The sequence below is a fragment of the Podarcis vaucheri genome (assembly GCF_965113315.1).
Source record: "Podarcis vaucheri genome assembly, chromosome: 2".
NCBI lineage: Eukaryota > Metazoa > Chordata > Lepidosauria > Squamata > Lacertidae > Podarcis > Podarcis vaucheri.
The window spans coordinates 89,062,534-89,206,343 of NC_138760.1; the positions used below are offsets into that span (position 1 = coordinate 89,062,534).

A 143,810-nucleotide genomic window follows, 5' to 3' on the forward strand; every position below is an offset into this window, starting at 1 on the left:
GCTTTAAATTCTACAAGGAAGGCTCAAGCAGTATGTGGACCGAGAACTCCCAGAAGTGCAAGCTGGATTTAGAAGAGGCAGAGGAACCAGAGACCAAATTGCAAACATGCGCTGGATTATGGAGAAAGCTAGAGAGTTCCAGAAAGACATCTACTTCTGCTTCATTGACTATGCAAAAGCCTTTGACTGTGTTGACCACAGCAAACTATGGCAAGTTCTTAAAGAAATGGGAGTGCCTGATCACCTCATCTGTCTCCTGCGAAATCTCTATGTGGGACAAGAAGCTACAGTTAGAACTGGATATGGAACAACTGATTGGTTCCAAATTGGGAAAGGAGTACGGCAAGGCTGTATATTGTCTCCCTGCTTATTTAACTTATATGCAGAATTCATCATGCGAAAGGCTGGGCTGGATGAATCCCAAGCCGGAATTAAGATTGCCGGAAGAAATATCAACAACCTCAGATATGCAGATGACACAACCTTGATGGCAGAAAGTGAAGAGGAATTAAAGAACCTTTTAATGAGGGTGAAAGAGGAGAGCGCAAAATATGGTCTGAAGCTCAACATCAAAAAAACGAAGATCATGGCCACTGGGCCCATCACCTCCTGGCAAATAGATGGGGAAGAAATGGAGGCAGTGAGAGATTTTACTTTCTTGGGCTCCATGATCAGTGCAGATGGTGACAGCAGTCACGAAATTAAAAGACGCCTGCTCCTTGGGAGAAAGGCGATGGCAAGCCTAGACAACATCTTAAAAAGCAGAGACATCACCTTGCCAACAAAGGTCCGTATAGTAAAAGCCATGGTTTTCCCAGTAGTGATGTATGGAAGTGAGAGCTGGACCATAAAGAAGGCTGATCGCCGAAGAATTGATGTTTTTGAATTATGGTGCTGGAGGAGACTCTTGAGAGTCCCATGGACTGCAAGATCAAACCTCTCCATTCTGAAGGAAATCAGCCCTGAGTGCTCACTGGAAGGACAGATCCTGAAGCTGAGGCCCCAATACTTTGGCCACCTCATGAGAAGAAAAGACTCCCTGGAAAAGACCCTGATGTTGGGAAAGATGGAGGGCACAAGGAGAAGGGGACGACAGAGAATGAGATGGTTGGATGGTGTTCTTGAAGCCACTAGCATGAGTTTGATCAAACTGCGGGAGGCAGTGGAGGACAGAAGTGCCTGGCGTGCTCTGGTCCATGGGGTCACGAAGAGTCGGACACGACTAAACGACTAAACAACAACAACAACAACAACAAACCATCCAGGGGTCCTTTACCTTAACCTTCTTTACCTTTTACATGCCTGCATTAAACAGGTGGGTACCCACTTCACCGTGCCTGTGTGTGTACAAAAAACTATTTAGATTGTGCTACAGGATAACCTTGCATTGTGAGAACTTTGAACATATGCCCCTAGGGCCAAAGCAATGAGATCGAGTTCTCAAAACAGTCCCCTCCTTGCCTTTACACCAGCGTCTTGATGGCGCGTTCTACCCCATCTAATTCTCCCCCAAACGGTTCCAGCGGAGACCCCACCTATTTCCTAAACAGCCCAAGGCATAGTTCTAGATCAGCACGTCGGACAGCTCTCGGCGCCCTCGGAGCGCTTAGCCAAGCTCGGCGTCGCGGCGGGCACGCCCCCTTCCAGCCCCGACGAGACCTTCCGCCAGCCTCAGCCAGACGACCCCTCCTCCTCCTCTTCCTCCTCCAGCCCCTTCCCTTCCGATCCCACCTGCCCACAGCGAAGATGGCGGAGGCGGTGGCTTCAGCCGCCTACGCCAGACGGGTGGGCGCTACCACGGCAGGGAGTGGGAGGGAGGGCGGAGCGGACCATCGGGGCAGCCGGGAGCCATGTTGGGGCTGCGGGAGGAGGCAATGCTGCCGCCGCCGCCACGGAGCAGCCAGGCCCGCAGGGAAGGCAGGAGCCGCCGCCGCTTCTAGATAGATGGTGGTGGCGGCGGCGGCGCAGGCGGAGAAGGGGGCAGAGCCAGAGGCGAGGCGGGGCCGGAGCAGCGCCAGGCCCGGGCAGGGGGGCGGGGAAGGGGCCGAGGGACCATGGCTGAACGGCGGCAGCAGCAGCAGCCGGGACTACCAAACCGCCGCCGCCGCCGTCCTCGCCAGTGCCGCCGGCTGGGGCTGCTGCTGCTCCTTCTCCTCCCTTTGTTTCCCCTCAGCCTGGGGGAGCCGTCGGACAGAGGGGGCTTGGGCTGCGCCCGCTTGGCTGTGCCGGAAGGGCCGAGCTGCGAGCTGCGCTGCTGCGCTCTCGTCGGGGGACGGTGGGGAGCCTCCTCTGTAGCCAGTGCCCGAGGGGGCGGCTGGGGCTGCGACGGCACCTTCTCTCAGCCCCCGCCGGCCGCCGGCAGTGCCTCCTGGGCTGGCTACGTGACCCCACCGCCGGATAAGAAGAGGAGCCGGCGTCCAGCGAGCGCCCCGGGGGCGTGGGGCAGCTGCTCCCGCTGTTTGTGGATTATTAACGCTTCCGCACTTCTTCCGGATCCCCCACGCCCGGCGTGGTGGTGCCACCGGACTATCCGGGAATGCCTTCTCCAGCGAGCCAGGCTCGGGGCGGACTGGGAGCAGGCGGGCACCTCCTCCAGCCCTTGCAAGCCCGGCGTCGGAAAGCCGGACAATGGATCTTATAGAGAGACTAGCCGGGCGGCCCCATCCCAATCCCGCCTGCGCGCATCGGGTCTCCACACCCGGAGCCGGCGAGTGCGCCTCTGCGGGCAGAGATTTCCCCGCGTGTGGAACGACACGGACCCGCGTGGGCTGCTGAGATCCGGCGCAAGAGCGACGAAAGGAGCCGCGTCGCCGGCGAAGCCCCTTTGGCTCTCGAGAATGCGCCTTGCTTCTTTTTCCCGCTCGCCCTTCTGCGGATGGCTCGCCTTGCTGACCTGCCTCCAGCTCCGCGCGGGGCAAGCGGGGCACTCGGGGGCTTCCCGTCGCTGTGCCGGCGGCGAGTGCTGCGGAGCCGGCCAAGAGCAATGCTGCCTCCAGCCTTGGGGAGGGAGAGGCTGGGCAGGAGCTGTTTCAGCACCACCGCCGCGCAGGACAGCTCCCGGCGTCTCGCTGAGCGCCCACCCAGACGGAGAACGGAGGAAGCCGGAGCTCTGCCTTCTCTTCCACCCGCTCGACTCCACCAAAGGCTGTTTACAAACTCTTTGTTTCGGCGTGGGTTTTAGGAGTCCCTCCACTCCAGACTTCTTTCCCTACCTGCCGCTAAAACCTACTCACCCAACTATGCAGAATGAGCTAACCCATTCCTCGTGTGCCAAGAAACGGAGGAGAGACGGGGCACTGCTCCCTTTGCTAAGGACTCGGAGAGCAGCCAATCGCCACCCGCTCTTCCCTCAGTATAATTACCAGGTCCAAGTGGCCGAAAACCAGCCTCCCGGGACCCCTGTGATCACGATGGCAGCCCAAGACCCCGATTCAGGTGAAGGTGGGCGCCTGCTCTATTCCATGGATGCCCTGATGAACAGCAGGTCCCTGGAGTTGTTTAGTATTGATTCCCAAAATGGCCTCATCACCACCACTGAAGTTTTGGACAGAGAAAATATGGACCTGCACTACTTTCGAGTGACCGCGGTGGATCACGGGGTTCCCCGTCTTTCTGCCACCACCATGGTTGCCATTACAGTGGCAGATAGGAATGACCACAATCCAGTATTTGAGCAGAGTGAGTACAGAGAGACTATCCGAGAAAATGTTGAAGAGGGCTACCCTATCTTACAGCTGAGGGCCACAGATGTGGACTCCCCACCCAATGCCAACATCAGATATCGTTTTGTAAATGAGCAAGCAGCTCACTCTGTCTTTGAAATAGACTCCCGGTCAGGGCTGATCACCACCAGTGGGCAAGTGGACAGGGAGAAAATGGAGAAATATTCTTTAGTGGTGGAGGCAAATGATCAAGGTAAGGAGCCTGGCCCTCGATCGGCCACAGTTAGAGTCTATATCACAGTCCTTGACGAGAATGACAATGTCCCACAGTTCAGTGAGAAGCGGTACATAGTCCAGGTAAGAGAGGATATCCGACCCCACTCGGAAATTTTGAGAGTTACTGCCACTGACTTGGACAAAGACAATAATGCTTTAGTTCATTATAACATCATCAGTGGGAACAGCAGGGGCCAGTTTTCCATTGACAGTGTGACTGGGGAAATACAGGTAGTGGCACCTTTGGATTTTGAGGTTGAGCGGGAATATGCACTGAGGATACGTGCCCAAGATGCAGGGCGGCCCCCTCTGTCCAACAACACAGGCATGATCAGCATCCAAGTAGTGGACATCAACGATCATGCTCCCATCTTTGTCAGCACCCCTTTTCAAATATCAGTGTTAGAAAATGCCCCTTTTGGCCACTCGGTGATCCACATCCAGGCTGTGGATGCAGATTATGGAGAGAACTCTCGCCTGGAGTACAAACTCACTGGGGTCTCATCTGACACCCCCTTTGTGGTGAACAGTGCCACTGGGTGGATTACTGTGAGCGGCCCCTTGGATCGAGAAACGGTGGAGCACTACTTCTTTGGAGTAGAGGCCCGGGATCACGGCTCCCCAGCGTTGTCTGCCTCTGCTAGTGTCACCATCACTGTAATGGATGTAAATGACAATCGGCCTGAATTTACCCAGAAAGAATATTTTATCCGTCTCAACGAAGATGCTTCCGTGGGGACCAGTGTTCTGAGTGTCACAGCAATTGACCGGGATGTGAACAGTGCCATCAGCTATCAGGTAACAGGTGGGAACACCCGGAACCGTTTTGCCATCAGTACCCAGGCAGGAGTGGGACTAATCACCCTCTCTTTGCCCCTGGATTACAAGCAGGAGAGGCGCTTTGTGCTGACAGTGACAGCCTCTGACCGGACTTTGCATGACACTTGTCATGTCCATATCAACATCACTGATGCCAACACCCATAGGCCAGTGTTCCAGAGCGCCCATTACTCAGTAAGTGTTAACGAGGACCGCCCTGTCGGCAGCACTGTGGTGGTGATCAGTGCCACTGATGATGATGTAGGGGAAAATGCCAGGATTACCTACTACTTGGAAGACAACATTCCTCAGTTTCGCATTGATGCAGACACTGGTGCCATCACATTGCAAGCACAGTTGGATTACGAGGACCAAGTGACCTACACCCTGGCCATTACAGCCAAAGATAACGGCATCCCTCAGAAAGCAGACACCACCTATGTAGAAATCATGGTGAATGATGTCAATGACAATGCCCCTCAGTTTGTTAGCGCTCACTACCAAGGCATCATCTCGGAAGACAGCCCTCCCTTCACCAGCGTGCTCCAGATCTCCGCCACAGACCGGGATGCCCATGCCAACGGACGAGTGCAGTACACCTTCCAGAATGGGGATGATGGGGATGGAGATTTCACAATAGAACCCACGTCTGGGATTATCCGCACTGTCCGCAGACTGGACCGGGAGAGCATCCCAGTCTACGAACTCACTGCCTATGCCGTGGACAGAGGCATCCCTCCCCAGAGGACACCTGTCCATATTCAAGTCACCGTGCAAGATGTGAATGACAATGCTCCTGTCTTCCCAGCTGAAGAGTTCGAGGTTTTAGTGAAGGAAAATAGCATTGTGGGCTCTGTGGTGGCTCAGATTACAGCTGTTGATCCAGATGAAGGGCCCAATGCACAGATCATGTATCAGATTGTGGAAGGCAACATCCCTGAAATTTTCCAGATGGACATATTTTCGGGTGAGCTCACAGCCCTGATTGACCTGGACTATGAGAGCAAGGGAGAGTATGTGATTGTAGTCCAGGCCACCTCTGCCCCCCTAGTCAGCAGAGCCACAGTCCACATCAAGCTCATTGACCAGAATGATAACAGCCCCATCCTTAAAAACTTCCAGATTCTCTTTAACAACTACGTCTCCAACAAATCCAACACCTTCCCTTCTGGGGTTATAGGGAAGATCCCTGCGTATGACCCAGATGCATCAGACAGACTGTTCTACACCTTTGAACGAGGAAATGAGCTGCACTTGTTGATTGTCAACCAGACTAGTGGGGAACTCCGGCTGAGTCGCAAGCTGGACAACAATCGTCCTTTGGTGGCCTCCATGCTGGTGACCGTCACAGGTAAAGGCAGTTTCAGTGCTTTTGGTGACTGTGGCATTTCCTTGACTTATGACAACTGGGCCAGCCTTTTAGCCGTGTTAAATGGCGCCAGACTCTCAGTACTGGACCATTATGCCGGGGGTGGAGGTTAAGGGGGATGGGGAGAGACTTTGATGGTAATTATGCTGGTGGATCTTTTATTTATTTTTCCCCTGCTTCCTTTAGGGCGTAATAGCTCAGTGGGCTACCAAAAAGGCAAGATTTGATTGCTCGCTATTATCTCGTGGCAGACTCATTTCATAATTTATTAGGCAGAGCCAGGTTCCTGCCCTGAAGAGTTTACAATCTAAATTAGATAAAGTGCACACAAAGGAAGGGAGAACGGATGCAAATGGGCTGAGACAAACCTGCTTGTTGCGGGGAGGATTAAAAAACGGGGGGGGGGATGGCTGGAGTGGCTTCCCTGCTCTTTTCTTGGCTTTCTTTTGTTCAGTGCTGGAAACAGCTCACTAAATGTAGAGTGTGTTCCAGCAAGGCCTTTGCAAGAGGAGAATCTGCGTCTGGGTTTGGTTGCAACAAGTGATGTAGCCTGGAGAGCTTTGCCTTCCTAGGAGCTTTTCCCACAGCTGTGGAACTTAATTGGAATTGGGTGGGAAAGAGGGAGGGAGCAAGTTAAGGGTTGCCCGGAGAAAAAGATACCACCTAGTGCAGGATTTCTGAGGCACGGTTGCTGTTTTGTTCAGACCATGCTCCTCTGTTGATTTTAAATCTCCCAGCCTTCCATTGGACTAGCCTGGACTAGCTGGAAGCAACATGATGACTACCACAGTTTCCACAGGGCTTGTGGGTTTCTGGCACAGTGGTTTAGCATGCTCAGCACCAAAAGGTACCCTGGCTGCAGACTGGGGGTGGGGGGAAAGGATTTTGTTCTGAGATTTGGTGCAACTGTCCATGACTATCTGTCATTCTGGCCTTCCCAGCAAGGAACTGAGTGGCATGGAAAGAGCTACTCTTGTTGCCATGCTGCAGGGAGTTCTCTTTAAATTGGCTTAGGGATACCGTGATGGCAATGATGGCTTATTGCCCTCAAGCATATGCCAACAAGTCTCCCATCTCCCAGACCTCAGCTTTCCCACCTGCAAACCATGGCAAGGCGGAGTTACTTTTGCAAGCTGCCTTGCTAGCAAAATGCAAAAAAGAAGAAGAAAAGAAAGTGCCAACCCATTAGTTTTTTTGTTTGAATGCCAATTAGAACTTAGCCTCAGAATTGTCTAGGATGTCAGGGCTCAGCCTTAAAAGAGGAAGTAGTAATGAAGAGAGTGGCTCTGAGCTTAATCGGGCTGTCTTTCCCTTGCCCAATAACAGCCTTTGCACATCTGGCTTTGAGAGTTAAAGGCTTCTGGGACAGAAGACATGACATCTGGTCATATATTCAACCCCAGCTCCTCTTCTTTTAAGAATCCCATGCTAGACATGTCCATTAAATGCATCTCTAAGCCTATGGATCAGCTGCCTTTCTCAAGGTCTTGACTCCCTCTCTCTCACGGCTCAGGTACACATAATTGAATGCTTTGGAGTTTTCTCTTAAAAACAAGTTGATCCCCCATGGTCAAACTGATATTACTCTAGCTGGTTCTTAGATGCTGCCTCAGACCTAGGCACTGAAAACATCAGTCCCCCCCCCCCTTGCTGTAAGATGGAAAATTGTTCCCAGTGTTATTTGGAGTCTTAACAGGCTTTGCCCAAGCCACAACTCACTCATCTTCATCAGGATTTGGCCTGATGGTCAGATTTCATCAAAACTGCTCTTTTTCATTTAATTCACTTAATTGGTCATGTTAACATGTCAGCATGTCTATCTTGGCTCCAGTCCCTTCTTTGTCCTCCCTGCCCTCCTACTAAACATGGGCTTGGGGTATTAATCCTACTCCTTTTTAATGTTACCTTTATCATTATCGATTTTGCCGGGTCCATTTTTCAAAGGCCCATTTGCTGTACTGGCATAAACTAGTTTTGTGCCTGAGTGTAATACCATAGATGGCACTTTGGTAGGTCAGGTCTAGACATATAAAAAACAAATGTGTCCCTAGAAAACTTCCCCTGCACTGTAAGGAGATGTTATTTTAATTTTATTAGTGAGAAGCAGTCATAGGAGAGGAATTACACCAATAGCCAAAGGCCATCAAGGAAAATCTACGTTACAGCCAGGAATAGGACATAGATTGCTTGAGCTGCTCCAATCTTTCGCTCTTTCCGTAAGGCCACCCCCTTCCTTCTGTTGCTAGCAATAGGTGTGCTTGAAAATGGAGCCTAATTATGCCAAATAACCCAACTGTGACTTGTGCAAACGGGTGTGGGAGGAGGCCCCTGTTTATGGGGAGTGGGGAGAGACAGAGGAAGGAGGTTGTATGTATCAGTGGCTCACAGGCTTAGTTACCCAGCTGTGTCTAGGGAGACTTACATTATTCATGACTTTCCCCACATCCTTAGCTATCATCTAGCCCTCTCCTATAACCCCCCCCCGACTAATTTAGGGAGTGGGCTCGGAAAAGGCAGCCCTTGTTTCCTTCAAAAGGATGGGGGTGCAGGCGATGTGTTCTGCTGGGGCTCATTGCTAGATTGGGGTTCTTCAGGGGTTAATTGTAACTGCAGGGCAGGGCGATATCGTATTCAGGCACACAGGCAGGCATTGGGCGCTGATTACTGGAGAGCTAAGCTGACCTTTTCATGCTTCTGCCAGGGTGCGCTGCTGACGCTGGCTCTGCCTCCCTAACACACTTAACCCCGCACAAAGGCAGGGAGAAATCACATTTTCAGGTCTCGCATTAAACTGCCTTAGAACAACAAGGCTCTCGAAAGGACGGTGTTGTCATTTCCCCAGCTTCCAGTGTGGAAATGAGGAGAGAAAAGGCTAAGCTCATGCAGGCGAGGAGAAGCATGGAAAGGGAATTAGGCAAAGGAGCCCTCCCTGGGGGCAGGCGAGGAGGTGGGGGAGAGGTGTAGGGGGAGTGGGGGGGAAGCACGGCGCCTTTTGTTGGCTCTGGTGGTGGCTGAGGACGCTCAGGCCATTTTGTTCAAGCACTTCTTGCAACCCCTGGGTTTTATTTTTGTTGTGCTTTTTCTTTTCTTTTTTTTTTTTAAAAAGAATCTATTGTTTGTGGAGTACCTCCCATGCCAAGTTGATCCAGTGGAAACAAGTGCCAGAGCTGGTGGCTGGAATCAATGCACAATTAGTCATGTCTAGGGAAGAGGAGGGAGTAATTTACGAAAAAGGATCTTAATGGATGGAAACCCCAGACTTACTACCTTGCTCAATAATGCACAGGCCCCATGCAGAAATTAAGATGGCAAGCCTCAGTCTGTATCATGGGGCACACATTTATTTCAAAAGATCAGCAACTGTTGTTATTATTACAGTCGTACCTTGGTTCTCGAACAGAATCTGTTCTGGAAGTCCATTTGACTTCCAAAAATGTTTGAAAACCGAAGTGTGGCTTCCAATTGGTTGCAAGAGCTTCCTAGAGCCAATCAGAAGCCACGGAAGCCCTGTCAGATGTTCGGGTTCCAAAGAATGTTCACAAACCGGAGCACTCACTTCTGAGTTTGCGGCATTCGAGAGCCAAAACGTATGAGTACCAAGGCGTTCAACAACCAAGGTACGACTGTATTGCAGCAGCATTTTTATTTTTATTTTTATTTATTATTATTATTATTATTATTATTATTATTATTATTATTATTATTATTATTATTATTAGCTTTCATTCCTTCTCATCCCATGAACTCAGCAACTTCCAATAGATGGAACATTTAACTGAGGGCCAGGCTGGACAAATCAGTAATTCTGCAAAATGCTTTTTTAAAAAAGTAAATTGTAAATGTGTAAATCTCAATATGGATTGGTGGGAAACTGTTAAAGGCCTCCCTACCCTCCATGCCAGGGTCCTGATCCAGATTAGATGCCCCAGTGCCTGCAATCTCCTTTTTAAAAGACACTCTTGCTGATGGTGCCAATGGCGTCCAATGACTGTGAGAGCTACAAAGCCAGGTTCATATCTCAACTCAGCCACCACTTTTGGAGCACTCGTTGGTTCTGCTTTTGCTGTGGATGCATGGAGATGGTTTCACACAGCAGAGAGCCACCGTGGGGAAAGGGTGTGCATCGCCACCCAGCTCAAAAGACACATCCCAACAATTCAGGAAGGCCCAGAGGAGCATCACAATGGGGTTGAGCACCCATGCACAGATCCCCCATGTGCTAAAAGTGTAAAGCACTTTGGAGAGTCAACATGATAAATGATACTAAAATTATAGCCTAAAGCTCACCAAATTACAGGGTGAATGTGTATAGTATCCTAGCTACTGATGCTGGATCAGAAGATGCTGTCATGAGTGGGTTTAATCCTGTTCATGCAAAGAATAAGAGAGGTGTAAGCCAACGCCATCCCTTTAGGAACAGACTTAATAAAGCTATTGATAAATAGAGAGAATGAGCTGCATCATACTAATAGGCTTGACTAAAACTTTACATTACTACGATCAAAATGATTCTTCCCAAAGGGAAGTGAGTATGAATCAGCTAACGGAGTTTCCTTGGAACTGGGAGGGCAGGATTCCTCCCAGATTCTTCAATTATTTCTGTGAAAGGCCTCATGTCAAAACAGCTAGTGCCGAGGCGGGAGCTTGTTCCATAGAGACAGGAAACGCAAGCGGATGTCTGCTGCTGCTGCTGCTTAGAAAAATTAATTCTGGAGATACAAAGCTGCCTAACCAGCCTGGTGATGGGAAGCACTTCTAACAGACCAAGGGCAAAGCTTGATATTATAAGGAAGATGAGACAGCCACAGAAAAGAAAAAGCTCTACTCTGTATGCAGTTCCTTTCTCCTTCTTTGTAGCCCCTCGTTCAGAGATCTGATTGGATCCTTTTCTCCATGCACACTCCGTGGGACAAGTGTGAAAGGTGGATGGGGCCAACCCCTTCCCATCATCTGACGTCCCAATGACACAAGGTGACCCATTTTTGCACGCACCAATTGTTGGGGCTTAGGTGCTCTGCTCATGAAACACCCCTTTGGTGTTGCCCCCCCCCCCTTCCAGCAGCAACACTGGCTTCCAAATAAATCCAGCACCCCCACCAGGCACAGCTGCGTCAAAGTTCTTACTCTTCATGGGTGGAGCCAGATCGGTTGCTTCACCTTTTACGCAGCAATCGTGGGTTTCATGGTTGCACCAGTTTTGCACTGCTGTCTGCAGCAGTCAACACAGGGAAGGCATTGCACATCTCCAGACACCCAGTGGGTATGTGTCAGGGAGGCATGGACCCAGTCGTGGTTCCCTGGCACACACACTAGACTTCAGAGATGTGCACTAATGTTTTCCATGTATACCACAGCAGCCACTGATATAATAACACTGGCAAGCACAATTGGCAAGCCTAGCATGGGGCTTGAGATTCAGCAAGCAGGAAAACTGGCTTGGGAACCCTAAGGGCTAAGCTCAACACAAGCCTTCCAACCGACTTCTGAAATTAGGCTGTCAGTCAATTTACAGACTGGCGTTGTAAAACCACAGCGGGTTGCATGCAGCTTTCCATCATTCCTTCATGCAAACTGGGATGAAGTCACTTAGGACCACTGACAATGATCCTATGGACTGCAGGTGGAACCACAAGGACTGTCGGAAGTCTACATGCCATCCTCTGCAACCTGAATTTTCCTGAGGTGGTTAAAAACAGGTATCAAGGTGAGGAGATGGCTGAAATTCACATCGTAGAATGTCTTTGAAGATCTGGAATTCTCAAGATGTCATGGACATCTAGCGCCCCCGGAATGCGCTTGCTGTCAAGACTTCAACTTGAAAAGCTTCATGTGTGTTTCTCCACTGTAGTCAATCAAATTACCCTGGAGCTGAGTTCACCCTCTGTTTTGTGCCAGATGGTTCTCTGGAGGGGTCCCATCTTTGGGATTTGCTCCCTTGTAGGTCTGCCAGAGCTCCAGGCTAGTCATTTTCAGGGTGTCATGCAAGCTGCATGTATTTAGGTTAGCTGTTAATTAACAGTTTTGTAGTGTCCTTGGATTGTGTGTTTTAATCTCCGCATTTAAAGTTTCCAAGGCAAGAGGCACTTTAATTAAATTAGTAATAATGCATCGTGAAAGCCAAATTTGACCTGATTTGCAAAATCGCTTAATTCCCCCAAATAATCACCAGGAACTTTAAAGAGCTGTGGATGCCTTGCAGAAGAAAATAATGGGGGGGGGGGGACGGGGACCAAGCAAAGAAGCATTTGCTTCAAAAACAAGCAGCTTTTGTTTTTGCCATTCCTCTTTTTTTCATGGGGCAGTGAGCAATCAGAAGCATTTTAACCCAGAGGTATATGCCAATTAAATTTGGTTAGTTGACATCCTGGTACATGTGTTTTGGATTGCAAGTTTAGTCCACAAAAATCCCATGAAAACATACAGACTTGAAAGATGGGTCATTTCCCCTTTTTTATGACCTGAAAATCATTGGTCTCTGTGTGTGATATCCTTCGTGCCTGCCTGGGCAATTATGGGCGCCTCCAGGCAAACTGCTTATACAGAATCCATCCTGATTTGCTTGCACAAAACTTAAACAAAAGTTAGTCCAGTCTTTGGGGAGCATCCATCGCGACTTGCTTGCAGGGTGTTTATGTGTCTTCCCATTAATCATTCATTCATTTCCAGTGCACTTTCCTAACCACAAGAAATCTGCTGGGTTGTCTGTTGTTGTTTTTAAAGTGGATTTGTTGCACCAGTGCTAGAGTGCTTTAATCAGTTTAAATTGTACAAATCTAAACTTTTTTCTTGAAAACAGTGGCAGTCTGGCATCCCACATTCTTGTTGCTGTCACTACTGTTGCGACTTGGATTTCATGCTGTATATGGAAGTGGAAAAGCTCTTAGTCCTGGTGGGGATGGGGGTTGGGGTGGGGGGAGCACATCCTGCTGAAATTATTCTGATGTAGGGCTAAAACATTGCACAGTTATAACCACACACCGTTAACTGTCCCCTGGAGTGCTTCCGTACTCAAAAGCCAATATGGATGGTCCCGCATTAGGGACCAATTAGTTCCATCCACTTGGACACAAATTCATGGCCACAGCATCCTTTTGTCAAGGCTAGAGTGCTCTTTTGTGTGTAGTCCAATTGCCCTGGGTAAACTGGTCCGCCAAGAGGCATCATTTCCCAGCACTCAGTGTGTGTTGAAAAATAGAAATGCCGTCGAGCCAAGACCAATCTCCTTTACCAGTCACTGTAGCATGTGAACGGCATGAAAAGGGAACCAGCTAGTGCAAACGTTAGGACAAGATCAGCCCCATTTCCCAGTTGCTTTCCTCCTTGCAGCTGCTCCTGAAAGTGCTCATGTGCATAATCAGGTGTATGATTTGACCAGTGGTGCATAGATCCCAAATATCTATCTATATATATGTATGCGCAAATGTGTCGCTTCCTTTCATAGGCGCCAATTGGCAAGGATGGTGTCAAAGTGGCCTAGCATTAAACACCCCCGACAAACATTTGCGCAGGAAATAGCACTGCGAGGCCAAAAAAGCAACCCCAGCTCTTGCTCCAATCCTCACTATTCAAGTGCCTTTCCCAGCACAAAAGTATTATTTGTGCCAGGGGTGGCATCTAACAAATCAGAAATGCTGCGCAATTATCTCCTCTGCCAGGCCAAACAGCAGCTTGCAAGATGGGCAGGCATGAGAGGTGTGAGGCTATCCCTAGAAGTCTTTGGACTATCTTCTCATTTTGCACTAAGAGGGTCATATACCAGGTGGTCCAGCCCTACCTAGGACTGGGAGCAGTTGGGGTTCCATCTTCCTGATATATGCATTTGATTTTCTAGATACTCTGAAGGTCTCCCACTACCGAGTTGCTTGTGCTGAACCACAAGTTACCCCTGCCCAAATCCCCTCCTCCGCACAACTATTAAGGCTGTAGTAGTCCATCTGGACACAGGTGGGTTAAACCACTGGGCCGCTTGGGCTTGCCGATTGAAAGGTCGAGGTTCGAATCCCCATGACGGGGTGAGCTCCCGTTGCTCGGTCCCAGCTCCTGCCAACCTAGCAGTTCAAAAGCACACAGTGGAAGTAGATAAATAGGTACCGCTCCAGCGGGAAGGTAAACAGCGTTTCCATGCGCTGCTCTGGTTTCACCAGAAGTGAGTTAGTCATGATGGCCACATGACCCGGAAAAACTGTCTGTGGAAGCGGACAAGTGCCGGCTCCCTCGGCATGTAAAGCGAGATGAGCGCCGCAACCCCAGAGTTGTTTGCGGCTGGACTTATAATAATAATAATAATAATAATAATAATAATTTATTATTTGTACCCCGCCCATCTGGCTGGGTTTCCCCAGCCACTCTGGGCGGCTTCCACAGAAACCAAAAAACACTAAAATATCATACATTAAAAGCTTCCCTGAATAGGGCCGCCTTAAGGTGTCTTCTGAATGTCAGGTAGTTGTCCATCACCTTGACATCCAATGGGAGGGCATTCCACAGGGCGGGCGCCACCACCGAAAAGGCCCTCTGCCTGGTTCCCTGTAGCTTCGCTTCTCGTAATGAGGGAACCGCCAGAAGGCCCTCGGCGCTGGACCTCAGTGTCCGGGCAGAACGATGGGGGTGGAGACGCTTAATTGTCAGAGGTTCCTTTACCTTTACCTTTTAGTCAATCTGGCCACCCTACAGCTATGAACACAGCTGAATTTTTATTCTAAGTGTTGATTTTAGATTGGGCAGAGTTCTTGTGTGAAAAAGCCCAACTTCCTCTAGAAACAATGGACTGGAGAAGTAAATTGAGTGGGTTCAGGCTTATCATAGATTTGAATGACGTCCGATTTGGGCCTTCCCCTTTTGCATCAGTAGCCATTTCACTGAATGCAACTGAGTTGTTGACTTCTGTGGTAGTGGTAGTGGCACCCGCCCTGTGGAATGCCCTCGCATCAGATGTCAAAGTAATAAACAACTATCTGACATTTACAAGATATCTGAAGGCAGCCCTGTTTAGTAAGTTTTTAATAAATGATGTTTTAATGTATTTTTAACCTTCTGTTGGAAGTCGCCCAGAGTGGCTGAGGAGACCTAGCCGAATGGGCATCGTAGAAATAATAAATTATTATTATATATTATCATTATTCTGTTCTAGGCTAGGCTGATAAAATGTAATCACTCTTGTTGTCTCTTAAGGAAGAGCGTCAATGGACCATGCAGTGATGCATGTGAGCATCCACCCGCATTTAGCATGTGGCCTGTGTATGTTTTGTAAGAAGGCAAAGAGGAGCTTCCTTCCTGGGGGAATTGATCAAAGCAGCTGAGCATTGATCCCTTTCCCCATTTGTATCATCCAGTGCCATGGATCCACTGGCTCATCCAGTGCCATGGCTATAAGGGGTGGCTACAGGGGGTGCTAGCTGGGGTGGTTGGTTTTTTTGCCCTGGGTAAAGCCTCCAAGGCATTAATAGCCCACCCTTTAGCCAAAAAGGTTCACAGAGTATCTTCTGAAAACCACTTCTAAGATGGCAGATCAGCAGCATCCCTGACGCTGAGATTTCAGAATCCAAACCTGAGACCAAGGGGTGGCCCCTGGTGATGTCACAGGGACAGACCCTGGAGACAGAGGTTAATTGGGAGAGGGGAGGGGAGAAGGGAAGACACCTCCCAGAGTTAATTTGCAGCCAGTTCCTACCAAGCTGAAGCTTATAAGCTGCAGGTACAGTCAAATGTGTCAAGATGTGTGTGTACGCAAATGTGCGTGCTGGGAGTGCCAAACTGAGTCTTTGACCCAGATGAAATAAAGCCTAGTTTCACCCCCTGGGCTCATCCACACTTCTGCTTGCCCTGCCACTTTCCCCCAGGGAAGCCCCTGCTTAGTGCTGAAACAGCAGACGTCAATTGGGTTTTCTTCAGATTGACAATAGCTCTGATTTAACGCTAAAGGGAAAGGGCAAAAATAAATGCTCAGAATCATGCCTAGAGAACATGGGACAAGCAGGAAAGTGCTCGGACCTGTGATTTCTAGGCAGGGGACAAGCATAAGTGTGGATGCTCCCTTTGCCACCAAGTGCTGCCTGGGCTCACTCCTGTAATATTCCAGGAGCAGAGGAACATTCCGCTTAGCTCTCTGCAACCATAACCCCACTCTCGATGCGCATAAATGTTTGGCGAAAGCCACCGTGATCTGTCCATGCAACCACTTGCTGTGCCTGCCTCCGTGCGCCTGCAACTACATGTTGAGGAAGCTCCCTGTGGGAGAGGGACATGAATATTCACCAGCCTCTGGCTCTTCATCAGTTGCCAGGGCCTGCGTTTGTCGAGAATGGCTGAGGCTCTCTGATTAAAATTACTCCTGGGGGGGTTGGCGCTTCCAGCAGGCTTTGGGCTGCCTTTGTGTGTCGATTGAAAGGTGGGGAGGGGGGAGGGGGGTCTTCCTCTTAACCATCTGCTTCCCTTTAATGTCGAACAGATTGTGAGTCTGGGCAAGAGGCCGGAGCACCAGTCAGGATTGCACTGCAAGCGCTACTCGCAACGTAACACAGCCCCTAAAAATAACCCTCGTAGCGTACATTTGCATGTGTGCTTCTGCATGTACATGTGCACCTGTTCTGCCCACAAGACCGCCTTGCTTGCACACAGTGTTTCATGATGACGCATTGTTCCCAAGAAAGCTTGCGAGATTGCCAGCTTACCACTATGTGCTCGGAGCTATGTGGGGAATGAATTGGTCAGAAGAACTGACCGCTCCCTTAATCCTAGAGACCTCTGTCCAGAACTGAATGTGTGGTAAATGCTGTTCTCCTCCCCACTTTACAAGATATTTGATGAGTGCTGATATGCATTGCTTTCCAAGCCATTTTCTCCTAGGTGGGTTTAATTTGTTCGCTCACTTCTTACAGGAGAGCCAGATGACATCGCCGTTGAATCCCTACAATCCAATGCTCTCTCTGTTGCCCTTCCATTTATTTTTATTTATATATTTAAGACTATCTATAGACTGCTTGATTGTAAAACAAACAACAATAGCTCTAAGCAGTTTACAAAAATATAAAGTATTAATATTATAGATAGAAAGCAGGCATTTAGAAATGTTCAAAAGCTGGTTAAGAGCTGCAGCAGTTAAAAAGAAATAAAACATACGTAGCTTCGATGTGTCTGGATAAGGTAAAGGTAAAGGGACCCTGGACTGTTAAGTTCAGTCGTGAATGACTCTGGGGTTGCAGCGCTCATCTTGCTTTACTGGCTGAAGGAGCCGGCGTACAGCTTCCAGATCATGTGGCCAGCATGACTAAGCCACTTCTGGCGAACCAGAGCAGCGCACGGAAACGCTGTTTACCTTCCCGCCAGAGTGGTACCTATTTATCTGTTTGCACTTTGATGTGCTTTCGAACTGCTAGGTTGGCAGGATCAAGGACTGAGCAACGGGAGCTCACCCCGTCGCAAGGATTCAAACTGCCTACCTCCTGATCGGCAAGCCCTAGGCTCTGTGGTTCAGACCATAGCGCCACCCGCGTCCCTTTTTTATGTGTCTCGATAGGCAAGCCTAAATAAAAATGTTCTAAGCAGGCATTCAAAATAGCACAGTGAACTGCTGCAGTCAAGCCCTTCCGGTCCATGACTGCTGTGGCTATTGCAGAAATGGTATTGCAGATGGTAAAAGATACTTCTACCCACTGAGGCTACCTGGGCCTCCAGCGACTGAGCTGAGTCCAGAAGCACCCCCAAACTGTGTACCTGCTCCTTCAGAGGGGGTGCAGCCCCATCCAGGGCAGGGAGTTGACCAGTTTCTCTGCCAAAGGAACCACTCACGCACAGTGCCACAGTCTTGCCAGGATTCAAGCTCAGCTTATCTTCTTTCATCCACCACTGCATCCAGACACTTTTCCATGGCTCACACAGCCTCTCCTGCTATGGAGAAATAGAGCTCAGTGTCGTCAGTATACTGATGGTCCCTTGCCTCAAGACTCCTAATGACCACTGCCAGCAGCTTCATAGAAATATTCAGTAGTCCTGGGGATAGAACCACCAAGGAAGCAGAAATCGTTCTCCCAATGCTCCTGTCTGGACTCAGTCCCACAGGAAGGGCTGGAGCCACTGTAACACAGTTCCTTCCCTCAGTTCCCATTCTATGAAGCCAGTCCAGGGGGATACCATGACAAGCCACAGAGAGGCTGAGAAGCAAGGTTGCTTTCTGTAAAGTTCATCCATCAAGGCATCCAATGGCAGCTCAGTCCTATGGCTGAGTTGTGTGACATGGCACTTTAAAGACAACCACAGGGCCCATATAGAGTGGCAAAATGCAACTGTGAATTCTCTTTGCTACTGAATCTTTAATAACAACTTCCAGGCACAACTGGCCATTTAATTAGTTGCTTCCTACTCAAAGCCTAAGCAGTCCCCTTCTTCTTCTTCTTCTTCTTCTTCTTCTTCCCATCATCATCATCATCATCATCATCATCATCATCACAATTGCAGTTATGATAATATATAAATAGTAAGGTTGCTTGGGCTACAAGAAGGAAACAACTAATTAAAGGGCCATCAGGAAACGATTAATTAAAGGACCAGATGGTGTCTAATATTCATGGGTTCCAGAGAGTAGGTGATGGCACACTAAAAGGCTGATTTCCTCCCAACCTCACTGCTTGAGATGGCTGGTCTGCCTTGCCTCCTCTCAGGAAGGCAGTTTCTGCTCTGCAGCTTGCTTTGCATAATGAGTAATGCCATGCTCTGTGTGGGGAAGGCTTTTTTCTTCTCTGTTGCTCTGTTGCTACATCAGAGGCATCAGCGGTCCCCCGTCAGCCTAATGGTCCATCTAGTGCTGTCCTGCTTACTCTCTGCCTGTCAGCCCCTCCCAGAGTCTTGGGCAGGTGATTTCTCCAGCCCATCCTCCTAGTGTCCCTTAGTTGTCAGTGCCAGGGTTTGAAAGCAGGAACTTCTCTATGGAAAGTTTACCCAGGTCCACTGAGCATCATTCGGTTGTTTCCATCCTTCATTTAAACCCACTGCCATAACCAGAAGCAGCAGTGATCCCTGACTCACTGTGACCTGCTGGGGCAAATCAATGTTTGCTATCGATAAGGTGCTGCCTGGCCCAGATGTGAGTGGTGGGAGTGGGCACTGCAGCTGTCTGTTCCGCAAAGGGCAAAGGGCAGGAACAGGCAGCTGGGCCTCTGGGAACAAGCAAGATGGTATAAAGGCCATGTGTGGGGTTAGGGGTGAGCATAGAGGGGCAGCGGGTGAGGTGCAAAGTGAGGCCCAGGGAAAGCGTTTCTCTTTGTTCTTTGGGAGGCAAGAACCAAGAAGAAGATCTTTGGATGCCGCATCAAAAAGTAGAATTACTTGTGTTTGTTTTTGTCCTTCTTCTAGTGTAATATCCAAATAGGGAAGTTGTGCATCTCTCCCACAGTGGGACGGATGAGCTGCCCACAGAGCAATTGGATGGTGCTTGAGTGTGTGGTTGCGTTGTAAGTGTTTGGTTGTAAGGGCTGCTGTTGCGTTGTAAGTGTTTGAATCTGGTAAATCCCTGTTGGGAATCTCCCCTGTATGTCAATCTGAGGTGCCTACAGGAGGAGTAGCATATAGATATGATATAATCTGGTATCACAGGCCATATGTCTATTCTTTCAAATGAATTGGTAGTTTGTTTATTATTACAGTGTTACCTTAATTAGTTCTGGAGGTCCGTTCTTAACCTGAAACCGTTCTTAACATGAGGCACTACTTTAGCTAATGTGGCCTCCCGCTGCCACCGTGTGATTTCTGTTCTCACCCTGAAGCAAAGTTCTTAACCCGATGTACTATTTCTGGGTTAGCGGAGTCTGTAACCTGAAGCGTCTGTAACCTGAAGCGTCTGTAACCTGAGGTACCACTGTACATGTATACTTGTTTTATCCTCACAATAACTCTGTGAGGCTGGTTAGGCTTCATGGCTGAGGAGGAAATATTTAGAGTCATTAGAAGAGACAAGATGTGAGTTGTTCTATGCGCTAAAATAAAGTGTAATTTTCTTAGGGAATATTTCCTCAGTTTTGAAGGGTGAAGGACTGGTTTTCTGTGGAGTGTGTGTCTGCTATCTGTGCGCACCCTAAAATTTTATAACAGCACAATCACGTGAATAGAAGAAGCATCTCAGATATCGAAGGCAGACCCTCCGGTTTGTAAATGCACCTACAGCCCCCAAAGCATTAGCAACCCCAAGACCATGAAGTCCAGATTTAGCATTACTTAACTGTATTTCTTTCCTTGAGGCAGAGGAGCAGGTGGGGGTGGGGAAATGTCTTTCTTAAGGCATGAGGATGCACAGCAGAATTTCCTGCTTTGGTTCCACATGAGGCTTAAAAAGGGATGATTCAAAAGAGAAATGAAAGCCCCCTGTGCTCCACACCCCCTACATCTCTGACTCCGCCATCGAGAAGATTAGTTCCTGTGTTATTGCACCCGTGCCTCTATTTGCTCTCTTATTCCTCCTTTGCTCTTTCCTCCCTCTACACATTCCCAACCCCCCTTCCACCAGCTCTGTCTTATCTCCAGAGCTCCAGGGGTTGTTGGTGCCAGCACCTGAGGCTTCCTCTGGAATTTTCCAGGGCTGCCAAAGGAAATCTCACTCTTTAAAGGACAAAAGAAGAAGAAGGGGAAGGAAGAGCTATTTCCATCGTTAAATCTTCCTGAGCCGTTAACTTCAAACAGGAACGGGAGGAATCAAAGCGCTTGTGTCTGGGCTCTGTGGCTGCCGAGGGAGAAGAAGACAATCAGACCTGAGCCGTACATGGAGGGAGTGCCATCAACTAGCAGCAGAAGGAGGGCGTTTCTCTCTCTCTCTTTTACAACACTGTTTCCTTCCTGGAATATTGGTTCCCAATTAGGGCAGCTTCAAAGTGTGGGGGACTGGGTTGCTTTGGGGGCTGTGATGGAAGCACCCTTGCTTATTACCCTGGCCGTATCCATGGCTGGCTGTTTTTGCTTCCACCAAATCCTGCAAACATGATAGTATACCTGAAGGAGCATCTCCACCCCCATTGTTCACTCTGGACACTGGTTCCCAGTACATTTCCGAGCACAATTCAAAGTGTTGGTGCTGACCTTTAAAGTCCTAAATGGCCTCAGCCCAGTATACCTGAAGGAGTGTCTCCACCCCCATTGCTCAGCCCAGACAATGAGGTCCAGCTCCACGGCAAGAAGTGAGGTTATGGGAAACCAGGCAGAGGGCCTTCTTGGTAGTGCCGCCCACCCTGTGGAATGCCCTCCCATCAGATGTAAAGGAAATAAACAACTATCTGACTTTTAGAAGACAACTGAAGGCAGCCCTGTTTAGGGAAGTTTTTAATGTTTGATGTTTTATTGCATTTTTAATATTCTGTTGGTAGCCACCCAGAGTGGCTGGGGACACCCAGCCAGATGGGCAGGGTAGAAATATATATATAAATCCAGTGGTACCTCGGGTTAAGAACTTAATTCGTTCTGGAGGTCCGTTCTTAACCTGAAACTGTTCTTAACTTGAGGGACCACTGTAGCTAATGGGGCCTCCTGCTGCTGCTGCGCCACCGCTGCACAATTTCTGTTCTCATCCTGAAGCAAAGTTCTTAACCCGAGGTACTATTTCCGGGTTAGCGGAGTCTGTAACCTGAAACGTATGTAACCTGAAGCGTCTGTAACCCGAGGTACCACTGTATTATTAGTAGTAGTATTAGTATTAGTATTATTTACAGGGGGACTTGCACCAAGTTCCCTTACAGAGATGTTCTTGAACCATGAACACCTGAAGAGGAAAGGTAGGGCCATATCTAATGCTTAGGCATGCTCAGAGTAGGCTCATTGAAATCAATGGACATGATGAAGGCTGTGATCCTAACCCCACTTTACTCTGGAATCAATAGACATGACAAACTGATCCTATGTATGCTGCCTTGGATCAGATCAAGGACCACCTCTCCCTGTATGAACTGTCCCAGACCCTCTGATCATCATCTGAGGCCTTTTTTTCATGTGCCTCCTTGAGAGGTCTGAAGGGTGTCAACACGAGAACAGGCCTTTTCTGCAGTGGCTCCCCGTTTGCAGAATGCTCTCCCCAGGGAGGCTTACCTGACGCCTTTGTTACATATACTTAGGCACCAGGTGAAAATGTTCTCTATCAGGCCTTTAATTCATCAGGCCTTTGGCTGATTAACATTTTATGGCTGTTTAAATGTGTTTGTGAGAGACGGGGTTTTGGGGGTATGTTTTTGTTTTTATTATGTATTATTTTGTGTTCTTGTTTTGTATTTTTATGTTGTGATCTTCGGGTGTGATCTTTGGATGAAGGGCAGTATACAAATTTAATAAATAATAATAAGAAAATGTTAATAAAAAGCTGCCAAATCCAGCATTCTGTGCAAACATTCTACGGCTTGCTTGTCCATCAGAAATGGATTCGTGCTCCAGCAGCGGAGTCCTGCCTAGCTTATTCCGACTTCTGATGTAGGAATGGATTAGGTCTTGAAGGCACCAACTGAGGTGCAGGAAAAGCCGACTTCTTTGGAAACATCAGCCGTTACTGCAGCTGCAGGTGGGATATCAGGCAGAATGCAAGAGCGGCTTTTGATTTCAAGTTCAGGGCCTGAGTGCTTTAGGGCAGCCTTACCCAGTCTGGTTTCTCCAGATGTTTTGGACCGCAGTCCCCATCATCCCCTTATCTTTGGTCATGAGTCTGACCCAGTGGCGTAGCGTGGGTTGTCAGCACCCGGGGCAAGGCAAGTAATTTGCGCCCCCTAACCCATGGATTTTAGCACTCGGGCAGAGAGTTGCGAGTGCGAGCACGCCCCCCCCCAGATGTTGCACCCGGTGCGGCCGGCCCCCCCTGCACCCCCCACGCTACGCCACTGGTCTGACCAGAATCATAGTCCAGAACAGCTGGAGAGCCCCACAATGGGCAAGGCCCATTTAAGGGATGGAGCACAACTTGACCGCATGGCACATGTTTTGCATGGAGAAGACCTCAGCTTCAATCTCTGCCGTGTCCTGTTGAAATGAACAGGCAACAGAGCAAACAATACTGAGCTACATGGATCTAATAAGCTTACCTAGTATAAGGCAGCTCCCCCTATTTCTGTCCTGTATTTAGGAGGTCATTTCACTGAATCCCTCAGGAGGTTAGCACCTTCTTTTACATCTTTAACAGTCACACAGTAAGTGAGCATTCAGTGGGTGAAGCATTTCCTGGCCTGAGATGCCGCAGGGGGGAATCTCTCTGCCTTTTGATGCAGCCCTAACCTCCCAGGGAGCATGTAGCATTGGCCGATTACCTGAGCTTTCTGTATTGGTTTACTATTCTAGAGACACCTCTCCAAGGGTGTTTAGCAATCCCATGGATGATGTGAGCTAATGCATTAAAGACGTCATGGTGCAGAGGACCTCTCTTAGGAAAGGCAGTCTGGCCTGTGTTCAGATCCCCATTCCCTTCCAGCTCTAATGCCTCTGGCTGCTTTTAAAAAACGGTGCATTGATAGAATGTGGGAAATGCATTTGCAGCTTCTGCAGGGGGCAAGTTAGTGGAGTGTGCTGGCTAACCCCAGCTGTCAGACAGAAAATCCTCCGCTCAAATCCCAATCAGCCATGAACTCACTAGGTGGCCCTAGGCAAGCCTCCCAGCCTGTCATCTGTGTAATGCGTATAACATACCCTACATGATAACTTTTGGGATGTCTCTGAACAAATACATTCCCTCTCGAATATTGGCGTATACAGTGGTATCTCAGGTTAAGTACTTAATTCGTTCCGTAGGTCTGTACTTAACCTGAAACTGTTCTTAACCTGAAGCACCACTAATGGGCCTCCTGCTGCCGCCGTGCTGCCGGAGCACAATTTCTGTTGTCATCCTGAAGCAAAGTTCTTAACCCGAGGTACTATTTCTGGGTTAGCAGAGTCTGTAACCTGAAGCGTCTGTAACCTGAGGTACCACTGTATAGGGAGGCTGCAAAGTGACCGGAGCCCTATATGCACGCTAAACGGGATTAATCCACACTGCTACCTGTTCATCTCTCTGAAACGGAGGTGGGGTTTCGCATTGGATGTCGCTGCCTTTTGCAATCCACAGCACTGTGGGTGGTGGCGGGGAGCCGGCCTCGATGCTCCCCAGACGAGCCTCCCTTGCAGCCTGCCGTCCAGCGTGACAAGTGGAGCATGAACCCCCTTGTGGGTCTCCCCGGCAGACAGGGCCCATTTGTTGTGTGCTCTGCCTTGAAGTCTAGGTTATGTCAGCGCTGCGGGAGACACCAGATGCAATTATCTGCCATTCTGCAGGGCTGGCAGCTCATGCATAGAGAGGGGAGCGGATGCTCCCGCTGTGCTGTCCCTGCAATACAATGCCTCCCTATGCGCCGTGTTAACAGCTCATGACCCCCGGGCTTTTCCTGTCACAAGTCTATTGAGGAAGCTGGCTTAGGTGACAGAGCCCAGGGCTTAAGCTTGAGCCACTTTTCATTGCCAGGCTTCAACCTGGGAACAGGAGGAGTGGGATGCTGACACAGAGGTGTACCTGTATGGCTTGCTGAAGATGATCAGCCTGCCAGCCCTCTCTTAGCACCTCTTCCAAGGTCCCTTCTGTCACGTACGGTCATCATATATATATTTTAAGTGCTCAAAACTACTGAGCTTGGTACAATTATGCAACTGACAAAGCGCTGCCTCCAGTATTGCAATCCATTGGAGTAGTCTGTAGATACATCTCAGAATTGCATCTCTGCAGTGGCACCATTAATATAGGGTAAGGAGGGGGGTATTTCCCCTTTTGTTTTTCACACTGCAAATGATGATTTCTGTGTCATTTCTTTATGAGGACATTTATATCCCACAATTCCTCCAAGATGCTCAAGGTGGGGTACGCAGCTCCCCCCCCCGGTTGTATCCTCACAAGAACCCTGGGAGGTTTATTTATTAAATGCCTATACTGCTCTTTATCCAAAGATCACGGGACGGGTTCGGCAGGGGCCTTCGTGGGTAGGTGGGATTTGAACTCTGAATCTCCCCCAAACTTGGGTCAGTGCTCTAACTGGATGATTCCATGCCCGCCCCCACCTATATCCGTGGCCAACTCACGAGTTCTATTCACAGAATGTTTTGTTATGAGCAATGCAATGAATGAGCCCACCTACTCAATCTATCGTAATGCCTCCTAAGGCATTGCTTGTTTATTTAACACCATCCAAATGCTTAGCAAAGTCCAGAAAGAAATGGACCCCTGCCCTGAAGAGATTACAGTCTAAAATTCAATATAGAGGAGACAAGAGAGGCAAAGGATATAATAGAAAACAGGGAGAAGAGAATGTGCATGTATTTCAGTTGCAAGATTTTATTCCATCTCTACCATAGTGGCCTATAAGCTTTGAAGGTGGGAGAAGAAATGAACACAAAGACCCTCCAGGGGTCCTTTTTTATTGTGTAGTTGTGGTGATTTGTTGCTCGTGACAGTATCAGGGCAGTTCCATGGAAACCCGCTTTCCAGAACTGTTTGTGCCTGCAAAGGTTCTGGGGTGGACAAATGCTCTGTTGACCAACGAGCGCACACTGAATTCCTGTAACTTTTTATATTACAAATATTTGGATGCTATCCCACTTTTGTCCCACTGCAGGGCAAGAGACAATGATGCAATGACAGTGCAGGAGCAACTCATGAAGGGAAATGATGTGTGGACAGTCCAGGATAAATCCACTACTGATGCACAAATATTGTTTTAGTGGCACGATGCAGGATACAACCCTGCAAACAGCAGCAGCAACAAGGCCAGTCAGGAGGGACCCTTTGAAAGTCCTGACTACACTGTGTTGCTGTTTCTAATACATTTTTTTAAATCATTCCTCTGTAATATTGCAGAACACGCAATCCTCTGTTCTGATCCTCGCTTTGAACTAATTGTGTTGATGATACTGCCACGGAGCTTATTGGACTCCACTGTGCCTGTTTGCTAATGGAGTGACAAGTTGTGGCTGTTGTTGCTGTGACTCATCTAAAGCATCTGTTCTTCATATGCTGGGAGAGTGTGGAATCATAAGAACACTTTGGCAAGAACTTTATTAGATATGTTAATGGCATCTTAAGAATCATTAGTTTCGTCAAGCTCTTGAGCATCTTCCAGTTGAATGAAGCCTGCCTGAACTACAGTAACTGGGTGCAGATAACTTTTTGGGTGCTTGGGGAAGGGCTCACATATGCATGCTAAAGGAAAAGATTCATCTACCTTCTACCAACTGCAAGGCAACTGACCTGTGTCAATGTTGTCACTATGGTTGCTGCTAGAAATTAGTTGCAAAAAGGCTTTTAAAATATACATATTTTTTAAACAGTTTATCATGTTTTTTAGGAGTGTGCTGGAATTCTTTTTGATTCATAGCTTCTAGCAGCCTTCCTCAACCTAGTGTCCTTCAGGTGACTTGGACTACAATTCTCATCAGTCCTTGCCAGCATGATGTGTACAGCGGTGCCTCGCAAGACGAAAATAATCCGTTCCGCGAGTCTCTTCATCTAGCAGTTTTTTCGTCTTGCGAAGCAACCCGCTTAGCGGTTTAGCAGATTAGCGCTATTAGCAGTTTAGCGGATATTAAAGGCTTAGCAGATTAGCGGCTAAAAGGCTATTAGCGGCTTAGTGGCTTAGAAAAAGGGGGGGAGCGGAAAAAATCGCAAGACTCGCAAGACGTTTTCGTCTTGCAAAGCAAGCCCATAGGGAAATTCGTTTTGCGAAGCGCATCGAAAAACGGAAAACCCTTTCGTCTAGCGGGTTTTTCGTCTTGCGAGGCATTCGTCTTGCGGGGCACCACTGTATTCTGCTTTGCTAGTTATCTTGAGTGAGCTTGTCAGAGAATGATAGGGGGGAATACTAATAAAAAATTGGACACAGTCTTCTCACCCTACCCTACCAATCTTAGTCTCTCTCTCTCTCTCTCTCTCTCTCTCTCTCTCTCTCACCCACGTGAGCCTCTGAACTGTGCTGCAGATCTGGTTCCCAGCAAGTACCAGTAATCTATGGAGTAATCTATGGGGAAATGTTTGTAAGCAGTTTTCTGCGTGGGGCTGTGTGGAATCACATTGCTAAGAGTTGGAGCAGCTTATTTCTGGTATTTTTTACCTACTCTCCCCCTTCAGGTCCCAGAGCAGGTGACATAAAACAAAATCCAATATTCAACAAACCATAAAATGACAGCAATGAAAGCATTAAACAAATACAACTAATAACACCATTTACAGGGAGGACAACCAAAGACTTATGGTGTAAGTCCAAAAGACTCTATAGGGAGTGAGTTTCACAGCTTTGGGGCTGCCACAAAGAAGGCCCCGTAGGCTTGGGGAGTTGCTATTGGAGAGACAGGATTCAGAAGTCCTGCTGCACACCTCAGCATGCAGAATTCATCACAAAAACATTTAGAACAGGGCAATCTGGGATTGGGGAGGTATAATTCCTGGTGTTTACAGGGTGTGGCACATGAGTGTCATGGCTTATGTAGCTAAAGCAGCAGAACCTAGGCCCAAAGGGGAAATATTGGAAGGCTTGGGAGAATCCCAATGTTTGCAGAAGCCTAATCAGCCTAATCAGGACTGAGTATGCTCATTGGCCATAGAATGTGGGAGGGGGCATTATTGGTTTGTTTTTGTTTCATTGTGTATTACGTATTTTGTCTTCTTGTTTTGCATTCTTATGTTTTTAACTGCCCTGTGACAGCTTATAAATTCATAATAGAATAATAGAATGTTGACTGATTGTGGAGGGGGAAATGGATAACCCGGAGCAGGGGAGTGGCTGGCATCCTGAACAGGGAGCACGCCTGTAATCCGCTACTCCACCATGTGGAATTTGTGAGAGAGGGCCATAGAGCAGCTGAGTTGTATCCCCTAGGTCTCCAGGTAGAGCTGAGAAAGAGTTCCTGTCCTGCCTGAAACCCTGGAGAGCTTCTGCCTGTCAGTGCAGACAATACTGGGCCAGCTGGAACAATGGTCTGACGCTGGACGCGGGTGGCACTGTGGTCTAAACCACTGAGCCTTGGGCTTGCTGATCGGAAGGTTGGCAGTTTGAATCCCCTCGACAGAGTGAGCTTCCATTGCTCTGTCCCAGCTCCTGCCAACCTAGCAGTTCGAAAGCATACCAGGGTGAGTAGATAAATAGGTACTGCTGTAGCGGGAAGGTAAACGGCATTTTTGTGCACTCTGGTTTCCGTCACAGTGTTCCGTTGCGCCAGAAGCGGTTTAGTCATGCTGGCCACATGACCTGGAAAGCTGTCTGTGGACAAACATTGGCTCCCTCAGCCTGAAAGCAAGATGAGCGCCACACCTGATAGTCGCTTTTGACTGGACTTAACCATCCAGGGGTCCTTTACTTTTTACCTTTACCTGACTCTGGATAAGGCAGTTTCCTATATGTTCCTAAAATCTTCTCTTCCCCACCTGGTGCTAACTCAAAAAGTCCTTTGTGGAGAGTTAAGGCAGTTCACTACCTGTTGACACTTGCGGGCACCATTATAACTGTTGTGCAACCACAGCACATTGCCGAGGGCACAGAGTTCTGCTAATGCAGTGGCCGCTCTGGCTGGATGTCCCGTGGTGCTTTGTTATAGCTGAGAGGAGCGCACATTCTGGTTATAAATAGCCACAGCTGCACCTCGCTATTTTTCAGCTGCGGGAGAAAATATGAAATGTGTATAAATAAAAGCACAAAGAGAGCAAAGACATATGGGCAGGGAGTAATGGCTTGACTTCTTATTCCTCAGAAACTCTTTTCCAGGAGGGGACCATTCCATCACAGTCATGCCATCTCTCCCTGCTTTCTCTCTCTCTCCCTCTCTCTCTCACTACAGCTGTTGTTGGGGACTGTCAGAGAGAGGGGGAGGTTCAGGCTAGGAAAGAAGGCACCAGCAAAGAGAAACAATTGTCCATAACACAGGTCCAAGAGTAGAAACATGAGAATCTGTCTTAGACCAAGCTGAGGCATTGGTTTATATTGGGATATGCTCTGACTGGCTGCAGTTTCCCAGGGTTTCAGGCAGGGGTTCTTCCTAGATCTACCACAGAATGCTACCATTTTAACCATTTCTCTCCATTTCTCACCCCCTACAATCTTAAGTTCAGTTCTACACATTTCTACACACATCACCCGTATGTGATTTTATTCTAAATTCCTCGTTCAAAATCCACTAGCAAACTTCTCCTAATAAAAGCATTCGTCCGCAATTTTGCCAAAAATACTCATTTTTGCAAAAACATTCCCCCCAATAATGCATTTTAATGCCACTTTCACTAATATATGTGTTTTAATGCACACTTTACCCTAGTATATGCATTTTTTGCACACTCAACTGGAGAACTGCATTGCAAAATTCGGAGAAGTGCAAATTTTGAAGGATGACTGTGTTTCAGCTTGCGTACTGTTCTAGAAAGTACGAATGAGTGTCAGCGATGGGCAGGAGCCGGAGAAGTGGGGGGATGCATGGGCCAAGGAGGCAGGTGGGGAGGAGGATGATCCAGGGGGAGGAGCCAGTGATTTCTGGGGTTCTGTGCTATCCACGAGCAGCTGCAGGTGGTGGTGGAAGAGGGGAGTTGAGAAGAGGCACAGGTCCATGGTCTGAGATGGGGCACAGGTCCACGGTCCCAGGTTGCCTAGACAGCTAGGTCAGGGGCTGATCTACTATGAAACCAATGAAGCTTAGGTTTCAGGGCCCCTAATCCTGGAAGGACCCCCAGAAACAACTTTAGTCCACATTGCTTAAATAAAATGGGTTTAGTAGATGCAATTTGAGTTGCATAACTCAAATTGATTTTTTTGGTTGCATGTATTTCAACTATCTCACAGATTGAGAGTTAGTAGCACATATGTTGTAAAGGTTGTTGTAAACAACCCCACTGAAGAATATAACAGTGGCTACCCAGACCTCATTGGCACCCCATAATAGTACAGTGGTACCTCGGGTTAAGAACTTAATTTGTTCTGGAGGTCCGTTCTTAACCTGAAACTGTTCTTAACCTGAGGTACCACTTTAGCCAATGGAGCCTCCTGCCTCCTGCCACTTTAGCCAATGGGGCCAATGGAGCACAATTTCTGTTCTCATCCTGAAGCAAAGTTCTTATCCCGAGGTACTACTTCTGGGTTAGTGGAGTCTGTAACCTGAAGCGTCTGTAACCCGAGGTACCACTGTACAACCCTTCAGGGCTCCAGTTAATTGTTCTTGCTGGTCTGGGTGTGAACTGTATTTAATTTCTACCCCTTTCCTAACCCTCATACAGCCCCCACCCTGCTCCATAGGAAGAGAAGGGTAGCTGGCAATCGCAAGGCAAGCAAAGCCACTAGGCAGAGAGCACTTGGTGTGTGTGTGTGTGTGTGTGTGTGTGTGTGTGTGTGTGTGTGTGTTTTAAGACAAAGTGACAAATAGCATGCGAGTTAAGTCTGAAGATGGAGTACTCCATTTGGTGGTGAATGGCAAGGCTCCTTATGGTGATTGTAAAACATTGCTACAGTCCTGTAAATTTCCTCCGTCTCTTGCTGAGTATCCATAAGCAACAACCCTGCCCTGAAGAGCTTACAGGCGAAAGATGTATTTCAAGGCAAATCGCTCACGAGATTCTAGCAATGTTTTTTGCAGAAGTTTGTGCAGGCTGCGGAAAAGCATGCCGCAGGGACCCAGTTCTCTCCTCTGGTCTGAGCCTCTGGAGTCTGGAAGCTGCAGTTAATACCAATAGATGGCTAACAGGGACAGAGGGAGCTGTATTATGCCAAAACAGAGGATTAGTCCATTGGTGTTATACCACTGAGCCACAGCTCTTTGCCTTCCACTTTCCCCAGCACATGGCCTCACCTTCCATTCCAATGCATCCCTGTCCATATGGCTGTGAACAGCCCAGAGCCACCCCCTTTTTAAATTCCCCTGGTGCTTTCAGGTGCGAGTTTAATACTGCAAGGGAGCCATTGAGTTGTGGCAAATCAGTAATTGGCAACAGACTTCTTTCTTATTGGATTTTCCCGGATTAAATGGGGGTGGGGAAATATGGGGTGGCATTTTGATGTGTTAAAAACTTGCGTGCATTAGAAGCACCAGTCCCACATCCACACTATATATTTAAAGCAGGCACAGGCAAACTTGGTCCTCCAGATGTTTTGAGACTACAACTCCCATCATCCCTAGCTAACAGGACCAGTGGTCAGGGATGATGGGAGTTGTAGTCCCAAAACAGCTGGAGTTTGCCTATGCCTGATTTAAAGTGTGTTTAAACTATGCAGTCCCCCCCCCAAGGATCCTGGGAACTCTTGTTTGTTAAGGCAGCTGGGAACTGTAGCTCTGTGACGGCAAAACTACAGTTTCCAGGATTCTTTGGGGAGGGGGAGCCATGCACTTTAAATGTGCATCAGGTGTGCTTTAAATGCATGGTATGGGTGTGACTTGTGTCTGTTCCACCAAAGCTATATATTTTATTGTAGAAACTTGGGCCATAACTATCTGAGAGTAGAACCCTGCTCATAGGAGAGTCTCCTGCTGGCTAGGCTGGTCCAATGCCAAAGAGGGCAGGCTCCTGCAACTTTACTCATTGTATAGAAGCTGCAGGAGGCGGAAGGAATTCACACGAATCACCTGCCTTTTTCCACCTGTGCGCGTCTGTGAGATGCATCGGATGAAGTGGGCTCTATTCAATGAAAGCTTAGACTAAAACAGTTAGTGCTTAAGTTGCTGTAGTATTCTTGGTTGGTTTCATCAGGTGATTGGTTCACCATATCCGAAGTGACCCTCCACATGTGCATTGTTCCCCTTAGCTGCCTTTATGGGGGACAGAGTGTTCTATGCTCTTGATTTGTGGGCGCTTGCGATAATCCACTTCCAGAACCCCTGCTCCTCCCTCCCCATTCAGAGACTCCCTCCCAAAGAAATAAAGTATGCAAAATTCATATTCCCATACATAACACCACAACTTTTAGCAGTGTACTTCTGAAAAACACGTTCCTGTTAAGTGACCCACAAGCTTTGGAACTGGTCTGTGGTTTCCTGGAGGATTGGTAAAAGGAAGAAAGCTCTGCCAATCTCCCGCAAAGATATGCACCCGCATTGTTCAGCCTGGACACTGAGGTCCAACTCAGAGGGCCTTCTGGTAGTTCCCTCACTGCGAGAAGTGAGGTTACAGGGAACCAGGCAGAGGGACTTCTCGGTAGTGGCACCCACCCTGTGGAACGCCCTCCCATCAGATGTCAAGGAAATAAACAGCTATCTGGCTTTTAGAAGACATCTGAAGGGCAGCAGCCCTGTTTTGGGAAGTTTTTAATGTTTGATGTTTTATCGTGTTTTTAATATTCTGTTGGGAGCCACCCAGAGTGGCTGGGGAAACCCAGCCAGATGGACAGGGTATAAATAATAATGAAATAAATTGTTGTTGCTTCTGTTGCTGTTGTTGTGCTTTGCTCCTCTTGCCAGTCTCAATTTGTGAGCCGATTTCTCTTGTATCAGGTGTTTGTGTTTGAAGCCCTTCACTCCACCCCTGTCCTAGCCAGTGTGGTGTAGTGGTTAAGAGCGGTAGTCACGTAATCTGGGGAACCGGGTTCGTGTCTCCGCTCCTCCACATGCAGCTGCTGGGTGACCTTGGGCCAGTCACACTTCTTTGAAGTCTCTCAGCCCCACTCACCTCATAGAGTGTTTGTTGTGGGGGAGGAAGGGAAAGGAGAATGTTAGCCGCTTTGAGACTCCTTAAAGGGAGTGAAAGGCGGGGTATCAAATCCAAACTCTTCTTCTTCTTCTTCTTCTAACCTCTCCCTTCTCTGCCCTGCAGACGGGATCCACAGTGTGACAGCCCAGTGCGTCCTGCGCGTCATTGTCATCACGGAGGACATGCTGGCCAACAGCATCACGGTGCGCCTGGAGAATATGTGGCAGGAGCGCTTCCTCTCTCCCCTCCTGGCCAACTTCCTGGAGGGCGTGGCCACCGTCCTGGCCACCCCAAAGGAGGACGTCTTCATCTTCAACATCCAGAACGACACGGACGTCGGCGGGCAGGTGCTGAATGTCAGCTTCTCCGCCATGGCGCCCCGCAGCGGCCATTTCTTCAGCTCGGAGGAGCTCCAGGAGCAGCTGTACATGAAGCGCATGACCCTGACCGCGGTCTCCATGCTGGAGGTGCTCCCCTTCGACGACAACGTCTGCCTCCGCGAACCCTGCCAGAACTACATGAAGTGCATCTCTGTGCTCAAGTTTGACAGCTCGGCTCCCTTCGTCGCCTCCGTCTCCACCCTCTTCCGGCCCATCCACCCCATCACGGGCCTGCGCTGCCGCTGCCCCCAGGGCTTCACCGGCGACTACTGCGAGATGGAGATCAACCTCTGCTACTCCAACCCCTGCCGCAACGGAGGGGTCTGCACCCGCAAGGAGGGCGGCTATACCTGCATCTGCCACCAGCACTTCACAGGTAAGGCCATGGTCGAACCTCAGCGAAAGAGGAGGCTTGCTGTGGGGCGGGGGCAGTGTTTTCCCAAATGAAATTCTGCTCTCAGGGGCTTCCATATGCCTACTTAGGACCAGGCGGAGTCCTTGTGCCAAAGGGATCCACATTCTGCACTGAGGATACTAGACGTGCTTTACTTGTGTGGGTTCATGTTTCTCGTCACACTGATTTTAAAAATAATAATAATTAAGGCTCAATATAGGTACTACCCGTAAACATGTACGCTGGAGGGAGATTGGACTCTGATCTGCCTCCTGGAATATTCTTACAATAGAACATGCTTGTGGCCACTGAGACCATATATCACGGGTCCTGAAAGACCTACATTGGCTCCCAGTATATTTCCGAGCACAATTCAAAGTCCTAAATGGCCTCAGCCCAGTATACCTGAAGGAGCGTCTCCATCCCCATCATTCTGCCTGGACACTAAGGTCCCAGTGACAAGGGCCTTCTGATCGTTCCCTCACTGTAAGGTTAGAGGGAACCAGGCAGAGGGCCTTCTCAGTAGTGGCGCCCACCCTGTGGAACGCCCTCCCATCAGATGTCAAGGAAACAAACAACTATGTGACTTTTAGAAGACATCTGAAGAGCAGTAGCCCTGTTTTGGGAAGTTTTTAATGTTTGATGTTTTATCATGTTTTTAATATTCTGTTGGGAGCTGCCCAGAGTGGCTGGGGAAATCCAGCCAGATGGCAGGGTATAGATAAATTATCATCATCACCTTGCCTATTACTGTATTTTTCGCTCTATAAGATGCACCAGACCACAAGACGCACCTAGTTTTTGGAGGAGGAAAACAAGAAAAAATATATTCTGAATCTCAGAAGCCAGAACAGCAAGAGGTGAAAGCAGCAATCCCTCTAGCTGTTCTGGCTTCTGGGAAAGCTGCGCAGCCTGCATTCGCTCCATAAGATGCGCACACATTTCCACTTACTTTTTAGGAGGGAAAAACTGAGCCTTATAGAGCAAAAAATATGGTACTTTTTTAAATAGCCATTTTAAAAAATGCACATTTAAAACACACCGCTTGCTCTCAAGAATCTTGGGAACTGTAGTTTACCCCTCAAAGAGCTACCATTCCCAGCACCTTTAACTACCAACACCAAGGATTCTTGGTGCTTTAAGTGCATGGTTTGTGCACAACCTCTGTTACGGGGGCTTTAAGTTACAACAACTGTGACTAGAAGAAAAACTTTCCCTCAATCACCTTCTCGCAAGATATTGGATTATTGGTCTGCAAGCCTGACTAACCAACCAAAGCTTATACCAAAGCTGCTTCCAAACGGGAGGCTCTGAGCGCTCATAAATCACTGCTTTTCCACTGTAAGCTATAAGTGGAATTGCAATTGACTTTCTACACTACTGGGGATATTGTACTTTTTCTGCCTGTTCATGGGCACGACAGAGCGGCTGTGGGTGGGGGAAGGAAGATCCAGCCCACCTGAGCAGCCATTTGGAAGTGGGCAAGGCAGAATCCAAGGAATCCTTTTTTTAAAAGGGGTGTGTGTGCGCGCACGCCTAGCACTTATTAATTTAAGCATGATACCCCATTGCTACCCATGAAATGCCCATAAACAAAAGTAGTTAATGTTGGTTTGTGACTGGAAGCATTTAATTGGTGAGGGTGGAATAATGTTGCTAAAATGACGGTGACTGAAAAGTGTCCCCCCCCCCTTTATTAGCATTATTTTGCTATAAATCTCTAATGTTCTTTTATTTAAGTGTTATTTAACTAACATTTCATTTTTAAAATCAGAATTGTTGATTGGAAGAGTTTAATCAGGAGGAAGAACCCATGATGAACAGGTCCTCCCCATTTATTCTTTTAGAAAGTTAGCATTGTAAACCTTTCCTTTAAGCAATATTGTGCTAATGTTTTATTTATCTTTTTTTTAAAAAAATGCTGTTCGCTCAAGAGTTTTAAGGCTAACTGGAAGACTGATGGTCCGCAGGGCCACAGGTCCCACATCCCTATTGTAAGGGCTGGAGTTGTGGGATCCAGTTCCCTGCCCGCCTGTCAAAACTGGCACTGCTGGGGTGGGGAGATAAATATCTGGTCTGCAGGCTAGAAATGATTCCCCATTCTTGCTTTAGAGCTTTGGGTTTACTATAATGTAAGCACTCGTCTGCCAGCAGGTGGAGAGTAGCAGGGAGCCAGCTGGGAGGAGAGGAAAATGTGGTGGTGATCGGCAGGTACTTTCCATGTTCCATAGTCAGGCTCTACATGGCCAGCAGCAATGGAGAAAGAAGGTAGTGAGAGAATTGCAGAGATGGACAGGCTGTGAGTTATAAATCTTTGCAACCGCACTTTCCGCCAGGGGAATCGTTCATGCCAGTCTGCTCAAGACTGAAAAGTGCAGGCTCTAGGATGGCAACAGAAGGGGCGGAGACTGTTGTGTGTTACAAAAAGAGCTTAGTTCACCAAATTAGAAATAGAGGCATCAGGGTTGTGTTCCCAGAGTCTGCTTGTCATCAGAGATGAGAATAATAGAACTGTAAAGTCAGAAGGGACTACAAGGTTCATCTAGTCCAACCTCCTGCAATGCAGGCATCTTTTGCCCAAGGTGAGGCTCGTACTATGACCCTGGGATTACGTGTTTCATGCCCTACCAACCTTGCTATCCCATGGATGAGAGGTTGTTCTCAGGGCTGCAGGAATAACTGAGGTTGAAGTGTTGATTTCTCCAGCAGATGCCTAGAGTTTGGAAGTAAAATATACTTGAAGAAACGTCATCAAATATCTGTGTACTTGTTCCTGGGAAACCTGCTTAGTATTCCAATGTGTTACTTAATGCTGTCCTAAGAAAAAGGTTGCTTTAGGCATAGACACAGAGCAATAATAATAATAATAATAATAATAATAATAATAATAATAACAACAACAACAACAACAACAACAACAACAATAATAATAATAATTTATTCATACCCTGCCCATCTGGCTAGGTTTCCCCAGCCACTCTGGGTGACTTCCAACAAAATATTAAAAACACAATAGAATATCAAACATTAAAAACTTCCCAAAACAGGGCTGCCTTCAGATGTCTTCTAAAAGTCAGGTAGTTGTTTATTTCCTTGACATCTGATGGGAGGGCGTTCCACAGGGTGGGCACCACTACCAAGAAGACCCTCTGCCTTGTTCCCTGTAACCTCACTTCTCACAATGAAGGAACCACCAGAAGGCCCTCGGTGCTGGACCTCAGTGTCCGGGCTGAACAATGGTGGCGGAGATGCTCCTTCAGGTATACTGGGCTGAGGCTGTTTAGGGCTTTAAAGGTCAGCACCAACACTTTGAATTGTGCTCAGAATTGTACTGGGAGCCAATGTAGGTCTTTCAGAACCAGTGTTATGTGGTCTTGGCTGTTGTGTTCCAAAGGTTGCAAAGTTGTGACAGCAGTTTTTCTGTTGCATTAATCAAGCTTCTTAGATGTTCCACTGGTAGTCAGACTGGGACTCCAGGCAGCTTACACAAATTAAAACACAGAAGGTTTAAAACATATAAAAGAGTAATTAAACTATAACAGCATTACAACAATATAAAGAAACCTAAGTTTTAGCCAGAGTAGACCTTTTGAAGTTAATGGACCTAACACAGTCATATTTATTCTTTTTAGTAGATCCATGCTGAGTAAAACTTAGCTGAATGGACTTTAACAGGATTTAAGCAGCCTAATGGTTTACAGAAATGCAAGCCTGATCCTGAGCCTTTTATACACGGAAGGAAGACCTACTGAGCTTAATGAGGCTTCATTCATGTAATTGTGACATGGTCTTTTCATAAGAAGGATGGATGTGAAGATAGGCATTGCAGTTCTTTCGCTTAGATACTCACACATGGATGGTTTCTTGCAGCTGAGACAGCTATTAACATATCATCCCTAGCAAGCCTCCTGTTCCCTTGATCCACAGGGTAGATCACGTATTCACCGGACAGACAATCAGGAACAGAGGAGCCAGGGGCTGGCGGTTGATAAAAGGATGAGGCAATGGGTAAACTGGCTTTGCACACCTCGGCCTGCCAGGAGGGAGAGACGCGCCTCCAAGCCTGGCTGGGGAAGAGATAAGCAAAGTCAATGGTAATTAACCCTGAGCGTCTGAAGTGCAAGCCCACATTAGGAGGAGGGTTAATGTGCACTTGCTTCCCTGTCACTTCCTGGCATCTCCCCCATTTCCTTAGGAGAGTGGACAGGACCAAAAGAACAGAGCAAAGAACCAGTGGAGGAATTAGAGGAGGGAGGGGATGGTTTCATTCTGCCCATCCCCTTACAGGCTGTTGCTAAGTAGCTCTGTGCTGAGCTGAGCCTACCCAACAGACGGACTGGTGGATGAAGAAGTGCCTCCCCATCAGATTCTCTGTGTTTATCACTCTCGCTATTTATGTTATTATTATGAATACTTACATTCATTATTTAATTTGTAAGCCACTCAATAGGCTTGTGACCAGTTATACAAGCGTAAAAATCAATTGCACTGAAATACAAACCAACCCCATTCAAACATCTATCATTAGAATCGGCAATAAAGCAACCCCATTAAAACAACACAGCAATGAAAACAGGAGACATAAGGTGAGCAGATGCAGAGGAAGGCAGGGCCTTTGGTATTTCTGAATAGGTTTCAGGTTTTCTCGCCCATGCGTGGCAAGCTTTGCTTGCCAAAATCCCCCTCCTCTATACAGCTGTGAAATATCTTCCTTTGTAGTCAGTCAGCCTGGTGCGCAATCTTGCCGCGCATGAGGGGTCTTCCTTTTGGGCCACTGCTTCTGCTCTTCTAATTTTTAGCATTACTGTGGGTAAGCTCCTGGGTCACCAGGCCACAACGCAGAGATGCTGCTTTCACCTGTGCAGTGGGAGACAAGAGTTTCCCAGTCCCGCTGCTTCCCCTGATCATTGCCTGCTGCAATAGGTGAGAGAGAACAGGGTAGGAGAAGTCACACTTACCCTTTCTCCCATGCTACTTCGCAACTGGCAAAGGTATGAGCAGCATCTGTGGGGTGTGAATTGGTGACCCTATAAACTCCCATGTGGTGATGCTCAGTATCTGGAACTGGCAGGCCAACCGGAAGTGACCATTAGGGGGCAAGGAGAGCCCAGCTGGGTCACATTGCCAACTAGATTATGCTTCCAGGACGGCCACAAACAAGACACAGAGGCACACCCTCAGCATTGCACCATTGCTATCCCCAGAAAGGCATCACTATCGTAAGAGGGAAAAGTCAGAAATAGATTTACATAAAATGTGCACATTCAAAAGTATAGCCAAAGAGATGCTCTGTGTTTATTTGCATTTATGAATTGTTTCCTATAAAATGTTTCCAACAGAAACGTCAGCCATTAAAACAATTTCATAGATAAAAACAACTTCAGTGCAGATACAAACTGGGATAGAAAGAAATCTCCTCTTGAAAGGCTGCTTGAAGTAGGAAGGTGCTAAAGTACAAGAGTGGAGGTGCCGGTTGAATCTGTAGCAGGAAGGTCATTCCAGAGGGCAAATGCTGCCACACTAAAGGGCCAATTCCTACATCACACAGAATGGGCCTCCTGAAATGATATCTGGAATTTGGGAGTCATTGGAGCAACCCGCAATTGCCTAACCTTGGCTCAGGTTGGGGCTCACAAGCGAGAGACTTCAGATAGAAGCAAAACAGCGGCTATAATTAAAATGCAATCCATCTCACCACAATGAGGAAGATTGCGACCGGGTGACCTGCGTGTTTGCTTGTTCTTCTATGCAGGAGTTTCTAACTGCTAATGAGCATCCACAAGGCCCCTGCTGCTCTTCCTTCTTGTGGGTCTTTCTCTCTGAACTGAAGACCAGATAGCCCTTCAGATAGAGGACTGTAAAGCAGGACACGCGCCCGCCCTGCTGGAGCTAGCATACCTGGTGAATGTCTTTGATTCAAGACCCAAGAAAGGGTCATTAGTGTGGTACAGCCAAAAAGAACCAGAGGTGTAGGAACAGCAGCAGCAGCAGCAGCAGCAGCAGCAGCAGCTGGTGCTATGGAAGTTTGAAGCCCATGAATATTTTGCAAAGCAGGTAGCTTCTGTCTTTCCAGTTGTAACAGATTAAATGTGGCTCCCGCTCCCGTCTTCACTCCCCCTGGTATCAGACTGGAGGGAATCATTACAGATCTCATCAAAGAGAGGGCGCTTTCATTTCAGAGACAATGGGAAATGCCTCAGGTTCCCGGGGGGGGGGCTACACGGAGCCCCACCATTCCCTCTTCCTCGATTTAAAGAGGTGGCAGCTCCCTCTTCAATAGCTGCATAGATCATCCTTGATATTTAGCAGAAAGGGGATGAAATGAAGGAGCAGACTGATGAAGGAAGGCGTCTTGCAAACAGCGCTTTTCTCAGCCCTGAATCAGGATGCCCTCTGAGCCCAAATAGGCATTGCTTGCTTGTGTCAGGGGACGTGGGTGGGGCTGTGGGTTAAACCACAGAGCCTAGGATTTGCCGATCAGAAGGTCGGCGGTTCGAATCCCTGTGACAGGGTGAGCTCCAGTTCCTCGGTCCCTGCTCCTGCCAATCTAGCAGTTTGAAAGCACGTCAAAGTGCAAGTAGATAAATAGGTACCGCTCCGGCGGGAAGGTAAACGGTGTTTCCGTGCGCTGCTCTGGTTCGCCAGAAGCGGCTTAGTCATGCCGGCCACATGACCCGGAAGCTGTACGCCGGCTCCCTCGGCCAATAAAGCGAGATGAGTGCCGCAACCCCAGAGTCGATCACGACTGGACTTAATGGTCAGGGGTCCCTTTACCTTTACTTTAGCTTGTGTTGGATTGTGTGTACAGGTAATTTGGTCTGTCCTCTATAGACATTATCTCCTTCTGGATGAATCATAGTACTTTTAAGGACTATGACTCTAGCACTCATTACTCAGCTTCCTCCAAATCATCACAATTATTACCTATGATGGGTAGGACCATCTCTGAGTGTTGTGGTGCAGACAAATAGCAAATCTCCTGGATATTAAAAAGAAAGCTGTCCTAGGGCCACTTGGGAAAGCATTTTTTTCTTTCATTTAATCTTTTCCAGCCCTGCTGAGTTTTCTAGATTACCTTCCTTATTGCATTGTTGTTTACTGGCATTAGGGCATATTCCAGTGTCAGCCAGACAGATTTGTACTGTGAGATGACTGTAAATTTGGATTGTGAAAACAACAGAAGTTTGATCTGTCAACCAGGGATGACTATAATCTGTGATTACAAGCCTTATTACAAGCCTTGTCTTTTGAATAAGTGTTTTGGAACTGCCTCCTGGTGAATATCAGACGGACTCCAACCCTTTTGGGAATTTGGCACCCATTGAGGACCTTTTTATTCCACCAGGCCTTCCTAGAATGATGATCCTGGTCTGGTCACTATTAATTTTGGAACAGTATAATGTTATTTTAATGGGTTTTTATCTGGTATTCATCAAATTGTATCCATTTCTGTTTGGTACATTGCTTTGAGATTCTTTTGGACATAAAGCAATTAAGAAATTTTATAAATAAGTACCGTATTTTATAAATAAGTACCGCTCTATAAGACGCACCAGGCCACAAGACGCAGCTAGTTTTTGGAGGAAGAAAACAAGAAAAAAAATATTGTGAATCTCAGAAGCCAGAACAGCAAGAGGGATTGCTGCGCAGTGAAAGCAGCAATCCCTCTTGCTGTTCTGGCTGCTGGGATAGCTGTGCAGCCTTGCATTCGCTCCATAAGACGCACACACATTTCCCCTTACTTTTTAGGAGGGAAAAGGTGAGTCTTATAGAGCAAAAAATACGGTACATAACTAACTGCCCCATCTCCCCCCATAAGACCCTTAGCCTTCCAGATCTCTTACTGGCTTCAGAGACAGTCTTTTACAAAACCATCTGCTTAAATAGTGCTGCTGGAGATGCATAGCACATGTCCTCCAATGCTGCTTGATACCAGTTTGTTAGTAACGAAACCAATGGACTGGGTGAGCTGTATGTTGGCCTGGTAGCTGTGGCAACTGTCCAGTAGTGTAGCAGGAGGTGTTCATCTTTCCATGCTCCTTGTGGTTAGTTTTCCATCCACAGCTCTAGATCTGCCTAGATTTGTAATACTGCCATTCCAGAGAGCCTATTTCAGCAAACTAGAGGCATGATGGGCTCCTTAGATCCTAACCAGCCCTCTCTTTGCCTCTGTCTCTTAAACTCCTCTCTTGTTTCAGCTTCAGAGAAGTGGAGGTGGGAGGATATTGGCATTTGCAAACTAACTGTCTTTTCCTGCCACAATCTGGCAAGAAGCAACTGGATTCAAGGCTGTTGGATTCAAGGCTGTGTGGCCCTCATCATAACTGAATATTGGTGGAAGAGCAGGGACGCCCCCCCCCCCCGTACTGAGCCCATACCATCTTCTGTAATCAGCATTAGTCCTACGAACATGCAAAGAGACTTGCTGGATCAGATTAAAAGGCCCATTTAGTCCAGCAGTCTGCTCTCAAATGACCTATGAAAAGTCCACAAGGAAAACATGAGCCCAGTAGCATACTTCTGTCAGACTTGGAAGGTGCGAGTAAGTTTAATGCCCATGCGAGGGCTAGACTCTGTGCTCTAGTGAACCAGAGAAGTATTTGAACTCAGGTGTGCTGCGATGCATAGGATATGAGCCTTGCCGACAAACGGTTCGAAGGAATTAGCTCTCAGCTGGGCCCGAGAGTTGTTGTCTCCTCACCTGTGTACGCACTGACAAACCACGGGCAAAGAGAACTCCCCTTTCCCTGCATTCTTGCTCAGCCAAGGGAAAACTATAGCAGCAAACCTGACATGCCTGGTATTGGTGACGACAGCGAAGAGTTCAGCTTGTCAGTTCAGCTTGTCGGAAGGACGGTGTGTGGAATCTGATGGCTCTGCTTCAGGTTCCCCAAGGCACCAAATGGTAGATGGCGACACCAAGTGGCTCTTTGGGGACACAACAATACAAACAGGAGAGATCTTCCAGAAGCCACATTTAGGGACACAGATTCCAGTTGTGTTGAAAACTGCCTCAACTTGGCAGCTGTAATGAGCAGAGACATTTGCTGTTGCTAACCACTGCCAGGAGCACCTGATGGTGCCCGTCCAGCAACTGTGGTTCTTCTTTTGAAAGAGATAGATGATGTCCATTTTCCCCTAGGGTGGCTGCCTGGCCTGCTTTAAACTAGAGCAATAGGCCTCTTGCTGCCTCCTCGGTAGTCAACAAGCACGGTGATGATGGCAGCCCCATGTACCCTGCCTGCGAGTGGAAACTGCTAATATATGCACATTGTCATACTAGCTCTTACAAAATGCTCCCCACTGAACATTTCTATCTGGATGGATGACCTTGGTGTTTCATGCTCTTATCAGCTAATTATGAGTCCCCAGGTGATGGCTCTGGCGATACTCGTGTTAGAAAACAAATCTTTTTAATGCATGAAATGGTGAGGGAATTGCTGGTCCCCATCCCAAGCTGTTTTAGCGTATATGCCTGGAAACGAGGCCTGCTGAAGCCTCAGGAGAGTAGGCCTCTGTAGGTGGCTTGACAAGAACAAGGGCTTTTGATATGTTTATAAACCTGAGGGAAATTCCTCAGCTGAGTTTAATGTGCTTTTGTGAGGAGAACCATACACGGGTGTCCACAGGAGGGAGGCAGTTTACCCTCTCCTGTATGAACCATAATTACCAGCCTTTGATTTTTAAGCAAGCTTTTAGCACTTGTAGAACCTGAGACATGAGACAAAATGTACAGGTATTATTCTCATTTCTTAAAATGAGAAGTGGTCACTCTGACTTTCAGTGTTTTACTTTGCCAGTCGCTCATGGAAAAATTCCTGCAAACATACTTGGAACTATATAAAAGGATTTTGTTCCTGGGAAGGAGGACTCGACTGAGGGATCTGCTGTCATGGCCAGCCCATCAGGAACTTCACACAATCTCTTTCTTTGGGTGACTGGAAGACACCAATTCTAATACGAGTAAATGCTTGCCTTGTGTGTAAAGGAGCTGATCTAATAGACCTTTTCAAATTAGTTCACAGGAGATATTCGCTGAGAGTTCAGCATAAGTTTCTTCTCGGCCATGCGAAGCGACCAGCAGCTTTCAGGGTGATGGAGCTGAGGTCCTTGAGATAAAGCTGGAGTCTGAAGGAGATACCCTGCTTTGAGTTTTCATGGTTCTCTTTGGTGTATATGGCAGTGGGCGGGGTTTTAGATCTCCAAAGCATGGCTTCCTAAACTAGAAATCTTCGATGCATGAAGTTTTACATAGGGTATAATCAGGAGGAAGAGGCTTATCAGGCTGGAAGCTGTTGTAGCTGGTTGGCTTTTCTGGAGCACCACAAACATGATTGACAGTATGCAGACATATTAGGTGCCTTGTCTTAGCAATCTATATATATTACTCCACTCCAGGAACTCTCAGTCTTTGCCTCTTCCACTCCCAGAAGCCCCTTGATCTCTTTTCTTCTGTTTTTCCTCCAAACAGGTGATAATTGTGAGGTGGATAGTCGGGCAGGACGCTGCGTCCCTGGCGTATGTAGGAATGGAGGCACCTGCACCAATTCTGCCGATGGCGGCTTTCAATGTCACTGCCCACCTGGGGGCTTCGAAAAGCCTTACTGTGAAGTGTCTACACGTTCCTTCCCCCCAAAATCTTTCATCATGTTCCGAGGACTTCGCCAGAGGTTCCACCTGACCCTCTCCCTCTCGTAAGTTATTGAGCTGGAGCCTTGTCATGTCAGTTAACAGAATAGCCATCTTTCAGCTGTAGCTGATGATAATCATTTTCCATTCTGCTCTCCAAAATGCATTTGCCTGACCTTTCTGGGTTTCTCCTTCATACTAGATTGGGCTGAGCTATGAGCTCTAGCTGAGTGTCTACTCTTCAAATATGACTTTTTAAAATCTAGCTGGAAGAAAAGAAGATTATTAGAATTAAGGTAAAGGACCCCTGACAGTTAAGTCCAGTCGCGAACGTCTCTGGGGTTGCGGTGCTCATCTCGCTTTACTAGCCAAGGGACCTGACGTTTTTCCGGGTCATGTGGCCAGCATGACTAAGCTGTTTCCGGCGAAACCAGAGCAGCGCACGGAAACGCTGTTTACCTTCCCGCCGGAGCGGTACCTATTTATCTACTTGCACTTTGACGTGCTTTTGAACTGCTAGGTTGGCAGGAGCGGGGACTGAGCAACGGGAGCTCACCCCGTCGCAGGGATCCGAACCGCCAACCTTCTGATCAGCAAGCCCTAGGCTCAGTGGTTTAGACCACAGCGCCACCCGCGTTCCGCATTATTAGAATTTTTATTAGAATTGCCAACCCCTTTTTTTCTCCTTGCAGAATGGCTCTTATCTTATCTTATCTTATCATCATCTTAATCTACCCTTCACCATAAGGTCCCAAGGTGGGCTGCAGCAATTAAAAAACACAATACAGTAGAAATTCAACAAGTGCAGCTTTACCAGATATGGGATGCAGTGTTAGCTCTCACTTGTTGAATGTTGGCCTGCCATTTAAGGCAGAAAAAGAAAGACACCAACCCTCTTTTTCTTGATGGTTGAATCTTAATCTTAATCATTCTGCAGTTGCAACATTCTCTTCAGCCAATTGTACCCGATGAAGTTTTGCCCCAGGGAATGTCATAATTCATCTCAGGCCCAGGCTAGCTAATTAAGAATTCTCAGAAATGCTTATTCTTTCTCTGCTTTATCACTGTATTGCTTTGTTTAGATTTGCCACCTTAGAGCGCAGTGGCCTCCTAATCTACAATGGACGTCTAAATGAGAAGCATGACTTCTTGGCGGTAGAGATTGTGGATGGGCAGGTTCAGCTGAAATACTCCACAGGTAGGTGATCTAGATGGGTCTGCAGTACTACTTGCCTACTTTCTTACAACGGGGGTGCCTCCTTTGTAGAGCTCAGCAGGGAGGAGGAAGAGGGCGAAACCAGAATGAGTTGGCTCTGCCTGACATTGGGTCTGGCGTCACCTACTGTTGGCCTCCCTGCCTTCTGCCCTACCAGCTCCAAGGGGCACTAGGCTCCATTCTCTTAGCAACAGAGGAGTGATGGCCGATGTCTGTGGTTTTTTGGGACCCCTGGTACTGCAAAACATGTTCATGGTAGAATAGGATGGGATGGAAGGAGATTTATTGGAGAGAAAGCAGAATCAGCAATGCAGGACTGCAGAAAGGAGGTGCAAGTGAAACTGTTGTGGGGATCCACTAGAACTCAAGTGGGTTCCAGAGCTCAAAAAGACTAACACGTGATGGGTTGGGGGTAAGGACTGAACACCAACAGTGTACCTGGCCCAGAAAATCATATTAGCAGCCCTGCAGAGGAGCATGGGGCTTCAGGATAGCATTCAGGTTTGAACTCCTGGTGTGTGCCTTGTGTCTTCATGGTCTGTACCTGAATGTGTGATTCTTTGTGAATCTGTGTGGTGAGACATTGAAGGCAGGGGTAGAACAGGATAAGCTGGTGGGCTGGGGTTCTGTGTTGTGCTGTGTTTGCAATCAATGGTGGTGCATTTGTAACCACTGAGACTGAAGAGGAATGCTGGGTTTTGCTTTGCACAGGTCAAAAGGGTGAGTGCAAAAGCTCCCCCAAAGACGTTCACCTGGCACCTTCACAACATATCTTTAGGTGTTAGGCAAAGACATTTCTCTTCTCTCAGGCCTTTAGCTAATCCATGGCCTTTTAAACTGAGGGTATGTATAGTTTTTGTTCATTATTATGGTATGTATTGTTGTAAACTGCCCTTTGAACTTTGGGTGAAGGGCAGTATAGAAATTTAATAAATTATTATTATAATTAAAGAGTGTTAATGGGGAACCACAAGGCTACTACCGTATTTTTTGCACCATAACACTTACTTTTTTCCTCCTAGAAAGTAAGGGGAAATGTCTGTGTGTGTTATGGAGCGAATGCCTACGGGTGGCAGGGGGATCTGCTGCAGTCGTCAGCAGAGGATCCATGGTTCCCCTTCCTTCCCTCCTCCGTGGCTCGCTTTGAAACAGCAAAGCAGGAGAAGAGCCGCTGAGTGGGGAGGAGAGAAGGACAGAGAGCCTGCTTGCTTTAAAGGAGCAAAGCGGGAGAGGAGAGGAGCCGCTTACACAAGTGTAAGCGGCTCCTGTCCGGTTGGCTCCTTTAAAGCAAGCAGGCTCTCTGTCCCTCTCTCCTCCCCACTCAGCTGGCTAAATAGCAGCAAATTTTTCAGCGAGCCGGGGAGGAGGGAGAGAAGCAGAGCCTGCTTGCTTCTCCTCTTATACCCCTCTTCTGCATTATTAACAGCATCCTTCTCCACCCACCCCACAAGTGTTCCTTGTCCCTTGAGTGCTTTTCCTTCCCTCCCCACTTAAAATGTGGTTGCAAAGCATGGATCCACATGGATTCTCAGGATTTTTGCACTGGGTCACCCCAAATTCACCATCAGATCACATAGCATGTCCATGGCTACAGCTTGCACCAAAAAAATCAGGCACCCACTGTTGCCTGGGGCCGCAGTGGTGCAAAAACATGGTTACAAAGCATGGATCCACATGGATCATCAGGATTTTTGCATTGGGCTACCCCAAACTCACCGTCAGATCACATGTCTGTGGCCACAGCATGAACCACAAAAATCATACATCCACTGTTTCGTTTAGAATATTTTTTTTCTTGTTTTCCTCCTCTAAAAACTATGTGCGTGTTATGGTCGGGTGCGTGTTATAGAGTGAAAAATACGGTATTTACATGTAGGTATAAGGTGTGAGCAGGCATGAAATTGGAAAAAAAAGCATAAAATGGTGTCGATTGCAAGGGAATATATTTGTATGCACAGCAATGTTTGTGTTCGCGTGCCTGTATAATATGTATTTGTACGTTGTCGAATCATGTTGGGTCTGAAGGTCACAAACAGTCAAATTAGATTGTGTCTCAGAGGACTAGTTAAGCATGCTTTTTGTGTTGGGATGAGTGATGGAGCTGCATCAGTGGGAAGCCATGTTCTGTTTTAAGCTGTGGTTTAAAAGGCATCCTGTTATATGACACAACAAGACCACCCACCCAAAACCATGTCGGTTATACATCAGGTTCCATCTGAAGAGATAGAGCCTTTTGTGGGCTGCTCAACTTCAAAGGCAATGTTCAGATGTCAAGTGCCTTAAATATAGTTACTGAAAGGGCTGTTATTTCCGGGACTCTTAATGTATCTGAGTCGATGGCCGAGGTGCGATGGCTGACCACAGCCACAAATAGGAACCCAAGAGCATCAGCTTGTTTGCTTGCTTAGTTGCAGGGGCGGGGGGGGGGGAATCAGATCAACACTGTGATACTGGACTCCTCAGCTTTGCTTAGGTGTGCATGCGTGTTTATGTGCACAGTGGATTTATATTATTTACAATGTGCCTTTCAATCCTAATATCCCATAACTAATTAAATTACACAATCAACCTATTTAATAAATGATCAAAGAATGAAGGAGGGAACCACACATTTTTTAAAAAGCCATATTAAAAGCCACCAATCACCTCCTGTTCCTCAAATTTAATCCTCTTCAAAAAGACACTACCAAGTTGTTACATATCCTAGACAGGATTTGGCTGTAACAGGTTCTTTTTTCACAAGCTGTTCAATATGGGGAGCTGATGTTTGGAAGGGCCAAGCAAAGATTAGCTCCAAGGCAGCTGCCTTTGCTGTGTTCCCTTGCCAATATACTTGGAACCATTCGACGGAATCGCTTTGAAGGGTGCATGCCTTCTTCCTAACATTGTAGTGCCTTATTCATTTCTTAGAAAGTGTATCTAGAAATACTAAATTAATGCTACTGCATGTTTCAAAGCATCTTCTCTCCCTCTCTGTCTTTGTGCATATGCACAACACATGTGTTATCATGCTGTCTTTCACAAGTTGTGCTTTTACATTCATGCCTACATGTGATTAACTGTCAGTCATTATATGGGCCAAAGTGAGACTCTCTTATCTTGATATGTTTGGAAGAGTGATACTGCTACCACACATTAGCAGTGTTCCCTTAGGGTTTGTCAAAGGGCCAAATGTGCCCTTTCCCTTCAAAAGTAACAGCTATAGGAGGCTCCCAAGCAGGATCAGGATTGCAGGATATGGCAACGATTTAACCCTTCTCGGTGGGTCTGCAGCGCAGTGGAGAAGAATCAGCATCCCACCCTGTGCCGTGGTCCTGCTCCTGTTTGGTTCCCTATGACTGCCATTTTTAAAGAAGGAAAAGGGACACATTTTTAAAAATCACACATTTTACATATTGTCTAGTTTGACCTGAAGTCTTCCTGGCTGACATTTCATGATGTCTCTCCTTGCAGGAGAGTCTAGCACCATTGTGGCTCCCTATGTGCCCGGAGGTGTGAGTGATGGGCAATGGCATACGGTTCAGCTTCACTATTACAACAAGGTAGGTGCTAGCACCTTCGGCTTTCTGCCATTGCGATTATTTTGTTATCCTGGTTCTGTCTTCCTCTGAAGTTCTTTTCCACGGGCCATGGATTTTAAAGGGAAATATGATACAGATTCATTCTATCAGATTTTTCTCTCTGGCCTGATTTTGTTTCTTGTACTTTTTTTTACCTGGCTAACTGCTGCCCCACCCAGCAAACCACTTCTTCGCATCAAATACACTGGCTTTTAAAAAATGTGAATTGCATTAGCAGGGGTGTAGTGTTGATAATCAGACCAGGAATGGAGAGGTAGTTGAACTCTTTCCTTCTGGAGAGGGAAATTAGCCTAGTTGCAGTCTTGGGGGAAAAAACCTCTGTTCTGAAAATGGTCTTTGCTTTGCAGCAAATTTCCCCTCTAATGCTAACTGTTGCTTCAAAGGAAGGATTTTCTGCAGACATGCGTCGGGAGGGTTACATTAAATAAGAATCTGATGTTCTTTGTCCCTTGCTAGTTTTCTATCTGCGGTGATTCTGCTCCCCACCCACCCACATCTTGCATTCTGACTTGTCTTTTTCCCCTGAATGTTTCATTGGGACATTAAGTGAATTAAGAATAAGGCAATGTGGCTTTTTTGTTTTGGTGATGCCTGCTTAGTCCGTGCTTTATCATTCCAGCCCAAGATCAGCTCCCTGGGCTCTGTGCAGGGACCTTCCAAAGAAAAAGTGGCCATTCTGATGGTGGACAAATGCGATGCATCTGTGGCACTGCAGTTCGGCAACGAGATTGGGAACTACTCCTGTGCAGCAGAGGGGGTGCAGTCCAGTTCCAAAAAGTGAGTGTTTCCCACTTGCAGCTAGACCAGAAATGTGTTGCCCACTCTTCAAAGAGCTAAGTAGAAACACCTTTCCTTACCCCACCCCCAAATGCAGTCAAAGCTCCCTCTCCAGTTCATGCTCAAGTGGAAGTTGGGAAGGAGAAGCTTGGAGTGTGGTCACATGATTTATAATAAGCCACACCCTACTGCAGTGTGAGCGGGAGTCTCACAGTTACCCACACAGACTGCTCTGTGCCATTGTCTCTCTCTGGGTTTTTGCCTGCCTCCCCATCCCACAGCTACAGAGGCAGCTGCAGTTTTTATTACTCAGCTCTGTATCCTGTATAGGAGGAATGGCTAACCTGTGGCCCTCCATAGGTAGTTGGACTCCCTTCAACCCCGACCAGCCAGCATAACACCACACCAGCCAGTGTGGTGTAGTGATAAGAGTGTCAGACTAGGGCCTGGAAGATCAGGGTTCAAATCCCTACTCTGCCATGAATCTCACTGGTTGACCTTGGGCCAGCCACTGCCTCTCAGCCTAATCCACCTCAATAGGTCTGTTGTGAGGATTAATTGAGGAGGGGGAGAACCATGTATGTCATCTTGAGCTCCTTGGAAGAAACAGTGGGATAGAAATCAATAAATAATAAATAAATAGTCAATGGTCAGGGATGCTGGAAGTTGTAGTCCAGGAACATCTGGAGGGCACAACTTTGGCTACCCCAATACACACACATACACACATGCTGTCTAATGCCCAAATAGACTTTACAAAACTAAGTTGCACAAACCACAGAAATACAAATATCCATAATTAAAATGCACAATAAAGCAGTACCTTTAGAACAGTGTAGCAATTGCAAGCAGGAGCCTCGGGCAATCCTCTGGACACCCTGCTTGTCAGGTCCACTGCACTTGCCTGTGTGTGATGGCTCAGACTGGCTAGAAAGCATTGCATATGCACAAGGCAGTCCAGAGCTTCGATCCAGGCAAGGGAAATATTAGCTTTTCGTTTTGCGAATTTTGTTTTGCTTGTGGCTGTTTCTGTGTAACTAAGTCATGCATCAGAAGTCACCTACAGAAAGGGGGCCAAGAGAGGAAAGTGGGGAGTTGAGGATAGCAGGGCAAAAATGGAATGGGGGTTAAGGAAAAGGTGGGAAGAGGGGAAGTGAAGATTGCAAACACACTAAAAGGCAGAGAAAGTTAGAAGCAAATAGGAATGAATGGCAAGGAAAGAAGATAGTCCTTATAGTGGACACACACACACACTACATGCAAGCCTCTACTCAAAAGAAGAGCTGGATATAATGAAAAATAGATGCAAGGGAATGGGACATGAGAAAAGTTTGAACATGACTTCTGAAATAACAAGAGGCCTCTTAATATTGGAGTGTCTCTTTTGGAAAGAACACTGTCGAAGACTTTATACAAGTCAAGCTTCATTTTCAGGATTTTCCTTAGTTGGGATTAGTATATTTTGTTACCAACTGATGTTTGTTTGTGAGTGTCAGAATCAGTCATGGGTCTCAAGTAATCGTGTGATAGCCTTATTTGCATTGGCTCTTGGATGCTAACACTTGCTTTTCAGTGAACCGAATGAAATGGTGGGCGTGTAAAGGTTTTTTATCAATGACTTTCATTAAGAAAACCCCAAATTTCCCACTATACTGGCCTTTCTCATGGTGTTCTTCAGAATGTCTAAGACCATTGAACACAAATTGGTCTACTCTTTAACAACCTTGTAACACACAAAATCAGGGGTGGTTAATTCAGTGAAAATCTAGAGGTCTTCCTGTCATTTCAGTTCACGTATACAAAGTGGGGATAAAAATTAAAATTGTGGGTGGTAACTATTCTGTAGTAAAGACAACTGTGATAGCTTCATTTTATTTATATATTTATTTTCCACCGCTTGATACCAAACTAGGCTTCTGAGTAGTTTATATAGCATGTTTTGAATGTTTCAAGCACTAATTATATGTCATCTCAGTAATGCTTACGGCAACCTTGCAAAGTAGATTGATATTACATATCATTTGTCAAAGTTATAATGGCAGAACCCTAGAGGACTCTATATGCTAAATATCTAACAGCATCAATGAGAGTGTGGGCTGGTGGGATGAGTTTCATTTTTTCTTCCTTCCTTGTGGTGATACGTGGAAGATCTGGTGTCCCACCACAGTCCTGGCTGCCAATGGCTTGTCCTAAACCCTGCATGCTTGGCTCAGGGAGGGTGGGACTACCGGAACAGTATGGCTGCCTTTAATGTCAAAACGCCTGTGCACGGGGCTTCTGCATTTCCCTGATCTGTAGATTAAGCAAAACGCTTGTCCCCTTTCCCCATTTCTAGCTTAAAGGTAACCTTTTGGAAAGCTGACCCGCAGCAAATACCACTTACGGGCCTTTTCTTCCTCCAGATCGCTGGACCTCACTGGGCCTTTGCTCCTTGGAGGGGTCCCCAATCTGCCTGAGAACTTTCCAGTGGAGCACAGGGAGTTTGTGGGGTGCATGAGAGATCTGTACATTGACAGTAAACGCATTGACCTGGCTTCCTACATTGCAAACAATGGGACCGCAACAGGTAATGTCAGCTGCTTAACCATGGATGGCTCTCCCAAGCCATGGCTCATTCCTCTCCCATATCATCCTTGCCTTCCATTGCAGTGTTGCAAAGAGCTTGGCTATAGCTGGCTTGATGGTTCAGGGAACCAGGCTGTTGTTTTAATTATACCATAGGCTGCACCGGTACCAGCTGGCCCTCTCTTTTGCAGCTCTGGCAAGACTCCTGGAAGAAGAGAGGTTCAGCTCTGTATGTTTATTGGCCCTTTGTTTTATCTAACGAACGTGCATGACCATTTGGCTGACGCTACGATTGTAATACTAATAGGGGCACCTCTGCTTTCTCATTGCCCGGGCAGGACGTGGGCCAGACCCAAACCACTGACCTAATGGGGTCACCATCCCAAATTAGTCTTTCCCACTGTGGATTTCTTGGGGACTTCATACTTGTTGTGCCTAACCAGAAAGGCATTTCCAGAGGGAAAGGTGAGACTTGGAGAGGACCATTCTTGGTGTCTGCTGCAGCTTCCAGACATTGTGAAGAAAGGCAGTGCTTGAAGGACTGAATGAGGAAATTGATGGCATCGGGAGATGTTCCTGCCTATTGTTAATGTTCAGCTTTGAGGGCCTGTTATCATAGTTTAGGAAAGTTGGGAGTTGAAGCCAAAGAAGAAGCTATTCCAAGTAACATCCTTTGTCTTCACTTGTGCTGTCCATCTGCAATGTCCCCAGGTTGCCATGCCAAGCACTCCTTCTGTGACTCCAACCCCTGCAAGAACAGTGGCACCTGCACTGTGGGCTGGTCTTCCTTCTCCTGTGAATGCCCAGTAGGCTTTGGAGGCAAGGAGTGCAGGCATGGTGAGTGTAACTTTGTGGAATATTCAGGAGGCACATGGAAGGGGTGGCCGGGACTGTCATGGGAGTGCAAGCCAGGAGGTATAGTCAAAACGAAATGCAGCACTTCAGCCTTGGAAAGGTTCTGTTGGAAGGGGATGTGGGTTCCCAAGGAAAGTCAGGCAAAACTGATAGTACGTTTTGTATTCAGTGTCAAAACATGCTGCCTTATAGAGCACATATGTATATCTAAATTGTGACTTTTCCCTTTAATCTGCATGTGAGTGGTGGTCAGGAAAGAATCAGGCATCAGTTTTGAGGATGTTGAAGAGAAAAGCACAATTTCACAGAGGAACATAGGCTTAACTGAGTCAGGCCATTGGCCCATCTTGCTCAATATTATCTCACTGACTGGCAGCAACCGTTCAGGATTTCAGACCAGGGTCTCTCCCAGTCCAACTTGGAGATGCATGGGATTGAACCTGGGACCTTCTACATGCAAAGCACGTGCTCTAACACGTAGCTTAAAAAAAAAGCCAGCCCTCAAATGTTTTTTCAGTCTGTAGAATCATCGAAATTTGCAGTTCTCAAGTGTTTGGCCCAGACCTGCTAGACCTGTCATCTGGTCATGTTGCTTGCCTTCCTTCTGCACAGTGCGTCCACTCCTCGGCATTTTAAGTGAAATTAAACCTCCAGCTCCTCTCCCCAGGCCTAATCCAGGGGCATTTCCTTGGCACAAAATGGCACAAAAGTCATTGAAGTGAAGGAAGCAAGGGGGGCTTTGGGGCATCTCCCGTCACAAGCTTCATCACACTGTTCTGATCTCCAGCATCTGTTCTGATGCTCCTCTTTTCTTTTCTAGCCATGCATCACCCTCACCATTTCCGTGGCAACAGCATCCTTTTCTGGGACTTCAAGAATGAAGTGAAGATCTCCACCCCCTGGTATATGGGCCTGGCATTCCGGACACGCAAACTGAACGGAGTGCTGCTTCAGGCACATGCTGGCCAATACACCACCATACTCTGCCAGGTACCATTCCCAGTACCCATAAGCCTATCGTCTGCTTCCACTCTGTGCTGTGAGCAAATGATGTGAGAGCTATTCATTCCACTTAAAGCTGTAAAACCAAAGATCATCTAGCTCAGGGGCTGACTATAACCTTCCTTCCAGCCTCCAGGCCTCTCTGGCCTTTGGAAATCTTCCTTGGATCCATCTCTTACCAGCCTCGCTCTGAGCTTTCTTGGGTCTTGCTCCCTGGGTAGAACTTGCTCCATTCTAATGTTGCCCTTTCTTTAGCTGGACTCCGGCCTGCTCTCCTTCATGGTGAACAGGGGCTCTGGACGCACCACCAAGCTCCTCCTGGATCAGATGCACTTGAATGATGGGACGTGGCACGACCTCCAGCTACAGCTACAGGACGTCCGGAGTGGTCGAGAGACACGTTACATCATCACCCTCAACCTGGACTTTGGCTTTTACCAGGTGAGCCCTGAAGGTGGGGGCACATTATCCCCAAATGATCCACATTTTGTGAGTCTTCTTCCACCCTTTTGAGTGTTCTTAACAGAACCTTGTTGCCTGCTTCCTTCTTTCTCTCCCTCTCTCTGACCAATACTAATGGTCTCTTCCAGCCTTGAAACTGAGAGCTTCTTTTTCGAACATGTAGAGAACATGTAAAGTATGAAATAGCTATTGGTTGGGTTTCTTTTCTCAGGACACTGTAGTTGTTGGAAATGAGCTACATGGCCTGAAAGTGAAGCATCTCCATGTTGGGGGAATCCTGGAGTCTGGTAAAGTGCATCACGGTTTGGAGGGTTGCATCCAGGTAAGTCCCAGCAATTTTCCAAATGTCAAACCTTCTCCATTTTGAGTCTGTGACAGGCAGTATTCACAAATGGGAGATTTAAGAAAACAAAGAAAGACAAAGGTCACATCCATACCGTACATTAAAGCATCACTCTACCACTTTTAACAGTCATGGAGAATCTTGGGGGCCTTCATTGGTTAAGGGTGCTGGAAATTGAGTATCTGAGAGGTCAGCATCCTTAATAAACTACAGCTCCCAGGGTTCTTTGGGGGAAGCCATGACTGTTAAAGTGGTATAAGAGTGCTTTAAATCTATAGTACGGATGTGACGCAAGCCACAGATTTTTTCCCTTGCAGGGACTGCCACTCTTTGTGGGCAGAAGTGGTGGGGCGGCTTTCTATAGGACACCTGAATAGTTGGTAATAAGGGAAGAGAAAATATCAGGAAAGCTTGGCAAAGGCTACTGGGCAATTTTATAAAAGAGTCGCTTGAGAGGCTGGCCAAATGGTCCACTGGCTTTCCTAAAGAGATCCTGTATAATACCCCTTTCACTTGGCTTTCAGGGAGTACGCCTGGGTGACACAGCCACAGGGATGGCATTACCCAAGCCCAGCAACGCTCTGAACGTGGAAGCAGGATGTACTGTGCCCAACCCTTGTGACTCCAACCCTTGCCCTGCCAACAGTCTGTGCCAGGACAAGTGGCAAAGCTACACTTGCGTCTGCCAGCCAGGTAGGAGATGCACAAGCAACACAGATCCTTCACTTGCCCATGATTTTCACAAGCTGCCCAGTCATTGTGTGTGTGTGTGTGTGTGTGTGTGTGTGTGTGTGTGTGTAGGCGGGGGGGGGTCCTTCTCAATTCAGTGATCAAATAAGCCAAATTTTTCAGCCAAAGGTGTGTAAATCAAGCAGATTTGAACGATCCCTATACCTCAATCATAGCTTTTGGCTTCTTCTGTTGCAGGATTTTCTTTTTGGATGGGTGGGTGAAAGAAAGGATTGATAAGGGCTTAGCACTGTGATCCACACCAGCTTAATAAACTCACTGGGTTCAGTTAGAACATTACTTCTAACCTGTCCTTCCAGGTTACTATGGTGCCAACTGCGTTGATGCCTGTCATCTGAACCCCTGCAAGAACAAGTCAGTGTGTCGGCGGAAGCCTGGGGCTCCCCACGGCTATGTCTGCGAATGTGGAGAGAATCACTTTGGGCAATATTGTGAGCACAGGTGAGATCCAGGACTGCTCCCGTACTTCTCAACATCCTATGGGCCTAGGTAAAGCTCTTTTCCCTATTCATTTGGTTTCCTCCACTCCAGTCTTTAACAGATAGGCCACTGAGGAGAAAAACCAGAGAATTTCGTTCTTTGTGCATCAGTTTGTTCCTCCCATTAGAGTTGATTAGCAGCTTACTTTGGACATGGCTAATTAGCAGTGAGGTGATCTGAGCGTATCAGTGTGAGATGGGGCAGGCCCACACAATTCGTGACCCACCAAGGCAGGTGGCCGGCAGCCCCTACCCGCATTTATGCAATTTGGGGAAGAGAGGAAAACCAAGAAGACGATCAACCTCCTAATAGGAAGACTAATAAAGATGGCTGTTGTGCTGTGCTGGGTGTATAACATCAGGGATCCATCTGACTTTCCCCCCCTGCAGGATGGATCAGCAGTGTCCCAAGGGCTGGTGGGGGAATCCAACATGTGGGCCCTGCAACTGCGATGCGGCCAAAGGATTTGACCCAGACTGTAATAAGACCAATGGACAATGTCGCTGTAAGGTAAGAAAACGGACCTTTCTTTCTCTCTGTGAAATGTTTTGGGGTTCTGCTCCCCTTAGGATCTGAGGCAGCACTTGACTCACTTTGCCCACCACCCGCAATATAGCCTTTCAACCCTCTCCAGTGTCATAATGCTTGCACCGAGCTATGGGAAGGTAAACCTCACCTTGGTATTCATTCTCATGCATTTCCAGTTTTTGTTCTCAGGTCTCCTGACCCAGTGCAGCATAATGGTTAGAGTCTTGGACTCAGACCTGAGATGACCAGGGTTCAAATCCCTGCACAGCCATGAAGCTCCCTGAGTGATTTTAGCCTGGTCAATCTCACTCAGTCTAGCCTACCTCGCAGGATTGTTGTGAGGATAAATGGGCGGTGGGAGGAATAACAAGAACCATGTATGCCAGCCTTGAGCCTCTTGGAGGAAAGGTGGGAAATAAATCAATAAAAATTGTATCTGAAGAAGTGTGCATGCACACGAAAGCTCATACCAAGAACTAACTTAGTTGGTCTTTAAGGTGCTACTGGAAGGAATTTTTTTATTTTGACTATGGCAGACCAACACGGCTACCTATCTGTAAATAAAAATTGTGTGGTTGCTGGGATAGTAGAGTATGAGACTCTTAATCTCAGGATCCTGGGTTCAAGCCACACGTTGGACAAACGTTTCCTGCATTGCAGGAGGTTGGAATAGACGACCCTTGTGGTCCCTTCCATTTCTATGTTTCTATGCGCCACCTGGCAAGAGTCCTCCATTTCCTTCTCTCAATACCTGTCCCTGCCTGCCTTCTTGCCTGTTATCAGGACATCACTCCTTGACCCGAACCCAATGCTACATATTTAGGAATAGTGCTTGAACCAGGCTAGAGACTGTTTAAGGAACTGAGAAGCTGCTGTTCACTCTGGCGCCTACTAGGCATGGTGGATTGCAGCATCAGACGGCCGAAAGCACTTTGGGAGCACTGGAATGGAGGGAGCAGGGCTGGCACAGTGCTGCCAATCCCACCCCCCTACTAACACCCACACCCACGTGTGCAGTCAAGTTTGGCTCTCACTCAAAAACAGCTGTCTGGGGCAGGGCAGGGCAGGGCCCAGCAGCAGAGATGGATCAGCCCTGGGACCCTGAACCAGTGTCCCCAAGCTGACTGGCTGCCGGTACCAGGCCTGGGAGGCAGCTTATGTGTGTCTGCAACTTGGGTCTCCAGCTATTGTTGGACTACAACTCCCATCACCCCTGATCACTAGCTAGCAGGACTATTGGGATGATGGGAGTTGTAGTCCAACAACAGCTGGGCCCCCAAGTTGGAGAAACACTGTGTAGAATCTCCCTGTTCTGGCTGACCGGCTGGACTGGGCTGGGCCGGCCTCTGCTTTCTGCTGCCCTAACAGTGCTCCTCTCTTTGTCCCACCAGGCCCTGCTCCCTTTCTCCTGCTTCTTTCGTTGGGCTCCCTTATGTTAGCCCTCCCTTCTTGCCCACAGTTTTCCCTTCGCTCCCTCTGCTGCCCCACTCCTCCTCCTGCGACCCGGCTCTCTAACCGCCTCCCCTGCCCCTCTCCCTTCTCCCCGCAGGAGTTCCACTACCGCCCCAAAGGGAGCGACACTTGCCTCCCCTGTGACTGCTACCCCATCGGCTCCTCCTCCCGTTCCTGCGACCAGGAAGTGGGCCAGTGCCACTGCAGGCCTGGCGTGATTGGCCGGCAGTGCAACAGCTGTGACAGCCCTTTTGCCGAGGTGACACCCAGCGGGTGCCAGGGTGAGTAGGCGTCCACATTTCTAAACAGTTCTGAGGGAGCCTCCCGTCTCCCCTGTCAAACTGGGGACATTGCTCCACCTGTAGCTGTCCATTCCTCAGAGCCATTCCTTGCTCAGCCCATTTTTGCTTCTGGCCCTTCAGGAAGTCCAAATAAATGGGGGGGGGGGGTTTAGGTGAATGTAATAGCCAATATGAGGGGAATAGTAATTTTCCCCAATTTTTGGAAGGGGGGGATATGTCTCTCCTCTCATTCACCAATGGCTTTGTCGTAAGTTGGTGGGAGAGTAAACTCAGGGTGCTTTAGAAGGGTTCTTCATGAGAGCAGCTTCAGCACTGAAACTTCATGGAAGATGGCAGCTTAAGCTGAAAGACAAGCAATTACACTACAGGCAACATGGAAAGAAAATCTGAACTGGATCATTACATTTCTTGTTCCAGGACTAAATGCAAATCATCTCGTTCCCAATGAGCCAACCTTCCCACCTTTATTCATTCCTTATTTTAACATAATTAGTTAGCATGACCATATTTGAGACATTTATCCGTCATAGAGGCTTCCGGGTCGCTACTGCTCAAGTACTATATGAAATTCTTTCTGCAGAACACAGCTCTACACAGATTCTGTATCACACAACTCGGGTCTATGCTGCAAAGGATTTGGAAGTTGCCCCTCTGGGTCCCTTCAGCAGTTCACAGCCTAATATTTCTTTAATGAGTTCTGTCATCCCCCACAGTAATTTTAGATTTTTCTCACAAGGCCACTGTATGTGCATAAAATCTGCTGCCTCTGTAGTTTTGTGCTCTAGGTTCCTTTTTTGTGCTTTATAAGCTATTAAATACCATTGAAAATTGAAATTTCATTTTAGACAATGTTTTATTTTATTTGATGTTACACTGATCAGTTTTGAGAGTTCTTCGAAGGCCTCCCTGTCTTCAATTGAGGCATTGTGTGGAATAAAACCCCTCCCTTAGATTCCCTGTGACTTATGTTTCTGTGTTTGGCTTCACAGTGCTCTACGATGCATGTCCTAAATCTTTGAAATCTGGGGTGTGGTGGCCTCAAACCAAGTTTGGCTTGACAGCTGTGGTGCCTTGTCCCAAAGGTTCACTGGGTAAGTGTTTCCACTTGCAGGGCGAAGACTTTATGGACAGATTGGATCTGTCCTGTTGGGTTTCAGCAGACCCAAGTCACTGCTAGTCTCCCTTCTTCTAAGGCATATCTTTTCTGTCTTCTTTTTTCCAACACTGTCCTAGCTGATTTCTGGGAGCCATTGTCATCAATAAGATTTTGAAGAAATTGGGCCTTCTGAAGTAGGCTCAAAGATGTTTGTTGTCCTGGCAATAGACTATTTCTGACAGTAAATAGAAATGTGTTGGTGATGCTGCCAGGGTTCAGGATTTTTGAGTTGGAAGGGACCTTTGGAGATCCTCCAGCCCAATCGCCCACCCCCGGCTCAGTGCAGAAATCTAAATAGCATCCCTGTCAGAGAGCCACCCAACAAGCTGATTTGTAAATATATTGATGGTGCTTTTAACAGGTGGTGGTTGTTTTGCATTATCTTAGCCTTCTTGTTGCTGTGCTTTCCTTTGTACTTTTGTTGCTGTTCTAGTGTTTTTTACTGCCTTTGAATTCTTGATCGCCACTGGGTGGAAAGGTGAGAGATGTAGGGTGGAATTCACAGAGGTGCTAAGGAGATCACTTAGTCAGCGCAAGTATTTCTGCTTGCCCTACAGAACAATCTCTCCTCTCCCCCCCCCCCACATGTGCTGCTTTGAGGGGGCCAAATTGGGGGTGCATGGGTGGCACAGGGGAGAAGAGAGGGAGGACGCCCCATTGCAGTAGCACAACTATTTATCTGATCAACAAATAAATACTTCCAGCAAATGAGAGCCAATCATCTCCTGGAGCAACCTGTCCACTAGGAAGCTCTTACCACTAGGAGGTTTCTCCTCAAGTTTATGCTACCCTTCCATTCTCACCTATTAGTTCTAACACTGCCTTGTACTTCTGTCGTCCTTAGTCAGGAGTGGGTTGCAGGGCATTGGGTGGTCCCATTCATTCCCACATATAGATGCTCTGATCTAGGCACAGCATTTGGCAGAATGATTTGGGGAAGTGTTGTCTTTTAGGCTCAAGGAGATGGGTTGCCTTGGAATGTTTACAGATTGGGGGAGGGGAGTCGCACCGTTGTTTTGTTTAAGCTATTGCTCGCTTGAATCCAAATATACTCTTTGGATGAGTTTTGTGGTACATATAAGTTTTGTGGTAAATATACTCTTTGGATAAGTTTTGAGGATCGATACACACACAGGAGTGGGAACCTTCTGCACAGTTGCCTTTCAGCAGAGACTCTCCTGGGAAACTCACAGTGCATTAGCATTGCTTTAGAACTTTTAATGTTGTCCCTTTTCTCTACGTTTCTTTCTCTTCCACCTGTGCAGGTTTGCGGGGTGCAGGTAAGGCCTGTTGCTGTCTCTTTTCCTCCCCTCACCTGCTTTATAAGGGCTGCTTTGTGTGGCTTCTCCATTTTCTGCTTCCTGCTTGAGACACCGCTGGACCCCACACTTTCCCCATCAGCTGCAAGGGCTGCTAGCACTATCGTTCTTGCCTTGCTTGGCCCTGATTTCCTTGTAATCCTGCCTGAACCTTCAGCTTCTTTGCCTTTCACCAGACACTAATCTGCAGAAAATGGCCTGCAATTCCCCCTTTTTATTTCCTCCCACTCCTTCTGCGCTTGTATAACCTGCTTCCGCTTCTGCCTACTGCCTTGATGTTCTCTTAGGAATTATGAGCAATTCCTCAACCATCCCTACCAACCAATGAGTCCTGAAACTGAGAACTGGAATGCCAGCACAGCCAATGGTGTAAACTGTGCCTGCTTTCCACCTCTCAGTTTCAGGAAATAATAATAATAATAATAATAATAATAATAATAATAATAATAATGGTGATGGTGGTGATGATGCTGGAGCACGGGTTGACAAAAGCTAGTACGAACATAAGAAATTGGCTTGGTTGTTGCCTGTTGTGTTGGCTTTCTTGCTTTCTGCTAATTATTGTCTTGGCCATGCCACGTGTTTTACCAAGTGTGCTCTCAGCAAGGAGATGCAGCCAGTCCTGGCTCACTGGATGAAAATACATAAATACACGTTTGCAGACCCTCAGTTGCTGCATTCACCCTTCACATTTTTAGGTATATGCCAGTGGAGGCTGGTCCATTGGGCAGATGGGGCACTACCCCACCAAACTTTGCCTGCCCTTAGCCAACCCCCACGTACTTGCCTCCTTACTTAGGGGGTGGCACTGGCTGTCAGCATTCTCCCCCTTAGTCTCAGTTTTGCTCTTGTAGAATTCAGCAAGGTGGAGGATGATGGGGACAAAATCAGAGCAGGCTCCATCTATCATTGGCTGTGGTTCCGTGTAGTGTTGCCTCCCTGCTTTCCACCCTATCCATCCCAATGGGCACTAGCCTCCCTCTGTGCCTGCTTTAAATGTCTTAGGTGCACACCTCAAAAAGCAGCCCAGGGTGCCACTTTCTAATAAAGAGGAAAAGGAAAGAAGGGCATTGAATTGTACAATATGAGGGTTTGGCTGCATGCAGACTTATCTTCACGTGCAACATTTTCTACTGTGGAGTAAGCTCAGTTTCTACCCCACCTTATAAGACCACATGTACAATCTTTGGATTCTAGTTCTTGTGCTTCAGGCAGGCCGAATTTCTTGCTAGTGTTGTTTAACCTCAAGAGCCTTGCATGATTAACTGCTCAAACCTTTTCCTTGATGCTTCCCCTCAGTTGTTTACAGGTAGTTTTTTATACTGCTCTGTGAAGGGGCTGGAGACTGACACAAGGGCCAGACATTCATTGCTGTAATTCTGACTGCTGCTGAAACTCAGGACATTTCCCCCAGATCTTGATTCAGGGAAGATGGTTATATATGTTCAAAAACTGGGTGACTTAGGGAGCAGTCCAGATTTGGCCATACAGCCTGTCGTAATAGCTGGCCCTACAGGCAACAGATGAGGGCCAGACAATCCGCCCGTCGCACCAATGGACCAGCTGAGCAACATAGATCTGCAGGGCTCATGATATCCTAGCCCTTGGAAAGGACTTTCCCAGACTTTCTCCCTGAGAGCGTTTAACAAAAAGTGTGGAGGAATGAGCCTAGAATCTTGAGCTAGCAGAATGGGTAGCCTTCCACTGTGGAAGCTTTAGCGACTGCCTGGGGGATCTCAGTTGACTGGACTGTGGACGCTCTATTCAACACAGGAGATCTCAGCTCATACATAGAAGCCCATACTTGCTAAGGACTTCATTTGACTCCAGCATTGATTTACGCAATCCCGGCCCTGCCACAACTTCATTTCCCCTCCCCATTTGTAAAGCAGCAGAGATGACAGATTCACCTGCCATGCTTTTGAACTATTAGAGATCACAGCTGTTGTTACTTTGCTGATGTCTTTCCCATTCAGGTCATTGCTGAACACACATCTAGTGCCACCGGTGAGGATGGCAGATGGCGCAGGTCATGCTGATAATGGTGTCGGTGCTGTTTGTGATATGGAATATAGCATTAAGGGTGTCTTAATGCTCCCACTAGATATCTATATCACTTCTGTATAGATATTGGTAGTGTGGGCCTTCTGGCTTTTTGTGATGCTGGTGACATTCAAGTGTTCTAGAAAGCTGCATGGCTGTGATTGGTGCCACAAATGGTGGGACCTTGCGCTCCAGTGCAGTGTTCTGTGGCTTAAACACATTTTGGGACTGTCACGTTTCTTTGACTTAAAACATGCAAGTCTTTAGCCCTTTGGGTTGCAGAAAAATTTAAAACATGCAGCTGGCATGTCGGGGCTAAGCCAGACGTTATGTGCAAACATGTGTACTTTGCCCCAAACATACCTCTCCTCCCCACTGAAAAATGGCTTGTGATGTGGAGGAGGTGATGTGGAGTGGAGAAACAGTGGAGGAAAGATGGCATTTTTCTGCTCCAAATTGTCCATGCAGCCTCTTCCATCATCTTCCGTTTTTGTCTCTCCAAATTAGACAATTGCCTGTAACATCTGATCTGGCTGTCACTCAGAATCTTAGAGGAACATAGAAAACTGCCTTGCTCTGAGTCTAACCTTTGGCCTATCTAGCTCAGTGTTGTCTGCACTGACAGGCAGCAGCTCCCCAGGATTTCAGACAGGGGAATCTCTCGGCTGTACCTGGCAATGCTGGGAATTGAACTTGAAATCCTCTGCATACAAAGCAGATGTCCTACCACTGAGCTGTTGCCTTTTCCCAAAAGAGGCTTAGCGAGGGATCCCCACTTGTCCTGGGTGTGGATCTTTCATGCTTCACTCAGATCCTCAGCTCTTCCTTCCTTCTCCCTATGTTTGTACATGCCTCCTACCCTCTAGAGTCCTCCCCAACTTTCCTTATCAAATGTGTCACTGTCAAAGAAGCATCAGTTCTGCAAACATAATTGATAAGGGAATAAAATCTTGCCCCAATCCAGAGAAACCTAGTCATGCTAAAGTCCCATACAACCAGTTAGTCAAACTTGCTGGATGTCTGTATGAGAACTAACCCGGTTTAAATTTAAAAAATAAATAAAAAAAATTGCAATCTTGGTTTGGAGAGCAGTTGTCCCTCCCAGTAGCACTTGACAAATCATTATCATGATTCAAAACTTCCTCCCCCCGTCTGATCGGCTCTGCAGGCGTACAGTGAGAGATGGTTCATTCTCAGGAGTGCACAAGGCAAAAAACAGAAAAGACCGCATTCAGCCAGAGGCTGATAATAAGCTATATTAGCTTGGCCAATGAAAATTTAATTCTACATCAGTTCTGATTTGCTGTAGCTGTGCATTGATCCTTCTTTGTGGAGTCGTCTCAAGTGACTCTTACGGTAATCCAGAAAGTCTTACAAATCAGAAATTGTTTTTGAGCTTGATAAGGGTTTGCACAACATAATATTTACCCCTCTCCTTCAAAAGCTTTTATCTGTCCATTCATGGGGTAACTGAAATATCTGTGACTGGTGAGTTCTCCCAGGCCTAGCTTGAAAACAATTAACCCCAGCATTGGGGGGGGGCTCTCACAAAATTCAAATTTGTGAATGTAAAATCAGGGTGGTGACCTTAGCAAAGGGCTCGTAGATGCTAATGTAGGGTCTGTGCAGCCTCCTCTGAATCTGTTCCCTCACTGATGCTGGTGTTCTGTGTTGGTGGTATTGCCAATGCTTCGTTCAGTGAGCCTGACCTGGCATGATGCTGTTGCCCTGACAATCTCTTAGTGGGAGGCAGCAGCAACAGCAGGGAATGTCCTCCTCAGTCACGCATTTCTTAACTTAGGCATTCTTCCTTCTCTTAGGAGCAGCAGTTCGGCACTGCGATGAGGAAAGAGGCTGGTTGGAACCCGATCTCTTCAACTGCACATCACCTGCCTTTAAGGAGCTCTCAGCATTGGTAACCCTCTCTGTCTGTCTGTCTCCTGTCTGGGTGGGCTTTGCTTGGCTCACAGTTGTGGTATTTCTGAGTTGCATAAGCAACACAGTATCTGTGCAAAGCCTACACTTACTGCCCTAGTATGTCTGCACAGCAGATAATCTGTGTTGTGGGCTGCATACATACAACCTGCTTCAGAATGAATGTTGTCAGCAGTGCATGGCTTCTCTCCCAAGTGTTATGCCTACATTGATGCTAAAACAGTGGTTTTCAAACTTTCCTGGCCTGTTTTGTGCAATGACTCTGAACTCGTTCCTGCAAAAAGCCTGCACCAAATCTGTTGGTTTGATTCTGCTGACCCACAGCAAAGGTGACAGTGCAAGCAGCGGCTTGTACAGCAATAACTTCTGAAGCATAAAGGATGCTGAGGTCTGACTAAATTAAGTAGCCCATTGAGGGCATTCAAAGTGCAAAACTTCCCCTTAGGGCTGAAACTGACTAGGCCATAAACTGTGTGCCATCCAGTCAGATTGATCAATTACCACTCAGTTGAGTTGCCTGGAATTAGAAGAGACAGCTAATTGAACGTTAGGAAAGCAGAATGAGCAGCTTCTGCCCACCCCATCTCTCTGCAGTGAGACTCCTGCCTCCATTGTTATACCATTAGCCAAATACTTAGATGAATGCTTCTACCACCCTATCAATAAGAGGGAATCTGCTCCCATCACTCTATAGAAACAACTGCCTTTACACATCCTGCTTACATGACATCACATACACCAGGCATGGTAAAGAAACCTAGCATAGGTAGTTCTACCTAAGATCCATATGGCTCTTTCATAGAGAAAAGCAGGGTGAGGGTGGGAATAAAGTACAGAAATTTGAGGTTAAATGTTGGCAAGTGTTAAGGGCTATATATTATTAAGAGATAGGGACACGGGTGGCGCTATGGTCTAAACCACTGGGCCTCTTGGGCTTGCCAATCGGAAGGTCAGTGGTTCAAATCCCCACAACGGGGTGAGTTCCCATTGCTCTGTCCCAGCTCCTGCCAACCTAGCAGTTCGAAAGCATGCCAGTGCAAGTAGATAAATAGGTACCACTGTGGTTAGAAGGTAAACGGCATTTCCATGAGCTCTGGTTTCTGTCACAGTGTTCCATTACACCAGAAGCAGTTTAGTCATGCTGGCCACTTGACCCAGAAAGCTGTCTGTGGACAAACGCCGGCTCCCTCGGCCTGAAAGTGAGATGAGCGCCACAACCCCATAGTCACCTTTGACTGGACTTAACCAGGGGTCCTTTACCTTTTTTATTGCGTTACCATAAAATCCTCTCTCTTTCTCTCTTTTTCTGCTTCCTTTTCCCCCAGGGGATTAAATATCAGAACCATCTGTTAACTGGATGTTTCTCTTCTCTCATTCCCTTGTTGACACAGCAAATGCTAGAACTTGGTCATGGACACAGTGGCAGTTTCACCTCTAGCTAGTTCTGTTTCACGGTTTCCAGTGGTCCCTAATCCCCACCACTTCATCAGCAACATCATAAGAAGCCCCTTTCCTCTCTGTGTGATTTGCGCCTCTTTAAAAACAGGAGCTATGTTTCAGTTCCTAGAGCCACTGCATGGTCCCCCCCACACACACACCTCCCTTGTTTTCTGTGTTGGTAGCTGGAAGGTCTGGAAAGGAACGAGACGGAACTGAACACCATAGAAGCCAAGAAGCTGGCCCACCAACTGCGGGCAGTGACCGATCAGATGGAGCGCTACTTCGGCAATGATGTTCACATCACCTATCGCCTTTTGTCCCACTTGATGGCGTTTGAGAGCAGGCAGCATGGCTTTGGCCTGACAGCCACCCAGGATGCCCACTTCAACGAGGTGAGGGGACTTTTTCTGGTTACTGAGCATGCTAGGAACATGGATGGAGGGGGATTTAGGCCGCATGGAAGCTGCTCGCCCATCCTCCTGGCAGGTAGAAACCTCAAGGAAGTGGGTGGCAAGGGGAGTCTCTGGGCTTAGATGCTTTTCTCTATGAAGCTGATCACAGAAGATGCTGCCAAAAAAACCACAAAACATAACTGGACATTTCCTACCTGCTACGCTCATGCTACAGGGCTTGATTATTTATTTCCTTACCATATCTCTAGATTGGGCAGCTTACAATAAAAATGATTCAAGATATTTAAAACATCTTGAGCAAAGATGGCTTAGCTGTGGTAAGGATGGGGGGAGCAATTTGATTCAGTTTGCATTTCAAGCGGAATATACCTAATCAGCGCTTTTCAAAACAATATGCAAACTGAAATTCGTGCTAGTGTGAATTTTGCAGTGCAGTAGCGCCAGCCAAGTGAGGTGTACACAACTCCATATACTAGGATGGAGTTACACTGGACTTCATTGGTTATACTACAATGCTTCCTCAATGTTATCACATTATGCTATTGCCTTCGATGCCCTTGACCATGGTGCCCTCCTGCATCAACTTCTGGGGTAGGTATCTGAGTATTACAGTGGTTCCTCTTCCACCAGCATGTTCAAGTCCAGGGGGTAACATTGGGGAATGCTCTTTGTACCCGCAGCACAGCCATTCCAGAGGGCACCATTTTTTCCCCAGTGTTATTTAGCATCTATATGAAGCCATTGGGAGTGGTCATTAGGAGTTTTGGAGCAAAGTGCCAAGTTTCCACAAGTCCTCTTTTTCTTTCTTTTCACTGTGTGCACCTTATCTGCGAGCATTTTCTCATGGCAGCAATGTTTCTTTCAAACAACCATTTCAACGGGATAACTTGTGAATCTAGAGGCCCTTTATTTCTTCTCACCTGTTTCGTTTTATCCAAACCCCCCTTTCCCTTGCGCTGTTTTATTTATTTGCATGACTGCCACATGAGAAAATAATCTTAGTATCTTCGCAACCTTTCCCACATTTCCCATTGCCCTTTCTACACATACTTTTAATTGGTTCCTGTGTGGTATACCCATCTGCTGACAGGCTTATAGGAAAAGACTCTGATCAGAAGCATTTGCTCTTCAAATATCCAGCCACCCCTCCTCTGTCTTCCCTCCACCCCAAATCCGCCTTATACAACACTTGCATAATTCTAAAATAAAGCCTCTTGCACCTACTGCCTGCAGTTTCCAAAAGCCTCAAAACATGTAGCCTCTAATAGATTCTTGAGGCAGGTGTCTAGACAAGAAGTGCCTGATTTGAAAAGGCAGCTTATTACCTTTCTTCTGTGCCAAGCCTCCCACCTAAAAGATCCATGTACCCATCCAGTTTAAGACTGAGGTGCCAGGGATTAAACCTGAGACCATCTGCATTAAAAATATGTGCTCAGCCACCGAGATACAGCCTTTCCCCATCTGGTCAGTGCCTGGATGGGAGATTGCCTGGGAACCAATGTATGCTCCCCTGAGCTCCATCATGGAAGAATGGTGGGCTACAAATGAAATAAATGGCTTAAAAACCAAATGGTTCTGGAAACTGAAGCAGAAACAGAGCAGATCTGCTGAAATTAATGGACATGACTTGCTTAGGATCATTAATTTCTTTGTGTCTACTCTAAGTAGAACTGAGTTGGATGCAGCCCATTGTATGAGGAGGATTTTTACGTCCTCTGATGTTCCACCTCTGATCTTTGCCCTGTAGAACCTGCTTCGGGCTGGCAGCTCAGTGCTGGCCTTAGATAACCAAGAGCACTGGGAAGCATTGTTGCAGAATGACCACAGCAGCGCAGGACTGATGGAACAGCTGAGAGAGTACACGGGCACACTGGCCAGCAACATGAAACTCACCTACCTCAACCCTGTTGGCGTGGTGACCCCTAATATTGGTAAGTAGAAGCACTGCGTGGGGAGGGGAGGTGTTGCTGGAAGGCCGCAAGCAGCTCACTGACCACCCTGAAGGTCTGTATGATCTACGCCACCATCTGTGAACTCCTGGCTTGCAGGCAGCCATGGGCTTCCTGAGGATGTGTTGGATTTCTAGGCTAGAGGCTGGAGTAGCACAGGCTCAATCGTGGAGGCAAGGCAGCACGGGGGGAGTGGACTGCTAGAATGCCACACCAGTGGGAGGTCAGGTGTGAATGCATTTCTTGGCCTGCCTTACACTGTTCCTTTTAAGTTTTGTGGGCAAGTGTTGGCAAGCCATTGGCTTCGTCCCATGTAGGTGCTTCACGCTTCATGCATGCAGAAGTAATACAGGCATGTTTTCTGCAGTTGGGCAGGAAACCTCCCGAAGCAGGCCTTCTCTTACAAACAGATGCCTATGACTACATTGCTTGTGCAAATCTCTGTTTGCTAGAAACCACTGTGGAAAGTAGCTCTGAGAGCATCAAACATGCTCCACTGGTAAACATAAGCCAGCATATTTGTGACTTACTTGACCCTTATGCATGTTTTCCCATCGAAGCTGGAAGCATCTCTCTGGCCAAGGGGCCCTTTTCATTTCTCATCATTCACTCAGGTAGGCCAACTCAGAGACCTCGTATCTGCTCCTCTCTCTCTCTCTCTCTTCCCCTCCATGCAGTGCTCAGCATTGACCGCATGGAGAACCACACCCACTTCAGGAGGCGTTACCCCCGATATCACAGCACCCTCTTCCGTGGCCAGGTCATGTGGGACCCACACACCCACGTTGTGCTTCCCCTCTCAGTCCTCACACCCCACAAAGTGGAAGGTAAGTGACTGAGCTCCACCAGGCCCAGACCAAGGTGACCAAGGTAACCAGGAAGTGATTGCCGCCTTCCCAGCATGCTTCATTCAGGTTGCACTGGGCACACATTTATGTTCCTTTGGGCAGTGCTGTGGGGAAAGAGCAAAGTGCACACGTATGTCTTATGGCTGGAACCCCCTCGGAGAGCTTCTCGTTCTTCTTTTGGACCCTTGGAGAAGGGCTGTTTAATTTTCTTGAAGCATTGTTAGAAGTTTATGATCAGTTGGCTTTGTAACAGAAGAAGCCCTTTGCTTCCCATGAGAGAAAGACTCAGGAGAAGTTTCTGGTGAGAGGCAGCACCTTCTGAGCAACAAAAAGACAGCTCTTCTCTGGGACCAGGGGTGGGGAACCCTTAGGCTATGGGCCGATCTTGGCCCACCAGGGATTCCAATTTGGCCCATGTTGCCGTTTTTGTGAAACCACACCTTGTTTAATCAGATTACCTCTGCTCAATGGGTGGATGATATTGGCAGATGGGAGGGTTTGATGGTCAATGCCTGAAGAAAGCAGCCTTGAACCCTCTGCCCATCAGGTGATTGGTTGGGGGGTTTCAATGCTGCTTGGTCACTATCACCCCGTGCCCACCCCACTGGTTGACTTTGACAAGTGGTCAGGACCACCCACCAGTCAATCACTTGGTGTCACTATGATGTCAGATGATTGACAGGTGTGTGATCTCACCCATCTGTCAAGAATTCACTCCTGGGGTTAGAGGGAGATAAATAGGCCAAATAGGTTCCATACCCCTGTGTTGAAGGGGGAGGAATTTCCTTCTGCTTCAAAGGATTGGCCCGTTGGGCTCAATGGGCTCAGCTCAGTCAAAGTATAAGAACTTGAGAGATGATACCACCACAATGCTAGACACCTCTCTCCTCTTCTGTCCTGCCTCAAAATGGTGCATAGCATTGGTTCCTTCCTGTTCTGCCTTCCCAGCTCCAGCTCCCAGCACAGCAGCACTGACACTGGTAAACAGTGAAACCAATGACACTGTGGAAACCTCCCCTCCCAAGCACTTCCTGCCGGAACCTGAGCCTGCTGTAACCATCCTCATCCTCATAATTTACCGTACTCTAGGAGGACTTCTTCCTGCCCGCTACCAGGTGGATCGGCGCAATCTCAGGTACCACTCATTGCTTACTCCTCTTCTGGGCTCTTTGCTATCATCTCAGGTCCTACAACTCTGACTTGAATGGACCATAAACAGTTTGCTGAGGATTGGTCAGCAATAGCCCACTCTCCCATTGCATGGACCAGTCTGGGCCCAGTGGTGTTGCCAGGTGGCATCAAGTAACAAGCTGCCTTTGTTCTTTGCAGGCTGCCCAAAAACCCTGTTATGAACTCCCCCATAGTGAGCGTATCTGTCTTCAGCAACCACACCTTCCTCCAGAGCACTTTGGCGACCCCGTTAGTGCTAGAATTCCGCCTGCTGGAGACAGCCAACCGCAGCAAGCCCCTCTGTGTCCAGTGGAATCACTCCAGCCAGTAAGTTGCTTTGCTTCCTCTTTCCCAGGGAGCCATCCTTCACTTCCTTTTTTACTTTGAGGCCTTTGACATTATTCTATTCATTTGAAATGCTTCTAAGCCACCCTTTGCCCAATGGATTCCAGGATGGGCATAAAAATTATTCAGAGCATAAATACAATTAGCGGTCTTCAAGTTAGGTGTTCCTCCCCCTGCACATACCCTGTGCCATCCCCAAATCTGCTCCAGAACACTGGGGGGGGACCACTAGAACATATTTAGGGTGTGTGTGCAGGGAAGAGGTGGGGGTAGATTCCATGGCGCAAAAAGAAATCCTTACATTGATGGACTGTTCACCTTAATGCCACGTTGAATTCCATTCGCAGGCACCCTCCATAGTAACTTAAAGATATAGGGTGATAGCTATTGTTAGTTATACTCAGAGAAAATGCATTAAAATCAATGGACCTGAGTCTGACCCGAAAAGGTCAATAATTCAAGCATAATTCATAGTGAGTATCCTCATGCCTGCCTCTAAAAGAAAATGTCACCTTGAAGACTCTTTCCTTTGAGGCCTCTCTTTTTGGGTTTCTTTGTGACTGCAGGATTGAGCCCACCGGCTTCTGGACAGCCCGGGACTGTGATCTTGTTTATCGAAACGCCACGCACGTTCGCTGCCATTGCTCCCAGTTTGGCACCTTTGGGGTCCTGATGGACAGCTCCCACCGAGAGGTAATACTGACGACAAGGTCACAGCAAGACTTAGAAAGTGATAAGTGAGGTGTGATCAGAGAGGCCAGAGATAAAAAGCAAAACAGTGGGCCTTGGTATCGCTAAAGACCAAACTAGATGTGTCAGAGACAGCCATGTTTGTGTATATATATATAGCAGGGAATGAGTGGGAGGTCTAATTTCCAGGAGTGGCTGGCAAGGAAACACCATGGAGCCACAAGAGTGTTGTTGGTATTAATAAACCATGGCTTGGTGTTAATATGCCCATCAGGTTACTGTGTGCTTCCTTCTCTGACTTCTCCTTTTGCCTTTGGTTTCTCCTTGCAGCAACTGGAAGGTGACCTGGAGACTTTGGCCATTGTGACCTATTCCTTGGTGTCCCTCTCCCTTCTGTTCTTGCTGCTGGCCTTCTCCTTCCTGATATGCCTGAAAGGTCTCAAGTCCAACACGCGGGGAATCCACTGCAACATCTCGGTCACCCTCTTCTTCTCCGAGCTGCTCTTCCTCTTGGGTATCAACCGCACTGAAAACCAGGTGAGGAGGAGGAGCAAGAGGCAAGCCCTAGGTTCAGCATGTTTGGAGGCTTTGAGCTATGTGTGCCACACGGTCTGCACCCCCCAACTAAGACTGCTGCTCTTAGTCTAGGACACTGTCCCATTGCCAGTACTGAAATAAGATTCAGCTGCCAAACTTGTCAGCTGCTGCACATGGAATTTTGGAGGAGGCATCTTGATCTTTGCCTCAGGCCACAAAATGCCTTGGGCTCCTGAAGCAATAGATAAGGTAAAGGGACCCCTGACCATTCGGTCCAGTTGTGACCGACTCGGGGGTTGCGGCGCTCATCTCGCTTTATTGGCCGAGGGAGCCGGCATACAGCTTCTGGGTCATGTGGCCAGCATGACTAAGCCGCTTCTGATGAACCAGAACAGCGCACGGAAATGCCATTTACCTTCCCGCTGGAGCGGTACCTATTTATCTACTTGCACTTTGACATGCTTTCGAACTGCTAGGTTGGCAGGAGCAGGGACCGAGCAACGGGAGCTCACCCCGTTGTGGGGATTTGAACCGCCAACCTTCTGATTGGCAAGCCCTAGGCTCAGTGGTTTAACCCACAGCGCCACCCACATCCCTTGAAGCAATAGATATCTTAAGGGAAATGTTGTAAAATATTAGTTTCAGATCAGGGGCAAGCTACTCACGCTGTTTTAGAGGACATCTTTGAATTGTGGTTCTCTTGCTTGTTTCAGTTCTTCTGCACTGTGATTGCCATCTTGCTCCACTATTTCTTCCTGTCCACTTTTGCTTGGCTTTTTGTGCAAGGCCTCCACATATACCGCATGCAGATGGAGGCCCGCAACATCAACTATGGAGCAATGAGGTTCTACTACGCCATTGGCTGGGGCGTCCCTGCCATCATCACTGGTAAGTGCAGATGTGTTTAGGAAGTGAGGGTTTCCTCTCTCCCCCCCCCCCGCGCCTCTAGAAAGAAATGTATCTTGGTAATTGACATGCAGAATGTGCTTAGTTTGGAACAAACCTACAGTAGCGCTTCAAACTGTGCCTTTTCTGCGATGCCATGTGACCAAGACGTTATGCATAAGCTGCAGGCATTGCAGTCTGGATCGCCCCAGTTCCCACAGCCATTGCTCAGCTGAAATGCTGCGGGTAACTGCTTGTGTCAGTCATAAGCCTATGTCTTTGGGGAGCCAAGACTTCAGGTCTTCTTTTGAGTGGCTAGTCAGCAGCAAGTCTCACAGATCAGAGGCTCTCAAACTTTGTCATAGAAATGAGCCTCCTGGGGTATAAAAGCCTTTTCAAAAGCAAGACCACTGGAGAGTTCTGTTTGTAGCGTTCCTGCTCATGATTGCGTCAGAAGCTGAGTAGATCAAAGGAGAACGGAGGTTTACACTGACCTACAAGGATGTGGAAAGTATATTGACTAGGAATGTAGAACATAATACATTGTTCAGCTGACCTTCTTCCTTCCTTTTGGACAGGATTATCTGTTGGCTTAGATCCAGAGGGCTTTGGGAATCCAGATTTCTGCTGGATTTCCATCCATGATAAACTGATCTGGAGTTTTGCAGGGCCCATTGCTGTTGTCATTGTGGTAAGCACTTCTCACATTTCTTCAGTCTCTTTGCCAGGATGCTGCAGCCTTTCCATTTCCTTGTTCAGCATATTTGGTCCCCATTCTCTGTACCTCTGCTTCCTTTTCCTGTCATTGATATTTAGTGTTGCACTTATTTTTCCTCTCTCTCCTCTCCCCTTGCTCCCCCCCCAATTTGGCCCTTCATTCTTATTTTATCATTTCTGTCCAGTCTCTAGAAATATGTGACATAATACAAGTGAATAAAATAATGCACAGCATGGAGAAAGTGGAAAAGTTCTCTCTCTCTCTCTCTTAAAAGACTAGAACTTGCGGACATTCAATAAAGCTGAATGTTGAATGATTCAGGACAGACAAAAGAAAGTAGTTCTTCCCAGAGCGCATAGTTAAAGCATGGAATTGGCTCTCGCAGGAGGCAGTAATGGCTACCAACTTGGATGGCTTTAAAAGAGGATTAGACAGATTCATGGAGGATAAGGCTATCACTGGTACTAGCCAAGATGCTGCTGCTGTTGCTCCAGTGTAAGAGGCAATATGCTTCTGCATTCCAGTTGCTGGAAACCTCAGGAGAGGAGAGTGCTCTGGCGCTCAAGTCCTTCTTGCAAGTTTCTTGTGGGCATCTGTTTGGGGATGCTGGACACAGATCGGCTCCTGGCCTGATCCAGCTCAACTTTCATGTACTTTTCCATACTTTATGACTCTGGGGGCTTGTGAGCCTTTAAGCATTGTGACCCCATCCTTGGCGATCTTCTCATCTTTTGCCCTGTCCCATGAATCGGAAGAGGGGAGACAAAGCTTTTCTTTTGCAGAGTCCAATGAAGCCAGCTGTGCAATGCACACCAAATACAGCGTCCTCACAGACAGTGTGGGCAATGTTGACCAGCTGGATCATGAAAGTGAGGAGGGGTGGGATATAGACAATAAATATAAAGCAAAACAGAGCTTTCCCCTTGAGTGCCTGTTCCTAACTAGCCAGTCTGCTTCCAGATGAATGGGGTGATGTTTCTGCTGGTTGCAAAGATGCTGTGCTCACCAGGCCAGAAGGAAGCCAAGAAGAAATCAGTTCTGTGAGTATTAACTTATCACAATGATCTGCTCAGACAGAAACGTGCTCTAGAGTGCCTGAGCATCACTTTTCCATTCCCCATAAGTGTCCTTCCACTTTTCTGTCACTCTGCCTTGAGATGCTCTCCTTCTAAATGTCATCTGGATTGTCTGCCTCCTCCACAACTGAAATTGCTTGAGGCAGGAGTGGTGAGTTTTGTCAGTACTCAGCTAGTATTGGCCGCTGCCACTTGTTTTGTGAGTTAGGAAAACACCCTGCGCCCTCAGCAGTAAAGAGTTGCCTTGTTGGGAGCCTGTTCCCAGAGCATTTTAGGGGTGTGGCTGGACTGTGTAGAAATGGGTTTGTGACCCTCCTTAGTGTCTCTTGCCCTGCAGCTCAACTACAGATTCTAACCTCTGTGTCCTTCTGGGTGGCTCTTTCTCTCCGTCTCTCTCTCTCTGTCTCCAGTATGACGCTGCGAAGCTCCTTCGTTCTGCTTCTAGTTATTAGCACTGCTTGGCTCTTTGGCCTCTTGGCTGTCAACAACAGTGTCCTGGCTTTCCACTACCTCTACACTGTCCTCTGCAGCCTTCAGGTAACTCTCTGCGCTAGGATAAAGATGGTCAGGCAGGAATCAGGATACGGTGGAGCAGACAAAGAGGATAGTGGCTTCTGCTGGGAGCAATCCTGCAGAACATAACTAATTCTCACCAGTTCCCCCAAACGAACCACATATGGTTTGGGTGTCGTAAGTCTACACCTTCTTCACTCACAGAACTGGTTGAAAATTTCTCTGGATCAAGTCACACGCACCAATCTGGTGTGATTGCTCCATTACATTACATTTGAGGGTGTGCAGACCTAAATAAATTGCACACGCAACTGGCACATTTGTTGTAAATTGCACATGCTTTGTAAGTGTTGATATATCAGCCAGCAAGTGTGTGGTGATTAACATATCAAGCAATGCATGATGGCAGCCCTTCCAGTCCAGAAGCAAGACACTTTGTGTTTTAATATGAACCTACCTAATTCACATTTTCCAAAACAATGCATGCTGTTTCCAAATTTTGCCATGGATTTCTCCAACCAAAGTACATGGTACAAAATGCACGTGAGGAATTTTCCTTAAAACACATTGCAAACTGAAAATGCAGCAAACTGAATTTAAGACCAGGGGGTGGGGTCAAAAACAGAGAATACAAAATTGACCAGATTTGCACACCCCTATTTTCAAGTACATACATTAAAGCTTTTACAGAAGGCATTTGCATGAAAAAAATTAAATAGGAAGCAAGGAATTAATGAATGAAACATATAGAGGGGGAGCAGAAATTAATCTACCACCACCCTAGAATTCACTTGCTAAGATTCTTGCAAAATATTACTTAAAGGCAGATTAAATATCGTGTGACTTTGTAGACATTTTGAGATATCCGGTGGTGGCTGTACGTATGCTTATTTCAGTACTTCTGATTTGCTGTAGTCTTGTTAGATCTCTATACTCACAGAGCTTCCTGTAGTTTATGTTTAGAGTATCTGATGATTCATATTTGCCTGCTTCTATGTAGAGTTTTCCTATCCTTGGGCTCACATAGAGACTAATTGCTCCCTCTAGCGGAAAGCTAATGTAGTCATTCTGGTAATTAGATCATTAACACTCAGTATTTATAATAAAAAAATTTTCTTCCTGTAGCACCTTAAAGACCAACTAAGTTAGTTCTTGGTATAAGCTTTCGTGTGCATGCACACTTCTTCAGTGTCTGAAGAAGTGTGCATGCACACGAAAGCTTATACCAAGAACTAACTTAGTTGGTCTTTAAGGTGCTACAGGAAGAAAATTTTTTTATTTTGACTATGGCAGACCAACACGGCTACCCATCTGTAACTGAACTCAGTATTTATGTAGTAGTGGTTTTGTGCATGTTCCGTAACACGGAGGAAGAATTTGGATTGCCATATGCCATGCAAGACAGGGCAAGTGGATGGTGCGCACCCCACTTTCCTGGTCCACCTTTGGTGACTCATAAATGGCATTTGCAGCTCAGATTCAGTAAATGCACATAGGCCAGTGGCAGAGCATATGTGCTGCATACAGAAGATTCCTCTTCAGCCCCTGGCATCTCCAGGTATAGCTGCCTGAAATCTGGAGAGCTGCTTCTAGTCTGAATACCAATGGCCTGACCCAGCGTAACACCAATTTCTAAGTTTCAGATTCACAGCCCCTCTTCCCTATCCCCCCACAGGGCTTGGCAGTACTGATTCTGTTCTGTGTGCTGAACAAGGAGGTACAGGAAGCCTGGAAACTAGCCTGCCTTGGCAAGAAGGGTCAGGGCGAGGAATCCACCAGAAGCGGTCAGGTGGGAGCTGCGTTTGATCTTACTCGTTGGGTTAAGGGAGATGGGAGGATAACTTGCTCCATCTAAAGCCTAGGATACTGTCCTCTCTCCAAGGAGACCTTAACACTGTGATCAAAAAGTGCAGGAGGACTGCCTTGTAGTCACCTGGCCTACCCCAGGCATGCATCCTTGAAGGGGTTCAGGCCTTCTTCCTACTGCCCTCATTACTTCTAAAGGAAATAGTCCTTTTAGTTTATCTGGGGCAAGGGGAGCCTTTTTCCAGCCTGAGGGTCAAATCCAGAACTGAACCACTCTTGGGCAGGCCAGTTTTGACAGGTGGACATGGAAGCACCTCAGGCATCTCTCTAAAGAGGCTACTCTGTGGTGTGTGTTTTCCCCCCCCCACTCTCCCACTCCAGGGTCCCAACGCCTACAACAACACAGCGCTCTTTGAGGAGAGCGGCCTCATCCGTATCACCCTGGGAGCCTCCACCATCTCTTCTGTCAGCAGTGTGCGCTCAGCTCGGACCCATTCCAGCCAGCGGGGCTACCTCAGGTGAGCAGCAGCAGCAGGGATGAGTCTCTGTCCTGCCCACCCCCAGCACCACTTGAGAACATACAGCTATAGGCACTTGCGTTCTGAGAAAGGGTAGCCTTTCCGCTGGAGACCAAAGCAGCCCCTGGGATTTAATTGTGGTTCCTCTGTTTGCGAGGCTAGGTATGAAAGCAAATGGAATGACAATGCAGATCGGAATGGTTCTTTCCCTCCCATCCCTCAAAATGACACCCCTCACCTCCACATTTCTCTCTTGATGCAGGACAGAGATTCCCAGAAGAACAGAGATAATAATAATAATAATAATAATAATAATAATAATAATAATAATAATAATAATAATACCAGCAGCAGAGCTCATGGACTATATTTTTACTATGGGCCAGATTCAACTAATTCCTGCACTGGAGGGGATTGGACTAGATGAGACTCGGGGTCCCTTCCAACTCTACAGTTCTATGATTCTTAATCAGTTCTGCTAGCAGAAGCTAGTGCAAGGACTCCCACTAGCCCAATGGTGCTTTCCCCAATTTTCCTCCCTATTACACAAGGATTTGCTCTGAAGCATTGAGAGAACTCCCAGAACAACACGTGGGACGAGGAGAGGGGAGATTGCTCCATCAGGCATGTGGAAATGCTTGCGTTGACAGAACAATCTCCTTAGCGCTATGTTGAATTCCACCCTATGATAGGTTTCCATGGACTAGGCCTGTCTAACAAACCTTTTTACCACTGTGCACTTCCTAACGTTGATTTCTGACCTCTCACTTGAAGAGACAGGCGAGAGTTCTGAGTATTTCTCTCTTACGAGTTTCAGAGAGAACATGATGGCGCATCAAGGCTCTGCTCTGGATAACAACTTGCTCAACCATGCTGGTCCTACAGACCTCGACATAGCAATGTTTCATCGTGATGCAGGGCCAGGTAAGGCCAAAATCCAGGAGGTGTGCTTCTGATAGGGAAGTCTATGGCCGTCAAAGATGAAGGGGTGTCTCCAGATCCCAAATTAAAAAGAAATTTTCCAATGCTGTATGCCATCTTGACACATCTTTATATATAACAGGCCTGCAACAAGAGCAAGTGACTAAGTGAGCAGAAGGGAAGAAGTAGCAAGTTCCCTCCCCTCCAGGATTTTTCCTAAGCAATCTGAGACTGCGCTTGTGCAAAACTAACTTCTCTTATCTTTTCATGCCTCTTCTAGTTCTGGGTGACCAGTGGGTGGGATCTTGTCACAGCAGGAGGGGGAGACACTTGTGACTCTTCACCAGCCTGACTCATCTCTGCCTCTTAGCTTCCCTCTTCTCCTGCTTCAGCTTCTGCCTCTGATCCTGGACTGCTGTCTGACACAGACTCTCCCAGCTCACACAGCCCTGTTGCCCCTTCAGCTTCTGACACCTCCTCCTCCCAGTCTTCTCTATCTGACCACTCATTGTTGTCCCACCACCACTCCCTGGGCTCTGAGCCTTCTTCCCTTCGGGGTTCCTCAGCTGGTTCTTCCCACAATTCCTCTGCATCCAACCAGTCCCTGACAGTGGCCCCAAAACATTTGGGAACCACCGTTCTAATGTTTTGTCCTTTAGAGGCTTTGAATCAATGACATGGTATGTGCTGCTAGACCGACCCATTGTTCCAGTTTGGCAGAGTTCATAACTTCAGCTTGCTCAGGAGAGGGCAGCTTATACACTGGGAAGCTATTAGCCATCACTTGAAAAGCTGTTCCCTCAACCCCCACCTTCTTTACATGTGTTACATATCACCGCTCAGATCAAGACTCTGACTCGGACAGCGACCTCTCTCTTGACGAAGAGCGCAGCCTCTCCATTCCATCATCAGAGAGCGAGGAAAATGTGCATCTCCGCGGCAGGTTCCAGCGCCAGTTCAAAAGGGCAGCACACAGCGAGAGGCTCCTCACCAACCCTTCCAACACCACACCCAAAGGCAAGTGCCCCTGGGCAGAGAAACACCTTGACTCTCAGGCCAAGCTGGGCAACAAGCTCTGAGCTATGCACTGTGTAACATGTTGGGGCCCATTACAAAACATGGAACGCACATCTTAAGACAGGAGTGTAGATCTTGTGGTCTCTTAGACTCCATTTCCCATAATCCACAGCCCACATGGCCCAGTGGTCAAGGATTTGCCTGTGGGTAGCTCCTCTTAAGATTAAGGAGCCTGCATTTCACTGCAAAGAAGAAAAATAATTGTGCATGTGCATTAAACTAAATACTTAATTGCTGTCTTAGTCTTCTTGCATGATCTCTTCCAACTCATGCAGACACTCTGAGATCTCTGCAAACATCCCAAAGGGGGCGTTACCTGATGGTCTGTATATTACCTTCAGTACAGGTGTCGTCCAGGCACTTGCTATTTCTCTGCCTCCAGAGTTGCGCAGCATGCAGTGGATGCTACACGGGGGGGGGGAGTTGGCAATGTGCCAATCCGTAGTAGTTTTGCACCATCCACTGCAAAGGATGAAAAACTTAACCAATTCTTCCCCTCAGCACATAGTCAATACCCTGGCGAATTTTCACATTAATCTGCTGAGATGCACTTTGTCCACTTTGCAATATACCAGCCATGTCCTCCCTCTAGATGTAGATGGCAATGACCTGATGTCCTATTGGCCAGCGCTGGGCGAATGCGAAGTTCACCCCTGCTCCCTCCAGAAATGGGGCTCTGAGCGGAAACTTGGGTTCGATGCCAATAAGGATGCTGCCAACAACAACCAGCCGGACTTGGCCTTGACGAGTGGCGATGAGAACTCCCTCACCCAGACCCAGAGGCAGCGGAAAGGTACGAGAAACGGAACTGCAGCCAGTGCCCTGTAGTGGCAAGCAGGGCCAATGTGGGAGAGCCATGTGGCCCAGGCCTCAAGCTCAAAGGGGGCTTCCCATTCAGATGCTTGTTGGGGGTTTTGTTTTTTTTTTTTTGTTTTTTTACTTTTAATAAGCATCACAGCTGCTTTTATGAGTAGTGGATCAAATTGTGTCGCACTCACTCAGCTTAGAGCTGTTATTATGAATCCCCCCCCCCCCGTGATTGTTTCATTGTCTTTTATTATTATGCTATGTCAATTATGTTTTTAATGTTGTACACCATCCTGGGATCTTCGGGTAAAGGGTGGTATATAAATTGAATTAATCATCATCATCTGTGAAATTCCACAAAAGCATGATTTCCCTCAGTAATGAGTGCATTTGCACTGAAATATGAATTTGTTAAAGCTATTCAGATTATGTCTCACCCCTTTTTCTTTTATTTCTTTTGTCCAGGGAGGGGGAGCACCTTGTTTTGTTTTCATGTGTCAAAATTTTATTGTCACTGCCTTTATTATGGCTCAGAAGCTCAGAAGGAAGTGGCCCAGGCCTACATGGGCCTCTAAGATGGCCTTGTGGCAAATCCCTACTTATCCATGATGCTTGCTGGGTAGCTTGGGGTCCAGGGAAAGTCAGGGGCATAGTGTAGTGTTAGAACACATGCTTTGAATGAGAAAGATCCCTGATGTCTCCAGAAATGGCTGGGGAAAACTCCTGTCTCAAACAGGGAGAGCTACTACTGGTCAGTATAGGAGGGGATCCTGAGATAAATGGGCCAGTGTTCTGACTTGGTATAAACAAACCCCTGTTTTGCAATACCGAATAATCTGCTCAAATACAACCGTAACACGTGGCTAATAAATTTAGTAAATGTATTATTATCAGTGGTTAGTATGTCATCCACTGACCTTCCTTATTTTTCACGTAAGAGGATTTGTATACTGCTTAATCATCAAAGCCACAAAGCAGTTTACATAAAATATATGTTTGAAATACCAGCAAACACAAGATGTTAAAAACAAGATAGACTAGATTTTTTTAAAAATAGCCAATTTTAAAATATGCCTAATAAAGTACAATTGCATGTTATAACACATGCCAAATGAACATGTCTGGGGTAGCATTAAAAAAAGGTTTTGGCATATGCCAAAAATACAGAAAAGGCGCCTCCATGGACAGGGATTTCCAGAGTGTAGGTTCTGCCATAATGAAGGATAGAATCCTTCCAACATTGTGTAGCACTTGTTAAATGCTAGTTCCACACACTGAAGCGGTTGAGTGGACATACAGAGGATAAGGTGATTCTTCAAGAAAGCAGAAACAGCAGGAAGAGGCCATAAAGAGAGACACAGGAGGAGGAATATTGGCAGAGAAGAGTAAATGTAGGTTAAGGAAGTTTTCTCCTATCAATAGAAATGCAAAAGTGACCTGCTATTAGGAAACAGGATAGAGTAAGATGACTATAGATAGGATGGGCATTGCCAATGGGAAGCTCTTAGAGAGAGCCCTGGAAGAGAGTCTCACCCTTCTCACCTTCTGCTTTGCTTACATTGTGTAGGTATCCTGAAGAATCGGCTCCAGTACCCTCCGACTTTGCAAGGCCTGCCCTCCGTGGGCAGGATGGCCAACGACCTTTCCTGGTACAAAACCTCCACCTTGGGCCACCGGGCCGTCCCCGCCGCTTCTTACGGCAGGATCTATTCGGGGGCAGGCAGCCTCTCTCAGCCCGCGAGCCGCTACTCTTCCCGGGAGCAGCTGGACATGCTGATGAGGAGGCAGATGTCCAGAGAGCAGCTGAGCCGCAACACCTCCGGCGAGTGCCTCGAAGCGGTTGCCAGCAGGCACGGCTCTCGAGAGCGTTTGGACACCATCCTGAACAGGCCTGGGTCAAGGGAGCACCTAGACACCATCCTCAGCCGCCACGGGTCCAGAGAGCACCTTGCAAGCATACACAGCAGGCATGGGTCTCAAGAAAATGTAGCAGAAGCAGCTTCTGGACACGATCAAAGAGATCACGGGAACACCCTACCCAGGAGGCAGGGATCTAGAGACCATCTAGATACTTTGCCCTGTAGATTTGGGTCAAGAGAACCACTAGACTGTGGGGGAGCAGTCAGGGAGTTCTCTAGGGAATGGCTAAACACTATGCCGAACAGGCAAGCCTCGAGAGATCGGACGGACACACCGCCAAGTCGAGACCCTTCTCGAGAACAGCTGGATCTGCTTTCCAGGAAGCAGCCTCTGAGGGAGCAGCTGGCAACAGCTAGGCAGACGTCGAGAGAGCAGCTGGACTTTTTATCCAGAAGATCTAATTCCAGAGAGCATCTGGACACAGTGCCTGGCAGGCAGGATTCCCGGGAAAACCTGGAGCCTCTTTCCAGACAGCAGCCTTCCAGGGAAAACCTTGAACTCCTCTCCAGGAGGCTCCCTTCTAGAGAAAATCTAGAAGCCATCCCCAGCCGCCACCCCTCCACAGAGCAATTAGATATCCTTTCTTCCATCCTAGCATCTTTTAACTCCTCTGTCCTGTCCTCTGTGCAATCATCCAGCACGCCCTCAGGCCCACAGACCACACCCACGCCTTCCGTGGCCCAGACTTCCTCGACACCCTCCATGCCGTGCCCTTCACCACCTCGCTCTGCAACATCCCACAGTATTTCCGAGCTCTCGCCAGACTCAGAGTAAGTGGCTTCCTTTCTGAGGGGGCATTTCCCCCCTCCTTGGTCCAATTTCTGTTGCCTGTGACCTATCAAGTAAGGTGGGTGAATTTAGAAATGTGGATCTCCTTGCTGAAGAGAAAACAGCTGAACGAGAGAAAATCTTGATTCAGGGTGGAGAAGGTATTCGCATATCAGGAAGGGTTGTGATTTTCTTGCCCTGAACTAGGTGCTTGGGATTCACCACCACTCAGTGTGGTCTAAAAGCCCCATCAGTTGCAGGACTGAGCTGAAAATTCTCACTGGAGAAATTTTGGCTGAAAATTGGGAAGCAGTCAGGATTTTGGAAAATTGTGAAGAATTGCTGGCATAATCTGGGGAGGTGGGCACATTTCCTTAAACTCATATACACAGTTCGTTCTGAACAGAGATGTTCTGTTTTTAGGTGTCTTAAGAAAGGAGTGTCCATCTTAATTATATCTTTCCTTTTTTCCAACCCCCCCTGCAAAGAATAACAAGAAGTGAAGGTCATTCCTGAGGGGTCCAGCTGCTGTGAGAACAAAGGAAGAAGCAGGAATGGTTGCTGGGGCCAGGCACTTCCAGCAGAAGATTGGGAATCCCTCAGGGCACCTGCCACGGAAGGACTGAGGCTGATTGGGGGCCCAGATCAACCACGTGGAGAACTCGTGGGCCGAGAGTCAGGCAAGACCTGGCTGTGGAAGAAAGGTGTCTTTGAAGGGGGGGTACCTCTGTGCCACACTGGCCACTCTCCCTGCTCCGAGGGAATGAGTTGGGGAAGTTAACACACCATGAGCAAATTATATAAACAACAACAACCCAGACCAATTGAAATCTTCCTTTCTGATACATTTCTATACTATGTGCAACCGTGAAAGGGTGGGAGGGTCCGGGAAGGGGTTTTTTATACATTTTTGTAACTTTGTAATCAGAGAGAAGAGAAATTTCTATGGTTATTTTTACGGTCCTGCTGTTTCCGTTGCCGTGATGCTGATCTCATTTGTCTTTGACAGTGATAACGTCTGAACTGTGGCATGATTCTATGCAGGCTTCTTCTCCAAGTGAAGGCTCCTCGGAGGGCCTTGCAGGGTAGGAAAAATGGAGCGACAGATCATTTGAAGGCCCTCTTCAGACTGCCCTTTAGGCAGGCCCCTGCCTGACATCCTCATGGTGGCAGCACTAAGTGGCGGCCATCTTGCTGGGGAAGGGGCAGGCCCAAACATACCCACCACTGGCCCAAGCCATCAGTCCCGTGATTGGACCCTTGAATGCGCCAAAATTCCCTTAGCCAGGAGCTTTCGTGGAGCTCTTGTGAATGCTTCCCCATGTGGGCACAGCTTTACTGCTTCAATTTAGGGGCCTCGCATATATTTTATATGCTCTTCCATACAAGGCCTCCATCCTCTTCTCAGACATTTTTGCAGCCAGAGTGGTTATTGGGAACCATCCGTCCTGTGAGCTGGGCTGACAGTGAAGAGATGGAAGAATCTGAGCCCTCTAAGGTGCTTCTTCCTAAACTTAGCTGTGATCCAGCCATGGCGCACATGAGAAACTTGCGTTTCTCTTCCTCTTTCTCATTCATTTTCTTCCTTCTTGACAAGGGCATTAACCATGGTGCTTTGCTGTCAGCCTACCTTCTCCTACCAATTTCCTGTTCCTTGGGCCCTGAGTGTGAATGTCATGGTATACAGTGTTTAGGACACAACTTCGAAAACAGGGTGGCTTGTTTTTCCCCCCGTGGGGCTCTTACGTTTAACAGCAGCAGGGTTTTAGCAGATCAGGATCTACCCCTGACTACAGCCACCTGCTGAATTTTTTTGGCATCACACAGCATTGAAAAATTCAGAATGATATGTTTAAAAAACAAAAGTTCAGAAGTCCTGCCTGGGGTGTGTGGGGGCGGGAAATGGGCAACCTTCACTAAAAGCTGAAAGAGAGATTGGAGAATTCTCCAAAGCATCCCATTTTGAATGGGACTCCCGCCCTGAGGTTTCAAAAGAAATCCTTTGTGGAAAACATATGTCCTTCCACCCAACCTCTGCATGTTCCCTCTCATCAAATGAAGAAGAAAGCATTCTGAGGATTCCAGACATTCCATTAATGTGATGCTGATCTCATTCATCTTGGCAGTGATTGGCCTAAACTGCCAGGATGCTCTTCTGCATTATTTTCAAAACCTTGTTTTTAAAGGGTCCTTCAATGGTTTTCCCCACCCGTGGAATAGCATTATTTTATATTTGTTGTATGCTATACCACTGATGTAATCCACATGTGGTGAGGTTCTTGATTACTCAGGAAGTATCTATGTCAATCTGAGGCTTATCCCATAGTGCCAGCCTTCCCCAGTTCCCATCAGTATCAGTACCATAGTCGCCAATGGTCAGGGACAATGGGAGCCCAAAACATCTGGAGGGCACTGGTTGGAGAAGGGTACCAGAGTGGCACCCCAAGCTTACGCAGAAGTGGCACCTGACTTGCTTCCACCATCTCTCCATCCCTTTCATGCTGCTGCTCAGGTCTGCCACTGACTCCTGGCATTCATAAGCAAGTGCTAATCTTCCAGGAGTTCTCCCTGTAATTCTGCAGTTTGGATACTGATACGGATCTAGAAAACCTACGAATATGAGCTATAGACCACAGCCGAATTAAACAAGGGAGGAAATCCTTCATTCATCGTTTTCAGTTAGCAGTTCATGTCCTGGTGTGCATATATACAAAACAACACAAATATGTTCTCTAGGTAGAAACTAGTGAAATCCAGTTGTGATTTATGGTGCAATCCTATATATGTTATGGCGCAATCCTATACATGTTATGGTGCAATCCTATTGTTTGCATGGAAATGTCCCACTATTTTTATGGAGTTTACTCTCTAGTGAGTAAGTATGCATAAGGACTGTAGCCCTAAGTCTCATTACAGTAGTACCAAAGCATTTTAACTGTACACTTTCGCCTCACTTATTCCAGAATTAGTCAATAGCTTTGACTTGCTCATTTTTTCACAGTACAGTACATGATTTCTTACTCCCTGGACTGTAAGCATTTCTCTCTTGTCTTGAAATGAAGTAAACATTTACATCATTGTATGTAAGTTGTACATGGACACACACACACACACCTCTCCAGCTCTAAACCAAATGCATTTCCAGGTGCTTTTGTTTTTAACAAATTATAGCTCTCAATGGCCTTAAAAGATTCAGAAAAGCTGCTTTGCTGTCAAAAGCCATCCTTTCTATCCAGGCATTAGAAGAAATGGCCCTCATCACTGCTCTTGTGCTTATTTAAATTGAAATAGAAATGCAAAATGCACACAAACACACATAAAGCAACAACCTGTAATTCTAATTTGCTTTTCACATTTTCTTCCACTCTTCCTTTGGGTGCCCATATACTCATTTCTTCTTTGTCCCGGGAGTGTGGCTGTCTAGTCAACTCTCAAGGGCACCCAGTTAATTTTGGGGCCTCGGTGCACAAATGTTTGTTTTCTTTTTAACCACACTTTTTTTAAAGCAATAGTGGGGTACCACTGGTGATGTTTAACTCCACTTAGGACTCTGCGCCTCTCCAGATCACCTTTTCATTGTGCATTTGTGATTATTTGCACTCATGATGGTGTCAGGGCAGTAATACGCAATCCCTGCCAGTACTGTTTGCTCCTGCAAAAGTTTCAAGGTAGACAAACAAGTTGGTGTGTGTCCCATAAGCTTCCTGCAGAAATCCTGTGACTTTTCACTCCACAAATGGGCTGAGGTAGGTGGAAAAGTGCCCCACTTTTATTGCGCCAGAGCGGAAGAGTGCCTTTCCAGACAGCAATAATGTGGTGACACTGAGGAAATGTTGCAGAACAACCAATAAAACCCTTGCCCTCACCCAGATCAGAGAGTAGGACCTGAATGTTCATAAGGGCAAGTGATACAGTCCCCTTCGTGGCAATGCGTTCTCTCAGAACCATCACCAAGAATTGCCTGTTTGAAAGCAGAACCATCCATTAAAATCTCCAAGTTAGGGAGAAGGCAGCCTCCTCCCAGATATGTTAATTTTGTTTTCTTCCAAATACAGGGCTAATTTGAGAAGGTTGCTTCCAAATAACACCACACACACACACACACACACACACACACACACACACAGGAGTGTACCACATATCTGTCTGAATGTTTAAATTTCTAGCTCTGGTGGCCGAGAGGATTGTGCTTATAAGAGAAGCAACTGGTCTTTTGGTGCTATATAAGATCTACTTCCAATCTCAGGCTTCCCTTGCATGTCGATGTCTCTTAACTCACTTTCAGCGGCGACAATGCTCCGTTTACTGCCTTATTACCACAGAATGCTACAGCTTAATGTTAAACAAAACTGACTTAATGTTTACACTGGGGGACTTTTTTTCTTTGATGGTCCAAGGTGGGTGGCAGCTGGCTTGTGGCCGCCCCTTCCACTCGCTCAGGCCAGACGCCTTTTGATTGGTCTAACTGTGACTAAGAAAAAGGAATGGGGTTTTTCTTTTTTAATGATTCTCAAATACATTCCACAGTCTGTTACCCTGGGAGGGAAAGGGCTCCCGTTAGCCTTCTGACCTTTCCCACTTGTTGCCTGAGCAAAGGTGGGATTGCTCCAGCTTTTGGTCAGAGCTGCCTTTATCCTCCCATGTAGAAATGGAGGAAACCATTATGTGCCAAGCCGAGAGGCAGGTGGCAATCTACCTCTGCTGCCAAGCAGAGGGCACAGTTATCACTGACCCTTGCAAAGGCAGAAGATGGGGGATTGGGGCCAGAAAAAAGAATTAAGCAGAACTTACTTGTTTATAAGAATCAAGCTAGGAGGAAACGAGGCTGAGAAGCAAGCAAAGACCCAGGCATGCTTTTGTGCAAATATGTAAAAGAAATGAAATGCAACTTCTTTCTCATGTAAAAGTGCAGATCATTCCAGACGTGCTGAATGCAAAAGTCCTTTGTGTACTCATCATCCCTGAATGTGACCTGTTGGGCTCCATTAAAGAGCTTGTTTACACTGGGGTTTTTTCAGTCTGTGTATGTATATATAGCCAAACCAGGATCCAGATTTTCTCTTTGTTCCACTGATCTCAAGAAAGATTGTCTCCTAACTTTCTTTGAATGCTGTTTGTACTTTCTACCCTCTTTATAATTCAATTGATGTCTGCAATGTTTATTGATCATCAAAAAGAAAAGAAAAGAAAGCTAGTTGGTGGGTTGGTGGAATACTGGAGTTTCTGTTTCCATTTTAAACTGATTTTTCTCTCTTCGGGAAGGGCTTGATTGGGTGAGTGGCTATGTTTTCTTGTGGGTTCGATTCAATATCTAGAAGAGGCCACGCCATCAAAGGAAAGCCCTCATCTCTCTCTCTCTCTCTCTCACACACACACACACACATAACTGCATCAGTACAGATCTTTCTTAGAAGGAGGCTTCCATTTTCAGAACCTCCACTTCTACTTCCCAGCATGTTGAACATGGTTTTGTCTTGGAGGGGTGCGAGGCCATCAAACCCAGCAAAGCTGTGTGCAGATTGTCCTGGTCTACCAGGGCACTCCTTTAACAACACTGACCCTGTTTGTTAGTTTGAGGAAGAAAGCAGATGGGTCATGTTCAGAGGTGCTACTTCTGCCCAAGAGGTTTGCATGCCTCTCTGGGGGTAAGGAAAGGATCCACCGAACTCATCAAATGCTTCGCAGAGATGTGTGCCAAAAAGAATGACACTGAGCTGTAGGCAAAAGTGTCAGCCTCTCTCATGCCTTCCTAGTGTTTGCTGTGTTGCTGCTGACAGCTGGCACTCTTATCACTGCCTTGAAGGGCTCAGAATGTTCCTGGGAGGAGGCATTCCCCATCCCCGTCTCTTTCCTGGGAGATGAAGTTGCCGTGCGAATCTGCAGAGCAGTTCTTTGATTGTACATGTGGTGGCCTAGGCTCTGGAGAGCATTTGTTTTGGTTGGTTAATTCTATTTTTCGTCTTTCCCTCCCCCTCTCCAGTTTGTTGGCAAGGGGCAGAGAGAGGTCTGTGGATGTCCTCCCCAGCCATGTAAAATTGTACCATGAAAGCAACAGATTTGGAAATAAAAGATAAAACACAGTGTGGCTCCCTCGTTTTGTGCCTGTCTGCTTCTTACTTCTTCTAAATTTTTCATTCATGGAAAAAAGTATAGCAGAAGTGCTTATATGATGATGAGCCATGCTGAAGTTCCAGGGTTTTTGAAAGTTTCATTATGTGGATGAGGAAATTAAAAGACTGGTCCTCTCCACTGGTTAAAATGGTACCCCACTGAACAAGACTAGGGAGCCTATGGCCCTCCAGATGTCGTTGGACTCCAGCACCCATAAGTCCCTGCTAGCGTGATCAATGGTCCACGGTGATGGGCTGCTGTAGTCCAGCAACACCAGAAGGGCTCCTAGTTAACCACCCTGGTAAACCAGTAAGAATCACTTGGAGAACTATTGGACTGTAAGGCTTATTCTGTTCAATTTACAATGTGAGTCTGTGCCTACCTCCTCAAGATTTAAGTCCCACATTTCAATACAGCCTACCTGCTTCCAAGTAAATGTGTGTAGGACACACTCCTCTCTGCATGTCTCCTCAAAAGTCATTTCTGTTGAGTTCAGTGGAACTTAATCGCGGGTAAGCGTTACAAAGGCTGGCAGCCTTCATCATGAATGACATCAATCAGTGCTGTTTTTCTAAAAATACGTTTAGGGGTACTCTCATTTTCCTACTCATATTGAAATACTGCCCCTCAATGAGGCCAAACTTAGATTCACAAAATATTTAGGGGTATGTGTCCCCCTGTGTTCCTCCAGAAAAAAAGCACTGACATTAATTGATTACTATTTTTTTTTATTGATGGTCAGTCATCATAGTTGGGTAAGTATCTCTTTGAAAACAATAGCTAAACATGGAAGGAAGAAAAAGTAACCCAATAGCTTTGCCCAACTTTGGAACACTCAAGAAATGTGTTACTGAGCATACCAGAGTTTTATTTTCCTCTGAAGAGTGAAGAGGGATAAATATTTACAGCAAACCATGGATCCACCCTCCACTCCACCCCATGAACAATCTTAAACTTGCTCTCTTCTTCCAGCTACTATTTGAGCTGACTCCAGAGTGAAAAGCTTGTAAAGGGCATACGAGCAATTGCTTTGCTGGGACAGACCAAAGGTCGCTCTACTGTAGCGTCCCATTTTCAACAGAAACCAGTCAAATGACTGGGTGGTCACAAGCAAGGCATGAATGGAGGGACATTCCCATGTCCTCCATCTCCAGTAACTGATACATAGAGGCTCTGTTGATACATCATGACTAAAAGCCAGGCATAGGCAAACTTGGCCCTCTAGATGTTTTTGGGACTACAACTCCCATCATCCCTATCTAGCAGGAACAGAGGTCAGGGATGATGGGATTTGTAGTCCCAAAACATCTGGAGGGCTGAGTTTGCCTGTACCTGCTAAAAGCCACTGACAGATATAAAAACAAGAGTAGGTCACCTTATCCAAGCTTATAATAATAATGATGATGATGATGATGATGATTAATAATAATAATACCCCACCCATCTGGCCGGGCCTCTCCAACCACTCTAGGGAGATGCTCCTTCAGGTATACTGGGCCGAGGCTGTTTAGGGTTTTAAAGGTCAGCACCAACACTTTGAATTGTGCCCATCTCCTAAACATCAGGTCCCACTGATGGAATGTCAACCATCCTGAACTGTTAACTAGTATATTCTACATTTGAACAACTAGTTTTTAATTCTACATAGAATAGACATTAAAAAAAAAACTTCCCTCAAATGTCTACAAGATTATCTGTGATGTGATCACAGGGGATCTAATCTCATTAAAATCTGTATTGGAAATGCATGTACACTGTGGAACTGACAACGCAGACTAGCGAAAACTTGGTGGGGGAACCCTTTGAAGTCAGTGTTTGCTAAAATGAGGGAAAGTGGTTTTAAAACAATTCACCGATGGCACCAGACACCCACGAAATGCCACAGGTTAATATCTCTTTCAACTGCTTTATGTTGAAGAGGATGTCAACAGCTATGTTCCATATTTCCATATATGGTTGGGATTGCAAACTGGTACAATTGTTTTGGAAAAAGAATCTCCGAAGAAGTTTCTTCTGTTATGGGACAGGTGATATACAACCTGATCCAAGGCTTGCTTTGTTAAATCTATAGATGAACATAATAATTTACTGCTAAAAGACCTACTAATCTTCTTCATGGCTGCAGATAGAAATATTGGAAAACATCTACTAACTTAACCCTAGAGGCATGGTGGTGCGGAGGATGCCCCTAGCTGGGTGCCTTGCTTTGCACTCCTCATGGTCGTGTCTTTGTTTAATCCCACCTGGGACAAACATTTAAAAAAAAAAAAAATCTGAAGCATCCAGCTAGGTGCCCCCTTTATTCTCTGCTTCAGCAAAGGACAGCCTCCACAGAATGAGTCTAATGAGAACTGCCTCGAACAGTCCTTTTATCCTGCAATCCGCCCTGAGATCTACTGATGAATGCTGGTATACACATTTAACAAATAAATAAATGATCGGAAATTTTTTGAACTACAGCCATGCACAGTTTATGTTTCTTTGTTCCCTGCTGATGCTTGTGTAGGTCTGGTTTCTTCTTATGCTGTCTGTACATGCTCAGTTACCCCCGCGCTGACTCATGCTCTGCTTTCTCGATTCCAAACAAAAGAACTTTGAGTAAGCAGTTACAATACGTTGCAATATGACACACCTCACTTACCTCTAACCTTCCCTGTGCATATGTAACTGTTGGGTTCACACAAACAGTGGCAGGCATCTCGCACTCCCTGTCTTCTCTTTTGCTTCAGGATGTTAGCAGAGTAGAATTGCGGAGCTGAAAGGAACCTGGGGGTCATCCAGCCCAAATCCCAGCAATGCAGGAATCTCAACATCATCCACAGGAAGATGGAACACAAACCCTTATGGAGAAACTAGGCATCTTGGAGCGCTAAGAAACACAAAGACAGCTTTGAAATTGCATGGCCCATTCTTCCTTGAAATCATGATTGTCCTCACGCAGCTTATATGTCAACTTTGCCAACTCCGCACAACTCATCAGTTTTTCTTTCCATTGTTCTTTTGTTGGGATTTCCTCATTCTTCCATCCTTGTGCTAACAAGACTCTTGCCGCTGTACATAAATAAGTTCTTTATCTTCTTTGGCAGGTCTTGTCCTAAAATCCCTAGCAAAAATGCTTCTGGTTTTTTAACAAATGTCATTTTAAACATTTTTTTTCAATTCATTATATATCATCTCCCTTTTATTTTTACTTCTCTACAGTCCCACCACATACGATACAAAGTACCTTCTTTTTCTTTACATTTCCAACATGTATTTGACCTGGTTTTATACACTATTTACTAGCTATTTAAAAAGACAACAAAAGGATTTGGACTCCTTGGCAGGTTTTGAATAAACATCCACAAATTTATTAGTAGAACATATGATAGATAAGGCAATGATATGTACAATTTTACAACATATGTATAAACAAATCAGAGAGGGGAGCTGAGGGAAGTCTCTGGAGGGTGGGAGAGGGAGGGAGGGGGAAAACGTAATTGGTTATATTGATTTATAAATTGATTTGTTAAAAGTTATTAATTAAAAAAAAGTCTTTAAGAAAGAAAGAAAAGAAACTGCATGGCCCATTCGGGGAACTGGAAAGGTTTGTGTTGTCCTCTCACCGCCATCTCTGCATGGCTCACTCTGGGAAAATTGGTTGAAACAGAGGGTGGAAGGCACCTACCTGATGTAACCAACTCTAAACCATTACACAGACCTGCATAATGTTTGACTACATCATTAACATTGTTTATGCGTGGGATGTTTCTGTGAGGGGTGGTAATATGGGGATTGTTTGTTATATGTATTTTTGAGGAACTGAAGAAGAAAGTTAAGCTTGTCAGCCAGCAGCCGTAACAGCAGGTAAAGTCCAAGTGGCAGTTCAGCTGCTACAGTACTCTGGCTTTGGGATGCCATTTGTCTACACAGGATTTGCACCTTCCTGGTTGTGAAGAGGACCGAAAATTAGCTATGAAGCAAGAGAACTCATGGGCAGGTAAGAAGCAAGAACCTACTACAAGAAAGCGAGCAAAGAAAACTAGCCAGGCACAGGAGAGTGAAAGCATAAGTGATAAGACTGAAAGGTCCCTGGGTCCTTTTCTGCAAGGACCTCGTTTATAGCTTAATTGAGGGGTTGTGTCTCTCTTGCTTAAGTGGCAATTCAGCCTTGAACAAGCAGATAAGGAAAGGAGTGGTTTAATGGGAATCCAATAGCCAGTAACCGGATAGGAGGAGGGGAAGAACAAAGCCTAAAGTCTGCCTTGCTCTTGGCTCTAGCCATATTGCTATAGACATAAGACCTATCTGGTCCAGTGATCAGTTCTCACCGTGGCCAGCCAGGTGTCCAAGGGGAGCCCATAAGCAGGGTCTGAGCACAAGAGCACTCTGCCCTACTGCACTTTCCAGCAACTGCTATTCAGAAGCATGCCGCATGCCACCTCTCACTGAGGAGGTAGAACATACCCATCAGGGTTAGTAGCCCCCAATAATCTTATCCTATGAGAATTTGACTCATCCTCTTGTGAAGCCATCCAAGCTGCTGGTGACCCTCCCCCCCCCACTGTCTTTGTGGGACAACGTTCCATAATTTAGCCAGGGGCTGTGTGAAGTATTTTCTTTCATCAGTCCTGAATTGTCCAACGTTCAACTTTATTAGACGTCCAAAAATGAACAGCCTTATTTACTAATTTCACAGAATTTATACACTGCTTGATTGTACAAAAACAAACAAACTCAAATAGAATAATACGGAATGTTAAGTTCTGGGTGAACATATCAGACAAAACAGCGATTCCTCAAACAGCTCGTGTTTATTCACAGGCCAGAACAGAACTGAACTGAAGGCTTCAGCCAGCCTGCTTATATACAGCTCCACTAGAATGCAACAGTAACCACTTTCTGTAACTACCCAATCACTGAACATCACTTTCAATCCCTTATTTGCATATGTGGACCTGAGTGAAAACTATCTACAGAATCCCCCTGCTGGCCCAGGGTGAGAACTTCAGTACATAACACAGAATATATGACTGTGACCATTTTTGCCCCAATGTGTACAGTACACTGATACCTTGGAAGCCGAATGCCTTGGCTCCTGAACAAATTGGCTCCCGAACAATCGAAACCCGGAAGTGAGTGTTCTGGTTTTTGAATGATTTTCAAAAGCTGAACATCCAGTGTAGCTTCCAATAGGCTGCAGGATGCTCCTGCAGCCAATCAGAAGCCGCGCTTTGGTTTTCGAACGGTTCCGGGAGTCGAACAGACTCCTGGAACGCATTCTGTTTGAGAACCAAAGTACGATTGTACTTACATTTGCCATTTTCTGTTTCTCCATGCCATGCAAAACTATATAAACTTTATCATGTTGCTGCTTTCTCACCTTTTCTCTGAACTAAGAAGTCCCAAATTCTTCACCCTTTTTTCACCAGGGAGTCACTTCATCCCCTTGGTCATTTCAGTTGACAGCAACCAAGTGCAGCAACCACATTTTGAGGTTGGTGAAGTGATATACACATATATGTTGCCATCATTCTAAAGATGACCCCACACCCATAAGACCACTAAGTCCACATAACAGTATTGCCGCATGGCCTGCTGAAAAGTCCTGTGATTGTTCTCATTGGCTTGACTGCATCACATTTGGGTCTTGAATCTGCGAGCCAGGCTTCATTGCTGTTATTTCATTCATTTCCCCCATAATCATCTAAAAATAGTAAGGTGGCATACTGGTCATGATTCAAAGGGTTTAAGAAGACACAAAAACAAAACCCACTGCTGTCCTACACCTGATCTTGTTATCAAGGTCATGGAGTACACAAAGGATTGAATTGCCATCTGCGATCTATAATTTCATAAGAAGATAAGGAAGGTGATTGGGGCCTTCCATGTGTGTAACTCATAATAGCATGGGCCACGATTCCACAGAAAAGAGCACACCATGTTCTCCAGGGTTTGGCAAACACCAGCACTTGCCAGTGGATGCTGATTGTAGAACACATCAGCCAGGAGAATTTGCACTTCCAATGTGAGTTTCCTCAGATGCAATAACATGTCAGCCAGACAATAGCACTCAAAGAAGACATGGAGCAGAGTTTGTGTAGGGTGTGTCCTCTGATGTCATCCCAGTCTCCAGGTGGTGCAAGACTCAAGGGGTTCCAGATGCTTTCCCCTTTGGGTTTGCATTTCCTTTTGGAAATGAGGCACAGTGGAGACTGGTATCTTTATGATAGAATAGAATCATAGAATCATAGAATCATAGAGTTGGAATAGACCACAAGGGCCATCGAGTCCAACCCCCTGCCAAGCAGGAAACACCATCAGAGCACTCCTGACATATGGTTGTCAAGCCTCTGCTTAAAGACCTCCAAAGTCGGAGACTCCACCACACTCCTTGGCAGCAAATTCCACTGTCGAACAGCTCTTACTGTCAGGAAGTTCTTCCTAATGTTTAGGTGGAATCTTCTTTCTTGTAGTTTGGATCCATTGCTCCGTGTCCGCTTCTCTGGAGCAGCAGAAAACAACCTTTCTCCCTCCTCTATATGACATCCTTTTATATATTTGAACATGGCTATTATATCACCCCTTAACCTCCTCTTCTCCAGGCTAAACATGCCCAGCTCCCTTAGCCGTTCCTCATAAGGCATCGTTTCCAGGCCTTTGACCATTTTGGTTGCCCTCCTCTGGACACGTTCCACTTTGTCAGTGTCCTTCTTGAACTGTGGTGCCCAGAACTGGACACAGTACTCCAGGTGAGGTCTGACCAGAGCAGAATACAGTGGCACTATTACTTCCCTTGATCTAGATGCTATACTCCTATTGATGCAGCCCAGAATTGCATTGGCTTTTTTAGCTGCCGCATCACACTGCTGGCTCATGTCAAGTTTGTGGTCAACCAAGACTCCTAGATCCTTTTCACATGTACTGCTCTCAAGCCAGGTGTCCCCCATCTTGTATTTGTGCCTCTCATTTTTTTTGCCCAAGTGCAATACTTTACATTTCTCCCTGTTAAAGTTCATCTTGTTTGTTTTGGCCCAGTTCTCTAATCTGTCAAGGTCGTTTTGAAGTGTGATCCTGTCCTCTGGGGTGTTAGCCACCCCTCCCAGTTTGGTGTCATCTGCAAATTTGATCAGGATGCCCTTGAGTCCATCATCCAAGTCTACAATGGAGGGGTTCACAGTGTTAACACCCCAAAAAGATCCTGCTTCTCTCATAGCTGCAGCCTCGGATTCAAACAGATATCAAGCATCGCTCTCTAACCCTCTGCTTGCTGCTTTTCCCATAGCTTCTTAACATCACACAAAGTTTTGCCCTAAAAACTCAGGCTTTGTCTTTCTAACCATCTAAGAGCTGGAGGAGGGGCCCCACCCATTTGTCACCTGGCACAGAGCCCCTTTCCCTCTTTTGTTTTAATGGCCCTGGCAATCACCTCATGAGGAAGCTAGCCTGACGTATATTTGAACACTCATTTTTATTTATTTGTTTGTTAAATTTGTATCCTGCCCTTCATCCAAAAATCCCAGGGCGGTTCACTACATAAAAATACAAGATGAAAAACACAAAATACATAATAAAAGCAAGAGCAAAAGCAAAACAAACCACGGTTAGCCACTGTGAGAGCAGAGTGATGGAATAGATGAGCCTTTGGCTTGATCCTACAAGTCTATTACATTTTTAATGGTTGTGCACTAGATAAAAACTGCTTAGTAATGGAATTATGGAGATAAACAGAATTTTGGGAGACTGGTAGTTGGCTGGAGGCTGTGGAATAATTCTTTTGATACCTTAAACAGAATAACTGCAAGCAAAGCTAACTATATAAAGCAGGGATGAGGGTCCTAGGATGCAAAAACCATTGGCTCTGGCCAGCACTGCCAAAGGTCAGGAATGATGGGAGTTGTATCTGGAGGGCCATAGGTTTTGTGGTGTAAGAGGAGAGGCCAAAAAGAGGAAAGAGAATGGACCAGAATTGTGGCACACAGAGACAAATAAAAACAGATGTTTTAATGACAGTGCCAAAACAGATATGAACAACATTCTCAACTCCCTGAGGAAAGCATGGCTCAGATTAGAAAAGCGTAGCACACAAGCTACTATCACTGCAATAAGACTTAAAACCAGTAGTTACAGAAGCAGCAGAAGCTAGATTTATAGGGATTAGAAGCCTGGCACCCACAAATTCATAACAATATGTTGTCATCATTCTAAAGATGACTCCACCCCCATAAGACCATTAAGTTCACAATCTGAAATTTCCTAATGGCATTGCTGCATGGGCTATATGAAGCACTGGAAAATCCCGTGATCGCTCTCATTGGCTTGGCTGTATCACATTTGCATCTTGAGTGTGTGACCCAAGCTTTATTGTTGTCATTTAATTCATTTCCTACTGTAATAATCTAAAAATAACAAGGTGGCATGGCATGCTGTCCTCTGGTCATGATTCAGCAACAGAGAACTTAACGAGACAAAAAACAAAAACAAAACCCCACCAGAGTCCAACATCTGATCTTGTTATCAAGGTCATGGAGTACATAAAGGATTGAATTGCCATCTGCGATCTACAATTTCATAACAAGATAAGGAAGGTGATTGGGGCCTTCCATGTGTGTAACTCGTAATAGCATGGGCCACGATTCCACAGAAAAGAGCACACCATGTTCCCCAGGGTTTGGCAAACACCAGCACTTGCCAATGGTTGCTGATTGTAGGACACATCTGCCATGAGCATTTGCATTTCCAATGTGAGTCTCCTCAGATTCAATAACAGATTCGGTAATGGATACTAGAACAGAGACTGGTATCTTTATATTATATGGTTTATTTATACACAGATGAGTTCAGATGCAAAAACATTTCAGCCAGACAACAGTACTAGAAGAGGACATGGAGCAGAATGTGTGAGGTGTGTTGTCTGGGGAGTGGCTGTGGCCTGAGGGGAGTCCTGAAGGAGAGTTAGAGATGCCTAAAGATCAGCTTTGGCCCCATGAGGCTGCCCACCTCTACCCTAGGCCTCTGAACCCAAAGAAGAAGCCTTCAGATTCTAGCATGTTCTACTGCACTCAAGTCCTGCTTGTGAGCTTCCCATTGACCTATGATTGGCCACTGTGAGATCAATATGCTGGACTAGATGGGCCTTTGGCCTGATCCAGCAGGGCTCTACTCATGAGGAGGAAAAGGGACAGAGAAGGAAGATGAGACTAATACAATTAAGGCACTCTGCTTCTGAATTCTCACTGGCTGATGTGAACATGCCCACACTGATGGAGCAGAGACGGTGGTAGTCACCCAGTTACTGACTTTATGCTAATATTTCCAGTCACAATGATTTGTGGGGAGGAAGCACCTAGTCTTGCCATTCACTGCCTGATACCTGTGTCTAGAAGTGTGTTCCTCAATAAATAAATAAATAAATAAATAAATAAATAGGGTACAGTTTATATCCTCAGTTCATAGTTCGTTTATTTCCCACGGGTTATCCCAAGGAGACTTGGAAACAAAATGTTTTTAAAAGTATTTTTATTAAATGTTACCCATATAGCCCATATAACAAAATAGAATTTCCTGGAATAAACACATGAAACTAAACCAAATCAAACCAAGGCTGGCATTGGCTGTTATATTCATTCACAAGAAAAAAATGATAAAACTGGTTACACAGATATTTGCAATGAGATACAGGCAGGTAAGTGCAGAGTAGCGTCATAAGAAAGGGGAGAACAGGTGTGTGGTGCCCATGACTTTCAGGATATACAAAAACTTATACCTATAGCCGGTGCTTTTTTTTTCTTCTTAAAAAAGGTTTCAGGGTACTCTCAATTTCCTACTTATATTGAAATACTTCCCCTCAATGAGGCCAAACTTAGACTCACAAAATGTTTAGGGGTATGCGTAGCCCCAGAAAAAAGCACTGCTCATAGCTGAAACCATCAGAGGCACAAGGTGTACCAGAAATAAAAGGCTCCATATTACACCAAGGGGGAAAAAATCAACCTATTCAATGTTACTTATCCCACATTTCTTGAGAAACTTCTAGAAGGGCAAATGTACTGGTAAATTTTCTTTTTTTATTTATTCAATAACATCCCACAATTTAAAAAAACTACAATAAAATATTTAATTTAAAATGCAGCAGCTGTGTTTTCGTGGTTTTTTTTAAATGAGAACCAAAGAAAACAAAAAAAAAGTCTCCTTAAGGGGAGCGTCTATTTAGCTTTTCTGGAATTGCTAAGAATGGCAACAGAACACAGCACCAATCCATCTCTTAACAAGGAACAGAAAATACCTTATTTTATAAAGGTAGGCTGTAGTATAGGCAAATGAGAATGGTCATGCAGGATGGCCAAGTCTTTGGAGATGTAAATAAGCAAAGAATAGTGATTGCTTTAAGGGGGGGACGCAAAGACAAAGCCAGTTCATAATGAATTCTGGGTAGCATAAAATCCACAAGGGGCTTTGGGTACAAAAAAGAAAGAGTATTGAGTTAAATCCCCGTTGCTAAGGGTCAAAGGGTTATTTGAGGAATTTTAATGATCAAGGCCAGAGTTTATCTGAAGTTTGTTGGATGGTCAATCTATAATTGAAGGTCAAAAGCGTACCTGAAGTTTGGCTTATCAATTACTAGTCTAGAAATAATGGAATACATTTTGTGTAGGGAGTAAGCAAACATGACAAAATTGAGAGTCATAAAAGTTGAAACAAAACTCATCCCACCACCTGATATCCCCACCTCTGCAGGTGAGCTTTCATACAGAACTGGGTAACATTTTGGACTTAAACAAAAGCTCTCCTTTTAAAATTTGTAACAATAAATGTTTAAGAACTATTACTGTGTTAGATGCTTTAGATTTTAAGATTTATGTGTTATTAGAAGATGGATGTGTTCAACAATTCTAACTTGTTAGGACAAAACCTAAACGGAGTCTTGCTTTATGGCAAACAGGCAATGATCTGGATCAGAAATGGCCACCATTTTATTGATTACAGATATAGATGGATGTTTAGTGGTTTAGAGCCAGCGTGGTGTAGTGGTTAAGAGCAGTGGACTCGTAATCTGGGGAACCGGGTTATGTCCCCGCTCCTCCACATGCAGCTGCTGGGTGACCTTGGGCCAGTCACACCTCTCTGAAGTCTCAGCCTCACTCACCTCACAGAGTGTTTGTTATGGGGGAGGAAGGGAAAGGAGAATGTTAGCCGCTTTGAGACTCCTTAGGGTTGTGATAAAGCGGGATATAAAATCCAAACTACTCCTCCTCCTCTTCTTCTTCTTCTTCTTCTTCTTCTTCTTCTTCTTCTTCTTCTCCTCCTTCTTTAGGATCAGAGTTTTCCATCTCCTAGATGGGTTACATTCCCATGTCAATGAGCCCCACCTGCCCCTCAGTTCCTTCTACAGCATGTTCATGTGTCCATTATATCTAGGTTCTCTTCTCGGGTCAATGAGTCCATCAGCTTGCTCACCCCATGGCTCAGATCCAGGAAGCCTAACAGCCGTGCTTATGGCGAACGGAAACCCAGTGACCCAAGACGTAGTGCAGTCAACTTAACTGCAAGGGAGCCAAGGAGGGAGTGGTGTCTCAAAGATCACCGTCAGGTATTAATAGTGAGCAAAGGGGAGCACACAGTTAGAGAGCCGTCCGGCCACAGCACACATTGCCAATCCTGCTGCCTTTTATCACACATCAGGTAAGAGGGTGATTCTTGGGATTCCCTTTCTAGCATTCCCCAGGGAAGGGAAGGAGGAGCTACTGGTACAGACAGAATGGAGTGTGTGTGTGTGTGTGTGTGTGTGTGTGTGAGAGAGAGAGAGAGAGAGAGAGAGAGATTAGCTGCCATCTGAATGCCACAGCTATGCTGTCCTCCTCACTATACACATAAAATGCAAATTGTGAATATAACTAGTGTGGAAATTTGAAAACCTAGCTTTGGTTGCATACATGATATCTCTAAATTATATTTGGAGCACATTTCCCCCCTCAAAGTATTCTGGACACTGTAGTTTACTGTTCACTGTAGTTTCCAATTCCTAGCAACCCTGAACAAACTACAATGCCCAGGATTCTTTGAAGGAGGTGGAAAATGTGCTTCAAATGCGCTTTATAGGTGCAGTGCTTATATAGCCTTATAGAGGTACGCTCAACAGGAAACTGGGATTGGCTGAAGCTGAACACTTGGTGTAAAATCCAGTGAGCATGTTTAGTCCTGCTCATCGATCTGTTGGAGAGGGTTTGCCCCCTTAGTTCTCCCTCTCCTATCTCCTTTTTTTTTGGGGGGGGTTGTATTTCTTCAACCCAACTGCTTGAAGTTGCCCATCAGCAGTAAGTGCCTGCAAAGCAGACTGAGCAGGTGCACAGATCAGTCTTTATTCTGGGGTGAGGTGCATTGGGTTATTATTTAAATTATAATTCATCTATGTGTGTGTAGTGTTATAGGATGGGGCATGTGGTTTGAATGATATGTTTTGGTCCCTCCAGACCTGGGATTCTATATCTGTAAGATGGGAGTGTGTCATAGAAGGAACTGCTGAAAATGGCCAGACTAGTTTTTTTGTTACATTAATGGCCCTAACCAAGCATGTTGAGCATCCTTTTTGCAAGAGTTGGTCCTTCCCACAGGCATCTGGCTGGCCACCGTGAGACCAAGATGCGGGACTAGATGAGCCTTTGGCTTGATCCATCAGGCTCTTCTTAGGTACCTAAGGCTAAGTACAGATGTGTTGCCATAGAAACAACTATCTAGTGATGCTTCCATAAGGAGGGGCTAGGTCTTCTTCCTCCCCTATCCCCCACCCTCACTTGGCTGGAGGCCAGGTCCAGGACAATAGGCCAGGGCAGGTTTCTCTTGTCTCAGCTAGGAAGGCACAGAGACCTGACTTGCTCTCTGTGCTGAAACCAAAGCTATAGCTTTGGGACCCTCCCTGGAAACTTAATGGGGGAGCAAGATCTGTTGGAGAGTTAATGCTGTGAGCTCTTCCATCTTATGCGCAGCCTGCATAGATGTGTAAATAAAACCAATATACCAGTTTTCACTGACCTTCATTCCAAGGAAAGTGCGGGCACCCCGATGTCTCTCACCACTTAGAGATTTGGGTGCACATAACAATATTACCATATATAAATTTTATGCAAATTTGTGTCCTTTTATGGAGATGTCTAGGTGGACTCCTAAAATAATGACTGAATGTGCTCCCTTTCAGCACCCTACTCCCCCCAAAAAATATTATTTTCCCCAATAGCACCATGTCAGTATTTGTAGACTAGTAAAAAAATTCTATGGTATAAATAAACTTGCCAGATGAATTGTCACGGCTGACCACAAGTACTTCTGTGAATTGTGATTTGATCCAGATGGCTGAGAATTCTATTACATTTGGTGACCAAAAGACCTGCAGGCTTAAGAGCAATGTAAGGCTATCTCATGTTGGCTTAAGCTTGGGGAATTGGAAGCTAAGGATGATGCCATAAAAGACGAGCAATGGTGTTGTGCACTGTCACAAATTGTGCTTGCTTACAGCTTACCTTCCACGCACCCACAAGTTCCTGTGGTCTTTGGGGTACAAATCCAAATAGGGAAGATGGGGTGCCTGGGACCACCAAAGATTCCCCACATTGTCCTGGTTCTATATTGCATTTTGTGGTATCAGAACCTTTCTCTGTTGTCAGAGAAATCCTCCAGTGTAATTTTTTTGCTACATTTATCAGGGCCAAACTAGATATGGGGTCAAATACTCCTTTGCGTCAGAGGGCTTGTCCACACTTCTGCTTGTCCCATGCCTTAAAAGCACAGGGATGAGCGGTTTTCCCCTTTCCCCACTCTTTTCCCAGGGAAAACCTGCTCTTTAGCAATAAATTAAGAACAATCATCAATCTGAAGGAAACCCAAATTGCCATTTTTTTTTCTGACTGAGCACTGAAGAGCAGTTTCCCCAGGGGAACGCAACATGACAAGAGGAAGTGTGGATAAGGCCTAATCTGCATGTTTTTAAAAAGGGACTATCTTCCTTTGAGGGTGCTAATAATTAACAGGCTCAGAGCAGACACAAGGAGGGGATTTAGCCCCTTTCTCCACTGCAGGGCTCTTAAGAAACCCCCTCTTCTGAAGCTGATATTTGCAATGGGAGTAAATCACCAAATCTCATTCATTACCAGTCTCCTCCCTCCCACTCTAGCTGGTGCTTTTTTCATTATTCAGACCCAGCGCATTGGATGGAAAATGCATTTAACGTGCCCTGCAGTTTCTCCTTGTAATAGTACCTAGTGGGGAGTCATTACACATATCCTTGCGTGCCTGCCTTTATGTAGTGCAGTTCCACTTGCCTGTGTCCTCAAGTGCCCAGGGAGGTTTCCAAAATGGCTAATGCCTGCAGTCCAGAGTCTAACTTTAGGGCATTTCAAGTTATACCTTTTCACTTGCTCCTTCAGTCAACACCTAGACTTGTCCTTAAATGGCATCTAGTTGGCCAGGGAGGCATGTCCTTAATTGCATCCTCTTGAGGAGGAAATAAAATCTTAGTTAATGCCACCTTTATACCCAATTATAGAGCTCAGCTTGGAGGGACAAGGAGTTGTTAGAGAGAGGGGGCAGGGGCTAGCTAGGGCATTAACTGAGATAATTTTCTCATGAGTTTCTCTGCAAGGTAGTACAATGGCTATATGGCTGACTTGGTTTAAGTTTTAGTTTTGCTTTGTTTACTCCCAATGAAACAGATAGGCTGCAGGGCCTTCTCGGTAGTGGCACCCACCCTCCCTTCAGATGTGAAGGAAATAAGCAGCTATCCTATCTTTAAAAGACATCTGAAGGCAACCCTGTTTAGGGAAGTTTTTAATATTTAATGCTGTATTGTTTTTAACACTCGATTGGGAGTCACCCAGAGTGGCTGGGGAAACTCAGCCAGAAGGGCGGGGATAAATTATTATTATTATTATTATTATTATTATTATTATTATTATTATTATTATTATCTGAAGGCAGCCCTTCTTAGGGAAGTTTTTAATGTTTGATGTTTTTAATATTCTATATACATATAATATTTAATATATTAATATTAAACATTAATATTTTAATGTTTCGTGTTTTTAATATTCTGTTGGGAGCCACCCAGAGTGGCTGGGGAAACCCAGCCAGATGGGCAGGGTATAAATATGTTGTTGTTGTTGTTGCTGCTGTTGTTGTTGTTGTTGTCATTCACACCATACATCTAAAGCACATTTCCTCTTGAAAAAGAGTTCCCATGACTCTTAGGGAGAGGTGCTTTAAATGTATGGTGTGTACACAGCCCTAGGATCACTACTAAGACTCATTACAAACAATCATTTCACAACACTTTTACGAGCAATAAAAATTTCGGCATAACAAGTCATATATGCTATCAGAGTCTTCTTAAGTTATAACATTGTTAAATCATAAAACTAGCCCATAGGCTGCAAGATGAAGGTGTTAGCTTCTGTGCACCAATCTGAGTACCACAATTAACAGAATACCCTTATGAATTCTCCATCGTGCGAGGAAAAAGCAGTCTCTTAAAAAGACAACTCTAGTGTCAAATCTTCCACTCTTTAGAGAGCCTGATTCCTTTGTAAATATAAACAATGCTTTAAAAATATGCATTCAATTTCATATTGGAAATGTGCATCATCATTTTATAGTTCCCATAAAGTAAACCTCAGGTGGTTATAGATACTCAGCAGGGCAGGCCGTTCCAAGTCAGCCTATGCATGAAATGATAAAGGCATATAACGAGTTACTGAACTTTGTGCTGTTAATTAAAAACATTATAAAAAATGTGCACGGCAGGGAATACTACTTGTACTCGCAAACTGCAGAGCAATAAATATGTTCTTAGCTGTGCTGCACCTAAAGGACTGCACAACAGTTCTGAAGAGAAAACAACACTGCAGCCTCTTACATAGAAGCACATAAGAAACTACCCTATACTGAGGCAGACCTTTCATCCATCTAGGTCAGTATTGTCTGCTCTGACTGGTAGCAGGTCTCTGGGTTTCTGACCCTAACTCTACCTGGAGATGCCAGGCTTTGAACGTGGGACCTGATCTTCTGCCATTGAGCTACAGCCCTTCTCCTACAGCAGCACCATCTTCATCTTCTGAAGATACTTGAATTTATATATGTACTGGATTTAAAACTGTTTCCATATATGTAATTGGTTGTATATGTTTTATTCCTTCGAGATGTTTTGTACAATATGGTTAAAACAAGGGTAGGCTTTGCTGCCACAGACTTACCATTCAAACACTGAGTGCCCACACAGCAATTGTATATGAATGAATTAATATAATTGATATAACAGTAGGCAAGTAGGCATTCTAGATGCCTGATGTTTGGCCATTGCTGCCAGCCTATGATCTTTCTGGAGGCCGGGGGCCTTAAATCTGCCCAGAGGAAGACTTCCACTTTGTTCTGGCATGGGGAACCTCTTTGACTACAGCTCCAATAAGTCCAAGCCAGCATGGCCAATGAGCTGGATGATGAAAGTTGTGGTTCAGCAACATCTGGAGGGCCACAATTTCCCCAATCCTTTCCCTTCCCTCCTCAAACTTCAGTTGCTGCTTTCTCCCTTAACACTTGTGCTGAACTATATGGGGTCATGCACCTGCTCTGTTTCGCAAGCATGCCAGCTCAGGAAATGGTCAGGCCTTCAGTAGCCTTCAGACATCCGATAACTGGTTATCAAATCGAATCAAATACCCCCCTTTTTTTTAGATGATCTTTATTGAATTTTTAGTTACATACTATACATACACATACATTATGTTTCACATTTGTTCTTGGTCTCCCAAGCGAACTTTCCTCCTTCCTCCTTCCGGCTTTTTTATGTCATCTTTAACTTTTCGCATTGCCTTTGTCCATTTTATATATAATTGTTCTTCTTCAATTTTTTCCATAAAATGTCTGTAAACAAATAAATCTTTCTCTATATATGCAATTATTGTTGTCTGTCTATATTCATTTACAAATATTATTGGATAATAATATCAAAATGAATTATAAATGTATATTAGGACTATTGTTTAACAATATTTGCAAATCAAATACCTTTATGGACATCGCAGTATAAAGCATTTCAGGTCACTGGGATAATTAAAAGGACAAGGGTGAAGCTGTCAAGGGTCATAAGGTCACATTGTGATCATGTGCACTTAGATATTCTGCTTCATCCTGTCTGTTCCCCAAAAGGATGGTTCATCGGGAACCCTTTCAGGTAAAATTGTGACTAAAAAGGAAGCCACTAAAACAGTTTGTCCCGATCTGCCAGGGGAAACCTCATTTGACTTCTCAGAGTTATAGGCCAGAGGTCCAACATTTTGCTCAGCATCAGATAACTGGTTATTAGCTTTATTTTAAAGAGGTTGTGTTATTTCATTCTTGTATGACAAGAGTTGCCCACAATTTCATATAACAGGAACCTCTATATTCCGTTTATGTTGTTCCTGGACTAGATGACCCTTGGGTCCCTTCCACACTTTACAATTCTATAATTCTACAATTCCTATTGTCCTGACCATTGACCATGTTGGCTGGAGTCTTTGGGTATTAAAGGCCCAAGTGTTGCGGCACTTAGGTGAAACAGCCCAGTGCTGTCACCACCACAGACGGGCCACAGGTTCCACATCCTTGGCCTATACTGTATTTATTTTAAATGCTCTATTCCCAGGCCCATTTAAAAGGAAATGTGTGGCAGAATCCAAGGTTGCAAAGTTCTCAGAGTGGCAGGTGGTCTTAATGGCCCTCTTGCTTCCTTCCCCTCTTCCTAGCCTCAGAGTGAGTCCATAAAGCAGGTGGCATTATTGCCAAGGAGATGAAAGAAAACGAAGATTCATGCCGCTCCAGGGCCAAGCATCATACATTGACTGAGGCTGAACTAGAGACGATTGGCCTGAGAAATGAGGCTCCTTCAACCTCTCTCTCTACCAAGATCCAGAAGATAAGGTATGATGTTTCTATAGCTCACTAAAGGGACTTTTTGGGAAGGCTGTAGAGCACCTTGTGGAACTTGCAAGCCCTGAATTTGTATACATACCAATACATTTAAAGCACATGACTTCCCCCAAAGAATTATGGGAACAGTAGTTCAGCCTAACAGCCACAACTCCAAACACTATAGTTCCCAGGATTCTTTGGGGTAAGTTGTATGCTTTAAATGTATGGGATCTACACAGCCTGAAAAGAAGAATGACTTGATTAGAAACCAGGAGGACCATAGACCAGTGCTCCAGTCACTTCCATTGGTTTATCCTTCTTTCTCTTTCTACTTCTGATGCTTGTATAACAAAATGTGACAAAAATAAAATGAAATGTGTGCTGTTGCTTATAGAGCCAAAAATGCCACCATCACACAAAAATGAGTTATTTGGGGATTACCCAAGGTTTACTAAAAGCTTTTCAAAAGAAAAAGCCTTAAGGGGCAGGAAACCACCCAAAGGGCTAATGACAGCTAAGTATGGTAGTTACAGAACGCTGACTGTTGGGTGGGGGAAATAGATTGAAAACTCGGTGGAGGGGGTCTGGTATGGAGCATCATGGAGGAGGGTGTGACTGGCTGGCTGGCTAGCTGGCTGACACAATGAACAACAGCACTCCATGCTGCAACATTTTGTCATGGATCCCACTAGTCTCCCTTAAAAGAAAAAAAACCCTCAATGCATGTTCTTGTCACAGAGAACACGCATCAGACAAGATATTTCCCTTCTAATGTCATTCTACTTAGGGTTGCAGCGAATGTGTGGTGCTGGTAGTGGAGGGCATTGCATGTTCCCTTTGTAACAAAACCTTCTTTCCCTTGGAATACTGGCATTAAAGGGGCTTTAGATGAACCCTGTCCTTGATATGCAAGCTTTCCTTAGGCAAGGACTTTTTCCATGGACAAAGATGTGAGACTCCCTTCTGCAGTCACAAGTGAATCAGACCTCAAAGGACTATATTATGTGCATATGAACTGTACCTTTGAAGTGGCTCACAGTCATGTACACCAACCCTGAAAATGGAGGGTGCTGTGCGCTTTTGCTTCTACCACTTTAGAGATTTTAATCTTTGGGTTTTAGCCAGTTCCTTCCACCAATTATGTCAGAAGGCCTGTGGGAGGGCTTCAAGTCTGCAGCCTCCCCTCCCAAGCCCTGCTGAACTCCTGGCCTGAACCGAAAGGGGCAGGAAGAGCTAGAGGTTGTGCTTTGCACATGAGTAGTTTAGCGGTAGGTAGGGCAGTCCCACCTCCTTCATTGCCTCCTTTAGCCTCCACATCTGCCCAAATGTTACAGATGTGGAATTTGGTCCCTTCTGTCTCTGAAGGAGACACCTGCTGGCTAACAGTCATGTTCTTGCAAGAAGAGGCATGCCCAAGATAGGACGGGGTATTTTTGACCTCCCAGTTCTTCCATTGCTGGGCCACAGTGCAATTTGAAGACCAAACTTCCCTCTCAGACATGCCTTTTTCCACTTTTCCCTCACAGATGCTCAAGTTCGACTGCAAAGTCCTTGCTGTTGAAGTTCTTCCCCATCCTGAAATGGCTACCCCGGTACCCAGTCAAGGATTGGCTGCTAGGGGACATCATCTCAGGATTCAGTGTAGGAATCATGCATCTCCCTCAGGGTAAGCTTTCAGGGAGCCAGTTGTCAACCTTGTACTCCACAAGGCCATTAATGACAGCCCTGACTGTCATCCATTTCTTCCCCTGTTCTTGGAGAGCAAAGAGCCTCCTTGAGGTTTTGTGGCCCTTCTGTGTTTCAGTCTTAAGTGGACAGGTCCTTGTCTGTGTACCTGGCATAGGTGTGCCATTGACACCAGATTAACTGCTATATTGTGCTGAACTTTCACAAACATTGGAGGAGCTGCCAGATACCAAAACACTACTGGACAGGGAACCCAAATGAAAACATGCTTCCGATTTAAGTTACTGTTGGAAATACGGCCTTGAGGACCTTGGGGAAAACAAAGCTTTGGCTAAAAAAGCTAGATGAGGAGAAGGGGATGTAGGTGAAGGGTGCAGTCTGGAATTTAGTGAGACAGACTCGTATTTATCAACCTTGTTGCATTTCTATCCCACCTTTTTCTCCAAGGTGGCGTGTATGGGTCCCACCCCTCATTTAAACCCCACCACAATCTTGTGAGGTAGGTGCGGGTGAGGGTCAGCGACCGGCCCAAGGCCCCCCAGTGAGCTTTGTGGCTGAATGGGGGATTTGAACCCTGCTTCTCCCAGACTCCTAGTCTGACACTGTAACCACTAAGCCATGCTGGGAAATAGCAGGAGGCCATGTAAGTTGCCTGCATACACAGGCTTGGTGGGTGGATAAAACTACAGCACGCCTGAGTGGGACGCCTGGGATACAATGGAGCCTGCATTCTAAGCAAAGGTACCAAGCATTGGCTGCGTATTAACACCCGCCTTTATTTTGCCCAGGTTTGGCCTATGCGCTTCTAGCAGGGCTGCCTCCCGTCATCGGCTTGTATTCAGCCTTCTATCCCGTCCTGCTGTATTTCTTCTTTGGGACCTCCAGGCACATCTCTGTGGGTGAGCAGGGGATGCTGGGGGAAGAGGCCTTCTGGGATCTGCGTAGGAGTTCAGTTTTTATTGAAAGACTACAGTAAAAGCAAAGCAGAGAGGAAAAATAGAAAAGGGAAAGCGTGGGGGGGAAGGTGTAAGAAGAAGAAGATGGAAGAGAAGAGGAAAATATAGGAAAATACAAAACCCTCTATCTAGGTTATAGCTTTATTCTTCATCCACACCAAGGGAGGCAAGACATCCCAACATCTCACCTGGGGGCTTCCCTCTCTCCCCCAGCCTCCTAATCTGGGAAATCCTCTCTGCCCTGCCTCTCATCTTCCATCCACCACAGAACATAAATATAGATAAGAGTTAACGAAAAAGAACAGTGTTTAAAAATCATAGAGAGAAAAAAGATTTTTAAAAGAGATAAGAAGAGAAATTTTAAAAAAGGAAATAATGACTTTTGATTTTCCACTTGGCACTTTTGTATACACATCTTCAAATTAATTTAAGTTGGCTCAATTGCCTCTTGCCCTGCTTCACAAGACTCATTTGCTATCTCGAACCAGGTGACTGGTGAGGTGTAAGGGGACAAGCCCTCTTTGTTCAAAAAGGGCCTTCTCGGTAGTGGCACCTGCCCTGTGGAACACCCTCCCATCAGATGTCAAAGAAATAAACAAGTATCTGACTTTTAAAAGACATCTGAAGTCAGCCCTGTTTTGGGAAGTTTTTAATGTTTGATGGTTTATCGCTTATTATTATTATTATTATTATTATTATTATTCTGTTATCATCATCATCAAAATACTCTTAAAGGCAGGAAGCTGGGATCTTCTTCCTCTGGCCCTAAATTGTGATCCTTTGGCACCCAATGCAAATCCTGCCATCTTGGTGATGTGGATGGATAAGCAAAGCCAACTGAGCTTGTGACAAAAGAGGACTGGATTCTTGTGGGGATGCAAGGTTGGACAGGTAGCTGATCTCTTGGCCCAAGCCTCTATCTCCTCCTCACAGGCCCATTTGCTATCATCTCTGTGATGATCGGGAGTGTGACAGATTCACTGGAACCAAGCGGAAAGTACATGGAGACGGTTAATGGTTCGAATGTCACCATTGTCAATGAGACTCTGAGGGATGCTGCCAGAGTGGAACTGGTGGGTGCACTCGCCTTCTTGGTCGGCATATTTCAGGTGAGTGATGGGACCCAAAAGTGTGCATGTTCTCTCTCAACAATAACAAAGGAGGCAGGAATGAATGAATCTGTCAATTATGTCTCAGTTCATCATTTTTACAGCCTTAAGCTCAGTCCAGCCCATTTCCCCATTAGATTGTGATTATTGTTAAGTACTTAAGTACTTAAGTACTTAAGTACTTAATTCGTTCCGGAGGTCCGTTCTTAACCTGAAAATGTTCTTAACCTGAAGCACCACTTTAGCTAATGGGGCCTCCTGCTGCTGCCGTGCCGCCGGAGCACAATTTCTGTTCTCATCCTGAAGCAAAGTTCTTAACCCGAGGTAATATTTCTGGGTTAGTGGAGTCTGTAACCTGAAGCGTATTTAACCTGAAGCGTATGTAACCCAAGGTACCACTGTAAATATATTTTATAAGTTCACACACAAGGTTGTGTACATTTCCATGCATATTTCTTCTAATATGTTTGGTTTTGTTTGTAATTTTCCCTAATATAATGCACTTTTTCTAGTCTAGCAACATTGTCTAGCTCATTGTCTACCCCTGTTCTAAAGTCTCAGGTTTTTCTCCTGCAACCTGACAGGCTTTTAAATAAGCCTATATGTTTGGCCCCATCTCACAGGGACAGAATTGGTTGATCTTATGTTCTGTTTTCTGTTCTGGGTCTCTGGCAAGTCCTAGCAGGCTTCATAGCAAGATACCTCTGCGATACACCCCCAGATCTACTTTGTCCCACAGGGAGATTTCTGGATGGGAGTTGTGTGTGAGAGACAACATGAGGATCTTATTCCCCCTGCTTTCTGTTTTTTAGATTGCCCTTGGTCTGCTTCAGTTTGGGTTTGTGGCCACCTACCTTTCTGAGCCCTTGGTGCGGGGCTACACCACAGCGGCCTCTATCCAAGTGCTAATCTCCCAGCTGAAGTACGTCTTTGGGGTGACTGTGGAGGAGTATGCAGGGCCCTTGTCAATAATCTATGTAAGTACAGTTGGGCCCGGGAAAGGGCAGGTTTAGGCTAGAGAGGAGTTGGTGGAGGAGTTTGAAATCTTTTGGAGCTGGAAGCTATCTTAGCAACATGCTAGATGTAAAGTCAACATTAAAGTAAAGGTAAAGGGACCCCTGACCAGTAGGTCCAGTCGTGGCCGACTCTGGGGTTGTGGTGCTCATCTCGCTTTACTGGCCGAGAGAGCCGGATTACAGCTTCCGGGTCATGTGGCCAGCATGACTAAGCCGCTTCTGGCGAACCAGAGCACCGCACGGAAATGCTGTTTACCTTCCCGCCGGAGCGGTACCTATTTATCTACGGAGGCTATTAATATGCATGTTTGTTTGTTGTTGTTTGTTGGGCAGGTTTACCAAACAGCAGCCAGACTGTAGCATTAGAAAAGGAGAGTTAAACCCTCCTCCCCACTTGCTGTGAGGTCCAAACAATAATAGTCTCCAGTGCTTTTTTCTGGGGGGATACAAGGGTACGCATACACCCCTAAACGTTTTGTGGATCTTTGTACTTTTGTTCATTTACTATATTTATTTTAAACTATAAAATGGTGATTTTCTTGAGTCAAAATGGGAGTACCCTTAAACATTTTTTTAGAAAAAAAAGCACTGATCGTCTCCCTGAGGCTGCTACTTGCATTGGGAGGGAAACCCCCAAGGGTGCCAATGACTCCTGCCCTTTCTTAACCATGTTCCACATGACATTTTTATACATGCTTGTTCCTCTAGCTTGTGTGAATGAACTCATCCTCTCATGCCACAGAGAGGTTCAGAAAACACAATCTAAACCCCCGGAAGCCACATGAGGGAAGACAGTGGCCTCCTCCTGATGTTGCAGGGCTGCATTTGCTGGGACAAGGACGGAGCAGGGCGAGGGAGGGTGAGGTCAGGAGAGCAGCAGGTTGGCCTCCACTGCCCTGGAGCTGCCCCACCCTCAGAGCCACCTTGCTCTGCCCACCCCATCATGGCAAGTGCAGTGCCACAGCTTCCAGGAGGATGCCAGTGCCTTCCCTTGTGTGGCTTCCAGGGATTCAGATTGTGTTTTCTGAATCACTAGGTATGTCTGGCAGGTGTAATAAATCCCAATATAAAGATTCCATGCTATTTTAAGCGCACACAAATTCATACATGCCAAATGCACCTGTTTCCCATTTTCTGGTATGCAGCTTTGGTAAATCACTACCCCAGTTATATCGCCGCTTTGCCTCTTTTAGGGGGATTTTGGATGCTTGATTTTATTTTACTTTTTGAAAACGTTATTGGTGTGAGCATACATACTGAGGAAGAGCTCCCCTCACCCCACCATCACCACCAGCTCCCCTAAAAAGACTGTAAATGTTTCTGAAAACGTTTGTGGCGCAGTGGTTCTATAAAAGGCACACTTAGATTCACTGTGAGATTAAAAATTCTTAAGCCTTGAAGGAAGGAAGCTGTTGTGGTCTGTTTGCTAATAAATAGCTTTGCTTCCATAGTCATGGCAGGACAGCCTATTTCTGAGAAAATGAATTTGCTGCCAAGGAGTGTGGTGGAGTCTCCTACTTTGGAGGTCTTTAAGCAGAGGCTTGACAACCATATGTCAGGAGTGCTCTGATGGTGTTTCCTGCTTGGCAGGGGGTTGGACTCGATGGCCCTTGTGGTCTCTTCCAACTCTATGATTCTATGATTCTATGATTCTATAATACAACAGTCAGAGAAGAACCAAGGAAGTCCAGAGAGGGGTGAGGCAGAGAGGGCTCCTCCACAATTCTGCTTGTCCAGCACCCAGAAAGTTCAGGTCCAAGCAATTTTCTGCTTGTCCTGAGCTTCCTTGGCACGGGTCTGAGCAGTTTTGCTTTGTCCCACAGCTTTCCCCTGAGAAACATGATCTTTACTGCTGAATCGAAACAAATGGCAATCTATGGATTGGTCTGATTCAGCAGTAAACCGCAGGTTTTCGTGGGGGGAAGTGGCAGTAGGGAGGTGAGGTGTGGACAAGGCCTTGGTATCGGAATGGAGGTAAAACGTGAAACATCCCTATTTTCACCTCCGGAATGTTGCCGCTGTCAGCAGATTGCCACTGACAATGGTTTCAAAGTGTGCCCACAACAGAGAAAGTCTCATGGAAACGTAATTTACAGCAAAGATCAAGTGAGGGTTGAGGAGAATCGCTTCACTTTAAGGGACAAGTGTCGGCTCCTTTGTTTTCTTTTGTCTGCAGTCCTTTAATACTCCTCCTTTCTGCCCCAATGGACCCACAGGAAGGCATATAAAAGATTTTAGAATACTAAAACCGTTCCTCTGTTGGCTTTTATGCATGCCACGCTACGAAGAACAACCGCCATTGAGCGTGGCTCTTTTTATTGTTGTTGCTTAGTGTTTTTCCTTGCAAATATACCGTATATTTTTATTCTTTAAAGATGGGATCTAAACAACAAACAATCATTCAAATCAATTGAAATATAAGGACAAACCAAGAAAGCAGCATTAAAAATGGAAACCCGCCACAATAAAAGAGATCAGCATGTCTGTATCAAAGGAGAGTCATTCACAAACCATAGTGTTACCAGCCACCCCAATCGCTGCTGAGCATTAGCAAAATTACAGGGGTCTTGACACTAAGCCATGGTTTTTGGCACAGCAGAAATGGTGGTATCTTTAAGAAATATGGTTTGTTTACACATATTTATCCCCGAGTTAAGGTGAAGGGGGCGCAGAACATTACACTGCATTGGGGTCTCTGGTTGCTCCTCTCACGTTTCCTCCGTGCTCACACTTTCACAATTACTTCCCCTGCTTTGTGCCTCCCCTACAGACCTTTTTGGAAGTTTGCTCAAAATTGCCAAATACCAATGTGGGCACCTTGGTCACTTCTCTGGTCGCCATGGTTTCGATCCTGCTTGTGAAGCTGCTCAATGACAAAATTGGCAAGAAGCTTCCGATCCCAATCCCCATCGAGCTTCTCACGGTAATTTATTCTCTGTATTTCTAGGATTTCTACCCTGTCCCTCTATTTAAAAAAATAAATAAATAGCATGGTGGGCTCACAAACAGTAAATTAGCAAGAAACAACAATGTAGTAGCCATTAAATCATCCTTAGACCTCTCCCCGCAAAATGAATGGGATTTATTTAATCATATTTAACAATTATAAGGAAGACTAACAAACTAAAATAATAAAGTGGCAGGAGCTAAGTTCTTATTAAAAAGCAGTATTTTAATAAGGACCACTGAAATGAAAGCACTTTTTGCTGCTTAGCCAGAAGTGAGTAACAAAAGGGCCAGGCATATCTCGCTTCAGAGGTGGCTCTAGGTTTGGGGGCTGCAACCGAAAAGACTGTGTCTGAAGTAGCTGCGCCTAACCTGGTACCCTCCAGATGTTTTGGACTACAACTCCCAACAGCCTCAGCCTGCTGATGAGAGTGGGAGTCCAAAACATCTGGAGGGTACCAGGTTTTAGGGGGGGTCCAAAACGCCTACCTGCTCTGCATCCAGCGGTTGAGCAACCCAGGGAATCTTCTGTAATGGAAGATGACAACCTGAAGCCATGCTACTGAACCTTTAACATGGAGTTCTTCTCTGGAATTGACTCTGCAGTGCTTTCTCTGCACAGTCCAGGTTAGTTAAATGGGCAAAATTGTCTTGATCTCCCCCATAATTTGGGAGGCTCTACTCAGTAGTTTTGATTGTGTTTGCATAGACAGCAATTATCCATTATGGAAAGTCAAGGCAGACTAGTCTAGTGTAGATCAGCTTCATTCTACAAACATAGGTGTAGCTGGAGGGGGCAGGGGGGCAGCTGCCCCCCTTGATCAAGTAAAACAATAGAAATGCTTAACTAACTGACCAACCAACTAATCTGACCCCCCTAACAAAAGTCCTGCCTCCCCTAACAAATATGCTACAAACATTTAGCTTTCACTAGACAGGAGCATCCCATCTACCTCTGGGTGGGAATTGCTCATATTTACTCATGGGTCTGCCAATAGGAGTTGACTTGTGACCTTTGGAAATCAGAAACGAGAAGCAGAAGAGGTGACAGTTCTTAAGATCATTCATATTTGTACAAAATCAGAATACTGCACAGGCAAATCACACTGGTCTTATATATACAGTATATACATATATTTCTTCTGGATTCCTCACGTTTGCACAAACTCAGAAAAATGCACAGGCAGATTTACCACTGCCTGACGGTGATTTTGCACACTTATTGGGTGGGGATTTTTTTTTTTAAAGGCATGCACACAGCTACCTGCACAAATGTCCTGTTGGTTTCTACTAGGCATAATAGAATCAACAAATTAGAAGGCAAGGACAAACACAAAAGGGAATGGCTACAGGCATGAATGAGAAAGATCAAAGTTGATCCTTTGAATCCTTTGATTTGAATTTGAATTCAAATGCATGTGAGTGTGGACTACTCTGGTCGAATTTGAATGGGGGGAAAGTGGATGAACATATAAACAATGCTCAGATGTGGCCAAGTCCTTCCTCTCACCCTGCCACCTGTTTTCAGATTATTATATCCACAGTGATCTCCTACTTTGCCAAGCTGAATGACAATTTTGGGATTAGCATCGTGGGTGAAATCCCCAGCGGGTGAGTCACTCTGGCTGCTTCCCATAACCACCTTAGGACATGCAATTTTTCTCTTCCTGGGTGTTGATGGGGAGATGAAGCTCTCTTGCTAGCTCTGCTGTTTTCAGAAGTTTAGGTGGTAGTGTCCTGGGAGAGGGAATTTGGAGTCTCTCCTGACAGAGAGATCCATCTTCACTTTATAGCTACAATTGATTGCTAAAGATGCACCTGTTTTCCCTGGCCTTTGACAGCTGGAAAATATTTTTTAGACCTACTCCAATACTGTAATTTATGGTACTGTCGTTTTAAATATTTGTTGGTTTTCTTGTTTGTTTTAAGAGGATATTAATTTTGTAACCCACTCAGGGACCTCATGGTGAAAATGTATAATAAGGGTTCATCCACACTTTCACTTGATCATATTGTGCACTGGTTAATTTATCTGGGTCTGAGAGCTTGCAAAAAGCTGTTATTACCCATTTTGGCTCACATAGTTTGAAATCAAACCATGCAGGCACAGACATGGGCCTCAAAGTGCTTTGGAAGGGGCTTCACAAGAGGTGACAATTGGCGATGGCTTCAATCCACTGATCAGTGGCACCTGCAAAACACAATCTGGCTGAGCTAAACCTTTTCCTGCCCCACTCCTGACGCCAAATATATGACATTAGATGCAAGGCCAAAATGACCTCTCGGGCCAGATGGGGGAGGCCGGTTAGCCCATGACCCAGAGGTTCCTCACCCCTGGGCCCAAGGAAACTAAACTGAGCTCCCTTTCCTGCCCCCTCAACCCACACGCATCTCCAGGTAGAGAAGAATTGCTCAGGGAGGCATTAAGCTCTTCCTCACTCGCCTTGCCTTGTGTTGTCTGTGGACCAGAAGTGCCTCACTGCGTCTGTGTTTCCTTATTGCAGGATGAGACCCCCTCAGGCCCCCAAAGTACACTATTTTGACAAGGTGGTAGGAAATGCCTTTGCCATCGCAATGGTTAGCTACGTTATTGCTATCTCGCTCGGCAAGATCTTTGCTCTCAAGCATGGCTACAAAGTGGACAGCAACCAGGTAAGGAGGCTCTGGCCGTTATCTGGCTCCCTGGTTTTCATTACTTTCACCTTTACCCTGTCGCTGCTTTGTGTTCTCTGCCTTTGCTTCTGTTATGTATTTCCTGGAGAGGGGTGGAGGAAGCGGGCACTGTAGAGCTGTGAAGAACGGTGGAGACTCGGTGGTGAGAGCGCTTCAGGAGAACCTTCTTCCTGAGGGTTTGCTGAGTACAGGTGTTGCTTCACATGTGTCTTATCTTGCATTTTCAGGATATGATTATCAGGAATTCATGACTAAGGTAATAAGCTGAAACTGATTTATGACCAGCATTCTGCTGAGTCAGTATGAGTCAGTACAACTGATCAGTTCAGCCGGTGAAGTAATGCGGTTTTGAGCGATTGGATCATTGGACTTCCTTTGTGTTGGCTAGGATTATTGCATTACTTACTTGCATTGCTTACTTTACTTACTTCAGACTTACGCTGTTGCTTACATTACTTGCTTCAGACACAAAGTTTCATTTATTATGGACTGGCTTTTCTTTCTGTCTTGTCCTACACTGGTCTTCAACTGGCAGGTTAGGACCCGCTAATGGGTCGCAGCCTGATCCTAGGTGGGCTGCAGCAGGAGACATACCACCATGCAAATATATGGCAAATGATTAAGAAATGGGTCTCCTAATGTATGTTTGGGTTGAAAGTGAGGCCTGAGTCTCGCTGAGCTTGAAAACTACTGTTGTGCTACAATATTGTTATTGCATTTGCATGACACATTTTCTTTGTGTCAGATTTGGATTGATCTGTAGGTGCTTCCTTCTGGATGAAGTTGGGCTCCCTGACCCATCTTATCATCTGTTTTAATTTACCGTTGGATAGTTGAGTACTTATGATACAAGTGGGTCTTCAGTTTGGGGAAAATCCATATATTCTGCCTGTCAGTCCCAGGTTGGCCAGTTATACACCACCAAAGGTGAGGAAACCAAAGAAAAGACCAAACAGGCCGCAGGTGTGCATAAAATTTGCAGATCTTAAACTATATGCATAGATGCACACTTAGAAATGATTGTATTAATTTTGAACAGAAATGCAGCATATCCCATGACCTGTGTGCCTGCTCAGTCTCCGGTCCGGATGCTGTTGACGGGCATCTTCAAGGCCTGTGTTTGGTCCTTGATCTTTTTTCTTTTTTCTTTTTTTAAGTGTAATGCCTCATATATATTTTTTCCATATAAAATTTTTACAATTCTGTTTCATTTGTTGAGACATTAGGGGGAGAAGAAAAAGGGGGGGCAAAGAAAGGGGATGGAGGAAGGGAAGATGGATGGGGGTGGGGTCGGGTGGCGATGTTTCTATTATGCTTAATGTATGTAGGGTTTGGTGTCAGCGTTGCTTGTGTTGTTCACTTGTGTTCCTTTGGTGGTGAGAGAGGTTGGGGTTGGCCTAGGGTGTGATTGTTTGTTTGTGATTGGCTGTGGTGATCTTTGTTTTCGTGTGTGAGTGGGGTGGGTGGGTGTTTTGGATCAGGTTAGCCATATTGATTTGTATGCTGTTGGTGGATTATTGTCATTGTCTTGTTGAGCTGTGTATGTGATAAAGGGGAACCATACCGGGGTGAAGGTGTCTTCTTCTGTTAGTCCCCGTGTCAGTTTCAGTTTATTGGTTAATTTTTCTAGTAGGGCTGTTTCCCATACTATTTGGTACCATTGGTCCATGCTTACTCCTGACAGGTCTCTCCAGGGTCTGGTTATGGTGTTTCTGGCTGCTTAAAGTAGGTGGGTTATGAGTTCTTTGTGGTGTAAATGGGCATTGTTGTCTTGGAAGATGTTTAGTAGGGCCAATTCTGGGGTGATTGTTCCTTGATCTTTAAATTGGCTTTGGGCCAGGCAGCCCTTCAAAGAGCAGGCTGCACAATAGGAGCATCCTAGTTGATCCTTATGAGTGTCAAGCCCTGTGTAATGGGAAACTGGACCACAGAGCCACGCAGACTCTCAGCCCTTCTCCATGGTTTGTCTCTTGCAGGAGCTGATAGCCCTGGGGTTCAGTAACTTCGTGGGCAGTTTTTTCCAATGTTACAGCATCAGCTGCTCCATGTCCCGCTCCCTTGTGCAGGAGAGCACTGGAGGCAACAGCCAGGTACGTCCCCAATGTAAGATGTCATCTTTTTTTCTGGTAGGAGCAGGTAGCAGTTTCTAAATCTAGCTGTTGAGCATTGGAGCCAGGGTTGCAGAGAGAGCTCACTTGGAGCTAATGGAACTGCATCCTGGGCTAAGTTAGGTAACTAGGATTTGCCTTCCCTCTCTTGCATCAAATGCCTAGTTCAAATCTCCCTCTCCCTGCCATTATTTTCACAGAACATAGAGCACAAATGATGTGCTGAGGATGGTTTGGCTATCCATTCACAGGGAACCGTATCAAGTCTGAGGGCAAGGCATGAGCCTAGGGGTGCCTCCAGACCATGGGTAGGCAAACTAAGGCCCGGGGGCCAGATGTGGCCCAATTGCCTTCTAAATCCAGCCCGCGCATGGTCAGCGTGTTTTTACATGAGCGGAATGTGTCCTTTTCTTTAAAATGTATCTCTGGGTTATTTGTGGGGCCTGCCTGGTGTTTTTACAGGAGCTGAATGTGTGCTTTTATTTAAAATGCATCTCTGGGTTATTTGTGGGGCATAGGAATTCGTTCATATTGTCCGGCCCCCTATAAGGTCTGAGGGACAGTGAACTGGCCCCCTGCTGAAAAAGTTTGCTGACCGCTGCAGAAGAGTGTCAAGTGTTTTTCAGGAGGGATTTGAGCACCTTCTGGGAAACATGGCTTTGCACAACTAAAGTGGGTTAAAGTGCTCTCTCACTCCAGTGCAACAAAGCCCCCCCTTTAAAAAAAAGAAGAAAAAAAGGAAGCAGTCTTTTTCCAAATTGGAAAAGCAAGGGGGAAATGCACTGGATGAATGATTCATGGGAACGGGGTATAAACACCCTGCAAGCAAATCAGGATGAATGCTCAGTAAAGACCAGGAATAGTCTAACCTCCATGTCAGCCTTGTGCAATCCAATCAGGAGGAATGTTGGATAAGTCTGGAGGAGCTCTAGGCTTTTCACAAGGAAAATGAATGGAATGTCGTCAGTAGTTTAAGAAAGGGAGGGTGAATGTGTGTGCATCGGGGGGGGGGGGTTGCCCTTTTCTACTCCAACCAGGCTTGCACTTATTCATCTCTATGCTCTCCTCTGCAGGTGGCTTCCCTGGTCTCCTGTCTCATCCTCCTAGTGACCATCTTGAAGATTGGGGAACTTTTTGAACAGCTGCCCAAGGTACTTTAAACAAACTTGGTGCTCTCAGTCTTTGGCTACAATCCTAAACACGCGGGAGTAAGCTCAACAGGACTTACTTCTGTGTAAACATGCACAGGAGTATACTGTTTGTTTCATTTTACCTGTTGGTGGGATTAACTATTGGGGCAGGGGGTGTCTTTATATGTGCCAGTGCCATATGTATCTAGCTTGTGAAAGACAGCAGCAGCAGAGAGGCACATAGAATATTGAAGAAAACTATCATTTAAGCACAAGACTAAACAGCCGCATCTCCCTTTGAAGACTTCACAACTATGCGATAAAAGTCTCTTTAAACTGAGACTTTTCTGTTGTTTTCTGTGTTGTGGGTGTTATGATACTGCCGATTCTCTATAATATCTTTGCAATTTCCTTGTTCCTCAGGCCATTTTAGCTTCCATCATTATTGTCAACCTGAAGGGCATGTTCAAGCAGTTTAGAGATATCCGTATGCTTTGGAGATCCAACGTTACTGACCTGGTAAGGAAGAAAAGAGGAGCTCTATAGAAATAAGAGGAAGCCTGGTTCAACTGCTAGCCTGCTGTGGCCCTGCTTTGACGCTGCTGCGCCACACAATCAGCACAATCGCACAGTGCAGTTCTTGCTAAACTCCAGAACAGCAAACCAGATGTCTCTCTAGCAGACACCTGGAAAAATATGTGAAACCAAACTGGTCCTCCCTAACTAAAATGCACAGGGTTGCATGTTTGAATGCTTCCCCTAAGGAGTGGGGGTTTGGGGAATCTCTGCACATAGAACCCTTGAGTCATGAAGGAATCTCAGTGCTAGAATTTTTATCCCCAACATTCTAGTTTTCTATGTGCCAGAATGTTGCTGTTGTTGTTGTTTTACCCAAAAATGAAAAGTAGGGGCAGCATTCAAATATGTATTTCCTGCAGATCTCGCTAGCAAATAATTTGTATTTATTGAAGTATTTTCCAGACCCCTGCTGTGTGTCTGGCTTCGTTACCCCAGTGACTGTTTTGCCTGCTGCTCCTGGCACATGGCAGTGGCATAAATGTTGGCAACTGCAGCCGAGAGGCTTGGGCTTGTTGCAAACTTTGCAGTGAAGTGCAGAAAGCTCAGCTTACATGATCAAAGCGACAGCCTTCACGAAGGCTACCATGCGTCCCACGGTGCATCCAGGATCCACGCTTCCTTGCACCTTCTGGTACATGCAGGAACAACGCATCCCTGGATGATTCCATGCATGCTCTTTAAAGTTGCTGGCTTAAAGCTATTGTTTTAGCTCTGCTTTAGTTTTTAGGCTATCTTTCATATTTTGTTTGCATTGCACTATTTTATGCTGCCTTGTGTACTTCAGTAAAGAGACAGGGGTATAAATATAACAATAATGCCTAGGAGCATCCAGGGGCTCCACAGTAGCCTGCACAATGTATATTAGCCACCCTCCGCCACCCACTGGATAACTCTGCAGTTGCCATGGAGGCAATAGACCTCTGTGTCATTGCCTTGAAGCTTCTGAACAGTCCCAATGGCTTGGTGCAACAGGGAACAGTTGTAGATCAGGACAGACAGTTGCATAATTCAGCAAGTTTTCCTTAAGTCTTCTGTTGATATTTGGGGGCAATTGTACTTACACTTTCTCTATTGTTTCTCTCTCTCCCCCTCCCATGCTCTGCAGCTGATCTGGGTTGTAACCTTTATAGCTACTATTGTGTTGAATCTTGACATGGGGCTGGGGGTTGCTGTGGCCTTTTCACTTCTCACCGTAATCTTCCGGACCCAGATGTGAGTATTCCTTGGTCTGTGGAGGAGAGGGGGAGGTGGGCTTGGGAACGGCCCTTTGCCAGGTAGCAGGAAAATGGTAGCATTCTGGTACCACCTCCTGGTGCCACTCAGTTAAAATGTCAGCGTTGAGCCAGGAACCCAGAAGATCAAGCCAGGAATCAGAGCCAAAGCAAAGAGCAAGCCATAGCCAGGAAAGATGTATCATTACCAGTAGTTTTAGCCTGAACAGAAGCACTTCGTAGCCCTTACTCTTAAGGACAGCCAGTGGCCAGACATTTGGGAAGAAATAAATATTAAAGGAACTGTGTTAGGTCTTTGGCATTCATCAATGCAGCAGTCTGTAATGATGAAAGTGTGGTGATGTCCGACCAATGTGTTCACCTCCCAGGAGATACTTCTCGCCAGAACTGACATAATCTCAGACTGGTGTATTGAACAAGTTCCAACTTTCACCCATATGAATTTGGCAACTTCTCCATCAACATAAAACTCCAGGTGTCATGAAGTTGTTGCTAAGTAGACTGAGCAGAGTCTTTGCTAATCCCTCTTTTTCCATCTTCTCTAAGGCCCCATTATTCCATTTTAGGACAAGTGCCCACAACTGATGTTTACAGAGATGTAGCTGAATATCAAAAGGTAAAGTACATTTGGAAAATGACTTGGGGAGATGACTATGGAGGGGCTATGTAGAAAATGGCGTGTGTGCTTTGAAAAACAAAGCACTGTGCTTCCTCTTGGACCAAAGCAAACATGAGCGGAAAGAGTTCAAGAAGGTGTGCATGTCTAATGGAGGGCTGGGTTGAGACAATCCCAAGATGCAGAAGGGTTTATCCTTCTCAAGCCCTTTTGCCCACATCTTACTAGGAGCAACCTCTGTTCAACCACAAAGCATTTCACCAAGTGCTAGCTCAAATCCAGATTTCTAGCCACAGAAATTACATGCCCTATACTAAAGCCTAGTCTTTGTTTGTTCATTTGTTTATCAAATACTTATCCCACCTGTTAGGAGGTCCTACACATGAGTAGGCATCCAGCAGAGACACATGCCCGACTGGCATGTTCTCTCCCTCCTGGTCGGTCGTTCTGGAGCTTCAAAAGCTTTCTCCAGCCCTAACATCACAGCAATTGATGCCTTGCAGGCATCAGCACACTTCAGGATCAGCAGAGTCTTGGCAGTCAGCGTAACAGACTCAGGAGCACAGCATTTTGGCTAAACTACTTTATTTACATATAATACACTTGGAGCATTCTAACTCAGCTCCTTTCTCATCATCATCAAACAGCAAAGAGAAAGAGACAAAGGAACAAACGTCCTACTTCACGGAAACACAGTAATACAAACATCCTGTCTCCATCACTTCTCACTATGTGGAATAAAAACACACACCGTCATGTGAAAAAAACAATCCCATGACTGCAACACGGGGCAAGAATCCTAACAAGAAGCACAGGAGATCAACCATGGACTTACTTTCTGCTTTATTTTCACAACACCACTTTGAGGGATATTAGATTGTAATTTGTCCACAGCGAGCTGGTGAGCTTTGTGCCTAGTGGGGATCTGAACAAAAGTCTCCTTGGGTTCAAGCTACTGTGACACTGTACTAACTCCTTGTTTTGTTCTGTTTCTAGGCTGAGGAGATCCCAGGCATGAAGATTTTCCGCTCCTCCGCTACGATCTATTTTGCTAATGCTGACTTGTATGCAGAAGCCCTAAAGAAGAAGGTGAGGAGGGTTCAGAAGATGTCCCTCATATTTCAGGGGGGGAGGGTTTCCATGCTGACCAATGCATTAAATAAAATGACTTTGGACTTTATTCCGCTTAGAGGGAAAAGACAAACAAATGCAACAGAGTCTCTATTCCCACAGTACTCTTAGTCCTCTCTGCTCACATTTGATATAGAAAGGAAAGGGACTGAGGTGTAGACTGAAGCCCTGTTTAGTCATTCTTCAGTCCCACCATAATCAGCATGCAAAGGCCATCAGGATGGGTGGGTGGGTGGGTGGGTGTGAATGGGTCTTATTGAAGGGTTGCTGCTGGGTTGGGACAGCTGTAAGATTTTTGTTTTGGAGAACAGGGTGTGGTTTTTTTTTCATTTTGTTTTGTTGCTGTTTGAATTATGTTCTTCTATTCCTGTTGTTGGGCCTTTGTATTAACTATTTGCGGGTTCTTTAATCTTAATATATATTCACTAGCATGAGCCATTTTGTTTAGCCTATTAATATTTGTGTGACAGTTTAATTTTTTTTAGACATTGTAGTTGCTCGAGCAACATTTCAGGATAATTCACTGCTTTATTATGTACGCTTTTCCAATATCGTGATCTGCTTTGAGCATCGTTTGCCATGGAAAAGGGGCATACAATTAAACTCACAGTGATAGTGCCTAAAAGATATTAGCATAGTTAGCAGACAAACTATCCTGGGGAGGGAATTCCACAAGTGAGATGCCTGAGCCAAATAGACCCCCTCTGACAATAGCTGATGGAGGGCACTGGAGGAAGATCTTAGTGTTTGGGGATGTTGATACAGGAGAAAAGAAGTTCTCTCAGACATCTAAATCCTAAACCAGGATGGGCTTTAAAAGTAAGCACCAGTGCTTTGAATTGTGCTTGGAAACAGATTGGAAGCCAGTGGAGTCCTCTAAGAACTGGCAAGACATGTTTCCCAAAGTTTTGGTCCCAACCAGAGTGTAAATAGCTGTAGTCTGCTTCTCTCTATCTTGGAAAGGGCACTACAGTTGCACTGGTTTTAGCAATATTCTTCATGCCACTGTCAATGCTTGGTCCTCTAACAATAGAGCAGGATGAATTGGCAGCACCTAAATTACTCACCTGATCCATTACCTGAGGCCACTTGGGCCTCATTTGCAGAAGCCAAACAGAATTCATAGTATGAAAGAGGCTCATAGACCATGGCTATATAACACGTACAAGGAGACATAGGAAGCAAGCAAACAGGCTAGAGTGATCTATACCTTGCTAAAACCAATAGCTGCTGGTACATAAATATATGTCTCTTTTTCAGTGTGGCTTTGATGTGGACCGTCTTGTTGAAAAGAAGAAAAAAGCCCTAAAGAAGAAGCAGAAGAAAGACAAGAAGGAAGCCAAGAAGGCAAAGGTGGATCATTTTCTTCTAAATTACTAATTAGTGTGTTTCCATGAAGTTTATTGTGTGTGTAGTTAATTCATAAATAATTTGAGGCAAGAAGGAAAGGCGGCTAAATCATTGTTTTCATGTGGGGACCTGTTCACACATGACACTAAGCGCACTTTTGCTAAAAGGACCTTTGGTGTTTTGTAAATACTTGCAGATTTTGTTAATACGGTCCTAAGCCAGCCATGTTTTAACTTGGAGATAGTTACCTGTAGCCCTTCTGATGCTGTTGGACTACAACTCCCATCATTCCCAACCACTGTCCATGCTGGTTGGAGCTGATGGGGATTGGAGTCCTCCAGCATCTGGAGGTTTACAGGATAGTTACCCCATTTTTAACCTGAAGTGAAATCCATTTAGGTGGGGAATCTTTTTCAGCACAAGGGCCAAATTCCATTTTGTCAACCTTACAGTGGCCACAAACTAGAGGTCAGCAGGGCCAGAGGCAAAAGTGGCCAGATCAATGAACAGTAGAGTGGGTCTAGTTTCTACACATGCTCACACACCTTGCTCTATCGTGTATGTCATAGTTCAAGGACATCTTCCAGCCACAAGGGCACAGGGTTTGAAGCTTTTTATAGAAGATGTAACTTCTCTGTTCCTTCTGCCTTCTGTTCTTTGTCCCAGAAGTAATTTATGGAGGTTCTCAAAATGTCACATGGAGACACAATTGCTTTGAGTTTACTCGGACTTCTGTTCTGCTCTTGTTTTGGTAACAGAAAATGGCTTCTCAGATCAAAACAGTGTGTGACTCTGGGAGCAACAACCTGGCATTTGTGAATATAGATATGGAGCCAAGGGCACAGGTATTTATCAATCTGGGCACGAAAGAAAGTTGTGGTCAACATTTCCGGGAGCAGGCATTTAACATGATCATATGAGTAAAACCCATATGATGATGATGATGTTTGGTACTGTGGGGAACAATCTGGATTTGTTGTCTCAGGCACCAAAATGTGTTGGTCTGTCTCTGAGTAGACTTGCCGCAGACCTTTCATACTGTTGATAAAGTGGCTCTCCACCAGAGCTGCTAGAAAAGCTGTGGCACAAAGCCATTTCCGACCTTGGGAGGAGGTGGTGTTGTGGACCTCATGCCCCCAACACGCGTACGGAGGCTGGCTCCCAGCCCCCGCGCGATCTGGGGAATCCTCGGCCGCATCATCCCCTGGACAGCCAATTGGCTGGCCCAGGGGGTGTGCCTTGCCTCATTTAAGGCAAGTACAGCTGAGAATCTCCCTCTTTGGCCGCTCAGCTCCTTCGGTTTCCTGCCCGCCCTTCAAGGTTTCCCTTCTGACCTTGCTATGAACCTCAGTTGGTCGCCATTAAGGGGCCTGGTAGGAATTTATTCCACTTGGCAAATTGGCACCAGCCATTTGGTTTTTTGCCTACCTCGTAGCAAACCGTCACAACTTTCTCAGTTTTGGCGGTTAGGCATTGGTATGGGTATTGTTATGGAGATGTATGGGGGGGGGAGCGCCATCACCTCCCCCAGATATTGAAGGGTATTCCGGTAAAGGATTCCGGGGGGGCATGGCCCCATCCAAAGCCTATGGAGGTCAGAGCCTAAGGCACGCCCTTAAGCAGTGACCCCAGGTGAGTTCCTAGTTGATGTGCATCAGCAGGGCTCACCCTGCTGGTGTTAACCCTTCCCGGTCTTCATGCAAACAGGCTGAAGATTAGCAAAGTCCACCCCTGCTCCTTTTCCAAAAGGCCTGTGCCTGCAGCTGCAGCTCTCTGTACATCTTCTGAAAAGAGATGGGTGAATCTGCCAGTTTTGGTTTCTCTTAGTTCCTCATTTTCCCAATCTTAACTTCAATTCTCCACATTTCCACATCAGTTTGTGATTATTTTTAAAATCCTTATGAAAATTCAGCAGCATTTCAGTTTGAACTTCTAATATACGCATTTTGTATGCAATTTTGCCATATATGCAGATTTTGTGCAAAGCATATTTTCCCTAATTTTTATATTTCCCTTAATATGAATCACGTTTGTCATATTAATATAAGTGCGCTAGCATATGCATTTTTAGGCACGCTTTACTGTGGTATGTGCATTCTTGTGCATGTTGCTTGACTAAAGAACTGCACTGCGAAATTTGCAGAAGTGTGAATTTCCAAGGGTGGTTGTGTTTTGTTCCATGTAGTGTTTTGGAATGTGCAAATTAAATGTGAAATGAATTGAATTTCTCACCCACCCTTAGTGTTGCTGAGACACATTATGAGCAGAACCAACCTGAGAAAACCCAATGGCCAGAACACTGTTTCATGTTGGGGGGAAATACTGTGATTTTTCTTTCCTCACAGGAGCAGGGAGATGACACAGCAGCCACTGCTGCTAATGGAAGTGTGACTGACTTGGCCCCCCAAAACCAGAGCCAACCACAACCTTCTGGCAAACCCACTTTGCATTCCCTGGGACTGAAGAAGCCTCCTCTTCACTCGCTCATCCTGGACCTCACCCCTGTCAACTTTGTGGACACCGTCTGCATAAAGACCTTTAAAAACGTAAGGAGAGGACAACAACCAGGAGAGGGACACCTGTCATGAGAGAGTTGTTCTGTGTGCAGCCAAATCTAAAAGGCAAATCTGCCTCATGAGGAAGACTCCTGGAAAGGGAGGGGTTTCAGATGGCTTGAGCTGCTTGACTTCCAGCTAGATGACTGAGAGCCAAACTCCATGTGAGGTTAAATGCAGCTTTGCATCTAAACCTGTAGGTTTCTTAAAATGCAGACGGCACCAGCTGAAGGTGCTGTGAAGAGAGGATTGATATGTAGCAGGATTAGAGAAGGAATTAAGTCCTTTCCTCCCCTGCTGGAGTCCTGAGGAAAATCCCTCCTCTGAAGCTGGTGTTTGTTTTGGGTTTTTGTTTTTTGCATTCCCCACTGGTGCTGATACTAACTTTAAAGGAGAGATTCAACATCATGTCTCATTGGCCCTTCAAAAGGGGTCTCCAACAAACTGTGGCTTCGATTGCATTGTGATGTCTAATCTGTGCTTCTGAACCTCGCTTTCATCTGTTAATTGCTTCTCTCTCTTGGCCAATCACATCTGTCACAGACATTACTGGCATTTAAGACACCAAATAATCCAAATCATTCAAATGTGAGGAAGGCATTTTATTTTCTCAGTTTTTCTTTGGCAGACATCTTAACCACTGCCCAATGGCCATTACTACCCACATAAAATTCATTGATTTCAGCAGAAGATTGCACAGGGAGGTCCGTGCTGATAGCATGTGGGCTTTGTGGAATAACTTCCTAGTATCTGAAGCTGCCCTGCCGTGGCAGGATAGGCAAATGCAACCCCTCAGGTTCCTGCGAAGTATCTTGTCTCAGTTGTTTATGCTTGTTGTCCTTGGCAGATATTTAGAGATTTCCAAGAGATTGAAGTGGACGTGTTTCTCGTCGGTTGCCATGGTAAGGAGTTCTAGGAAGTCACGGGTCAGCCATACTGCAATAAGCAAGTCATAGCCTGTCAGGGGCTGGACTGGGAAGGAATGGTGGGAGCCGCTGCCCCCCTTCTCCTGAACCTTCCCAAGGGCAGGAGGACAGTATTGATTTAGAACAGTGGTTTGCAGAGGGGCATAGTCCAGAGGGGGAAAGCTGGGAAATACTGGGTGAGGAACAGCTAGAAGAGAAAACACCAGGAGAGAGACGGCTAGCAGGTTCAGTATCTTTGGACAGCATTCCTGACACACACACACCCCTTTTGCCTAAGACCAGGTGGGCTCTGAGAGTGATAGAACACATAAAGCAGAGGCAACAAGCTCAGATTACCTGACGTAGGAGTGACGTAGATTAATGGGGGAGGAGAGGGTGAGCCTGTACAGTGGTACCTCGGGTTACATACGCTTCAGGTTACATACGCTTCAGGTTACAGACTCCGCTAACGCAGAAATAGTATCTCGGGTTAAGAACTTTGCTTCAGGATGAGAACAGAAATTGTGCTCCGGCAGCGCGGCGGCAGCAGGAGGCCCCATTAGCTAAAGTGGTGCTCCAGGTTAAGAACAGTTTCAGGTTAAGAACGGACCTCCGGAATAAATTAAGTACTTAACCTGAGGTACCACTGTACTGGGAACAATGCCATTTCTATAAGAGATATGCATTCCTTTGTCGCTCACTGTGATTATTAAAGAAACTAACTGGTAAGAAGGCTCCTTTCGTTTGGTCTGCTTATTCACTGCCACTGGGGGAGGGATCCTATTCCCCAAAGCCTAACATAACCTGAGAGTGTGTGCATCTTCTATCGCTGGTGATTCCTCCATTCTCGGCCTTGTCCTGGATGCGCACTTCCTCCTGCCCTTTGGACTTCTTCTGTTTCATAGTCACATTATTCCACCAAGCCTTTGAATTGGTTAAAAATGTGCTACTGAAGGGCAGAAGGAGCCAGTGATTCAGATGCTGTGGCAGAGGGTCCAGGACATAAGCATAGGCGCCAACTCCATGGGGCTTGAGGGGGCCCGAGCCCCCTCAAAAATTCGTTTGGGGGGGCTCCGCCCCCCCCAATAATCTCCGGCGCCCCTCCAGCAGAGCGCCATCGCCGCCCCTCCCCCAGCCCAAAATGCACAGGGTCGGGCTGCCTGCATGCCTCCTGCCCTCCCTCCCGAGCAAAAGCTCCACCCAATTTCCTTTGGAGCTGATTAATAGGCGCAGCACGCTCTCCCCTATTCGCTCACGAGGAGGCGGCGCCACTTTATTTGCATATTCATGAGCTTATTTATTATTCATGAGCTTTCCCGGGGGGCCCCCCCCAATATTTTTTATAAGTCCGCGTCCCTGGACATAAGTGACTATAATTTGTGTTAAATGACAGTGGGGAGCACAGTTGCTCATGCTAAAGTTTGAACCTGACTCTTGTTAACGATTCAGGATATGTGGCACAAAAGTCCTTGTATAACACTGAGAATTCACTACATTTGCTTCAGCTGCTACCGGTTGGGGTCCCACAACATCTGGAAGGCATCACAGCAGCCGACCTTTGCCCAGTCTAAATCTTCCTCTGCCCCCCCCCATTAGATCAGCAACTTCAAGGGCAAAAGAGTCTCCCATCTCCCCTGTGGTGATAATAGCATCCGGGAATGATTTAGATCAGGGAAAGGGATGAAAAGGTGAAAGACTCTTTTCCAGAGCACCAGTTCCCAGAGCAACTGCAGGGGGCTGCTGGTTAGCTAAGCAGACACACTCCTCACACTCAGTGGGAGGTCCTAATCGTAGATCTCCCACATCAGCATTATGCCAGGTTTGGCCCTAAGTGAAGAAACTGCTCTGTGCCTTGGCTCTTACGTCATGCCCAACTTGTGAGCTCCCAGGGGTATCTGGGTGGCCACCATTGGAGACAAACCCGTAGTCTGATCCAGCCAGCAAATCCCTATGTTTTTAGCTTAGAGGGAAAAACAGGTGATAGGTAGATTCAAGCATTCATGGTTAGTGTGGCTGGCATCAGTTGGCGGAAGTGGGCTGAAATGGCACCCTCACGTGGCTTTTCCTTGTCTTTCCCCCTGTAGCTTCCGTCATCACCCAGCTGGAAAGAGGCAATTTCTTCAGCCAGACCATCACCAAGCAGCACCTTTTCCCTTCTGTACATGATGCTGTTACCTATGTTACCAGGAACCGCGGAGAGAGCTTGCCACAAACTGTCACAGTACGTAGTTAGCCTTTTCCTTTTCCTTTTCCTTTTCCTTTTCCTTTTCCTTTTCTTTTCTTTTTTTTTTTCTAGCTGGAAACTTTAGCCCTAGAAATCTCACAGGGCAATATCGCATTGCTACTTCCAAGCCAGGCATTCGGACCACAGTAGTGGACCTCTTCATCTTCCTTGCTCAGCCCAGGGTTTGATCATAGATGTCATTAGGCCTCCCTACATTGAAAGGCCAGTGCACACTCCACAGCCAGATCTGTAGAATGGGTGCACCATATCTCAAGCGTGCTAAGGAGACTGCCCCCATCCATTGTGTGCTCTGCCCATCAAATGTACAGTGGTACCTCGGGTTACAGATGCTTCAGGTTACAGACTCCACTAACCCAGAAATAGTACCTCGGTTTAAGAACTTTGCTTCAGGATGAGAACAGAAATCGTGCGGCGGCGGCACAGCGGCAGCGGGAGGCCCCATTAGCTAAAGTGGTACCTCAGGCTAAGAACAGTTTCAGGTTAAGAACAGACCTCCAGAACAAATTAAGTTCTTAACCCGAGGTACCACTATACATTGGTTTAACTAAGACACAGCCAATATACTAACCAGGAAGTTGCTTGATCAAATGCCTTCTTTGCCTTGGACTACTGGTTTGCCTGAGGCAAGTCATTACTTCTTCGCCTTGACCTTGCTTCCACAACTGTAACATGGGACTTATCTTGTAGGAATTTCCATACCTGAGCAGTCATGCAAACCCCCAACATATGTGTTTTAATTGCAGGCAAGTCTGTTTGCACAAATGTTGGTTGTTGATCCGCATGTTCTGGTAAAATTATCCCATCACTTTTCTTGTTGCAAAAAGTCTGACAAGAAAAGTGATGGGAAATTGCAGTAGAAATTGTAGGATAACAGCCTCTAACTGGCAGTGTTGTGTAACATTCGTGCAGACATGTCAGGATGATCGCTCAATAAGCCAGTGACATTGTATAACATCTGTGCAAGTTACTTGTAAATGCTCAGTAAACTGCTGGCCTGGAAGCTCCCTTAGAGGGGATGTTGTGAAAACAAGAAGCTATTTTCCATCCAGTTTGTACAAGAGTTATTCCTTAGGCAGATCTTGACAGCTTCTTCGATGGACATGTAAAGTCTATGACTGAACAGGCGCTAGAGGAATCTATATACATCTCTATCAGAGATATGGATACCTCAGATAGTGAACAAGTAAACGGAAGAGAAATGTTGAGTTAATTTGAGGTTCTCTCAGAAATCAATGCTAGCAACTTTATTCTTCATCTTCACAGGATAACAACGCCACTAAAATGTAACCAGCGGAATCATCTGCTCCTCCAGTTCTCACAGAGGAGCCAGCGCCTTTTCAGATGACTGTATGAATTGCCCTTTTCAAAATAGTTATGTGGGATTCTCCACCACCGGGTGGTGGGAACCTGTGTTGGCTTTTTTTGGAGAGAGACTTATTGGGACCTTCAAGAAACTGAGACTCGGTTGAGGGCCTACCTGCCCACCTACTTCAAAACTCCAGAGTTGGGTGGGGGAGACCCCTTTCAGACACTGGAAGTGCCTCACTTGTTGCTATGGCTACTTTTGGATTTTTCCACTGAATCCTGCCAACTAATTTGGTGAAGCACAGGGGCATCTGCAGCATTCTCTACCTGTTCTAAGTGCCTATCAAGCTGGAGAGGCAGAACACTAACATATTCCCTCTGGGGGCCTTGGGTCCCTACTTATTCCTTCTCTCCTGGATTGCAGTTTTAAAACCATGTCTGTGGCATCTCCAGTTACAAGGATCAAGTAATCAGTGATAAAAAGGACCTGTTGGAGAGCCGCCATCATCCAGAGCAGAAAAGGTGGATCTACACGGACTCTGTATAAAGCAGCTTTATATTTTTGAAGTTGCCCCATTTCAATAGACCCTAACTACAGCTTGCTGAGACAACATACAGGAGGCAAGGTCAAGAGGAATATTACTGCTTCTGGGAAATTATATATGTATTGAAATAATAAATGAATGGAAGTCTGACCTGAGAAAGATTTCATGTGAAAGAGCCCCACTGGAATGGGTGGAATGTGCTGGCGCCCACCTCTTAATTTGTTTTAGATATGTGGAATCTTATATATCAAATGTCCTTGCCCATTTTGTGTGAGGTATACATTTAGCAGAGTGCGACTAACAACTGATGTAATTGCAGAAAATATTCCGGACATACATTTTTGTTCTGCCTGAGTGCTGTTCCGGTTTTTTTAAGCTTTGCTAAACTACATTCACTTCAGAAGAAATCAATGAATGCAAAACCCGAACCCCAAGGTCAAGAAAAATGTAAATATGTACAGATTTTACTTAGGAAAACTCTTTTAAGAAATGATATACTATGTCCTTTATTATTGTTGTTATAAATTTGTGGGGGACCCCCCAAAACCCTAAAAATTAATAAATGGTAGGTTTTTTATTAATGGATGAAAGTACAAGCTGCAAGACTGTGCCAAACCAGGAATCCCTGGGCTGGTTTATGCAAACCAGCCTGGCTGGCCTAGTGAAGAGTAAATCTGTTAAAAGGGGTTAATGGGCCATCTGAGAGGAATCCATTGACTTGGGGAGACAGACGCTGCCAAGGCGTGGGTGTCTGAGGTGACAGGAAAAGGGAGTCTGGTAGCAAGGGGTTCTGGGAAAGAAAAAGAGGAAGAAAGGCTGGGATCCATCTTTGGGGAGGCTGCCTGCAGGCTGGATGGGAGAGATGCCTTAGACTCCAGGGCTGCACTTCTGCAGGATACAAGCCTCTCTTGAAATGACCATGCTTGAAATGACCAAAATCTGGACTCCTGCCATGCAGACTGAAGGTGTAAATAGGTGAATAAACTGTATTTCGTAAAGCTATGATTGTTTCTGCCGTGTCTCAATTCTCCAGAGGACCACAGACTCTGGGTGACTGCCTGGAACCCCATGGACTCTTGCCACCAACTGACACACACATAGAGAGAGGCACATAACTTTTGTAACATTATTTATCACTTATGCAATTTATGGTTCCCATCATACCAAATTGTTTCCAGAATAATCTGCCCAAGTATTAGGGCAGAATGGAACAGCAGTTCATTCTCAGATGCATTCAGAGCATGGTCAACAACTAATGAGAATTTTAGACATCGCGTGTAAAATAAGTTAACATTTCAAATCTAAATAATGAAATGAATTATTATCCAAAAGCTGCTAATTACCATAATGGCCAAGTCACACATGAGTCTCTATGGTTTAGGCACAGATTGGTCCAATGCACAGCCCAAAGGCCACATGTAGCCCTGTGTAGGGAAGTTTTTAATGACTGATGTTTTAATGTATTTTTTATCTTTTGTTGGAAGCCGCCCAGAGTGGCTGGGGAAACCCAGCCAGATGGGTGGTAGAAATAATACATCATCATCATCATCATCATCATTTATTATTATTATTATTATCTGCAGCCCTCAATGCCTTTTTTGTGGCCCTCAGTAACATTTGACACACATACACCCTTGTGCTTCCTTTCCAAAGCCGGGTATGGAGGCACTGGGCTTTGGGAAGGCGGCATGAGGGCTCTGACAGAGTCCTAGAGTTCTCCTGCCTGTTTCCCAATGCCTAGTTAGCAGTTTCCCAGCTTTGGAGAGGAGCTGGGAGGGCTCTGGGACTCTGCCTGAGCCTAGAGCCTCCTTCCCAAAGCCCAGAACTTCACTTAGCCAGCTTTGGGAAGACAGCATGAGGGTTGGGTGCGGGGGCGTCAAACTTTGGGCTTGCTTCCCCCCACCCCCGCCACCACCTCCACGTGACAAGGCTATGAGCAGCCTGCAGGTTCCATGTTGAAGTACCCTTGCGGCCATCTTGGTATGAAAAGCTGGGTTTACACATCACCCCCAAAAAGGACTAAACAAGACAGGGATTTGCACAAAATGCTAATGAATATGTATATATGCAAATTTAGAATGACTATAACTCAAATAACAATAAATCCATCTCAGCATAATGGGGAAGGCTGTGAGCTGTGTGGCAGCTCAATCTGCTGTCCATGAGCTTGCTGTCAATGGGCAACTTCAAGGCCCCTCCTGTCCCCCTTCTTATGGCAGAGCAAAACATTTGGCACCAGCTTGTCTGCAGGAGTTGGCAGAACGAGGTGTACGAGGCGCCATCCCACCAGATTCATGTAGGGTTTACTCTTTAGCATTTTCTTCTCCTGAAGATATCCCGCAAGGCAGTGGGGATTTAGGATCAGAGTTTTCCTTCTGGTTGTATCATGGCCATGGAAGGGGAAGCGAGGCTGCTTCATGGCTCACCATTAAAGGGTACCTTCTGGTACAGAATAACATGCCTTGTATCTCACAGCTTGAAGGATAACCCTTGGTTGCCCTGGATGGAAGACAGAGAGGGGCGTGCGAAGGTGTACACACAACAGGCAAGTAAAAACTAGCTGACTGGACAATGGTAACGTTCACACCCATTGCTCCGCCCACTTTTGCTTCTTGCCCCGCCCACAACTTACAAGTGGCCCCAAGCAGTTGCCAACAAGGGAATGTGGACCTCAGGCTAAAAAAGGCTCCATGCTTCTGCTGTGCACAAGAGAGCCTGATTTAGTTCAATATAACTTTCGTGGCTATATGGGATTGCAGATAAACAATGTAACTGTACTATTAATGTTTCAGTGTTAGCAGTTGCTAATGCAGAAATCATGGATCACTGCCTTGCCGTGGCGAAGGGGCTTGAATAACTCAGAGAAGCTATGAACTATGCCGAGCAGGGCACCCAAGATGAACAGGTCATAGTGGAGAGTTTTGACCAAACGTGATCCACCTGGAGCAGGAACCGGCAAGCCACTCCAGTATCCCTGCCAAGAAAACTCCATGGACAAAGACAACAGGCATATAAAAGTTATGACGCTGGAAGATGAGCCCCTCAGGTCGGAAGGTGTCCAACATGCTACTGGGGAAGAGCGGAGGACAAGTACAAGTAGATCCAGAGCTGATGAAGCGGCTGGGCCAAAGCCGAAAGGACGCTCAGTTGTGGATATGCATGGAAGCGAAAGGAAAGTCCAATGCTGTAAAGAAAAATATTGCATAGGAACCTGGAATGTAAGAACCATGAACCTAGGTAAGTTGGATGTGGTCAAAAATGAGATGGCAAGAATAAATATTGACATCCTGGGCATCAGTGAGCTAAAATGGACGGGAATGGGCGAATTCAGTTCGGATTACTATCATATCTACTACTGTGGGCAAGAAACCCGTAAAAGAAATGGAGTGGCCCTCATAGTCAACAAAAGAGTGGCGAAAGCTGTACTGGGATGCAGTCTCAAAAATGATAGAATGATCTCGATACGAATCCAAGGCAGACCTTTTAACATCACAGTAATCCAAGTTTATGCACCAACTACTGGTGCTGAAGAAACTGAAATTGACCAATTCTATGAAGACTTACAAGACCTTATAGAAGTGACACCAAAGAAGGATGTTCTGCTCATTATAGGGGATTGGAATGCTAAAGTAGGGAATCAAGAGATAAAAGGAACAACTGGCAAGTTTGGCCTTGGAGATCAAAATGAAGCAGGGCAAAGGCTAATAGAGTTCTGTCAAGAGAACAAGCTGGTCATCACAAACACGCTTTTCCAACAACACAAGAGACGGCTCTACACATGGACATCCCCAGATGGGCAACATCGAAATCAGATTGATTATATTCTCTGCAGCCAAAGATGGAGAAGCTCTATACAGTCAGCAAAAACAAGACCTGGAGCTGACTGTGGCTCAGATCATCAGCTTCTTATAGCAAAATTCAAGCTTAAACTGAAGAAAGTAGGAAAAACCACTGGACAGGTAAGATACAATCTAAACCAAATCCCTTATGAATACACAGTGGAAGTGAGGAACAGGTTTAAGGATTTAGATTTGCTGGACAGAGTGCCTGAAGAACTATGGGTGGAGGCTCGCAACATTATACAGGAGGCAGCAACTAAAACCATCCCAATGAAAAAGAAATGCAAGAAAGCAAAGTGGCTGTCCAACGAGGCCTTACAAATAGCGGGGGAGAGAAGGCAAGCAAAATGCGAGGGAGATAGTGAAAGATACAGGAAATTGAATGCAGATTTCCAAAGAATAGCAAGGAGAGACAAGAAGGCCTTCTTAAACGAGCAAAGAAATAGAGGAAAGCAACAGAATGGGAAGAACCAGAGATCTGTTCAAGAAAATCAGAAATATGAAAGGAACATTTCGTACAAAGATTACCATAATAAAGGACAAAAGTGGTAAAGACCTAACTGAAGCAGAAGACATCAAGAAGAGGTGGCAAGAATACACAGAGGAATTATACCAGGTAGTGTGGTTGCTGACCTTGAGCCAGACATCCTGGAGAGTGAAGTCAAATGGGCCTTAGAAAGCACTGCAAATAACAAGGCCAGTGGAAGTGATGGTATTCCAGCTGAACTGTTTAAAATTTTAAAAGATGATGCTGTTAAGGTGCTACACTCAATATGCCAGCAAGTTTGGAAAACTCAGCAGTGGCCAGAGGATTGGAGAAGATCAGTCTACATCCCAATCCCAAAGAAAGGCAGTGCCAAAGAATGCTCCAACTACCGCACAATTTCACTCATTTCACATGCTAGCAAGGTTATGCTTAAAATTCTACAAGGAAGGCTCAAGCAGTATGTGGACCGAGAACTCCCAGAAGTGCAAGCTGGATTTAGAAGAGGCAGAGGAACCAGAGACCAAATTGCAAACATGCGCTGGATTATGGAGAAAGCTAGAGAGTTCCAGAAAGACATCTACTTCTGCTTCATTGACTATGCAAAAGCCTTTGACTGTGTTGACCACAGCAAACTATGGCAAGCTCTTAAAGAAATGGGAGTGCCTGATCACCTCATCTGTCTCCTGAGAAATCTCTATGTGGGGCAAGAAGCTACAGTTAGAACTGGATATGGAACAACTGATTGGTTCAAAATTGGGAAAGGAGTACGGCAAGGCTGTATATTGTCTCCCTGCTTATTTAACTTATATGCAGAATTCATCATGCAAAAGGCTGGGCTGGGTGAATCCCAAGCCGGAATTAAGATTGCCGGAAGAAATATCAACAACCTCAGATATGCAGATGACACAACCTTGATGGCAGAAAGTGAAGAGGAATTAAAGAACCTTTTAATGAGGGTGAAAGAGGAGAGCGCAAAATATGGTCTGAAGCTCAACATCAAAAAAACGAAGATCATGGCCACTGGGCCCATCACCTCCTGGCAAATAGAAGGGGAAGAAATGGAGGCAGTGAGAGATTTTACTTTCTTGGGCTCCATGATCAGTGCAGATGGTGACAGCAGTCACGAAATTAAAAGATGCCTGCTCCTTGGGAGAAAGGCGATGGCAAACCTAGACAACATCTTAAAAAGCAGAGACATCACCTTGCCAACAAAGGTCCGTATAGTAAAAGCCATGGTTTTCCCAGTAGTGATGTATGGAAGTGAGAGCTGGACCATAAAGAAGGCTGATCGCCGAAGAATTGATGCTTTTGAATTATGGTGCTGGAGGAGACTCTTGAGAGTCCCATGGACTGCAAGGAGATCAAACCTCTCCATTCTGAAGGAAATCAGCCCTGAGCGCTCACTGGAAGGACAGATCGTGAAGCTGAGGCTCCAATACTTTGGCCACCTCATGAGAAGAGAAGACTCCCTGGAAAAGACCCTGATGTTGGGAAAGATGGAGGGCACAAGGAGAAGGGGACGACAGAGAATGAGATGGTTGGATGGTGTTCTTGAAGCTACCAGCATGAGTTTGATCAAACTGCGGGAGGCAGTGGAGGACAGGAGTGCCTGGCGTGCTCTGGTCCATGGGGTCACGAAGAGTCGGACACGACTAAACGACTAAACAACAACAACAATGCAGAAATAATAATAATCTCTATACATTCTGGCAAGCGACCTTTGCATTTCGGCCTCAAAGCTGCCAGAACATAACTTATTTTCAGATAAATCAGGGATGGTAAATTGCTATAAATCTAATCCTGGGTTTTATTCAACATTGTCCTGCTTTGTTTTTACTAGCTCACCCCATCTTTTCTTAAACAAGCCTTACATGGTTTTAATTTGGATGATTGATGTGCTCCTTTGAGAATCCTCCCACCTCCATTTAAGTCCCCTCCAGTGACTCAGAATTTTACCCAAAGCCCAAAGGCCCAAATGATATTACATTTGACTGCTGAGACAAAAAAATTGAATACAACCTAAATAATACATAAAAGGCCTTCATAATTAATTCACCAGGAATTTTCGGCTTCATTGCTCAATTGAGTGGTGGTGCTGGGGGTGGGGAGGCTAAAATATAATTTATTTATTTAGAAGATTTCTAACCTGCTCTTTATTTTTTAAAAAATAAAATATATCCCAGAGTAGGGCACAAAATAACTGACAAAGCACATAATAAAATGTAAGTTATGCAAAATAATATAACATTTTAAAACATTGACAGCAGCAAAACACATTGATGCAGCAGAGATATGAGAAGGTTGCTCGGGAGGAAATGTGGCCCTAAGCAGTCGTGAACTTTGGGCTCGTGCTCTTTGCTATGCTAAAATTCACACACACACACACCCCCACCTCTCGAGCTCTGTTCTACAGTATTCTTGTGGCATCCCCTGCAGTGCAGCACCCAGTACAACCACATTGGTTGTGCTACCCTAAAACTTCCTCTGCCCTCAGGTTGAAAAAGGTTCCTCTCCCCTGGCCCAGCCACAGTGTTCTGCAATAACTGAAACATCCAAACCAAGCCCCAAAGCAGCCCCACTTAGAGCACATTGCAGTAATGCAAACACGAGGCTACCAGCACATGAAACACTGTGGGCAAGGTATCCCTGCCAATGATTAGTTGTAGCAGATCACCCTTGGCCACTGTGACTGCACTAAGCTGTGTCTCAGGCCTGCCCAGTCAAGTTTCTTGGGTGCGCACATGCACTACAAACTGGTTCTTACAGCAAGGGTCATTGTCTGAGTCCTCGATCCCATACCCCGCAAGTGTCCCAGAAAAACCAGGACATCCTGTTTTTTTCTCGTGAGAGAATGGCTGACATTTTGGAAGCAGTGATCTTGAGCATTTTCTCACCATGATATTTCCTGGGGCAATGATCTCACTCAGCACCCCAAAGCGTGCAATTTTGGGCACCGTGCCTGAGAAAAGCGTTTTTTGGGGGGAGAAATCAGGGTGTGAAATTGTGCGAGATCATTATGTCCAAAACGGCTGCCATCCTCTCATGAGAAGAAAACAGGAAGATGGTGTCAAGAAAGATTGTGTCCCAGGATTTTGCTGCTGAGGTGTTGGAAGGTATGCTAATATCCCACTTTACACATTGGCAGTAGCAGCACTGATGATGGGGAAGAAAGGTAAAAGGTAAAGGACCTCTGGACGGTTAAGTGCAGTCAAAGGCGACTATGGGGTTGTGGGGCTCATCTTGCTTGCAGGCTGAGGGAGCTGGCATTTGTCCACAGACAGCTTTCCGGGTCATGTGGCCAGCATGACTAAACCGCTTCTGGCACAACGCAACAACGTGACGGAAACCAGAGTGCACGGAAAAGCCATTTAGCTTCCCACCACAGCGGTACCTATTTATCTACTTGCACTGGCGTACTTGCACACTGGCAGAAGCTGAGACAGAGGAACGGGAGCTCACCCCGTCATGGGGATTTGAACAGCCAACTTTCCGATCGGCATACCCAAGAGGCTCAGTGGTTTAGACCACAGTGCCATCCCCCTGACACGAGTGACACTGATGCTAACTTGGTGGTGAGGTTCAGGCTACAGAGGTGCCCCACTGGGACCAATTTGGCTCTCTTGCTGGTGCCACCCATGCAGTCTTGATCTCCCCAGCACCTATCCTACCCTGTCCAAATAAGCAGCAACACCACCAGTGTCAAGGGGGTGGGTCTATAGCTTCACCCCCTGTGCAAAGTGCAACGGCAGAGATCATTCCATGAGCAGTCTAACGGTAAGTGTTAAAGTCAACTAGCCAAGAGGTGGACAGTTGGAGGTATTGCTTAGTAACCGTGCACAGTGGTGTGATATTTGATGAGGTATTACGTGCCATAATTGGTTGGATAGTTCTGAGGGAGTTTTCCTCTGCATGTTTAGCTGAATGTCTCCCTGCTCTGTACAAGGTCTGAAGTAAAGCAAGGCAAAACCTCTCTGTTTCTTTCTCAATTATCCTGTTTTTTCCTCAGTAAAGTGATATCAATATTTCTTTTCTCTCTGGACTCCATCTGCTTTAAGTGACTTTGCTAACACCCCCCCCCCCCAACTGCTGCAACACTGGTGAAGGCTATTTCCCGTCTACTGTAAACTCTATAGGTTTTCCGAGAAATCGCCTGTCCAGTTTTTGTTTTATTTTTTTACCGAAACAGCTTCTGAAGCAAAGCATAAACCACCACTGTTTCCTTTAAAAAAAAAGTTTGAGAATGTTTAGTCTTACTCTGAATTTGTGCTTATTATAGAGCAGTTGCAACTCATCTCAATAAGCAGTTGTAGCGGTGGCTGAAAGGAAGATAGTGGCCTCTAGTGCACAGTGGCACACATGACAACCATTTTCAAAGTGGTGTCTCCAAAACTGCCCTAAGAGGCAAAGTAAGGTCAAGGGTTTGCTGATGATGGATACTGGAAATAGGGGCTCTCCCCTGGTAAATAGTTTTGCAAGCTAGTATGGTATGGTGGTTAGAGTGTTGGACAAGGATTTGAGGCCAGAGTTCAAATCCTCACTTGGCCATGAAGCTCTCTGGCCGACCTTGGGCCAGTCACTGCTACTCAGCCTAACCTACCTCACAAGGTTGTTGTGGGGATTAAATGAGGAAGAGGAGAATCACATATGCCACCTTCAGCTCCTTGGAGAAAAAGGTAAGCTATAAATGCTATAAATAAGAAAAATGTTTAAAATGGACAAAAACAGATTTCTTGTCTCCAAATAACCCTGCTCACATAGTAAAAAGAGGTTTCCAGACTTCTGTAACAATAAGCAGCCCAAAGAGGACCCAAAGTGCTCAGCAACCACAGAATGTGGCCTGGCTGTTGTGGGAGGGAACGGAAAATCAGGAGAGGGGCCAGATGGAATGGAATGGAATACCCTGGTAGAGGGCATAAAACACTGAGAGGGCAGCACATATGTTGGGATGGACACTTTTTTTTGAACAGGCCTTGGGCAAGGTGGCAGTGAGATCAGGGCTGTGTGGTTAAACCGGCAGAAGAGCCGTATTGCCCCAACCTCACCATTGCCCTGCCCCCAGCCCCATCCAGGAAAGCAGGAGCAGCACAAGTGTCAGGATGGTGGCTTCATAGCTCCATCTCACTAAACACAGCCACCACCAAATCCTGAACATCAATGCTCCACGCTGAAACATCATGTTGCGTGTCAAAACCCCTCCCCCAGAAAGAAAGACACAGGACACAATGTTTAAGTTTAATGGGCATGAAATGGCCACAACTTTATTGATTAGAGAATTGAAGGTATTGGCCCTAGGCATTGGCTCCTATCCGCTACCCGGCATGATGTCCGGGAAGGGTTAACACTAACCGTGGGAGGCCCCCGTTGGAGTACGCCAACTAGGATCCCACGGGTGTCACCGCTTGGGGCGTGCCGGGGGCCCTTACCTAGGTAGGTTTCGGACAAGACAACGCCCCTCGGAGTCCTGTACCGGACTACCCCATTTCCTGGGGGAAGGTGATGGCGTTCCTTCCCCCCCATCCATTTGCATAACAATTGTACCCCAGCCAATGCCTAACCGCCATTCGAGCAAAGCTCGCCGCCAATACCTTCAAACCTGTAACCAACTCCTATGCCCTGCTATGGAAACCCCTGAACCCAGGACCTAATCCCCGTTCTGATATCACCCAACCATAGGTCGTTCCCTGCATCTGACAGATGCACGCCATCCCTTCTGTAGAGGGCCTCGTTGCTGAACTGGATGCCCGGGTGTCTGATGACAAACCCGCCCCAGAGCTGCCACTCTACGTTCCACCGCTCGTTCCGAAACCTTTCTCGCCTTGTTGACTCCTACTGGGCTCACGCCATCTCTCCATGTCCTTCTCGCAAACAACGAGGACCAAATTATTGTGATAAGTGGGTTTGCTATTACCACCTCAGATCGATCGCCTTGCGATAAGCGAGATCGTTTTCCCCAATTGAATCACTAGGGCGTCAGGCGGACCCTCGGCCGCAGCCCTGGCCATCACAGCCGGTTTGCTTTCACTCCAGCGCATCCCTCTACGCGCTATTCAAACCAGCTCC

At 46.2% G+C, this 143,810-nt stretch overlaps 2 protein-coding genes across 2 annotated transcripts; both read left to right on the plus strand.

The window, feature by feature from the left end:
• The first annotated feature begins 2,033 nt into the window (after positions 1-2,033).
• On the plus strand, positions 2,034-89,393 carry CELSR3 (cadherin EGF LAG seven-pass G-type receptor 3). The gene is made up of 36 exons (XM_082209108.1): positions 2,034-6,108; positions 32,867-33,499; positions 43,989-44,211; positions 45,229-45,344; positions 48,816-48,904; positions 49,563-49,720; positions 52,123-52,286; positions 52,997-53,122; positions 53,961-54,130; positions 54,398-54,583; positions 54,816-54,926; positions 55,472-55,640; positions 55,997-56,138; positions 56,567-56,687; positions 58,255-58,438; positions 59,449-59,550; positions 60,881-60,895; positions 64,798-64,892; positions 66,535-66,744; positions 68,513-68,696; positions 69,392-69,541; positions 70,511-70,697; positions 70,892-71,059; positions 71,644-71,770; positions 72,098-72,304; positions 73,018-73,192; positions 73,768-73,880; positions 74,868-74,947; positions 75,394-75,520; positions 77,172-77,285; positions 77,684-77,820; positions 78,638-78,744; positions 79,585-79,758; positions 80,411-80,611; positions 82,193-83,315; positions 83,802-89,393. Exons 1-36 carry the CDS (start codon positions 2,055-2,057, stop codon positions 83,827-83,829), a joined length of 10,470 nt encoding a protein of 3,489 aa, XP_082065234.1. The 5' UTR covers positions 2,034-2,054; the 3' UTR covers positions 83,830-89,393.
• Positions 89,394-100,989: 11,596 nt separating this feature from the next.
• Positions 100,990-133,366, plus strand: SLC26A6 (solute carrier family 26 member 6). The gene is made up of 21 exons (XM_082209601.1): positions 100,990-101,085; positions 107,172-107,346; positions 108,864-109,003; positions 109,812-109,922; positions 110,913-111,088; positions 111,901-112,065; positions 114,875-115,027; positions 116,579-116,661; positions 117,555-117,702; positions 119,700-119,813; positions 120,905-120,982; positions 121,385-121,480; positions 122,646-122,752; positions 123,319-123,388; positions 124,385-124,477; positions 125,780-125,872; positions 126,628-126,714; positions 128,215-128,415; positions 129,272-129,326; positions 131,414-131,550; positions 132,838-133,366. The coding sequence occupies exons 2-21, from the start codon at positions 107,216-107,218 to the stop codon at positions 132,859-132,861; spliced, it is 2,262 nt and encodes a 753-aa protein (XP_082065727.1). The 5' UTR covers positions 100,990-101,085; positions 107,172-107,215; the 3' UTR covers positions 132,862-133,366.
• The last annotated feature ends 10,444 nt before the right edge of the window (positions 133,367-143,810 follow it).

Excerpts from the sequence above, each read along its gene's own strand:
- CELSR3 (XM_082209108.1), top strand. The coding sequence starts at position 2,055 with ATGGCTGAACGGCGGCAGCAGCAGCAGCCGGGACTACCAAACCGCCGC. Across the intron at positions 69,542-70,510 it reads CACACCCCACAAAGTGGAAG|CTCCAGCTCCCAGCACAGCA; the intron begins GTAAGTGACTGA and ends CTGCCTTCCCAG. Across the intron at positions 80,612-82,192 it reads GACCCAGAGGCAGCGGAAAG|GTATCCTGAAGAATCGGCTC; the intron begins GTACGAGAAACG and ends TACATTGTGTAG.
- SLC26A6 (XM_082209601.1), top strand. The coding sequence starts at position 107,216 with ATGAAAGAAAACGAAGATTCATGCCGCTCCAGGGCCAAGCATCATACA. Across the intron at positions 107,347-108,863 it reads ACCAAGATCCAGAAGATAAG|ATGCTCAAGTTCGACTGCAA; the intron begins GTATGATGTTTC and ends TTTCCCTCACAG. Across the intron at positions 124,478-125,779 it reads CAGAAGCCCTAAAGAAGAAG|TGTGGCTTTGATGTGGACCG; the intron begins GTGAGGAGGGTT and ends TCTCTTTTTCAG.